This window comes from Pungitius pungitius, chromosome 4 (assembly GCF_949316345.1).
Source record: "Pungitius pungitius chromosome 4, fPunPun2.1, whole genome shotgun sequence".
Classification (NCBI taxonomy): Eukaryota; Metazoa; Chordata; class Actinopteri; order Perciformes; family Gasterosteidae; genus Pungitius; species Pungitius pungitius.
The window spans coordinates 6188302-6332079 of NC_084903.1; the positions used below are offsets into that span (position 1 = coordinate 6188302).

General features: G+C 43.0%; 5 protein-coding genes and 1 pseudogene across 6 annotated transcripts; 4 read left to right on the plus strand and 2 right to left on the minus strand.

The window, feature by feature from the left end:
• Positions 1-277: 277 nt before the first annotated feature.
• On the minus strand, positions 278-40892 carry LOC119195598 (mucin-5B-like). Its single transcript, XM_062562001.1, has 50 exons — positions 40811-40892; positions 40444-40485; positions 40102-40357; positions 39212-39326; positions 38437-38521; positions 38054-38160; positions 37211-37415; positions 36971-37096; positions 36746-36863; positions 36337-36475; positions 35934-36044; positions 35646-35715; positions 35264-35401; positions 34983-35147; positions 34744-34838; positions 34531-34657; positions 34090-34345; positions 33597-33646; positions 33361-33470; positions 30560-30711; positions 30037-30175; positions 28901-29011; positions 28632-28808; positions 27955-28194; positions 27033-27189; positions 26801-26929; positions 26412-26559; positions 25995-26038; positions 25694-25897; positions 24850-25518; positions 10931-10952; positions 9595-10556; positions 8848-9107; positions 8340-8505; positions 7842-8089; positions 7587-7770; positions 6667-6871; positions 5741-5916; positions 5582-5651; positions 5323-5441; positions 5205-5236; positions 4951-5119; positions 3857-3952; positions 2582-2622; positions 1663-2058; positions 1477-1575; positions 1113-1241; positions 1001-1040; positions 798-918; positions 278-629 (listed from the first exon to the last, which is right to left on the minus strand). Exons 1-50 carry the CDS (start codon positions 40878-40880, stop codon positions 428-430), a joined length of 8292 nt encoding a protein of 2763 aa, XP_062417985.1. The 5' UTR covers positions 40881-40892; the 3' UTR covers positions 278-427.
• Positions 40893-50887: 9995 nt separating this feature from the next.
• On the minus strand, positions 50888-59664 carry LOC119195608 (mucin-2-like). The gene is made up of 19 exons (XM_062561681.1): positions 58995-59664; positions 58189-58322; positions 57848-58019; positions 57438-57679; positions 57100-57283; positions 56816-56993; positions 56198-56376; positions 56024-56093; positions 55794-55924; positions 55397-55431; positions 55119-55287; positions 54246-54341; positions 54091-54134; positions 53718-53843; positions 53287-53382; positions 52820-52948; positions 52631-52670; positions 51636-51759; positions 50888-51277 (listed from the first exon to the last, which is right to left on the minus strand). The coding sequence occupies exons 1-19, from the start codon at positions 59515-59517 to the stop codon at positions 51052-51054; spliced, it is 2898 nt and encodes a 965-aa protein (XP_062417665.1). The 5' UTR covers positions 59518-59664; the 3' UTR covers positions 50888-51051.
• A 30940-nt stretch (positions 59665-90604) lies between these two features.
• snrpa1 (small nuclear ribonucleoprotein polypeptide A') lies at positions 90605-95895 on the plus strand. The gene is made up of 9 exons (XM_037454142.2): positions 90605-90793; positions 91783-91930; positions 92373-92451; positions 92673-92719; positions 92808-92910; positions 93177-93256; positions 93671-93746; positions 95126-95219; positions 95567-95895. The coding sequence occupies exons 1-9, from the start codon at positions 90712-90714 to the stop codon at positions 95728-95730; spliced, it is 873 nt and encodes a 290-aa protein (XP_037310039.1). The 5' UTR covers positions 90605-90711; the 3' UTR covers positions 95731-95895.
• A 706-nt stretch (positions 95896-96601) lies between these two features.
• Positions 96602-99580, plus strand: selenos (selenoprotein S). Of its 2 annotated transcripts, none has more exons than XM_037454176.2 (6): positions 96602-96854; positions 97090-97212; positions 97287-97393; positions 97468-97557; positions 97904-97976; positions 98988-99580. In XM_037454176.2, exons 1-6 carry the CDS (start codon positions 96767-96769, stop codon positions 99065-99067), a joined length of 561 nt encoding a protein of 186 aa, XP_037310073.2. In that variant the 5' UTR covers positions 96602-96766; the 3' UTR covers positions 99068-99580. The 2 variants fall into 2 exon arrangements, with proteins under 2 accessions (XP_037310073.2, XP_062417666.1); XM_062561682.1 differs by lacking the exon at positions 96602-96854 and adding an exon at positions 96929-96947.
• A 4458-nt stretch (positions 99581-104038) lies between these two features.
• Positions 104039-104981, plus strand: LOC134127294 (uncharacterized; annotated as a pseudogene).
• Positions 104982-107938: 2957 nt separating this feature from the next.
• On the plus strand, positions 107939-139743 carry chsy1 (chondroitin sulfate synthase 1). Its single transcript, XM_037453055.2, has 3 exons — positions 107939-109132; positions 111783-112278; positions 136832-139743. Exons 1-3 carry the CDS (start codon positions 108822-108824, stop codon positions 138422-138424), a joined length of 2400 nt encoding a protein of 799 aa, XP_037308952.1. The 5' UTR covers positions 107939-108821; the 3' UTR covers positions 138425-139743.
• Positions 139744-143778: the final 4035 nt, after the last annotated feature.

Consider the following 143778-nt stretch of genomic DNA (forward strand, 5'->3'; position numbering starts at 1 on the left):
TTATCTGCCGGGTTAACGTTTCTGAAAATGTCATTATCCTGGCCTTGTCAAATATAAAGTTTAGCACTACACGCTACCAGTCCCAGCTGTGGAGACATTGGTACAGCTGTTTGTTCATGCAGCCTTTGTAGGTCTATGTACTATGTACTATGTAGCGTGTGACCCTGTTTGTATTTTATTATGTATTTACTGTTATTTATTCTTTTACTATCTGGACCGTAAGTCTGTAATAAAGAGTTGAATCATTACCAGGGATCAATAAACATGTCCATAGCAGTGTTTGTATTGCAGAAATATTTATTTTTTAATGATTGTCTATGAATTTCTAAAATGAAGAAGGTTTACATCAGATTAGAATAGATAAAAGAACCCGACAAGAAGGTCCTCTGTAAAGTGGTTGCAGGCTTCACAGCGGGACGCGCTGTGCTCAGCGTCTCCTACGGCGTTGTGGTTTGGACGTTGTCCCCGCCTCGCACTCTGCTTTGTTGCAGTGGCATGTCTCCACCACAATGTAGCTGTGCTGCACCTTGGAGCCGTTGGTGCAGGTGAGCTCCACTTGTCTCTGTGTGGTGGTGGCTTCTTGGCAACACTCACACTGGTGCATCATCTTGTTAGCTGCTGCAGAATATCTGTACACGCACACAGATAACAGCTGTTATCCTCTCTACTGATGACAGCAGCTCAGTAGCTAGCCTCATCACACACTGCTCCTCCAGGTCATGGAACTGCATTCATGTTACAGGCAAAATGAAGAGATTTGCCAATAAAGTTGAAACTGTGGTGCTAAATAGACTCACATGGACGAGCTTCCACAGTTTCCCGCGCAGGAGGTCACATTGACTGGCTGCGTGCTCCTGCAGTCGTTGACCTCGATGACGGCCTTCTTAATCTGCAGCTCACAGCGGCTCAGCAGCTTGCCTGCAACACAACGCAACCATTAGGCTCTCGCAGTGCACCACGTCGCTCCTCCAGACCAGTATTACACACTCCAATAACTTACAGGTTGTGCAGCATCCAAGCGCGTCTGTTGTCTCGGTACCCTGGACAATAAAAGCACATGTTATGCATGTTGGCAGACAGGTTAGGGGGTGTTAGGTTGAGAATAAACTTACAGGTTCACAGTCCAAGGGGTTGAAGGGAGGACATGTGGTCTTGGTTTCCTTAGTAACAAGCTGTCCATTCATTTTCTCACATGTATATTGCACACACTTGTGATTAGGTGGTACAAATGTGTTGTTGACCTGTACAAAATGCAAGAGAAGAAGAAAAGTCAGATGAGCCAACAAAGAAATAATCCTTTCAGCTAATACACAAACACAACTTCAAGATCAAGATGATATTAATGGTAAAGTAGTAAACAACTTATTTATCTTGTATCAAATCAATATACATTTTCTATTTTTTTTAATACTGTGGAGAACTTCTCTACAGCAAACACTAGAAATGTGAGGACACTCACACAGCGGCATTACTGACCTCAATGATATATGTTGTGTTTTCAGGTGTGGTGAGAATACAGCTCTTCTGAACACATGTCCCGCAGCACTTGTCAGCTGAAGTCTTATATTCATAACCCTGGAGAAAGAGTACAGTACATTTAGCAAATAGTGTATCCAAGTGAGTGAGTGTGTGTGTGTGTGTGTGTGTGTGTAATGAACTTACTCTGGAGCAGTTGGTGTTGCAGACAATAGGTTTGCAAGAAATGATGTTTAGCTTGGTGATGGGATCCATGTGGGGACCACAGTAACACTCCTGGCAGGGTGCGGGTTGAAAAGACCCCTTTGTGATAAGGCCCGGTGTTGTTGCTCCTTCTCCTGATCCGGCTCGTGTGGGTTGTAGTTCCAATTCTGATGGAGTAAAGGACCCCTTTGTGATAAGGCCCGGTGTTGCTGCTCCTTCTCCTGATCCGGCTCGTGTGGGTTGTAGTTCCAATTCTGATGGAGTAAAGGTCCCCTTTGTGATAAGGCCCGGTGTTGTTGCTCCTTCTCCTGATCCGGCTTGTGTGGGTTGTAGTTCCAATTCTGATGGAGTTTCTAATGTTGGTACCTTGGAACCAGGCTATAAAATATACACGAAGCAAAGCTTTAGTCTCTAAATGTTTACACCGGTACACCTTAAGTGTGATTAGTGCATTGTGTACATTTAATACCAGTTTTAACTTCATGCTAAAGTCACAGTGAATTTAAGAAATTGTTCAGAAACCACCTTCTTAGCGTGTCTTAGTTTGGTCCACACCACAGTTTGAATGAATAAAACGCACACAAACAAATCCAGAGCGAAAACCAAAGTTTAAGTGTGACCCCAACCTACCAGCTGCTGCTAAAACCTCTTTACGTTCACTTTCATCTAAGATCATCATCTATGATGGTGACCTCTACCATTTTGCAACATCATGTAGTAACCTAATAACAGGAGTACTGGGAAGAAGTCAAAGGAACTTTGTTGAAGGCTGATATTTCAAACCTGCATTGGGTCACACACTGATGTTCTAGTGATGAAACTACCTGGAATTCAAACAGCTCTGCCTGTGTATAGATTTGAACCTGAACTTTGCTATGGGGAGTCTGGACTGTGTGCTTACCTGGTACTCGGTCATGTTGTAGACACAAACACCTTTAGGAACTGCAAAAGAAACAAGACATGTCGGTTCAGTTGGTTCTGTCACCAGATTGTGTACTAAACTGTGTGCTAAACTATCTATCAGAGTACTCCATGCACGGAAACAAATCCTCTGAACAAATCTTTAATTGGTGTTATTCATGAAAAAGTGTTTTTCATGAAATGGTTCATTGTTCTCGAAAGCCCTTCATATGTGCATCAATTATAATGGTTTGAATCTCTGAGAATTCTAAAAAAAACATTCTCCTTTCAACACAAATTATCTGCACCAGTTTCTCCCATCCCATGAACTGGAAATGCATCAAAAATCTGTTGTCTGTGATACTAATGTTTGAAATGTGTGATTAGCACAACACTATCCGTCAATATGGAGCTTGCTAAATGCAATTTTGGTAATTTTGTGTTGAGTCTCACTTGGGCACCTATGACCCACTTGATCACAAGGGTCAGAACGATTAGAGAATAGAGATTGTAACAATCATGGTTTAACACATTCACTTTTATCACCCATTTTAATCCCAGCACTATCCTCACCATGATGAACCTGAGCACAATGAGTCTCAAACACACCATGTTGCTCATTTGTTGGTTGTTATTATTTCAATTTGTGGAGATTTGTTTTTAGATGGACTGATTATAAGTCAAAGGTGCAGCAAGGAGTTTTATGTGATTCATGTTGTTGTGCCCGCAAGGTTGATTATTTGCAGAAAAAACTATGAAGAATACTTTATAGTACTAACAGTACAGCAATACAAATAATCAACCAACCAGTCAACAGTCATACAATCATTCTTTGAATTACCATCCTTTATAGTAAAAATGGGGGCAAACTGGAACAAAATGTCACGCTGTGCCGTAAGACCTCCGGTGCTGCCCTTGATGACCTTCAGCACCTCAGACCTATATACTACGGCTCATTTAAGCACAAGATCCGACGTCCTTTACATGTTGAGGACCTGATTCTTCCATTAGTTTATGTATGTACATCTGTATGTGGTAGTGGTACCTTATGTATATGTGCATGTATATTTGTATTTATATATATATGAATATCAGTATGTATTTGTTTACATATGTGTACGTGTTTACCTATATGTATGTGTATATGTATATGTGAATATATGTGTATTTGTTTGGTCTACTGTCTGTAAGTTTGCGCTGAGATTCTTCATAGCATACATGTCTGCATTAAACGTTGTACAGCAGTAGATAACGGCTACATTGATGGATCACATACCACACTGGTAGGATTGGCAGCAGGTGCCGTTGAGGAAGTTGAGTTTGAACCCCAGTGGACAGCTTATAGCGGTAGGACACAGGTTTACGTTGCACTCTGTTGGGGACAGAAGGGTAGGACCATTATGTGGACGTGGAAAGTTGACATAATAACTGAAGGACAACAGCAGCAGTTTAGATGATTCACTACACGTTAGCTGGAGATTAAGTTGGGACCCAGGCACTGCTTTGGTAGTTTGACACAGCCACACCTGGAAACTGACTCACTGACTCAGTTGAAAGGCCTTTCTCCTAACTTCATAGCAGAAGTATTTTCCTTAAACTGAGGTGACATTGGCAGTGTCTCACACGTGTTAAGGGTGCTTGATTGTAAACAACTGATGATGATTATGCGCTTAGTACGTTTAGTTGTAAAGATGAATTAATTCATGCATCTAAAATACACCTATACCTAAAATAATCTTAATATTATTATATATTTAGAGTTGTTCAAATGATCAATCTCTTGTTAGTGAGCTAAATGACCCAAATACTCAATCCTGGAAACATTTTGCACAGTGGTTCCTCTGACCAATGAAACATGCGTATGCGACATATGTACGTGTTTTAACGTACTTATCTGTTTATATTGTTCATTCTTGCTTGAATATTTTTATTTACTTATTTTACTTTATCTTATTTTTCTATTTTATTCTTATATTGCACCATTTCACTAAGCGTAACATGTGTAATTTATGTGGCAATACATCATTCTGATTCTGTTTCTCAAGTCTAAAGCACAGAAACAATTCCTAATGTGTGAGTTTAATCTAAAGACAGAAAAGAAAAAACTTTGACCTTAAGAGTGTGTCAGATGACTACCAGCAGCTGATCCACTAGCATGGAGACGGCAGTGTGCTGTGTGTATTTACACTTGCATTAACACATCAGAAACAGATCATTTATATGATAACTTGTTCAAAACCAATCCCATAAAAAGAAGGTCTGTGGGTTCATTCCTTCAGAGGCAGATTTCACTGTCAACAGCTATTACTTTGTAGCATAAAGGCAACAAACAGACAGAATCCCATCAAGTTCTGCTCCACTTGTACCCACCACAGGACTGCTTCGTGCAGCAGCCGTCGGTGTGGTTGACCAGCTGCTGGCCCGGCAGGCTGCAGTTGGGGCTCAGTGCTGTCGGGCAGAGGACGGGCTGACACTGGATGCTCAAGGAATCGTTGTCACAAAGACAGGTGTTGCAGCCACTTGTCCACTTGTCACCAGGCTGTTTCAGAGACCGGAGACAGGTGAGACACAGAACTCATGCTTTGCTAGAGAATACGAAAACATGTGACAGAAATGTTTTTCACCTCTTTGTGTTTTCCATCAGGTCCAACACAACCTGAAAGTTAAACGGAAGCAATTGTTTGTGGATTTCAGGCTAATGCCTCTGAGAAAAGTTCAGTTTTCTTTTGGAGCTTCACTTACCACACGAGGCCACACACGTGTCATAGACTGTGTTGAACAAGGTGGTCCCATGAGGACAGAAGCAGCCCTCCTTAGTGCTGTTCGAGGATGCACCACTGGTCCGAAACTTTTGGTTGTATCTGGTGTCAGATAGTAAAAGTTATTCCAGACACAACATCACCACAATCTTCACTCTTCACTGAATTAACGCAGGTGGAAATCCAAACATTTAGTGGTGTAAAAATACCAACAAACAAAACAAATTTGAGTTATTCTTTACCTGTCATCGCATGTCGGCTCTACAGTGGGGCCACAGGCCATGTACACCTTGTTATTTGGACACTTGAGTGCTGCAAGATGGAGATATGTTTGCATAAATATTCATCAGAACTCAATGCACGACGTATACGTTCAATAAACTATTAGCAACAGATCTTACCACACTGCCCATTGGTTGCATTCCTCCAGTCGATACAGACTCCTGCGTCGGAGCACTGAGTGGCATAGGCCTCCAGGCTGGTGCAACCTGTGGCATTGCCACTGTTGCAAATGTCAGACCTACAGGATTTCAAGAATGGTCCTGCAGGCACGACTGAATTGCATGGTGCAAAAACACTAGAAGGATAATACGAGTCAGAACAGAATATCAGGAAAAGTGACCAGAAACAAAATAATCTCATTTGTCAAGCAATCCAGCCATTGAAAAATGCTTTGGAATAATTATTGCCATACCTTTCATTGACGAAATGAAGATAAGAGAGCAATACATTATTCTATGACATCCCTGTATTGATTCATTGTACTATACCAAAGGCCATCTCTCTCTTTTAATCTTTATCAAATTGAACCAATATGGATCTGTCACGGTTTGGGTCTGCTTCTTGTCTTATTTTGTAGTTTTCATGTCTCTTGTGTTCCTGGGTAACTTCACTTCCTGCCTTGTCCTTCCCCCGTAATTGTCTGCCGTGCCTGATCGTTTCCACCTGTGTTCAATCACCTGCACCTCCCTTGTGTATTTAAGCCTTGATCTCAACAACTAGCAATAATTATGCTCCACCACATCAACCAGATACAATCTACCTAAACTAAAATATGGAGTTCTACTTTTGCCAATAAATGTCCTAATGCCCAACATTCAAGGCGCTTGAAAGACGTACATCTACAGCTGAAAACACCACAAAGCAGTGTTTTCCAACCTAAACCTACAGTATACTCCCTTTCTAGAATCCCTTTCTCTCCAGAATCATGCTGAAACCTTTCGATTGTTGCAATTACAAGCTAACAGGATGGACGAATAATTAGCTTAGTACAACATAATTGAGCTAGAAACAAAGTTTTTTTTTACTACTTTGTGGTTCCCCTCACCTGCTGGTTAGGATATCGCATATGGCAGGTTTGCAAGGATTCTGTGTGGTTGAGTAAGGTGCTTTTGAAGTAGCTGTAGTTGGTGGGATTGTTGGGGTGACACAGGGTGTACCCGGGACATTCCACTGGCCCGCAGTGATGGAGCAGCTATCCACCTGGCCGTTTGGAGAGCGACAGTCGTTGTTCTGGGAGTTGTCACAGGTCCCTGGTGAACACGAGGCAGGAGGTTGAAGACGAAGCTTTGGGGCTCATCAAAAGATATATTTCTAAATAGAACGTGCCAGCCATTGGTCCGTACCTGAAGGTTTTAATCTTTTCTTTTTTCACAAAAGAAAAACTCAATTTGCCTAAGAGTATTGCACTTTCAGTTGGTTGGTAAATTCTCTCGCACCAGCTTCTCATTGCTGCCTCACGATTGAAAATGTACTATGCTAATAATCTATCCAAACTGCACAAACTATCAATCTAAAACAAAGGATTTATAAACAATTGCAGTTATAAAACTTGTATTAGCTAACCACAAAGATGAATTGTATGACTCAACATTTGAATGCAAAGAGCTTTCAGGTCATCGTTTCTTTTAGCAGTGCTACACTGTCCACATGTTGACTGGAATTAAAGCTTTGCTTTATGGAGGGTCAGTGTTTCCCATTTGTTCTTAAGAATTATGAAGGGTGTTTCTGTCCTTCGGTTCATTCTGGTTGTAACAGATTTATTGTTATAATTAACTTTTTCAACTCTGCTTTGGGGCTATCCTACAACAACTGCAGGATGCCAGTGACACTGAAGGCTGCTCTCCATGGTACCCTCTGGTTATAAGTGGCATTGAAAATGTTTCTAAATTCTCTCAACTAATGAGTTGACCAACTCAGTTTCACTAGATAGGTGGATATTTTGAATAAAGCATTCTGCTAACTCACCACACTGTCCCTCAGTGTTTCCACCAAAGGAGGAATAAGGAAGGTCAATGGTGAATGAGGACTGTGTATAGACAACTTTTGTGTTGATTCCAGGTATCTCCAATGTGATCACCATATCTGTGCTTGTGATGCTTAGGACAGAATTTTTGTAGGCGGGATATATCCGTTTCTCATCCACATACACCTGTCGGACAATGTGAACAAAACGTTAGACTGTGCACAGCAGCATTTCTAAAAATGTATCTGGTTGCTTACCACATTAGCTGCTGTTCCTGAAGTCTTCAACTGAGTCAAAACTACTGTGTATGTTCCATATGTTACAATGAGAGCCTGGGGACAGAATGTGCTGTCCGAAGGGTCACAGTCTTGGTTTTTTACTATTATAGTCAGGTTATATTTAGTAATAATCTCTTTTACAAGGAAGTAAGAACAGTTGTCTTTGAAACTGTATGACTTTCCATCAAATGTGATGTAGTGGGATCCTGCCCAGCCACTGCACACACCTGCAGGATAACAAGAACCATGTATTAACTGAAAGAGGCAAATTGGTTTAATGGCAAACGATATTGACAGCTGTATTATTTTTGTAGATTGGTAAATAGCTAACTATATTAGGTATGTTTTCTTTAACCTACATACAGGATTTGTAAATAGTTGTATCACATTGACAGAACATGCTCTATTGCAAGTATAATAAGTACAAGTATAGTAAGTAGTGATAAGCTGTAATGACAGGTACCATATTCAACTTACATTCACATTCATAATGGAAGCAGCATCCATCATCGACTTTCACAACTCTGCGCCCATTTGCACAGATGGGTTGTTGTGGTGTGGGACAAGGAGTGCGTGTCTCTGTGATCTTGCCATTGATGCAGATAGCTGTGGTGCAGTTGCTGACCTTCCAGGACTCTCCATTCTGGATGGTTATCGAGGAGCAGTGAGTCATACAGGAAACGGTGTGTGTAGAAAAATAAAGTGTGTGTGAATGGTTAGTTAGAATCCAAATTGGCAGGTATCACCTTGCATCGTAGCCTCACTAATGAGTCTTAATAAATAATTAAATAATTGAATGATAACATGTAGTGTTACAGAGCTCTGTAACACTAATGTCATCATTCAATTAAATCATTCAAATATTTAATTATTTAGTAGGAACACCAAATATACAAGTACAGACCATTTACGGGGAACAACGCATCTACTGGTGAGAAAAAGTAAGAACAATTCAATTCACTAAATTATTGTATCTATATCTTACCTTTCTTGTGGAATTCACATAATTGCAGTCTGCAGTAGTTGTGGATGGGGTTGTTGATGGAATGGAAGTGGAGCTGGCAATAGCTGTTGTGGTGGAAGAAACTGAGACATTTGCAGTGGTGCCAGTGGTGCGAGACGGTACTGTGCTGGGAATCGGTGTTGTAGGACATGGTCTGGATTGAGTCTCAACTTTACATGATGCATTGCAATATGCAACATAACACCAGCCTAAGCCATCAGTGACATTGTACACCAAATCCCCTGTGAAAATAATCAAAAGAAAAATTTAGTGGACAAAGAAAAGAATTTAAAATTCAATAAAAATGTAAATAATTAGAGGATTTTGTGGTGTATCTATGTGTATCTATGTCCGAAAATAGTCTTAGATTTGAAGTTCTGAGGAATTGATGTATCAATAAAATGGATTCTGTGGATATTATATAGACTTAAAAATAGATGCCAATGCTTGGTAACAATGCTTTATCAGAGATTTTAAAAAAACTCCAATAGTATTGGTCGTGCTGTAGGAGACTGAAGCATATAATTCTATGTCAAATGGATTACTGTGCTAGATGGTTCACTGTTCGATAAAAAATAGAAATCATGGAAACCATAGCAACACAGAATTTGCTAGTTATTAAACTTACAAAATAATATTATGTAAAGAGCTTTAAAGCAAATACAATAATTGGAGGGAACCAAACTGCGGGAAAAGTGAGGTGAAGGTGAAAAATAAAAAATCACGTACCAGAACGATGCGAAGTCCCATTGACAATGCAGACACATAACGTTGTAGTTGTGGTTAATAGAGGTGGTGTAGAAACAACTGTAGATCTGACTGGTCTAGTAGTGTAAACAGTTGTGCTGCCCGGAAGTGTCTGAGTTACTGGGGCAATAAAAGTTGTACTTTCAGCTGTCGCTGCTGAAGTTGAAGCTGGCACCACAATAGGTTGTGTGATAACAGTTGATGTAACTGGCTTATCTGTAACTGGAACATGTGCTGTAGTACCATTTACTTGTGTTGTTTTTTCTAATGTAGTTATTTCTGTTGCTATGGTTGTTGCTCCCTCAGTTGTCAGGGTTGGTACTTCAGTGGTTGTGGTACCGACAGACGGTTTTGATGTTACAGTTGTTACTTCAGGGCCTGTTGTCGAGGCAATTGAAACTGATGTTGTAGTTTCAACAACAGCCGTCGTAGATGTTGTAACTGGGCCAGTAGTGACTTCTTTTGGTGGTTTGGTTGTTGCAACGCTTCCTGTAGTTTGTTCTGAAGTAGTTGGTTCTGAAGGTATGGCTGTGGTTTCCTGAGTTGTAACTGAAGGGACTTCAGTGGTTGTGGTGCCAACAGACGGTTTCGATGTTACAGTTGTTACTTCAGGGCCTGTTGTCGAGGCAATTGAAACTGATGTTGTAGTTTCAACAACAGCCGTCGTAGAAGTTGTAACTGGGCCAGTAGTGACTTCTTTTGGTGGTTTGGTTGTTGCAACGCTTCCTGTAGTTTGTTCTGAAGTAGTTGTTTCTGAAGGTATGGCTGTGGTTCCCTGAGTTGTAACTGAAGGGACTTCAGTAGTTGTGGTGCCGACAGACGGTTTCGATGTTACAGTTGTTACTTCAGGGCCTGTTGTCGAGGCAATTGAAACTGATGTTGTAGTTTCAACAACAGCCGTCGTAGATAATGTAACTGGGCCAGTAGTGACTTCTTTTGGTGGTTTGGTTGTTGCAACGCTTCCTGTAGTTTGTTCTGAAGTAGTTGTTTCTGAAGGTATGGCTGTGGTTCCCTGAGTTGTAACTGAAGGGACTTCAGTGGTTGTGGTGCCAACAGACGGTTTCGATGTTACAGTTGTTACTTCAGGGCCTGTTGTCGATGCACTTTCCAATGAAGTTGTAGTTTCAACAACAGCCGTCGTAGAAGTTGTAGCTGGGCCAGTAGTGACTTCTTTTGGTGGTTTGGTTGTTGCAACGCTTCCTGTAGTTTGTTCTGAAGTAGTTGTTTCTGAAGGTATGGCTGTGGTTCCCTGAGTTGTAACTGAAGGGACTTCAGTAGTTGTGGTGCCCACAGACGGTTTCGATGTTACAGTTGTTACTTCAGGGCCTGTTGTCGAGGCACTTTCCAATGAGGTTGTAGTTTCAACAACAGCCGTCGTAGATGTTGTAACTGGGCCAGTAGTGACTTCTTTTTGTGGTTTGGTTGTTGCAACGCTTCCTGTAGTTTGTTCTGAAGTAGTTGTTTCTGAAGGTATGGCTGTGGTTCCCTGAGTTGTAACTGAAGGGACTTCAGTGGTTGTGGTGCCAACAGACGGTTTCGATGTTACAGTTGTTACTTCAGGGCCTGTAGTCGATGCACTTTCCAATGAGGTTGTAGTTTCAACAACAGCCGTCGTAGAAGTTGTAACTGGGCCAGTAGTGACTTCTTTTGGTGGTTTGGTTGTTGCAACGCTTCCTGTAGTTTGTTCTGAAGTAGTTGTTTCTGAAGGTATGGCTGTGGTTCCCTGAGTTGTAACTGAAGGGACTTCAGTGGTTGTGGTGCCAACAGACGGTTTCGATGTTACAGTTGTTACTTCAGGGCCTGTTGTCGATGCACTTTCCAATGAAGTTGTAGTTTCAACAACAGCCGTCGTAGAAGTTGTAACTGGGCCAGTAGTGACTTCTTTTGGTGGTTTGGTTGTTGCAACGCTTCCTGTAGTTTGTTCTGAAGTAGTTGTTTCTGAAGGTATGGCTGTGGTTCCCTGAGTTGTAACTGAAGGGACTTCAGTGGTTGTGGTGCCAACAGACGGTTTCGATGTTACAGTTGTTACTTCAGGGCCTGTTGTCGAGGCAATTGAAACTGATGTTGTAGTTTCAACAACAGCCGTCGTAGATGTTGTAACTGGGCCAGTAGTGACTTCTTTTGGTGGTTTGGTTGTTGCAACGCTTCCTGTAGTTTGTTCTGAAGTAGTTGTTTCTGAAGGTATGGCTGTGGTTCCCTGAGTTGTAACTGAAGGGACTTCAGTGGTTGTGGTGCCAACAGACGGTTTCGATGTTACAGTTGTTACTTCAGGGCCTGTAGTCGATGCACTTTCCAATGAGGTTGTAGTTTCAACAACAGCCGTCGTAGAAGTTGTAACTGGGCCAGTAGTGACTTCTTTTGGTGGTTTGGTTGTTGCAACGCTTCCTGTAGTTTGTTCTGAAGTAGTTGTTTCTGAAGGTATGGCTGTGGTTCCCTGAGTTGTAACTGAAGGGACTTCAGTGGTTGTGGTGCCAACAGACGGTTTCGATGTTACAGTTGTTACTTCAGGGCCTGTAGTCGATGCACTTTCCAATGAGGTTGTAGTTTCAACAACAGCCGTCGTAGAAGTTGTAACTGGGCCAGTAGTGACTTCTTTTGGTGGTTTGGTTGTTGCAACGCTTCCTGTAGTTTGTTCTGAAGTAGTTGTTTCTGAAGGTATGGCTGTGGTTCCCTGAGTTGTAACTGAAGGGACTTCAGTGGTTGTGGTGCCAACAGACGGTTTCGATGTTACAGTTGTTACTTCAGGGCCTGTTGTCGATGCACTTTCCAATGAGGTTGTAGTTTCAACAACAGCCGTCGTAGAAGTTGTAACTGGGCCAGTAGTGACTTCTTTTGGTGGTTTGGTTGTTGCAACGCTTCCTGTAGTTTGTTCTGAAGTAGTTGTTTCTGAAGGTATGGCTGTGGTTCCCTGAGTTGTAACTGAAGGGACTTCAGTAGTTGTGGTGCCGACAGACGGTTTCGATGTTACAGTTGTTACTTCAGGGCCTGTTGTCGAGGCAATTGAAACTGATGTTGTAGTTTCAACAACAGCCGTCGTAGATAATGTAACTGGGCCAGTAGTGACTTCTTTTGGTGGTTTGGTTGTTGCAACGCTTCCTGTAGTTTGTTCTGAAGTAGTTGTTTCTGAAGGTATGGCTGTGGTTCCCTGAGTTGTAACTGAAGGGACTTCAGTGGTTGTGGTGCCAACAGACGGTTTCGATGTTACAGTTGTTACTTCAGGGCCTGTTGTCGAGGCAATTGAAACTGATGTTGTAGTTTCAACAACAGCCGTCGTAGAAGTTGTAACTGGGCCAGTAGTGACTTCTTTTGGTGGTTTGGTTGTTGCAACGCTTCCTGTAGTTTGTTCTGAAGTAGTTGTTTCTGAAGGTATGGCTGTGGTTCCCTGAGTTGTAACTGAAGGGACTTCAGTGGTTGTGGTGCCAACAGACGGTTTCGATGTTACAGTTGTTACTTCAGGGCCTGTTGTCGAGGCAATTGAAACTGATGTTGTAGTTTCAACAACAGCCGTCGTAGATAATGTAACTGGGCCAGTAGTGACTTCTTTTGGTGGTTTGGTTGTTGCAACGCTTCCTGTAGTTTGTTCTGAAGTAGTTGTTTCTGAAGGTATGGCTGTGGTTCCCTGAGTTGTAACTGAAGGGACTTCAGTGGTTGTGGTGCCAACAGACGGTTTCGATGTTACAGTTGTTACTTCAGGGCCTGTTGTCGAGGCAATTGAAACTGATGTTGTAGTTTCAACAACAGCCGTCGTAGAAGTTGTAACTGGGCCAGTAGTGACTTCTTTTGGTGGTTTGGTTGTTGCAACGCTTCCTGTAGTTTGTTCTGAAGTAGTTGTTTCTGAAGGTATGGCTGTGGTTCCCTGAGTTGTAACTGAAGGGACTTCAGTGGTTGTGGTGCCAACAGACGGTTTCGATGTTACAGTTGTTACTTCAGGGCCTGTTGTCGAGGCAATTGAAACTGATGTTGTAGTTTCAACAACAGCCGTCGTAGAAGTTGTAACTGGGCCAGTAGTGACTTCTTTTGGTGGTTTGGTTGTTGCAACGCTTCTTGTAGTTTGTTCTGAAGTAGTTGTTTCTGAAGGTATGGCTGTGGTTCCCTGAGTTGTAACTGAAGGGACTTCAGTAGTTGTGGTGCCGACAGACGGTTTCGATGTTACAGTTGTTACTTCAGGGCCTGTTGTCGAGGCAATTGAAACTGATGTTGTAGTTTCAACAACAGCCGTCGTAGATAATGTAACTGGGCCAGTAGTGACTTCTTTTGGTGGTTTGGTTGTTGCAACGCTTCCTGTAGTTTGTTCTGAAGTAGTTGTTTCTGAAGGTATGGCTGTGGTTCCCTGAGTTGTAACTGAAGGGACTTCAGTGGTTGTGGTGCCAACAGACGGTTTCGATGTTACAGTTGTTACTTCAGGGCCTGTTGTCGAGGCAATTGAAACTGATGTTGTAGTTTCAACAACAGCCGTCGTAGAAGTTGTAACTGGGCCAGTAGTGAATTCTTTTGGTGGTTTGGTTGTTGCAACGCTTCCTGTAGTTTGTTCTGAAGTAGTTGTTTCTGAAGGTATGGCTGTGCTTCCCTGAGTTGTAACTGAAGGGACTTCAGTGGTTGTGGTGCCAACTGACGGTTTCGATGTTACAGTTGTTACTTCAGGGCCTGTTGTCGATGCACTTTCCAATGAGGTTGTAGTTTCAACAACAGCCGTCGTAGAAGTTGTAACTGGGCCAGTAGTGACTTCTTTTGGTGGTTTGGTTGTTGCAACGCTTCCTGTAGTTTGTTCTGAAGTAGTTGTTTCTGAAGGTATGGCTGTGGTTCCCTGAGTTGTAACTGAAGGGACTTCAGTAGTTGTGGTGCCGACAGACGGTTTCGATGTTACAGTTGTTACTTCAGGGCCTGTTGTCGAGGCAATTGAAACTGATGTTGTAGTTTCAACAACAGCCGTCGTAGATAATGTAACTGGGCCAGTAGTGACTTCTTTTGGTGGTTTGGTTGTTGCAACGCTTCCTGTAGTTTGTTCTGAAGTAGTTGTTTCTGAAGGTATGGCTGTGGTTCCCTGAGTTGTAACTGAAGGGACTTCAGTGGTTGTGGTGCCAACAGACGGTTTCGATGTTACAGTTGTTACTTCAGGGCCTGTTGTCGAGGCAATTGAAACTGATGTTGTAGTTTCAACAACAGCCGTCGTAGATGTTGTAACTGGGCCAGTAGTGACTTCTTTTTGTGGTTTGGTTGTTGCAACGCTTCCTGTAGTTTGTTCTGAAGTAGTTGTTTCTGAAGGTATGGCTGTGGTTCCCTGAGTTGTAACTGAAGGGACTTCAGTGGTTGTGGTGCCAACAGACGGTTTCGATGTTACAGTTGTTACTTCAGGGCCTGTTGTCGAGGCAATTGAAACTGATGTTGTAGTTTCAACAACAGCCGTCGTAGAAGTTGTAACTGGGCCAGTAGTGACTTCTTTTGGTGGTTTGGTTGTTGCAACGCTTCTTGTAGTTTGTTCTGAAGTAGTTGTTTCTGAAGGTATGGCTGTGGTTCCCTGAGTTGTAACTGAAGGGACTTCAGTAGTTGTGGTGCCGACAGACGGTTTCGATGTTACAGTTGTTACTTCAGGGCCTGTTGTCGAGGCAATTGAAACTGATGTTGTAGTTTCAACAACAGCCGTCGTAGATAATGTAACTGGGCCAGTAGTGACTTCTTTTGGTGGTTTGGTTGTTGCAACGCTTCCTGTAGTTTGTTCTGAAGTAGTTGTTTCTGAAGGTATGGCTGTGGTTCCCTGAGTTGTAACTGAAGGGACTTCAGTGGTTGTGGTGCCAACAGACGGTTTCGATGTTACAGTTGTTACTTCAGGGCCTGTTGTCGAGGCAATTGAAACTGATGTTGTAGTTTCAACAACAGCCGTCGTAGAAGTTGTAACTGGGCCAGTAGTGAATTCTTTTGGTGGTTTGGTTGTTGCAACGCTTCCTGTAGTTTGTTCTGAAGTAGTTGTTTCTGAAGGTATGGCTGTGCTTCCCTGAGTTGTAACTGAAGGGACTTCAGTGGTTGTGGTGCCAACTGACGGTTTCGATGTTACAGTTGTTACTTCAGGGCCTGTTGTCGATGCACTTTCCAATGAGGTTGTAGTTTCAACAACAGCCGTCGTAGAAGTTGTAACTGGGCCAGTAGTGACTTCTTTTGGTGGTTTGGTTGTTGCAACGCTTCCTGTAGTTTGTTCTGAAGTAGTTGTTTCTGAAGGTATGGCTGTGGTTCCCTGAGTTGTAACTGAAGGGACTTCAGTAGTTGTGGTGCCGACAGACGGTTTCGATGTTACAGTTGTTACTTCAGGGCCTGTTGTCGAGGCAATTGAAACTGATGTTGTAGTTTCAACAACAGCCGTCGTAGATAATGTAACTGGGCCAGTAGTGACTTCTTTTGGTGGTTTGGTTGTTGCAACGCTTCCTGTAGTTTGTTCTGAAGTAGTTGTTTCTGAAGGTATGGCTGTGGTTCCCTGAGTTGTAACTGAAGGGACTTCAGTGGTTGTGGTGCCAACAGACGGTTTCGATGTTACAGTTGTTACTTCAGGGCCTGTTGTCGAGGCAATTGAAACTGATGTTGTAGTTTCAACAACAGCCGTCGTAGATGTTGTAACTGGGCCAGTAGTGACTTCTTTTTGTGGTTTGGTTGTTGCAACGCTTCCTGTAGTTTGTTCTGAAGTAGTTGTTTCTGAAGGTATGGCTGTGGTTCCCTGAGTTGTAACTGAAGGGACTTCAGTGGTTGTGGTGCCAACAGACGGTTTCGATGTTACAGTTGTTACTTCAGGGCCTGTTGTCGATGCACTTTCCAATGAAGTTGTAGTTTCAACAACAGCCGTCGTAGATAATGTAACTGGGCCAGTAGTGACTTCTTTTGGTGGTTTGGTTGTTGCAACGCTTCCTGTAGTTTGTTCTGAAGTAGTTGTTTCTGAAGGTATGGCTGTGGTTCCCTGAGTTGTAACTGAAGGGACTTCAGTGGTTGTGGTGCCAACAGACGGTTTCGATGTTACAGTTGTTACTTCAGGGCCTGTAGTCGATGCACTTTCCAATGAGGTTGTAGTTTCAACAACAGCCGTCGTAGAAGTTGTAACTGGGCCAGTAGTGACTTCTTTTGGTGGTTTGGTTGTTGCAACGCTTCCTGTAGTTTGTTCTGAAGTAGTTGTTTCTGAAGGTATGGCTGTGGTTCCCTGAGTTGTAACTGAAGGGACTTCAGTGGTTGTGGTGCCAACAGACGGTTTCGATGTTACAGTTGTTACTTCAGGGCCTGTTGTCGATGCACTTTCCAATGAGGTTGTAGTTTCAACAACAGCCGTCGTAGAAGTTGTAACTGGGCCAGTAGTGACTTCTTTTGGTGGTTTGGTTGTTGCAACGCTTCCTGTAGTTTGTTCTGAAGTAGTTGTTTCTGAAGGTATGGCTGTGGTTCCCTGAGTTGTAACTGAAGGGACTTCAGTAGTTGTGGTGCCGACAGACGGTTTCGATGTTACAGTTGTTACTTCAGGGCCTGTTGTCGAGGCAATTGAAACTGATGTTGTAGTTTCAACAACAGCCGTCGTAGATAATGTAACTGGGCCAGTAGTGACTTCTTTTGGTGGTTTGGTTGTTGCAACGCTTCCTGTAGTTTGTTCTGAAGTAGTTGTTTCTGAAGGTATGGCTGTGGTTCCCTGAGTTGTAACTGAAGGGACTTCAGTGGTTGTGGTGCCAACAGACGGTTTCGATGTTACAGTTGTTACTTCAGGGCCTGTTGTCGAGGCAATTGAAACTGATGTTGTAGTTTCAACAACAGCCGTCGTAGAAGTTGTAACTGGGCCAGTAGTGACTTCTTTTGGTGGTTTGGTTGTTGCAACGCTTCCTGTAGTTTGTTCTGAAGTAGTTGTTTCTGAAGGTATGGCTGTGGTTCCCTGAGTTGTAACTGAAGGGACTTCAGTGGTTGTGGTGCCAACAGACGGTTTCGATGTTACAGTTGTTACTTCAGGGCCTGTTGTCGAGGCAATTGAAACTGATGTTGTAGTTTCAACAACAGCCGTCGTAGAAGTTGTAACTGGGCCAGTAGTGACTTCTTTTGGTGGTTTGGTTGTTGCAACGCTTCTTGTAGTTTGTTCTGAAGTAGTTGTTTCTGAAGGTATGGCTGTGGTTCCCTGAGTTGTAACTGAAGGGACTTCAGTAGTTGTGGTGCCGACAGACGGTTTCGATGTTACAGTTGTTACTTCAGGGCCTGTTGTCGAGGCAATTGAAACTGATGTTGTAGTTTCAACAACAGCCGTCGTAGATAATGTAACTGGGCCAGTAGTGACTTCTTTTGGTGGTTTGGTTGTTGCAACGCTTCCTGTAGTTTGTTCTGAAGTAGTTGTTTCTGAAGGTATGGCTGTGGTTCCCTGAGTTGTAACTGAAGGGACTTCAGTGGTTGTGGTGCCAACAGACGGTTTCGATGTTACAGTTGTTACTTCAGGGCCTGTTGTCGAGGCAATTGAAACTGATGTTGTAGTTTCAACAACAGCCGTCGTAGAAGTTGTAACTGGGCCAGTAGTGAATTCTTTTGGTGGTTTGGTTGTTGCAACGCTTCCTGTAGTTTGTTCTGAAGTAGTTGTTTCTGAAGGTATGGCTGTGCTTCCCTGAGTTGTAACTGAAGGGACTTCAGTGGTTGTGGTGCCAACTGACGGTTTCGATGTTACAGTTGTTACTTCAGGGCCTGTTGTCGATGCACTTTCCAATGAGGTTGTAGTTTCAACAACAGCCGTCGTAGAAGTTGTAACTGGGCCAGTAGTGACTTCTTTTGGTGGTTTGGTTGTTGCAACGCTTCCTGTAGTTTGTTCTGAAGTAGTTGTTTCTGAAGGTATGGCTGTGGTTCCCTGAGTTGTAACTGAAGGGACTTCAGTAGTTGTGGTGCCGACAGACGGTTTCGATGTTACAGTTGTTACTTCAGGGCCTGTTGTCGAGGCAATTGAAACTGATGTTGTAGTTTCAACAACAGCCGTCGTAGATAATGTAACTGGGCCAGTAGTGACTTCTTTTGGTGGTTTGGTTGTTGCAACGCTTCCTGTAGTTTGTTCTGAAGTAGTTGTTTCTGAAGGTATGGCTGTGGTTCCCTGAGTTGTAACTGAAGGGACTTCAGTGGTTGTGGTGCCAACAGACGGTTTCGATGTTACAGTTGTTACTTCAGGGCCTGTTGTCGAGGCAATTGAAACTGATGTTGTAGTTTCAACAACAGCCGTCGTAGATGTTGTAACTGGGCCAGTAGTGACTTCTTTTTGTGGTTTGGTTGTTGCAACGCTTCCTGTAGTTTGTTCTGAAGTAGTTGTTTCTGAAGGTATGGCTGTGGTTCCCTGAGTTGTAACTGAAGGGACTTCAGTGGTTGTGGTGCCAACAGACGGTTTCGATGTTACAGTTGTTACTTCAGGGCCTGTTGTCGATGCACTTTCCAATGAAGTTGTAGTTTCAACAACAGCCGTCGTAGATAATGTAACTGGGCCAGTAGTGACTTCTTTTGGTGGTTTGGTTGTTGCAACGCTTCCTGTAGTTTGTTCTGAAGTAGTTGTTTCTGAAGGTATGGCTGTGCTTCCCTGAGTTGTAACTGAATGGACTTCAGTGGTTGTGGTGCCAACTGACGGTTTCGATGTTACAGTTGTTACTTCAGGGCCTGTTGTCGAGGCAATTGAAACTGATGTTGTAGTTTCAACAACAGCCGTCGTAGAAGTTGTAACTGGGCCAGTAGTGACTTCTTTTGGTGGTTTGGTTGTTGCAACGCTTCTTGTAGTTTGTTCTGAAGTAGTTGTTTCTGAAGGTATGGCTGTGGTTCCCTGAGTTGTAACTGAAGGGACTTCAGTAGTTGTGGTGCCGACAGACGGTTTCGATGTTACAGTTGTTACTTCAGGGCCTGTTGTCGAGGCAATTGAAACTGATGTTGTAGTTTCAACAACAGCCGTCGTAGATAATGTAACTGGGCCAGTAGTGACTTCTTTTGGTGGTTTGGTTGTTGCAACGCTTCCTGTAGTTTGTTCTGAAGTAGTTGTTTCTGAAGGTATGGCTGTGGTTCCCTGAGTTGTAACTGAAGGGACTTCAGTGGTTGTGGTGCCAACAGACGGTTTCGATGTTACAGTTGTTACTTCAGGGCCTGTTGTCGAGGCAATTGAAACTGATGTTGTAGTTTCAACAACAGCCGTCATAGAAGTTGTAACTGGGCCAGTAGTGAATTCTTTTGGTGGTTTGGTTGTTGCAACGCTTCCTGTAGTTTGTTCTGAAGTAGTTGTTTCTGAAGGTATGGCTGTGCTTCCCTGAGTTGTAACTGAAGGGACTTCAGTGGTTGTGGTGCCAACTGACGGTTTCGATGTTACAGTTGTTACTTCAGGGCCTGTTGTCGAGGCAATTGAAACTGATGTTGTAGTTTCAACAACAGCCGTCGTAGATGTTGTAACTGGGCCAGTAGTGACTTCTTTTTGTGGTTTGGTTGTTGCAACGCTTCCTGTAGTTTGTTCTGAAGTAGTTGTTTCTGAAGGTATGGCTGTGGTTCCCTGAGTTGTAACTGAAGGGACTTCAGTGGTTGTGGTGCCAACAGACGGTTTCGATGTTACAGTTGTTACTTCAGGGCCTGTAGTCGATGCACTTTCCAATGAGGTTGTAGTTTCAACAACAGCCGTCGTAGAAGTTGTAACTGGGCCAGTAGTGACTTCTTTTGGTGGTTTGGTTGTTGCAACGCTTCCTGTAGTTTGTTCTGAAGTAGTTGTTTCTGAAGGTATGGCTGTGGTTCCCTGAGTTGTAACTGAAGGGACTTCAGTGGTTGTGGTGCCAACAGACGGTTTCGATGTTACAGTTGTTACTTCAGGGCCTGTTGTCGAGGCAATTGAAACTGATGTTGTAGTTTCAACAACAGCCGTCGTAGAAGTTGTAACTGGGCCAGTAGTGACTTCTTTTGGTGGTTTGGTTGTTTCAACGCTTCCTGTAGTTTGTTCTGAAGTAGTTGTTTCTGAAGGTATGGCTGTGGTTCCCTGAGTTGTAACTGAAGGGACTTCAGTGGTTGTGGTGCCAACAGACGGTTTCGATGTTACAGTTGTTACTTCAGGGCCTGTTGTCGAGGCAATTGAAACTGATGTTGTAGTTTCAACAACAGCCGTCGTAGAAGTTGTAACTGGGCCAGTAGTGACTTCTTTTGGTGGTTTGGTTGTTGCAACGCTTCCTGTAGTTTGTTCTGAAGTAGTTGTTTCTGAAGGTATGGCTGTGGTTCCCTGAGTTGTAACTGAAGGGACTTCAGTGGTTGTGGTGCCAACAGACGGTTTCGATGTTACAGTTGTTACTTCAGGGCCTGTTGTCGAGGCAATTGAAACTGATGTTGTAGTTTCAACAACAGCCGTCGTAGATGTTGTAACTGGGCCAGTAGTGACTTCTTTTGGTGGTTTGGTTGTTGCAACGCTTCCTGTAGTTTGTTCTGAAGTAGTTGTTTCTGAAGGTATGGCTGTGGTTCCCTGAGTTGTAACTGAAGGGACTTCAGTGGTTGTGGTGCCAACAGACGGTTTCGATGTTACAGTTGTTACTTCAGGGCCTGTTGTCGAGGCAATTGAAACTGATGTTGTAGTTTCAACAACAGCCGTCGTAGATGTTGTAACTGGGCCAGTAGTGACTTCTTTTTGTGGTTTGGTTGTTGCAAAGCTTCCTGTAGTTTGTTCTGAAGTAGTTGTTTCTGAAGGTATGGCTGTGGTTCCCTGAGTTGTAACTGAAGGGACTTCAGTAGTTGTGGTGCCGACAGACGGTTTCGATGTTACAGTTGTTACTTCAGGGCCTGTTGTCGAGGCAATTGAAACTGATGTTGTAGTTTCAACAACAGCCGTCGTAGATGTTGTAACTGGGCCAGTAGTGACTTCTTTTGGTGGTTTGGTTGTTGCAACGCTTCCTGTAGTTTGTTCTGAAGTAGTTGTTTCTGAAGGTATGGCTGTGGTTCCCTGAGTTGTAACTGAAGGGACTTCAGTGGTTGTGGTGCCAACAGACGGTTTCGATGTTACAGTTGTTACTTCAGGGCCTGTAGTCGATGCACTTTCCAATGAGGTTGTAGTTTCAACAACAGCCGTCGTAGAAGTTGTAACTGGGCCAGTAGTGACTTCTTTTGGTGGTTTGGTTGTTGCAACGCTTCCTGTAGTTTGTTCTGAAGTAGTTGTTTCTGAAGGTATGGCTGTGGTTCCCTGAGTTGTAACTGAAGGGACTTCAGTGGTTGTGGTGCCAACAGACGGTTTCGATGTTACAGTTGTTACTTCAGGGCCTGTTGTCGAGGCAATTGAAACTGATGTTGTAGTTTCAACAAAAGCCGTCGTAGAAGTTGTAACTGGGCCAGTAGTGACTTCTTTTGGTGGTTTGGTTGTTGCAACGCTTCCTGTAGTTTGTTCTGAAGTAGTTGTTTCTGAAGGTATGGCTGTGGTTCCCTGAGTTGTAACTGAAGGGACTTCAGTGGTTGTGGTGCCAACAGACGGTTTCGATGTTACAGTTGTTACTTCAGGGCCTGTAGTCGATGCACTTTCCAATGAGGTTGTAGTTTCAACAACAGCCGTCGTAGAAGTTGTAACTGGGCCAGTAGTGACTTCTTTTGGTGGTTTGGTTGTTGCAACGCTTCCTGTAGTTTGTTCTGAAGTAGTTGTTTCTGAAGGTATGGCTGTGGTTCCCTGAGTTGTAACTGAAGGGACTTCAGTGGTTGTGGTGCCAACAGACGGTTTCGATGTTACAGTTGTTACTTCAGGGCCTGTTGTCGAGGCAATTGAAACTGATGTTGTAGTTTCAACAACAGCCGTCGTAGAAGTTGTAACTGGGCCAGTAGTGGCTTCTTTTGGTGGTTTGGTTGTTGCAACGCTTCCTGTAGTTTGTTCTGAAGTAGTTGTTTCTGAAGGTATGGCTGTGGTTCCCTGAGTTGTAACTGAAGGGACTTCAGTGGTTGTGGTGCCAACAGACGGTTTCGATGTTACAGTTGTTACTTCAGGGCCTGTTGTCGAGGCAATTGAAACTGATGTTGTAGTTTCAACAACAGCCGTCGTAGAAGTTGTAACTGGGCCAGTAGTGACTTCTTTTGGTGGTTTGGTTGTTGCAACGCTTCCTGTAGTTTTTTCTGAAGTAGTTGTTTCTGAAGGTATGGCTGTGGTTCCCTGAGTTGTAACTGAAGGGACTTCAGTGGTTGTGGTGCCAACAGACGGTTTCGATGTTACAGTTGTTACTTCAGGGCCTGTTGTCGAGGCAATTGAAACTGATGTTGTAGTTTCAACAACAGCCGTCGTAGATGTTGTAACTGGGCCAGTAGTGACTTCTTTTGGTGGTTTGGTTGTTGCAACGCTTCCTGTAGTTTGTTCTGAAGTAGTTGTTTCTGAAGGTATGGCTGTGGTTCCCTGAGTTGTAACTGAAGGGACTTCAGTGGTTGTGGTGCCAACAGACGGTTTCGATGTTACAGTTGTTACTTCAGGGCCTGTTGTCGAGGCAATTGAAACTGATGTTGTAGTTTCAACAACAGCCGTCGTAGAAGTTGTAACTGGGCCAGTAGTGACTTCTTTTTGTGGTTTGGTTGTTGCAAAGCTTCCTGTAGTTTGTTCTGAAGTAGTTGTTTCTGAAGGTATGGCTGTGGTTCCCTGAGTTGTAACTGAAGGGACTTCAGTAGTTGTGGTGCCGACAGACGGTTTCGATGTTACAGTTGTTACTTCAGGGCCTGTTGTCGAGGCAATTGAAACTGATGTTGTAGTTTCAACAACAGCCGTCGTAGATGTTGTAACTGGGCCAGTAGTGACTTCTTTTGGTGGTTTGGTTGTTGCAACGCTTCCTGTAGTTTGTTCTGAAGTAGTTGTTTCTGAAGGTATGGCTGTGGTTCCCTGAGTTGTAACTGAAGGGACTTCAGTGGTTGTGGTGCCAACAGACGGTTTCGATGTTACAGTTGTTACTTCAGGGCCTGTTGTCGAGGCAATTGAAACTGATGTTGTAGTTTCAACAACAGCCGTCGTAGAAGTTGTAACTGGGCCAGTAGTGACTTCTTTTGGTGGTTTGGTTGTTGCAACGCTTCCTGTAGTTTGTTCTGAAGTAGTTGTTTCTGAAGGTATGGCTGTGGTTCCCTGAGTTGTAACTGAAGGGACTTCAGTGGTTGTGGTGCCAACAGACGGTTTCGATGTTACAGTTGTTACTTCAGGGCCTGTAGTCGATGCACTTTCCAATGAGGTTGTAGTTTCAACAACAGCCGCCGCAGAAGTTGTAACTGGGCCAGTAGTGACTTCTTTTGGTGGTTTGGTTGTTGCAACGCTTCCTGTAGTTTGTTCTGAAGTAGTTGTTTCTGAAGGTATGGCTGTGGTTCCCTGAGTTGTAACTGAAGGGACTTCAGTGGTTGTGGTGCCAACAGACGGTTTCGATGTTACAGTTGTTACTTCAGGGCCTGTTGTCGAGGCAATTGAAACTGATGTCGTAGTTTCAACAACAGCCGTCGTAGAAGTTGTAACTGGGCCAGTAGTGACTTCTTTTGGTGGTTTGGTTGTTGCAACGCTTCCTGTAGTTTGTTCTGAAGTAGTTGTTTCTGAAGGTATGGCTGTGGTTCCCTGAGTTGTAACTGAAGGGACTTCAGTGGTTGTGGTGCCAACAGACGGTTTCGATGTTACAGTTGTTACTTCAGGGCCTGTAGTCGATGCACTTTCCAATGAGGTTGTAGTTTCAACAACAGCCGTCGCAGAAGTTGTAACTGGGCCAGTAGTGACTTCTTTTGGTGGTTTGGTTGTTGCAACGCTTCCTGTAGTTTGTTCTGAAGTAGTTGTTTCTGAAGGTATGGCTGTGGTTCCCTGAGTTGTAACTGAAGGGACTTCAGTGGTTGTGGTGCCAACAGACGGTTTCGATGTTACAGTTGTTACTTCAGGGCCTGTTGTCGAGGCAATTGAAACTGATGTCGTAGTTTCAACAACAGCCGTCGTAGAAGTTGTAACTGGGCCAGTAGTGACTTCTTTTGGTGGTTTGGTTGTTGCAACGCTTCCTGTAGTTTGTTCTGAAGTAGTTGTTTCTGAAGGTATGGCTGTGGTTCCCTGAGTTGTAACTGAAGGGACTTCAGTGGTTGTGGTGCCAACAGACGGTTTCGATGTTACAGTTGTTACTTCAGGGCCTGTTGTCGAGGCAATTGAAACTGATGTTGTAGTTTCAACAACAGCCGTCGTAGATGTTGTAACTGGGCCAGTAGTGACTTCTTTTGGTGGTTTGGTTGTTGCAACGCTTCCTGTAGTTTGTTCTGAAGTAGTTGTTTCTGAAGGTATGGCTGTGGTTCCCTGAGTTGTAACTGAAGGGACTTCAGTGGTTGTGGTGCCAACAGACGGTTTCGATGTTACAGTTGTTACTTCAGGGCCTGTAGTCGATGCACTTTCCAATGAGGTTGTAGTTTCAACAACAGCCGTCGTAGAAGTTGTAACTGGGCCAGTAGTGACTTCTTTTGGTGGTTTGGTTGTTGCAACGCTTCCTGTAGTTTGTTCTGAAGTAGTTGTTTCTGAAGGTATGGCTGTGGTTCCCTGAGTTGTAACTGAAGGGACTTCAGTGGTTGTGGTGCCAACAGACGGTATCGATGTTACAGTTGTTACTTCAGGGCCTGTTGTCGATGCACTTTCCAATGAGGTTGTAGTTTCAACATTAGATGTAGAGGATGTTAGCGGGCCAGTGGTGACTCTTTTAGTGGTTATTGATGGCTTCGTAGTTGGAAAAGTTATTGTGCCTGGAAGTGTCTGTGTTATTGGGGCAATTATAGTTGTACCTTTAACAGTTACTCCTGATGTTGAAGCTGACACTACAGTAGGTGTTGTTGTCAAAGTTTCTTGGACCCCTGTTGTTGTGCTAATTACTTGCGTTGTTCTTTCTGATGTTTGATTAGGTATGGTTGTTGTCTTCTGTGTTTTTGCAGTTGATACAGTGGATGTTGATCCTAATGTTGTTCTTGATTGCGGTGCAGTACCTATGGCAAAATTAGACAATTCAATAACTCTTTGAATAAGTCCATCCTAATTTTAGCTCTAGTTTTTCACACATTTTTACATTATTTTGGTCATAAATTATTAAAGTTATTTTTACCACTTATCAAAAATATAAAAGAATACTGGTTACTGATTCTGTATTAATAATTTTCTTACCTGAAGTTGTCTTCTTAACGGTGCTAAATGCAAAGGCAGTAGTTGTAGGGCCAGCTGTGGTTGTTGAAAAGCACTTATATATGTCTCTGGTTATTGTTTCATTGGCCCCACACTTAGCTGTAATGCAGTTGCCCAGGCCATCTGTGGTGTTGTAGATGGTTGCCCCATATTCGTAGGGTTTTCCATTAATAAAGCACATGCAAGCTGAAGATCAAGAAGGTTATGTTTTCAGTTCAGCATAAGTCCCTTTGTGTTCACTCAATTTGTGACAATTGAAATATCAGCGTATAAGTGTACTCACAGTTCACGTTGTAGTTGCAAGATATTCCAGAAACGGTACAGGAACTTTGAAATAAAAGAAAAAGGTAGTCATATCATTGCCCTACCAACTTGGATTAGCTAGGTAATTTCAATGGCAATGGCAAGACTCAGTGGCTCCAAGCTGTACCAACCTTAAAATAAAAGCTCTCTCTGGCTAAACACACACATTCACAATCTAAGAAAACTGGAAAAACAATATTAAAAACCAGTTGGCCAATAACCTAACATGCTTGGACGAAGCCAGACAACTAAAAATATATATATATATATATGTATATATATTATAATATTATTTTCTACTCAGTAACTTTACATTGTTGCATGTCCAAATGTGGCATGTATATCACTGCCTACAAAGACCTTTTGGATGAGGATGAATCCGCTGTTTGAGACATACCAAGTGTAACAGTTGCTAGATGGAACCTTGTTTCCAATCCTGTAATGGTTGCCTTTGTCATCATAGCAGCCACATTGGTTCCAGCTAACGCATTTCATGTTGTCTTCGTCAAAGTAGGGCTCGGTTGGGGGACACTGTGGATAGCAGCCTGCAACACCATTAAAACAAATGGGTTAACTTTAGCAAATATACAAATATAGCTAAATGCTTTTACCCAAGCACACATAAAAACTACAATTGCAGTTCTCATGACGAATCTCCATGTTTAAAGGTCTCTGTTTTGAGAATTATGATGCCAAATCCAGGCCAAAAGTTTTGATCATTCAAAGCGTTGGAACCGTTTATAAATACATTCATGATGTACACATGCTAAGTTCGGTCCAACCTACCTTCCAGGGCAGTGATGAGACTGGAACAGTTTCCGGATGGATTTCTACACGTTTTCATGCAGTCAACTCCACAAGGTTTGTAGTGCCATTCACATTGACCAGGTTCATTGTAATAGTCACAGAAGATAGCTGAAATAAATGTATGTCTTGATAAGTCTGGCCAAGATAAATTCAGTACAAATTATAAATACTGTCGCTTAGAATTTCCTTTGGAAATTATGACTAAACTTACGGCACAGTTTTGGAGTTCTCCAGTGTACACAAGCCCCAGCTTCATTACAAGCTTTAGCATAGGAAGCCACAGCAGTACAGAGACATTCACAGTCCCCACCAGTGTCACAAGCACAAGAGTCTCTCACACAAGAGTCATAGTAGGGACCAGGGTCAACCTGAAACACACATGTACATCAAGTACTATTTAAAAGGATTTTTTTAAATGAAAGGAAACACAAAATTTTGCAGTTTAGCAATGGTGGTATTGGAAAATATGTTATCACACTGTATTTCTGGTAATAATATAAATATTACAGGCATATAAACAGTTTTTAAGATATCTTGCTTTTACGGATGGGTATGTTAAAATGCAATCAATGTTACAACGTAGCAATCCATTATTCGCTGACAATGATTTTTTAAGAGTATTTCTTTCTTTTGCATTGGGAGGGGCTTAGCACTGCTGTGCACATTAACTTATAACATTGAGAAAGGTACTACCCTTGCATATGGACATTTTCATTTAAAATCTCTACCAGACGACATAGTCGACTAAAGCAAAGCCATTTGTATCACTGCAAACCAGAAGTATCTTATAACAGGAGTACTATGAGCCCGAAGTACTACCACAACATCTGCACCCTGTAAAAGGTAGTTTTCTCTTGCTTGTTATATTGTTCAGAAGAAGAGAGGTTCTTCATCATCTGAAAACGTAAATGACCTTGGCAAACGTTTTATATAACATTACATTTTATATAAAACGTTTCATATATATGTATATTAATGTACTGAATAGTATGAATAATATAAGTATTAATGTTAAGTAATAGTGTGTTTTTGATACCTTTTTTGCATTGAATCATACTGGTATGTTTGCTGAAACTGAAATTCCACCAGTCTGGGTGCACGTGTGCTGAGTATGATACCATCACCGTAGTTACCTGTGAATGACAGCTCTGGAAGGTGACACTGATGATGATGCTACACTGCTTCTGGGACCAGGCTGCCCGGTAACGGTTAGAGGCACAGGGATCAGCGAGCATTTCAGCATTTGGGCAGCTGGATGAAACCTTCCAACTGTTACCAAATTCTAGAACGTCGGCCACGGTCTCCGCAGAGCGTGTGGTGAACTCATTCTTACTGTTGCCGTCGTAGTTTCCACACAGACCACAGACTTGACCCTGAAAGGGGGATTCCAATGACATAGTTTACTGTTATGATAGTCGAGACTTCTAAAATGGTTATGGTGTTAGCACAGAGCAATATCATTCTGTCCTGTTTGCTTTAATAACGGTGCTGAATAAGTGGAGTATTCATTGTATTCTCTCTCTTTTGTCTCTTCCATCTCCTGATGGAAATACCCTTTTCCTAAGCTAGATGTAAAGCAGCTATTCAATACATTTTTCTGAATTGATGATAGGAGTTCCAAGGCAGCACAAGTACTGTGAAACAAAGTGAGCTATGAATGGCTCAAAAGTAAGGTTCAAGGTTGCTGATGCTTGCTGTGAAGATGATCATGTTGTATCATATCAGTCATCCAGAATATATTAACTGAGCTAAGAAATTTGCTTTGTGTAAAAATCAACTATCTTTCATGACATGGGGAAATGATGTTTACCTGGAATTGTGGGGCAAGTTTAATGAAAAGACTGGTCTTCTGGTCCCACATGATCACAAGACCCGGCTTGATCATCACCACAAGGTAAATACCCATCTTGTGTATCTGAGCAGGGAGCACCTGGCCGCTGCCCTTTACCATTTGGAAGGTCTCGTCTTTAAGTTGGTATTCATTATCCTGTGGGCATCAACATTGAATAAAGTGATTGGTGATTGGTGATCTAGTGATTGGGGCAAAACATCTGCACAGTGTACTTGGGTCATATTTACCCCCAGGAAGATCTGGATGGTCTTGGAGCAGGTGGCTCCTGTGGTCCCACATGGAACATTCTCAGTGATAATCCTGAAAGTTCCATTGCTCTTACTGGTGCCACAATAGTCCTAAGTAAGGCATAGACAGATGAGGCAAATATTGGACAGTCAGTTTTAAATTCTTATATAATTCATATAACTGTACGAGAGCTAATTTCAGAAGAAGAAGAAGAAGACATTTTTATTGCCAAGTATTATTTTAAGACATACAGGAAATTACTCTCTGCATTTTACCCATCCCACACAGTGGGAGCAGTGGGCTGCCTTGGAGGCGCCTGGGAAGCGTTTGAGGGTTAGGTGTCTTGCTCAAGGACACTTCAACATCTGACTTGGAGCAGGTGGAGTCGAATTACCAACCCCTCGGTTCCCAGCGCACCCTCTCTACTCCATGCGCCACTGTTGCCCCCTTTTATGTTAGTGCTTTGTATTTTTTGTTCAACTGAAGGATAGTTGGCATTATGCAAAACACAATAATGACTTTGGATAATTATTTTATTGGTGAATGATTCAAAATAGTTACAGGAGTTACAGTTGGGAGTTTTATTGAGAGTTGCAGACAACATGCTGCACACCTCCAACTCCTCAGCAAGATTTGCAACTTAAGGTGTCCTGCTGATGTTTAAAAAGCTAATCAAGCATCAGATAATGCATGTCCATGGTGTGATAGAAGAAAGCAGATTGTTACTGTAAACAGATACACAAGCAGGGGGGGCATAAGTGGAGAACACGGTCATTCTCCAATCAGAGGGTCGGCGGTTCAATCCAAGGCCCTGTTGACCCATGTGACGCTGTGTCCTGGGGCAAGACACTTAACCCCAACATTGCTCCTGTAACTGGATTACGGTGGGTGAATGCTAGTTACTAATGGCCAGGTGGCACTGTGTATGTTAGCTCCTTTCATCAGTGAGTGAATGGGTGAATGAAGCTTTAACGCTCTTTGAGTGGTCAGCAGACTAGAAAAGCACTATACATGTATCTTCCATTTACCATAAGCAGCGTCTCACTTTTTTAAATTACAAAATAAGCAAAGCTAATGAAAAAAAAACACATTTGCTGGTCAAAGGATTATTATTTTATTCCAATAGTTCCCTTACCTGAAGGAGTGTGTATTCACAGTCTCCGCTGAAGTCAAACCTCTTATGATCAAATGTGATATAGTGTCCATCCCCATAGATCCCACATACTGCGTTACACTCATTGGTGGTACATGTGAACTTTCTTCCACTGCAGTAGCTGGGGACACAAGACACAAACTATAAACCTTGTAATCCTGTCTAGAAAAAATGTTGCATTTTAGGAGGTTTTCAGCCATTTAGCCATTAATGCAAAAAAAAAAAAAATTCTGCTTTGGTTATTCCTGTGTGTTCTTGAGTTAGGGCTTCGCCAAATGTTTTGTTAGTTTGATCACATACAGAATTTTTTATATAGTGTGTGGACTTTTAATTTTCTATTAATATTGACTTTTTCATAAAAGGTCACCAGACAATAATATTTTTTCAAAACATAAATCATCGTGTAATGCATCCTCTGTAGAGGAATGCATATATTGTACCGCTCCATGCAGGTGCATACTGTATTGGTGTGTGTGTGTCTGTGTGTGTAAAGCATTGTACAAACCAGGTGTTGCAGTCCACTGTCAGTGTCTCCCCAGGCTGATATACGTTTCCATTGTGTAGACATGGACAGCTGGTCTCGCTGATACAGCTTCCTGCTCCATCTGACACCAGGCCATCAGGGCACATGCAGCCAGATATACAGCCTGTACTGATCTGTACCACAGAAGTGGAAGAGGAGATATTGAGTAAACAGGGACCAGTAAAGTTAGCAGCCTTAAAAATGATCAATAAAACATATTTAACAGGAATAAACAGAGCAGTTTTACACAGTTGCCTCTCAAGATTCAGGATATTGATTGTCATGTGTCCTGTTACTGTGTACAATAAATTTCTTATTTTGCTATGACTTCCTTCCACATAGATACAGATCTAAAAATAGAAAAAAATATAAATGTAAAACATATAAAAAATAAATATATACATACACTAAAGAGCATAAATATATAATATATGCATACACAGCAATATGGACAGACTCAAATTAACACTATTGGAGTTCATTCATTAACACTTTTAAAGTGTCCCATGGGGTCCACACTCCACAGTGTCAATGTAACACTTTTTAAAGTGTTGTCATTTTATAACGGTTATAGAGTTAATTTTAACTCTTATATATGTGAGAGGTAGGACCTTGGGTCCTGGGAGCCTCAGCCCAGAGCAGGAAGCCTAATCAAGGAGAGCGTCTCCATATAAGGGAGATGCTGTGAGAGCAGAGCAACTCGTTTGTTCTCGTTTTATGGCAGGTGCCTGGGTTGCTCTGTTGGTTGCTCACCAGCACAGTGTGTGTGGGGGCAAACTAACTAAGGAGGTAGGTTACAGGACGCTTACACTTTTCAATGCCCCCACCTGACAATGTGTTTTGTTTGATTTTAATCAACATCCTGTATGCCATGTGGAATTAATATATAGTGCTTTGTTTCCTATGGTAGAATGTCAGATCTGACCATGACCTGGTGAGCCCAGAGTCCTACTTGCTGGTGCACAGGTGCCTTGGGCCTAGGAGGTAGGAAGTTGGGCTTTCCAGCACATTATGTACTGTGTGATGAGGATGATGGGTGCTCAGTAATTTCTGTTTTGCATATTGCAGGCTGAACTGGTGACACAGTGGTCAGCAGGGCAGCCACTGCTCTTTTTCTCCAGCAATAGTTTTATTTTTGGTACCATGCTCTAGTGCCTCCATCTTGTCCTCTATCTCTAAAAGTAACCCACTTATATTGTGCCTTTTTATGACCATTGCTTCCCAATTTGTGTGTGTGTGTGTGGTGTATAAATTTCCAGGATCCTTCATATTATTTGTGTGTGCGCAAAATAATTTGCGGTGTTATTAGTTTGCAGTGGTGGTGGCTTTAGCCCTGTTTTAAATCGTGTGTAGTGTTATTGTTGGTCAATCACTGTTGGCATAAATTCTTTTCATGTGTTGTCTAAATAAAAGTGATATTGGACTGTAGAAGCCTCTGTCCGTCTATGGTGTACCTCGCATGGGATTTTTAGCCATAAGCGTAAAGTAATCAACTTCAGGGTCTCTCCCCTCAAAGAGAGTGGCGTTGTCACATCTTGATATTAAGTATTTCAGTGTCCATTTGGTCACATTGAGATTTAACAATACTCAAGCGTTAGTTTCTCAACACCAGTGGGTAGTGAGTTAAATTGACACTGAGATTCAATTTTAACTCTAAGATTGTGTTTATATTGCCCCAATCTTGTCAGTGTTAAATCAACACTCTACGAAGTGTTAACAATTTAATTCAAAATAAGTGTAAAAACCTGCTCAGTGTTGAACACAACATCAATTAGCTAATGCTTTTATCAAAAGCAACTTGAATTGCAACACATGGAGTTTACATTTTAGCCCAGAGAGCAATTCAGGGTTAGATTGCTCAGGGACACTTTGACATGGAACATGGGTAAGCCAGGGTTTGAACCAACAACCCTGTGGTTCCTGGTGCACCCTCACCAATCCTTGCGCCATATTACATGAAGTTAGGCCTGATATCAAGAAGTGTGACACTGTACAGTTACATTTTAACCTAAATTAAAGCGTTAACTTAACTCTACTGTGTGTGTCGCAAATGAATCTGATCTTGACACTGGAAAATGACTCCAGCTCTTTCGTACAATTGACTCTAAGAGTCAAATCAAGTTTTTGCAGTGTGATTTCAACTCTTCGACACTTTTGCCAGAAAATTAACTCTAAGAATTTTTCAGTGTATGGATTAGGCCTACGCTAGTATGCACCATGCACAACCAAATGCCACTATCACATTTTTGATTCCCTTGTATTCATCAGTGGCACAGAGGTAAGCTGGACGTTAGTTTAGAGTATTTTTATGAATTGTGCCAATAATGTTGTCTATAAGTGGTCAATGATGTCCCCAAATCATCAAGAATGCGATGTATGTGTAGGGATATGTTTTTGTAATCAAACGCAGGGCTGCATGTCATAGTGAATCTACATTGTTCTTAGGAGGCTGCACGCATACACATAATGTTACTGATATCAATCAAAGACTGCAAAGTAGCTTCCTCAAGAAAGAAAAGACTGAGCTTTTTTGGAGTAATAAAATAAAAAAAGCCTCTCAATCCTTAAACTAAGGTGTTGTGCAAGTGCAACCATTTAATGTGACAATGCTCATACTATCAAATGTGATTGAGCTTTTGAGAAGACAAATTAACCAAATTCCAGCTAAAATGCAACTAAAAGCGCCGTCTCCTGTAATGTGGACAACGCACATAAACATATCAACATGGATGTGTGTGTTTAGCTTGAGTGTCCCAGATAACTTGTGTTTGTGCTGTACTTACACAAGCCATGTCCAGACTGCTGCAGCTCTTCTGACACTCAGTCCCAGTGGTCCCAGGTTGACCAGTGGTGCAGTCAAAGTAAACCATGGGGGCACTGCATGATGGTGACGCTGGATGATGAATAACAAGTTTAGAATCAAGTGTTCATTTGCACAATTGCATCTACGCAAAAGCACAACAACCACTTGTATTGTAGAATCATTTCATTATGAGTTTGTCCATATGTAGAAACCTACTTAGTAGCATTGTTGCTCCTGAGCAGCTGAGAGCTCCTTGTCGGCAGACACTGTGAGAACAAATAAAAGTTTATAATGATCAAAGGCTTGTTATACATTCAAGTCATACATTGGGCAGAGAAAATCAGTTGATAATGTGGGTTTATTTACTTGCATTCCTAGCTTTGTTTTCACACATTACAACATTAATTTTGATATCTACAGGGTTCCTATGGCTTTGCATAAAGCTTCATCATTAGTCAACATTTCCAAAATGTTGATTTACGATAAAAGACAACATTTACACCTTTCTCACCTGCACGTTACAGTACTGCAAAACTTGTCTGTGCTAACATTCTAAACGAGGATGATGATGATCCTATGAGCATGTTTCCCACTCAAAAATTAGCATCTCAAAAGACTATAACTTTGCAGTGGTGCTTCCTGAATGTTGAGAGTTTATCACATGAGCCTATAACAGGCAGCTCCTGGCATCATCACTCTTTGTCTTTACCATGTGGAGCCATCCTTGCTGATGGTCTGTCCAGCAGGAATAACGGTGTCTTTATCGTAGCAGGGGCAGCTTGCTCCTGGCACACAATTGCCCTCCTCGTCCATGTAGGTTCCCTCGGCACAGCCACAGCCGTCCACTGAGGGGAAGCTGGTCTGGCAGGAGTAATCGTGCTGGCTGAGGGATCGGCAGGTCCGACCGCAGCAGGTCATGTTGTACTCATACACTGCTCCTGCTGGACACGATGTGCTGAATGTGCCTAGTGGGGAAGTAGGATTAGAGTCAAAGCATGAGAGCGTATCTGCTCGTTGAATCCTATTTGTCACTCGAAGATATGTTCGATGGTGCAAATGGTGTAATTGCATTCACTCTAATGGAATCTCAAGAAAACCTAGCTTCTTGTTATTCCGCAGTAAACTAAATGGTCCTTGTTGTTTTATTTACCACAGATGGTCTTCCTCCAGCCACTGATGTGGATTCCTGCCACTGAACAGGCATAGACATAAGATGAGACCGCAGCACACATGCAGTCCTCCGTTTGCTCACAGCTACAGCTGTCATACATGCAGTTCTGTTCGGAGACATAGGAAGCATGGACATGTTTTCAGGGACTAATACTATCAGTGATTTATTGCAGGTTTGTGTGTGCAGACTTACATCATTGTATATGTTGGGGCTAATGACTGAGTGGCAAGGGGCAAACACGCCTTCAGGATCCGTGAGTTTGGAGCACCAGTATTTGGCATAACTCTCTGAGACAGAGAAACATACAGAGAGGAAGGCGTTACCTTATCTGCACCAAAAACAACACATAACATGTGGCTATGCGTTCCAATGACATAAACAACGTTAGAAAAGGTGACAGGACAAGACGTTGGAGGAGAGGAGAGCGGTACCCGTGATGATGCTTTGTTGACAGGGATTTCCAAAGCGTGTGGTGATGTCGGGGCAGCTGGCTCTAGTTTTCCACGAGTTAGCAAACGCTGCTGCGGTGCCCTCCACAAGACCACTAATCACTCTGAAGTCATCACTCATTATGTTGTTGAAGTTCCCACACAGACCTGTTGAGTGACGTCTCACAGATAAGTATATTTAAACAACCTGAGAAGTTTTACAAACAGAAACACGTTTAACTGAGTATATCTGGAGGACATAGAGATCTAATGTTCAATCATACCAGAGATGTTTCCTCTGAGGGAAGTGTCAGCCGAGATGAAGACTTGCATCACGGGCGACAGCTGCACCATCACTTGAATGCCCAGCTGGAGAGTTACGGCGATGTAGAAGGAGGATGGCCTGAAGGCACTCACCTCCGCTTCAGGAGGCACAGTGAAAAAATGAAAGCCCCTCAACTTGAAAGCATACATCAAAATCTGTTACTATTATTAATAGTATAAATACTAACTTATTACATTTGTTAATCTTTTTATTTTTAAAACTAGAGTAAATTGATTGGGATAATACTTCCTGATAGGAAATAATACCACAGGTCTTTATTTGTTTGAGACCTTTTTAATTTACAAAGTGAGTTGTGAGTCGTCTTCAAATGGACTACTCACGTGTAAACAGTGGAAGCTGAGAGAAAATGTGATTGACGTAGACCTGCCCGGTGCCCTGGATTTGAATAACCTGCCAGATGCAAAGACACATTTTCGATGACATAAAACATGACAACACCATTTTTCTTTCCATAGGGTTGCACAATTTTGATATTTATATATCAGGTTAGTCATTGAAATTATACTACCACACAGACTCGTAACATATCACATGCAAAACATGAAACTTTGTGTGACAAAAATCTGGTAAACAGTGTGTATCTTTGTGTGCGTGTGACCAAAGCTTACCAAAGAGTTGTTGTATAGACTCAGAGTTACAGCTCTGAGGCAGGTCCTTCTGTCATCCAGACTGCACTTCACCAGGTCCCCCAGCACGGTGTATGACAAACCATCACTTTCCTGCAACACACATTGGGACTTTAATAATGACCGACTAAGGGGCTGCTTGTCAAATGAGACAAACATGATAAAACCATGTTACCAACCCAAACAGGATCTGTTTAATGGAAAGCTCAAGTTTTGCCGTTCATTAAAAAACAGTTGATGCTTTTAATGGTACATTCATTGCATTGCATCATGTAGCATGATGACGTGTCCGTTAGCCTCTGTGTCTGGTTATCAAGCTCTTTCCCATCAGATGCTGTAAGTCCAGTGTGTATGTGCTTGGATACTCGTTCACGATGTGAACTACCTTGGCCAGAACGTAGGAGCAGTCCCCGTGGAAGGTGTAGTCCTTCCCATCGAAGGTGTTGATGTGAGCCCCGCCCTCCACAGAGCACATGCCTGGACAGTTCTCCTCCGCACACCTCCACTGTCCACTCTCACACACGCTGTCAGCACACGCACGCACACACACACACACATATTGACAAATTATATTGTAAACATTGTGATTTTTGCGGAGGTCCATCACCTTATTTGAGTTTTAAACACAATATTCACAACATTTGTGTAAGTTGGGATGATTAGGTGTTTTTTATTTGAGCAGATTGCTATGAATGACTTAAGATTCATTTTAATGCAAGAGTAGAAATGGGTTGTAGTCACATATTTTGTGTGCATTTGCACTTGAAGTTACTAGGTTTCATATTTCATCTTACCAGGATCTACAGCTGTAAGAGTAGGACGCTCCTGGCTGGTAGACTTTGCTGTTGTGCACACATGGACACTGGTCCAGTGCAACACAGCCAGTGCTACTGATGTCATCTAAGACGGTTCCTGAGGAGGAGGTAGCGATAACGATCAGTACGGCCATGACATTATTGAGCTTGTGAATGCTTGCATATAGCGTCCACACTGTAGTGTGAATACAATAGTGTGGATACCGGCAGGGCAGTGACAGCCTTCGTTGTCGTGGCTGTGACACGTTTGGCTGGCATGAGGGGTGGAGCAGCTGTCAGCACATGAGCTGCCATACTCCCTGTACTCCATGTTGTATGGACATTCCACGTCTGTGGAGACAAACACAGCATGTACCACTAACTAGCAAAAGCTTCTGTAATGCATGACCAACATATTAAATAAAGTGCCGGTAAGTAACCATCTTTAGGTGTTAGTGAGCTTACTGCAAAAGGTGGCATTTCTCCACTGAGCCGGCTTGCCACCTGCGTGGACACACTGTCTGGAGTACTCTGAGACCGTTTGACAGAGGTCAGAGAGGTTTTCTTTGTTGCAAAGATCAGCCATACAGGCTTTGCTGAAGGAGTCCACATCTAGAAGGTTCTGGCAACAACTGAAAGCAGCTCCTGAGAACAGCTGGTCACAGTATTCCTGAAAGGAAAAATGTCAATGGGCTGTAAATCTCTTAGAGCCTAGTATTCATACCAAAACTCTTTAACACCCCTCATTCACCCTTCTACGTGAGGCTGATCAACCAGTATACCACGCAGCCCCACATTCACACATGACTGATGCTTGTGCTTTCAACATCTGTCTAGAAAGAAGAATCATTCAGAAACAAATTATTCAACAAAAGTGAATACTGCTGAACTGTGTTGACATGACAATTTCATTCATTAACACATTATTAAGATTTGTTAAACCGTTTTTTTGTTGTGGTTTACCCTGTTTATAGAACAGACTTACTGCACATTAATAATATAGTGTTTCAATTAGTTCATGGGTTTTAGATACATAGTTAAACACATCTAAAATAAAAAAAGCAAAATATAATGTGTATTCATTAAAATGTTGATTTGTTGCCGTATATGATTGTTGACTATAAAATGAATACGTGGAACATTTTTCCTCTGTGGTGTTGTATTGACCTACTAAGTGTAAAACATGTTAGACCACAGACCTTCAACTTCAATTTATTTATGTCAAGATATTTGCTCTTGGTAATTCTTTCCAAAGACACAGATAAAAAAGAATGGGGCATCTCATCAGTATTATATACATAAAGTTACCTTATTGCCACAGCTCAGGTCTGGGTTGAGGACAGGTTCCTCACAACTCTCTGTGGGCTCATCCACCTTGTTGATTTCAGCATAATCTGTAACTGACAGCTGTGCTCCTACAGCCAATCACACAACGACAAGATTATTACACCAGGTTTGTAGTACAGGTTGAACCTTTGATATAATTAATCCACCTGAAGAGAAATGTGTCACCTTTCCACAGAAAAACAGGTCCTGTGACTGTTCAAATTATAGACCTGTCGCTAATTCCTAATATATATAATGTAATACTATTTTAATAAGGATTTATTCAATCCTAATCAAACATATCTAGGATCTGATATTTAAAAAAATGTAGGACTGGGGATTTGAGGCATTGTAAGGAACCTTACCTTGTTTCATCAAATCATTGGGAATGCTGTCAAAGTTTCCACAGAGTCCACAGGTCTGGTTCTGGTATTTTTTATCTATTTCAATCTGTGAACACGCCCCCAAAAAACAGTGGTTATTGGTTAGTTAGTGTAGCATTTATCTTTAGGAGGAGGTTAGTATAGTGTCAACATGTAGATGAATATCTGTATTTGTGTCATTCTTGCATGTCCTGCTCTGGACTCTTTAGCTGTGTTTGCTTTGGAGTGTTGTTAGTACAACTTTGATTTTCAGCCGGTGCTTGACCCGTGGTTAACGTTTGTTTTAATAGGCTACATTTGCATTGTGGCTTTATTATCTATATATTGCTACCTATCCCACAAACTCTCCTAGTGACTCACTGCTGCTATGCAGTCGTACCTTGATCAAACTTCTGGCAGTTACCCGAGCAAAGGAGGTTACTTTGTTTTGTGCAGTGTAGTGAACTCCAGCTGAGATCACAGAACTCATTTGAATGTCTGGCCTTTTATAAAAAATGTTGTCTTAAAGTGTTGTTTGTAAAATATTGTCATTGCCGTCATCTTGAAGACGGTACATTCAGACATGCACTACACAGCAACATGATACTTGTAAATGCCCTAGATAAGAAGTCATAGCCTTATCCTTATACGTTCTATACGTGCACACTAGTGTTTTTAGTCTGAGTTGTTTGAGGCATGCTGACAATTGGTTTCAAACTCCAGGACCTGGTCACAAACAGGACACACATGTTTACATATGAAAGGGTGTGCTACATACATCAAGGGAGTCATCCAGGTTCCAGATCAGTTTAATTCCCAGCTTAGCTTCCACGGTGATAGCAGATGTGGTTCCCATGACAGCCACCCCAAATAACACATATGGCAAAGACACCCTACAGGAGAGATAATGTGAAGATAAACACAGAAAGGAACAGCTGATTCACAAGCCATGTTCTAATTAGACAAATAATACCTTTATTTACAGTGAGTCATACGAAATGATTGATTAAAGAGATTAAAGTCATTGAAGTAGTCAGTGGCATCCAAGGCAAACAACTTAGACACTTCCCAAAGGAGAAGAGTTTGTGATTGCAATTGTACATAGTCTTTCCTTTGAGTGAGAATAAATATTTAGACATCTGTGGGAGTTAGATGTCCTACTCTTGATTAATGAGATGACAGCTTGAAAACTTGATAGCACTGACTGATACTGATACAGCTGATACCACTGTAATAATAACTGTTCTGAGATACAGGTAATCTCTTCTTCTGACCAGCATGAGCAAAAGCTCTGTTTCGGGACATCAGGGCTCTTTCAAAGCCATGAAACCTGTTTGCTTTTGAGGTGATATCAAACCGTCGATCAGCAATCATCTCTTCACACACACACACACACACACACACACACACACTTAGCTTTGATCACCAGTATTAATGTTCACTACCTTATATTTTCGCTTTTCTGCGAAATACTACTTGTTTTTGTTTCATACTACTGTTTTGAAGGTATTAAAATCTATTAGCTGTAATACTACTTGATGGCACTATGTTACTTGATGGTATACAAATGTATGATTAGAGGACAATTTTCAACAACTAAAACAGCCCGTTACGGTGTAACATGGAACAGTGTCAAAGGGGTGTATGACTGAAGTGGACTGAACTTACGCCTCGTCATTGACAATCACTGAGCTCATGGAGAGCTTCACCACTGTTCCCTCAAGCACCATGGTGATGTTGCTGATGGTGGAGACATTGTTGACGGTTTGTCGTCTCATCTGGATGTTGAAATTTTCGTAGTTCTTACACTGGTAGGCCATGACATGATTACAACTGGAGGCCAGCTGGAAGAAGTTTCCATCAAAGGTCTTCCAGTGATACTGTCCCCAAGTCGTGCAAACTTGGCCGATGTGATTTGCATCAGCTAAAACAAAATATGAACATATTAATTCATCTTTTTAGCTCAGATGAAAAGTTAAGCAAAAATATTTCATGGGAATTTGCAGTTACCTGAACTCAGACTTAGTGTCTGTGCAGAAGGAATGATGGTTACTGTAGTAAAGACAGGAGAAAATTATTTTTTTGTTTTTGAAATCTCTGTGACACTACAACAGCGGCATGTCTACATCCCTGAGATCTGAATGGTCACCCCTTTATTCTTGATACACCATCTGCCCGCCTATTAAGAAGAATATCTGTGGAGTTCCCTATTATTAATTGTCAATTATGAAGGAAGTGTAGAAGTTTTCAAAACACGTTCTAAAATACCTCAATTTTTTTTCTTTCAGCTTACACAAATCTGACCTTAAACTGTCACCAAAACCATCATATTGCATCCAATGTTGAAGCTGTACGCATTCTTCAGGGCATCACTCACCAGTCTGAGCGAATGAGCCAACCAGCACGCAGATGAGCCATAATGTGGAGTGAAGTCCTGCGGTCCCCATGTTTGGTCCTGAGGACTGACCAACTATGAGTGCTCACCTGGAGGGCAATCCCTATATAAGCAGATTTAGAAAAGGGGGAGAGAAGAGATGGAAAGAGAGAGAGAGAGAGAGAGAGAGAGAATGTGTGTGTGAAAGGCAGTTCCCGGTTGTCATTTACATACAGAAAAAATATGTGACAGCGCACACAGATTGTTAAACATTTTAATAGTGTTTTTGTTTGCTCAGCAAATATCACTGCGTCAATGAGCTTGTTCACCCAATATGGTAAATATCCTTACTTGATCTTTTATTGTAACTTTCTATTTTTCAGACCATTAAAATGTTGGGTTAAGTGGTTCGCCGAAAGGTACATTTGGGTATCAAAGTGCCATTTTCGGATGGAAGGAACTTTGCTCTTCCACTGAGCCAAAGCTCCCCAAGCATGATGGGTTAAATGGATGGATAAGAAGAAGCCTTTCTGAAGTCACACAGCTGTTTGTTTTCAGTTTACATGTCAGAGGTTTTGTAAAATTTCTTAGAAATAAGAACAGTTCTACTGAATTTATATTATAATCATACCAAAAGTTGTTGCATTCTAAAGGCGAGTAGAACCAAGGCCGTATATGTTTTAGTCATAACCCTTAAAGAAAGGAAGCGCTGTAATTCACCCCCCTCACAAATTATTTTGTAGCTTTTCTACTTTATTAACGAGGAATTGGGATTACTGCCAAAGTCCACCCAGGTCAGGGGGGGGAGGGGATGGGTCCAACAAACCTCATCATTGTCACCCCTGTTCTATGTGAATTGAGAACTCAACTTTGATTCATAGATCACGGAATTTGAAACTCAGGCATAGTTTTTCCATTTGTTACTCAAACAACCGTTTGTGAACCTAAATGTGGCGCGGCTTTAGGGGGAAGAAGAAAGGAAATATCAGTGTAACAACCTTAAGGCAAGTGCTTAAGGCACGCAGTTTAGATACTGCGTTAAGATTAAGATTGAGTGACGTGACTGCAATATATTAACACACGGTTTTATTAAATAAAGAAAATAATTTAGTTTGCAGGGACAGGAGCTTCAAGGAAGAAGGTGATGTTCAGCAATCAGCAAAAACAGGGATGTTAAAGTGTTCTTTGTTCATCTAAAATCGCTTATTAAGTAAAAATACCTGTTATTTTCAAAAGGAAATCTGTCCAAAATAAACTTAAAACGGGGTCTAAGTAGAGGCCACTGGCATGGAATGCCCAGGAGTGCTACTGATACATCACATCTGGTGCAACACAGCAATTCTGACAATACAACTTAAAAGGTGTAAACAGTGTTCCTTGCTTTCTTAAAAAAAAGATATCAGTGGTATTTGGGGCCACAAAATTGAATCGGTCAACAGGTAACAAAACTACTTGATGAGGCTTTGGGAGAGATCAGGGCCATGGGAAAATAAGTAAGTAAGTAGTAAAACTGGATATGTTAAAGGCATTCTTCTGTGCCATTTGTAGCTGTTAAATTTCATCCTTCCACCTGTGTTTTATCCCCCCCTAGAATACGACAGCGTTACACATTTTGCTACCTCATCCTCCCAAAGGTTTCCTGACATAACAAAGCATTACAATGCTTGAAAGCCTCACCAGGGAAGTGCTTTATATGTCATTTCTGCATATTCTACAAGACCGGTTTGATGAGGTACAGAGAAAAAGGTGTAACACCTGAATGAGTTGTGTTTCTACAGATATCTTAAGCTAGATATCCCTGGAGCATCCAAGCAGGGACTAAAAAGACACACTATTTTTTCTCAAATCACAATGTTATGCTTAAATTACTATTGGACATCCAAACCAACATTATAAAATAAGAATAAATGAAGATTACTTTAACCTACGAAGCAGAAACTGAAAAGGTAATCAAAGGCGTATTCAGTGTGTAAGAAGTGTCAATATGCAGCGGTCCGCACCCCAGCTGTAGAAATTGCACACAATATGCCACATTGTTCAACATGGCGTGGGTCGCTCTAAGAAGTAATGAAGGGTTGTTTGGTTTGTGTTGATGTCGTAGGCCTGCTTAAATAATCCACAGTGACTCAGTCCAGGATATGCATCCTGTGGTACATCTTTGATAAAACCTCTGCTCTGTTTTTTTTTAGCTGAAATGTTTGTGTTGTGTCAATAAAGACTTATGTAACGTCAGTGTGTCTTGAAATATATTGCAAAATAACTTCTATTTAGAAGTTGAATTATTGCAAAAGTATAGCATGAAATTACTTTAGTTTAAAATGAGTTTGAACTGTCAACTGACCATCATTTTTTAACATATTTATGAATTTAGTCTAATAAAAATGTTCATATTCCTGTAGATTCCCTTAAAATGTTGGGTTGATATTAGTTTTATTTATTTTCAACTTTCAGCTAAATCTTTTTATCATGATGAGTCAACTTTATATTCATTTTATCATCTGTTTATGTAATGCCACTTTTTTTAATTTTAAGCGCTAGACAGCGATTAATTGCATGTTTCTCTGTGATTAATTGCGTTGTTGCGCAAAATTCAATAAATGAGTAGTGTATTGCGCACTTTTAATGATAAAAACCCTTCAACCTCATATACACTGTATGAAAAAAAAAAAGTTGGGTTAACTCAAAATTTCCAAGCAACAAAACTTCAGTAAAATTCTAAGTTGGGCAATTAAACTAAATATTTTAAGTTTTGCTTTTGAGTTTGCTCAACTCTGAATTCTGATTTTTGTCAACTCAACAGTAAGTTCTACTAAATCATAATTTTACATAGTAATAACTTTTAATCCTTACTTCTGCTAACTGTCCGATAAATTGTATTTTACATTCTGATAACTCTCCACTTTAATTTTGTTAGTATGGCAGAATAATTTAAGAGGAATTTAAAATTGCTTATTTTTTACTTGTTTATAATGTAAATATAATGTTAATAATATTTATAATTCAGAACCAGGAACTTATCCAAATAATTACAGACACAACATATACATTCAAAACATTTGTTTTATTCACACTGTACCAGCATCAAATCCCTTCAACAGTAAGTAAATGCAAACTAATGAGACCCAATTCTCATTGTCGTCAACTAGTGCCACATTTATATACTTGTAAAACTTGAGATTGAATAAAAGATCAAACAGGAGTCATGTGTACAAGTCCATAAAGCAGAACAGCTTCATCGGTGTGGGTGAACTTGCACTGCAGTCATTTCAATATGAAAAACAAAGATGACAATATGCTGGAGGTTAGTAAAGCAGTAAGTAAGCAATAACATTTATAAAAAATGTCCCCACAGAACTGCATGCTGGGTACAGCTCACAACAATTCAATTCAATTCAATTTCAATTCATTTTATTTTGTATAGCCCAAAAATAACAAATAACAAATTTGCCTCAGAGGGCTTTACAGTATGTACACATGCAACATCCTCTGTCCCGAAACCCTCACATCGGCACAGGAAAAACTCCCCAAAATATGAAAAAACCCTTCAATGGGGAAAAAAGGGAAGAAACCTTAGGGAGAACGTCAGAGGAGGGATCCCTCTCCCGGGATGGACAGATTGCAATGGATGTCATGTGTACAGAATCAACAATGTAAAAGATGTACAATACATTCAATTTCTCTAACAGAAATGATACAAGTAATTGCAAGTAGCAGAACAGGTGTACGGCAGGAGCACTGCAGGGACAACCACCATCAGATCGAACCACCATCCACAGAGGCTTCTGTGGGGAGGGAGAGCAGAAAGATGTTGGTTTATGATGACAGTAATATGAATCATATTTAAAGTAATGATGATGGCAGGAGCAGGTGTCAGCAGAGCCATGCCAGTCAGAACCGGGGTCCGCACGAAACTATGATCCATGGAGAACTGCTAGGCGAGAAAGCACAAAAAACTCCCGGAAAGAAGCTTAATTAGTGATGTACATTAATAAAACATGGATGATTGTGGAAGGAGAGAGTGAGAGAAAGAGAGAAAAGGGCTCGGTGTGTCCTAAGAAGTCCCCCCGGCAGTCTAAGCCTAGAGCAGCTTAACTAAGGGCTGGTCCAGGCTAACCTGAGCCAGCCCTAACTATAAGCAATATCAAAGAGGAACGTTTTACGCTTTATCTTAAATGAACTGACCGAGTCTGCCCCCCGGACTGAAAGTGGAAGCTGGTTCCACAAAAGAGGAGCTTGATAACTGAAGGCGCTGGCCCCCATCCTACTTTTTAAAACTCTAGGAACCACAAGTAGCCCAGCATCTACGGAGCGCAGATGCCTTATAGGACAGTACGGTCTAACAAGCTCTTTAAGATAAGACGGTGCCTCACCAGCAAGTGCCTTGTAGGTGAGGAGAAGTACCTTAATTTCTATTCTTGATTAACAGGAAGCCAGTGCAGAGACGTTTATACAGGAGTTATATGATCCCATTTCTTACTTCTTGTTAATACACGTGCTGCAGCATTCTGAATCAGCTGGAGAGGTTTAAGCGATTTACAAGAGCAGCCTGATAACAAAGAATTACAGTAATGCAGTCTAGAAGTAACAAATGCATGAACTAGTTTTTCTGCATCACTTTGAGACAGGAAGTTCCTGATTTTCGATATATTAAGTAGATGAAAAAAGGCAGTCCTTGAAGTCTTCTTTATATAAGAGTTGAAGGACATATCCTGGTCGAAGAGAACTCCAAGATTTCTGACGGTGCTGTTGGATACCAGAGCAATTCCATCAATAGTGACAGCTGACTTCGAAGGCGCTCTGGGCCTATCATGATAACTTCCGTTTTATCCGAGTTTAACATCAGGAAGTTGCAGGTCATCCAAGTTTTGATGTCTCCAAGACAATCCAGAAGTCTAACAAGTTGGTTGGTGTCTTCTGGCTTGATCGATAGATACAGTTGAGTATCGTCTGCATAACAATGGAAGTTTATGCGGTGTTTTCCCAAAGGAAGCATATACAGGGTAAATAGAATCGGTCCAAGCACAGAACCTTGTGGGACTCCGTGACCAACATTGGTGGTCCTCGATGATTCACCGTTTACAAACACAAACTGGGATCGATCCGATAAATAAGATTTAAACCAGCTGATTGCAGTTCCTTTGATGCTAATCCCAATTTGATCAAGTGTTCTAGTCTCTGCAGCAGGAGACAGTGATCAATGGTGTCAAATGCAGCACTAAGGTCCAGCAAGACAAGAAAAGAGACAAGTCCTTGGTCCGATGCAAGTAGAAGATCATTTGTAATTTTCACCAATGCCGTGTCTGTGCTGTGATGCACTCGAAATCCTGACTGGAAATCCTCGAACAAAGCATTGTTTTGTAGAAAGTCACATAATTGATTTGTGACAGATTTCTCAAGGATCTTAGCCAGGAAGGGAAGATTAGAGATTAGCCAACACCTCTGGAGCTAGAGTAGGTTTCTTAAGAAGAGGTTTAATTACAGCTACCTTGAAGGACTGTGGTACATGTCCTGTCAACAAAGACAGATTCATAATAAATATATATATATTTATTAATTTTATATATATATATATATATAATTATAATATATAATTATATAATATTAATTATATATATATAATTAATCATCTGAATTGTATGAATAAGATCTCCTTATTATGTCCAACTGTTGAAATGAATGTTATATAATACTGGGATGTTTGCTGAAACTAATTGTCTGGCCCTACCAAAAAAGAATTTCACCAGCCGCCACTGCTCTCTTGTTTATTTATTTATTAAGTTGTCTGTGTTTCCCATCACAGCTCAGGAGCTGTGAACTCCTACTGATTGTCGAACCAACTGTGCCACTGCCCCAATAAATAAAACAGTTGCATGAGAATGCTGGCTCTTATGTGTAATTGCCTTTACGGTGCTCCACAGCATCGGATTGTACATTGGTCGTTGCTGGCAGCATCACATTCGTCAGTGGCAGTTTGGTTTGGCCTAGTGCTAAAGAGGCAGGGCTGGTGAGAAAGCAAAAGTTTAGTTAGATTAAGGTCATGGGTCTTACGAAGTCTACACAGCTAGATGAGCGGTATCGTCAGCGCAAGGAGAGGGGCCCTGCAGGAGAGGGGCAACAGCCTTCAGTGGTAGTGTGGAATAATGCTGCATATCCCAGGGTTTGTAGGGCTGTCATATGTGTACCAAAAAAAAAAAAAGTCCGGTGTTCAATGTCTGCGGTGAACCATCTAAGTAGTAGTAGTTTTGCGTGGAGGTGTTAAAGCAGGTTTTTTCAGGGTTAGTTTTGGGTAAGGTTGAAGTGAGATCTGGAGGTCAGTCATAACCAGTCGTAACTGGGACACTGAGTGATTAAGGAGGGGGTAACTGATGGCGGAGGTGATTGGGTCCACCGGACGGGTGATAAAATAGGCACCTGCTGGGAAACTGGGTTTTTTTGTGTCTCTGCCGCCAAAATTGAAGGGGCCGAGATGTCGTTCTATGTCTTTGTTGTCGCAAGCGACTGAGCCGAGGTTCTGGTGAGACGGCCCGGAAGTTGCATGGGTCCACAGGATACGGTGGTATGGCGGCATGCATTCTCAATATGCGTTCTTGTGTGGACTTTTGTTCTCATGGACTCGTGAGACGTCATCAGTCGCAGCCCGAGTACTGTTCCAATTCTAAAGTCCGCATCTGGCCGAGAACGGTCATAATACCCGAATGTGACTCGCCCCACCCATTTTACCGGGCATGCATTGGAGCAGGCTCGTCTATTCTTATGAGAGCCAAATATCCTAGAATGTCGAAGTTTATAAATACTACTATATTTAAGTAACGTAATGACGTTTTATGACTGAAGTTAGTTAAAGCAACTTTTGTTGTTAAAGCAAATGTTTGTCAACATTCAGCCTTCGTAACAGTTTGCTCCGTGGATGTGGGAGATGTGAGGTGTAGTTAACGGACCGTCAGACCCTCAAGCACCGGGCGGTCAGTTCATCTCAGCCCGCAGAGAGCAGCCTGTTTTCGGCGAGTCTTCTGTGAAATGCTCCGCTGGTTCTCACGTCTCCGTAGCGGTTATACATGAGATTTAACTGTACTAAAACGAGTCTTCATAACTTTTAATGTGGTGTCAGAGATTGAGGTTGTTCACCGGTAACGTGTTTGAGGACAGAGTTTAGATTCATAACTTTACAGTTCTCTGTAAGATGGCAAGTCCGTATGAATTAGCTCTTGTTATAGAAACCATCGGCTTTGTATTTACATGATTTTGTCTCTAAATGTTTGAAAAAGTGACATTTTTAATTCATATGATAATGCTAAATGTACGAAAACTGCGCAGAATTTTAGAACGTGCAACATTTTACAAACGGCGCCCCATATGTTAATAGTAAAATATTTAAGTCAAAAACTAAATAAAATGTATTAGCAAGACCAGCTGACGTGGTGACGCCAATTGCGGAAATGTCCGTTCTCCGTTCTCACGAACCTGCGAGTCAGGACTCCCGAGTCTGTCTCCCAAGTCTATTCTCGGAAGTCCGTTCTCGCCGTCTCAGGTATTGAGAACGCGGAAGCACCCCCCGAATGCATCCTGAATGCTGGTGTGTGGTTTGTATGTATGTATTTGTTTATACAGCTTCCTGAACACCCAATCATTGCTAGGGTGCTATCCAAGTAGGGTGGCTCAGTTGCTGGACGGTGTGGATTTGTCTTTTCTGTGGTGACAGTTACTGGTGCTTAGTTGTGTTATATTTTTGTTTTATTTCTATCTTTTTGTTAGACTGTATCTGCTTCCTGGTCGGTGTTGTCCACTTGCCCATAACACCTAAATAAATGATCCATGTATGCCAGTATAGTTGCCCTTTAACATCCACGTTTTGGATTGGAATGCTTTTTTTCGTCACTCGTATACATTAACCATATGAATAATGTGATGGGTTCTAGCAATGTAGTTTGTCATCATTGTTATATTTGGCTGTTAACACTTGAATAATGTAACTAGTATGTGCTTTTCAACGACACACTGGTACTTGCACACTGTAATGGACTTACTTGTTGAGATACCTCACAAAAATTTGCTTTCATGTGTTCTGTTTGGTACTGCCTTGTACAAATGCACTGTCACACTGAGAGTGTTTGTCTGTGACTGTGTAGTTTCCAGTGCTGTGTTTGCTGCTCTGTCATCACAACTTTGCTATGATGTTTCTGTGAGACACTTATTGTACAAGAGTTGTGTAAATACTCAGGGTTGGGAAGTAAACTAGAAACAGGATGTATGGCAGTGAAGTATTAACACAGGATAAAGTAAAGGCATGGTGAGAGACACACACACACACACACACACACACACACACAAACAAATGTTCAAGGGGGAGTGACGTCAGCACTGAGGTGAGTGCAGCGGCCAGCTGTTTTCCATCAGCACTTGGCGCTGCCTTTCCAATCAGGGGAGGTATTTAGGAGTGGTCCTGACGTCTCATTCCTGCCCGATTGTTTGTTTCGTTTTGTACGCAAGACTGCCAGCCCTGACCGGTTATTGTGATTATAGTTATTGTATTGGTCCTTTCTGATATTCTGTTTCCCATCTTTCCAGTCTAGGGACCTTGTAGTTTATGAGCAGGACACAGAATGGTTGAGGACGAAGTAGACTACTGGAAGTTAGGTCCTGGACAGAAAAATCAATACTGGTAGTTTGCAACAAAATACTATTCAACAGAACAGCGGCCGGGAAGCAGATTACCACGAGAGTAACTGACGAACTCGCAAAGACTGGAAGATCAGCCCGGGCCTAAATATTGGATGTGAAGGCAGTCAAGACGATCAGCAGCAGGTGGCAGGAATTGCTAGATGATCCCACCTTGACCAGCTGACAACCAGGAAGGAGAGGGGAAAAAACACAAAAGACAGACACAGACCCAACAGCCCTCACCTGTGGTCCATTTCAAGTAGAAGGTTCAACAAATTCTGATTCCAAACCTAAACTCTGAGTTGATTTACCCTGAGATGGGAAACTGAGTTTTGGGTTTCAGAACAGCTGTTTAGAGTTGGTTCAATCAACTTGGAGTAGGTTGAATCAGAGTTGAGCGCGTGCACCACCACAGTATAAAGGCAGCATGAATGGAGCCATGATACCCCGATTTACCATGGCAACAACCACAAACAATCGGTTGGCATACTTCACCACTATTGAGCTGGAAATATTAATGCAAACTTAAGGCGAGTATGAACCCTACGATTTCTCCCAAGATGGATTACAGGTACCAAGTATTACTTTTATTAACACTGTTACAATATGTCACTATTTCCACTTTACACTTTCGGGTCATTTTACTCTGTTAGGAACCTTCCCAAGCAAATTTGACAATCCAAATCCCATATCACCCCTAAACCCTAATGCTGTGTTCACACCAAAAGCAAAGAAAATTTTTGCCACGCTTTAAACTCGCCGTTCGCGTTCAGCTTTATTCGCGCCCGAAAGGGGCGAGGCTTATCTCCTTCTTGTCTGCATAAAGACAGTTCTAATAATTTCCACTATCCACCATGGAAGTAAAACAACTATTTTTGCTCTACTTCAGGCATGCAGCAGCCGGTTTGATGACCTTATGTGTCAGCTCGGTGCCAGCGTCACTCAGTTAGACACCAACTGTGTGTATGTGTCTTCACGCTGTGGCAGCAGGACGGCGGTGATGAACGAGCGGAGCATCTCAACGCTGATTGGCTTTCACAAGACGGCGTCAGGCGAATTTTATTTGCTTCGCTTCTTTCGAAACCGCGTCCTCCGCGCCACCCGTTGAAAATGTGCTTTGCATTGACTGCATGGGATCTACTCGCGCGAATAATTCTCTATGCGGGGCTTAACTGACGTTATCTGTAAGTTGTGTGAGGGCTTTCCCAGTGCGTCTAATCAATGTTTGTCTCTTGTCGGTTCATTGTCTTGTCTTTGTTGGTTTGTATGTTGATTGCACAGGGTCTGTGTTGGGTCCTACTTCCGCCACTCTTCCGTGACAGTATCTGCTGTAGTTGTTCAAATAACTCCTCAACTCTCCAGCACCGTCCACCTCGCCATTTAAAAAATTGGTAGAAAGAACAGACATATCCAACCTTAAGCTACAGTATGATCTTTATTAATGAGATATTATGATCTTATGATTTCAATAAATCAGACATAAATACAGGAATTATGGATGCAGACAATGTTTGGATTACTACATTTTATTCTATTAATTCATGCTAATTGCATAATTGGCCAAAGCAAATGCTTTGGTTTTTGCCTCATCTCCTGCGTCGACGTGATTTGACGTTGAAGTCGGTGTTTGCCATTGTACTGGGGCCTGGCACAGAGCATTCTGTCTTGAGGCACCCGCAGTTGTCAATGTGGATGTAGGAGAAGCTAATCTCTGTGTTGTCAGGGCAGGAGAGCTGGACCATCCGCTTAGATGTAGCCACCTCCTGGCAGCAGGAACAGGTGTGCTGCAAGGATCCCATTTTGGTAGAGTAGCTGACAGAAGAAAAATCGATTGTGAAAAAAAGGAGCGCTGCACTTTATCCTATCTATAAGTTCCTCAATATGGTAATTATATGATTGAAAATGCATTCATACATAATTAGACAAGGCAATAACTAATGCCGTTGTCCTAATGAAATTGATAAATCCTGGAATAAAAGTCACGATGAGGCCTGTGCTGCACGGTTAATGACTATTCTTTTATCTAAATTAGATTTGTGTATTAATTCTGTCTCAAAGTTTCCCCAATGCTATTTCAATGTACCGGTAATGTGATAAACATACAATTGAAACACAATACTAAGTATTTTCCCTGACATTAATGACAGGGAAAGACATGAGGGGAACTCACAAAGTGATGGTGCCACACGCTCCACTACAGGACGTCACATTGACCCGTTCTTTGGACTTGCAGCCTTGGCTCTCCAGGTACATAGCAGTGGTGGACATGTTGCAGGGATTACCCTTTGGAATACCTGAGGCAGGCAAGACAAAAACGTTGAGAGGGAAGTACATCTCATTAACAGATTTTTTTTTACAGAAAAAAACATCTATGTGGCCAAGAAAGCTTAAAGTACTCCATAAAGACGCAAGCAAAGGAAGAAACCTCTACACAACCTGACAACACACCGAAACATCAATCTCGTTGTGTGTACATCCTCATGTGTCATGGCTGTTGTTGTGATGTTGATGTTTTCATATCTTCAAGTCAGTGAATGTTTCCTAAATGCTTAGTATGTGTCATTACGTTGGAGCAGATCCTGCAGCCAATAGCCTGATGAAATCATCCTGAACACATGTTCATCCCAAAACAATATGTGTCAGTTCAAAAGATCCTAAACTCTGTCGACTGCCACAGAACCTTATTTGACCCAACACATTTCTAATCTGCTTTTATTGTGTCTATTGTCAGTGTGTCGAGCTCTCAGTGCCACCATACATATGTGAACCAAAACTGAACTCGGGAGCAAGAACAACTAAAAATAGTTTTCTTGGGAGCAAATCCTGATGCTAAAGCTTACTTTGTTTAGTTTTGTGTTTTTACTTTGGATGTAAAAAATCTTAGAATCTGAACTACTTGCCTCAATGGCAATACAAAAAACAGATCTGTATCTGAAGAGGTTCATTACCCCTCGAACATTAGTTTAATCATACGATTTGTTGATCATTTAGAAATGTATTACAGATACCTTCATAATAAATCCCCATATGAACAGTACACCATCATTGTCAGAAGCTCTAATGAATATCATGGGTTTTAGTAACCAAAGGGAGTAGAGCGTGTGGTCAGGCCACATGAGCGTAAATAATATGCAAGCATAAAACACTCATAGAAGCAATACATACAGACAGGGCAGCATCCGTCCGGAGCTATGGTCTCTGTTCCCTGCAGGACACACACACATTCACATCAGTGTTCTGTGCTGTATGTTCTATCACATTCACGTTAGACTGTGGCTTCTCTTAACTCATCTTAAAATCATGTCAGAGTAACAAAAATGATGGTTAGTGTGCGTGTGTTTGTTGTGCAGTCACCGGTATGCATTCTTTAGGGTCATAGAGAGGACAGATGGTCTTGGCCTCTACAGTGATGAACTGAGTAGCGATCTTCACACACTCAAACTTCACACAAGGGTTGTCAACAGGAGTCCAAATGGTGCCAGGCTGAAAAATAGCAAAACAAAATGTTGGATCGGAGCCACTATCATCTTCTTGTGAACATTTATGGATGGTTCCTGAGCTGACTTTCACTGCATTTGACTCTGAGCTTGTCTGCCTTTTGCTTTTTGTCAAAACTAATCCAGATATAATTAAAGGAACTTATTTAGCAAATTCATAGGATATTATGTCATCTGGAAAAATACAAAATGTACAAACAACAAATAAGCATAATTATTGTATTTAAAACACACTTGGATGAAATTTCTTTCATGAAATTATAGATAAAACCAATCTAATCTCTTTTACTCTCTCACACTGCATACACACACACACACACCAACCTGTAATGTCTGTGATACGTTTGAAGGCGTGATAACGCAGCTTGTTTGGAGACACTTCCCACAGCACTGACCAGCGACTGTTTGATACTCATAACCCTGAACAGAGACAAAAGGACAGACTTAGCATACAAACAATGTAAATGTAGAAACACAAGCTCTGGGGGATTTTTCCTTTGGGATTCAAGATGCAGTATTCTGTTGTATTTGAATCCACTCTGACTTTTTCCTGTAGATCACCTGTTGGAGGTTCAACTCTGTTGAATTGTAGAAGATTTCTCTAAACTGGCTTCATTAGCTAATTTCCAAATTTGTTAGCTGCTGTTTTGTGACTAAATATATTGCTGAAGTACCAGCTACAACTGTTAAATAAAAATTCACAAATTTGAAAGAATGTGAAATAGGGAGGAGAGGTACAGAGAAACTCATTTTACCAGAGGGCAGTGTGTGTCACATGGTGTCGGCTGACATTCCACTATGTTAAAACCGCTGCTGCCATCTGGGTTTTTACTACAAATGCAGTTGTCGCATGGCTTCTTCATGGGCACTACGTCCCCAACCTGGATGGACAGGATGAGAAGCTCAGAAAGAGATGCACATACTCCCGCTTTTAAACATTAGAAACTCCACAAAATATAATGCAGTCCAGTACAACACCACTGCAAATTACTTTAGCTGTAAATATAGTTATGCAAATACTATTTAAAGTGTACACTGATTGTGTTTTCATATGTCCCTATTCTTTAAAGCTGAATTTTTATCACTTCACATCAGTTTCACATAGAACTGGTAGATGCAAGGTCTCACCTGATAAACATTGTTTTGGAAGACACACACGTCCTTTTGAATGACTGTGAAAGAACGAGAACAACCAATACATTTAAGATATGATGCAATAATCAGTGGCAACAATGACACTTGCTTTTCAGTTACAGAAACATGCACAAGCATTGTACACTCACCGCAGGAAGCATTGGGAAAGCAGGTTCCCGTAGTGATTTCCACAGTGTGACCAACAGGACAAGTTGGCATAGCAGGACACGTCGTCACTTTACACACTGTTAAATGAAGGAGGGAATTTTCAAACCAGTTAATAAGAACAGTGGAGTAGCTCCTTCACTGAGGAATGGTGAAAAGTGCCTTCATTTTCACTAGAGACAAAAAAAGCATGTTGTGGTCATCTCTTTACTGAACGGATTTGTTTGTGCCAAAGGTTATTCGTGCATCAGGACCACAGCTGCTTTCATAACAGCTTTAATTTTACACTGTGTGACACTAAAAGTTAAAGTCCTAGTGAAATGGAAGTTACAGGAGGAAGTTACAGGAGGTATTTAGATCAAATCCTCCATCGAACCGACTACGTTTAAAAATTGGGGAGACTTAGAATGTCACACAATGAGGAGCTACAGAGGACTGTGGTCTCTGAAAAAAACAGCCTTGTTGGTTGAAGTTGCAAAGCCATTGATGGATGGAGGTCATGATACTATTCAATATTGGTCGGAAGAGGCTAACATAAGCAAACTATATATCTGGTTTTACAAAGATAATCGGTTTGTGATATAACTACAGAATGTGACTGGTGATGCACATCAATTAAAGCAGTGCGAATTGCTTTATTTTTTTCACCATAACTTGTATGGACACTGATTAGCTGTGTTATTGGGTACTTCTCTGGATGTTTCAATCATGCATGTTGAGATAAGCTCAAGACTCCTCCTGGTAAAAATGGAAAGATAACACACCGGCTGTGTTGAAAATATAAATATCCTGTATTCAATAGATGTAGAATGCGTTGACAATATTCAGAGTTGCTCCCCTTCTTAGTGCTCACTTACCACACTTCTTCTCTTGACAGCAGCCAACGGTCTCAGTGACCATGACCTTACCCTCTTGGTCACAGCTGAGGGGTGGCTGTGCAGGACAGGACACATCACGGCAAACCACCTGAAATGTATCCTCCTCACATGTACACTCCTGGCAGCCTTCTATCCATGTTGAATTGGGCTGATGACACAGTGGTTATTGCAAAATGATTATTGGAGGCATGACTTCTTTTCTGGCCTGTAAAAAAGGTTACGTAGAAAGATACTAGAATTGTAGACAAATTACTTACCATTTTCCATATTCCATTTGGGAGCCTACAAATTTCTAGTAAGAGAAAAATATAAAGCATAAAGTAGTTAGTGTCTCTGCTGACCTAAATCCCTACAGGTCACCTTCAGATGAATATATAGACATATACTGGACTTAAAGTGTGCAGTTAAACTAATTAATTATAGGAAAAATGGGACTTTCTTTACGGACTGTGTGTGAACACATTCTATTTCAGTGCATGCACAGAATAGAAAGCTATCAGTCCCTCTGACCTTTACACATACTTTCCTCATCACTGAATTATTGCGACTAGGATGGCGGAAAAAGAAATAGGATTTTGACATGGTCTCAAAAAGTGCTGCACATGCTTAAAAATCCACATAGCTGTTGCAGTGTATTCTGCTATCGGCTCTTACCACAGGTGGGCACGCATTCATTACTAGTGGAAGAGAGGAGGTGGGTTCCATTTGGGCAGAAGCAACCCTCCAGCTCCATTTCTGTCATTTTAGAGAACTCATTGACAGCGAAGATGAATTTACTGTTGTACCTGCAGACACAACAGCATATTATATAAGGCCACACCTTGATGTTGTATGTCAGTCGAAAGCATAAATGGATGGAAATGGATTGACTGCAACTGCTGTACCAGGATTCACAAGTATGCTCCACCTGGGGGCCACAGGCCCGATACACCTTTGGACTCTGGCAGTTATAATCTATTGAGAGATGAAAATAGAACATGTTTTTTATTTGAGGTCAGTGAAATGATAAGTAATAGTATTAGTGTTTGAATTTAACATGACATGATCTGTTTACATACCACAGATTCCGTCGGTGGCTCCTCTCCAGTCGATACAAATTCCAGCCTCAGCACAGGCATCAGCATAGGCTTGTAAACTGCTGCAGCCAATGTGTTTAATGGGTATGTGGCAAATGTCAAACTCACAAGCCTCAACAAATGGGCCGTAGCCAATTTTCGCGTGGCAAGCCTCGAACAAACTGAGGAACATGGGATTTATTGTCAGTGTGGACACTTCAAACAAAATCAAATTATTTTCACATCTGTTTCATTATATGCTAGAGACTCATGCTGTTCTATTCTAATGTCTGGTATTTTAAAGTGATAAGATGTTAAGTTTGAACTCCTGTTTAATAGATGCTCACTTAGTTTTGGGCCAGTTATTGAGGGCATGTTGGATACCCATTGTTCATATAGGCTTCTCTCATTTTAAACTAATTTCTTTCAAACATTCACACACTGCCAGCACAGCCTTTGGAGCCATTTAGGCCAAAGTCTGGCTAATCCGATGCAGGCGTGTGCCTTTTTAAAGCCCTCTGCGACAAATATGCAATTTGGGGGTATACAGATTCATTGAATTGAATGAAGGGTTCAGATGAATGGAGCAATTTCTTGATTGTTTGCCACACTTCCTCTAACCTGCTTTTAATGATCTCACAGATAGTTGTATCGCAGGTATCAGGCGGAGGTGTTGGTGTTGGGGGCACTCGTTCACAGGGACCAGTAGTACGCCAATCGTGTGCCATATCAGGACACGAAGCATCTATTTTGCCACTGGGCAACCTGCAGTCATCTGTCCGGTTGTTGTCACATGTGCCTAGAGAAACAGACATGAAATATTTGATTGATCGCATAATGCTTCAAGTAGGTACAATTCTGCATGTCATTTATCAACTGATGTTCCTCTATACTGATGAACTCACCACACTGTCCCTGGGTGTTGCCACCAAAATCACTATAGGGCAGGTAGATACCGAAAATGAGCCCTGAGAAGGTGACCTTGGCTTGGATGTTAGGGATGACAAGCACTGTTTCTATGCCAGTGGTAATTAAACGGAAGTCTTTATTCTGGTATGCAAGACTTACAGGCTTGTCATTTACAGAAATCTAAAAAAAAAGAACGTGATACAATATAAATATCAGAAATTAGGGTTAGCCCTTCTTTACAAAACAAAAGATAGGGATAAATTAGGATCAGGCTTAGTGCTAGAATAATCACTGAAGTTTCAATAAAGAATGGTAAATTTCAAAATGTAATTACCTGATTTATGAAATTGCCATTGATATCATTCTGTGTAATAAAGATCTTGTAGCTTTGATAGAAGACTGTGATGGACTGAGGACAGGACAAGCCGTCACCACAGTAGGTGTTATCAATCATAGCACTGAAGTTGTATTTGGGCGAAATCTCTTTCATCAGCCAGTAGGAGCAGTTGCCTTGAAAATCATAGTACGTTCCATCGAAGGTGACATAATGGGGGTCTCCCCAACCGTAGCAGATACCTTTATATGACACATACACAATATGTTTTAAATAGAATTCCAAGTAAGTTGGTATCGGAGAAACAATATCAAAGGTTGAAATGAATATATAAATAAGACTTAAACTAAAAATAAGACAAGGCTCCGGATAAAATACCTTGAAGCAACATTTTCGGTGGTGAGACTTACATTGACATTCATAGTGGGTGCAGCATCCATCTTCATCCATCACTTCAACAGCAGGGAAATTATTTGCACACACTACAGGCTTTGAAATTGGACACTGTTTATCGTGAAATGTCACATTGCCATCATCGCATCGTCCTGTAATACAGCTAGTAACCTTCCAAACTTCACCATTCTATAAGGGAAAGAATAGATTGGAAATATATGAAAAAGAAAAGGCAGGTTTGTATAGAATACTCAATTAGTCATGAAAAGAAAATCATCATAGCATTTTAAACATTGAGCAGTACTATCAATGAAATATAAAACAGTTAAATATGTGTGGAATGGAAATAAAGAAGTACCTTTCTTTTAGGTGTTAGATGATCACACTGTTTAAAAGAACAGGGGTGGTCGTTAACTTCTACTTGACAAGTTGCATTGCAGTGTCCAGTGAAACAGTGGCCATCATTGTCTGTCACATTGTAGACCATGGAGCCTGAAAATTAAGAACAGGAAGATTGTTGAAACATACATCCGCAGGTCACACGTCACAATGTAATTTATTGAGGGGACTACTGTTTTGTACTAATTACTAATTACACAAGATGAACCTACAGCAGGCTAGTGATCTGCAACAGTCCTCGGTCTATGGAACATATGCCCAACTGTTTTTTGCTAAGAGTCCGGTTTGAAGGGACTCTGCAGCTACTGCATGCTCATCTTAGTTTGCAAAGATATCAGCCAGCAGCAGAGAAGTAGGCTAATGTGGTCATTGTTTTGGTTAATGTTACCTTTTTTAAGTAATATTTGTGATCTCGCCAAGTGAGCAACGGTACTCATTGAAAGAAACTTTCTTCAGCAGAACTGTTGAACTAGTTTTAACAGATTCAGAGAATTAATCTGCCTCCACCTACGCTCCATCCTCAAAAACCTATTGTTATGTATATCAACAGAAGAGGATTCCATTTTTAATAACAAAGCCGTTTAATTTCATTAAAGGTTTGGCTATTGTGTTTCCAGTCTTGTTGAGGTCTGATGATCTGCCTCATGTTTCCTGCCCTGTTTTAGGGATGTTACCAAACATCAGCGTAGATACGTAATCGCAAAATTGTGTATGAAATAGACATGAATGTTGTTAAACGGTGTGTCTTTATTGTTCTGAACTTACCAGGCGGGAAATTTATACCATCATGAAGGCAGTGGCATTTAGTTGTTATATCAGTTGTGGTAGGAGTTGTGGTGGTTGGCGTAGTTGTTGGTGTTGTTGTTTCAGTTGTGGTGGGCGTTGTGGTGGTTGGCGTAGTTGTTGCTGTTGTAGTCGTTGTTTCAGTTGTGGTAGGAGTTGTTGTGGTTGGCATAGTGGAAGTCGTAGTCCTAGTTGTGGTTTTAGTTGTGGAAGGAGTTGGACATCCACAGCATTTAAATTGAATTTCGTAATCAAAACAATTTTGATTAGGCCCTTGTTGATTGTTGATGCATACGAGACCAACATCTTTATTGCAGGTCACATTTTGACCCACCTGTGCCATGGACTGGAGTGGATAGAGAACAGCTCTACACTGGACTTCTTTAGGATCTGAGCATACTGAATGATCAGCAGAGACTATGTCCTGGATGGATTTATCATACCCACCGTTAGGGCCCTGTGTCGGCATGCCAACATTAATCCATTGTGACCAACCACATGTCATATCATGTCCCCCAGGGCAGGGTGTAGTTCTAGGCGGGGTTGAAGTTGTTGTAGTAGGAGTTGTGGTGGTTGGCGTAGTTGTTGGTGTTGTTGTTTCAGTTGTGGTAGGCGTTGTGGTGGTTGGCGTAGTTGTTGGTGTTGTAGTTGTTGTTTCAGTTGTGGTAGTAGGAGTTGTGGTGGTTGGCGTAGTTGTTGGTGTTGTTGTTTCAGTTGTGGTAGGCGTTGTGGTGGTTGGCGTAGTTGTTGGTGTTGTAGTTGTTGTTTCAGTTGTGGTAGGAGTTGTGGTGGTTGGTGTAGTTGTTGGTGTTGTAGTTGTTGTTTCAGTTGTGGTAGGCGTTGTGGTGGTTGGCGTAGTTGTTGGTGTTGTAGTTGTTGTTTCAGTTGTGGTAGGAGTTGTGGGGGTTGGTGTAGTTGTTGGTTTTGTAGTTGTTGTTTCAGTTGTGCTAGGAGTTGTGGTGGTTGGCATAGTGGAAGTTGTAGTCTTAGTTGTGGTTTTAGTTGTGGAAGGAGTTGGACATCCACAGCATTTAAATTGAATTTCGTAATCAAAACAATTTTGATTAGGCCCTTGTTGATTGTTGATGCATACGAGACCAACATCTTTATTGCAGGTCACATTTTGACCCACCTGTGCCATGGACAGGAGTGGATAGAGAACAGCTCTACACTGGACTTCTTTAGGATCTGAGCATACTGAATGATCAGCAGAGACTATGTCCTGGATGGATTTATCATACCCACCGTTAGGTCCCTGTGTGGACTTGCCAACATGAATCCATTGTGACCAACCACATGTCATATCATGTCCCCCAGGGCAGGGTGTAGTTCTAGGCGGGGTTGAAGTTGTTGTAGTAGGAGTTGTGGTGGTTGGCGTAGTTGTTGGTGTTGTTGTTTCAGTTGTGGTAGGCGTTGTGGTGGTTGGCGTAGTTGTTGGTGTTGTAGTTGTTGTTTCAGTTGTGGTAGGAGTTGTGGTGGTTGGTGTAGTTGTTGGTGTTGTAGTTGTTGTTTCAGTTGTGGTAGGCGTTGTGGTGGTTGGCGTAGTTGTTGGTGTTGTAGTTGTTGTTTCAGTTGTGGTAGGAGTTGTGGTGGTTGGTGTAGTTGTTGGTTTTGTAGTTGTTGTTTCAGTTGTGCTAGGAGTTGTGGTGGTTGGCATAGTGGAAGTTGTAGTCTTAGTTGTGGTTTTAGTTGTGGAAGGAGTTTGACATCCACAGCATTTAAATTGAATTTCGTAATCAAAACAATTTTGATTAGGCCCTTGTTGATTGTTGATGCATAGGAGACCAACATCTTTATTGCAGGTCACATTTTGACCCACCTGTGCCATGGACAGGAGTGGATAGAGAACAGCTCTACACTGGACTTCTTTAGGATCTGAGCATACTGAATGATCAGCAGAGACTATGTCCTGGATGGATTTATCATACCCACCGTTAGGTCCCTGTGTGGACTTGCCAACATCAATCCATTGTGACCAACCACATGTCATATCATGTCCCCCAGGGCAGGGTGTAGGTCTAGGCAGGGTTGAAGTTGTTGTAGTAGGAGTTGTGGTGGTTGGCGTAGTTGTTGGTGTTGTTGTTTCAGTTGTGGTAGGCGTTGTGGTGGTTGGCGTAGTTGTTGGTGTTGTAGTTGTTGTTTCAGTTGTGGTAGGAGTTGTGGTGGTTGGTGTAGTTGTTGGTGTTGTAGTTGTTGTTTCAGTTGTGGTAGGAGTTGTGGGGGTTGGTGTAGTTGTTGGTTTTGTAGTTGTTGTTTCAGTTGTGCTAGGAGTTGTGTTGTTTGCCATAGTGGAAGTTGTAGTCTTAGTTGTGGTTTTAGTTGTGGAAGGAGTTGGACATCCACAGCATTTAAATTGAATTTCGTAATCAAAACAATTTTGATTAGGCCCTTGTTGATTGTTGATGCATACAAGACCAACATCTTTTTTGCAGGTCACATTTTGACCCACCTGTGCCATGGACAGGAGTGGATAGAGAACAGCTCTACACTGGACTTCTTTAGGATCTGAGCATACTGAATGATCAGCAGAGACTATGTCCTGGATGGATTTATCATACCCACCGTTAGGTCCCTGTGTGGACTTGCCAACATCAATCCATTGTGACCAACCACATGTCATATCATGTCCCCCAGGGCAGGGTGTAGTTCTAGGCGGGGTTGAAGTTGTTGTAGTAGGAGTTGTGGTGGTTGGCGTAGTTGTTGGTGTTGTTGTTTCAGTTGTGGTAGGCGTTGTGGTGGTTGGCGTAGTTGTTGGTGTTGTAGTTGTTGTTTCAGTTGTGGTAGGAGTTGTGGTGGTTGGTGTAGTTGTTGGTGTTGTAGTTGTTGTTTCAGTTGTGGTAGGCGTTGTGGTGGTTGGCGTAGTTGTTGGTGTTGTAGTTGTTGTTTCAGTTGTGGTAGGAGTTGTGGGGGTTGGTGTAGTTGTTGGTTTTGTAGTTGTTGTTTCAGTTGTGCTAGGAGTTGTGGTGGTTGGCATAGTGGAAGTTGTAGTCTTAGTTGTGGTTTTAGTTGTGGAAGGAGTTGGACATCCACAGCATTTAAATTGAATTTCGTAATCAAAACAATTTTGATTAGGCCCTTGTTGATTGTTGATGCATACAAGACCAACATCTTTATTGCAGGTCACATTTTGACCCACCTGTGCCATGGACAGGAGTGGATAGAGAACAGCTCTACACTGGACTTCTTTAGGATCTGAGCATACTGAATGATCAGCAGAGACTATGTCCTGGATGGATTTATCATACCCACCGTTAGGGCCCTGTGTCGGCATGCCAACATTAATCCATTGTGACCAACCACATGACATATCATGTCCCCCAGGGCAGGGTGTAGTTCTAGGCGGGGTTGAAGTTGTTGTAGTAGGAGTTGTGGTGGTTGGCGTAGTTGTTGGTGTTGTAGTTGTTGTTTCAGTTGTGGTAGGAGTTGTGGTGGTTGGCGTAGTTGTTGGTGTTGTAGTTGTTGTTTCAGTTGTGGTAGCCGTTGTGGTGGTTGGCGTAGTTGTTGGTGTTGTAGTTGTTGTTCCAGTTGTGGTAGCCGTTGTGGTGGTTGGCGTAGTTGTTGGTGTTGTAGTTGTTGTTTCAGTTGTGTAAGTAATTAGACATCCACAGCATTTAAATTGAATTTCATACTCAAAACAATTTTGCTGAAGGCCTTGTTGTTTGTTGATGCATACCAGACCAACGTCTGTATTGCAAAGCACATTTTGACCCACTTGCGACATTGACTGTAGTGGATAAAGAACAGCTCTACACTGGACTTCTTCGGGATTTGAGCATACTGAATGATCAGCAGAGACTATGTCCTGGATGGATTTATCATACCCACCGTTAGGGCCCTGTGTCGGCATGCCAACATTAATCCATTGTGACCAACCACATGTCATATCATGTCCCCCAGGGCAGGGTGTAGTTCTAGGCGGCTGGGTTGTAGTTGTTGTTTCAGTTGTGGTAGGAGTTGTGGTGGTTGGCGTAGTTGTTGGTTTTGTAGTTGTTTTTTCAGTTGTGTTAGGCATTGTGGTGGTTGGCGTAGTGGAAGTTGTAGTCCTAGTTGTGGTTTTAGTTGTGGAAGGAGTTGGACATCCACAGCATTTAAATTGAATTTCGTAATCAAAACAATTTTGATTAGGCTCTTGTTGATTGTTGATGCATAGGAGACCAACATCTTTATTGCAGGTCACATTTTGACCCACCTGTGCCATGGACAGGAGTGGATAGAGAACAGCTCTACACTGGACTTCTTTAGGATCTGAGCATACTGAATGATCAGCAGAGACTATGTCCTGGATGGATTTATCATACCCACCGTTAGGGCCCTGTGTCGGCATGCCAACATTAATCCATTGTGACCACCCACATGTCATATCATGTCCCCCAGGGCAGGGTGTTGTTCTAGGCGGCTGGGTTGTAGTTGTTGTTTCAGTTGTGGTAGGAGTTGTGGTGGTTGGCGTAGTTGTTGGTTTTGTAGTTGTTTTTTCAGTTGTGTTAGGCATTGTGGTGGTTGGCGTAGTGGAAGTTGTAGTCCTAGTTGTGGTTTTAGTTGTGGAAGGAGTTGGACATCCACAGCATTTAAATTGAATTTCGTAATCAAAACAATTTTGATTAGGCCCTTGTTGATTGTTGATGCATACGAGACCAACATCTTTATTGCAGGTCACATTTTGACCCACCTGTGCCATGGACTGGAGTGGATAGAGAACAGCTCTACACTGGACTTCTTTAGGATCTGAGCATACTGAATGATCAGCAGAGACTATGTCCTGGATGGATTTATCATACCCACCGTTAGGGCCCTGTGTCGGCATGCCAACATTAATCCATTGTGACCAACCACATGTCATATCATGTCCCCCAGGGCAGGGTGTAGTTCTAGGCGGGGTTGAAGTTGTTGTAGTAGGAGTTGTGGTGGTTGGCGTAGTTGTTGGTGTTGTTGTTTCAGTTGTGGTAGGCGTTGTGGTGGTTGGCGTAGTTGTTGGTGTTGTAGTCGTTGTATCAGTTGTGTAAGGAAGTAGACATCCACAGCATTTAAATTGAATTTCGTAATCAAAACAATTTTGATTAGGCCCTTGTTGATTGTTGATGCATACGAGACCAACATCTTTATTGCAGGTCACATTTTGACCCACCTGTGCCATGGACAGGAGTGGATAGAGAACAGCTCTACACTGGACTTCTTTAGGATCTGAGCATACTGAATGATCAGCAGAGACTATGTCCTGGATGGATTTATCATACCCACCATTAGGTCCCTGTGTGGACTTGCCAACATCAATCCATTGTGACCAACCACATGTCATATCATGTCCCCCAGGGCAGGGTGTAGTTCTAGGCGGCTGGGTTCTAGTTGTTGTGGTAGGAGTTGTGGTGGTTGGCGTAGTTGTTGGTGTTGTAGTTGTTGTTTCAGTTGTGGTAGGCGTTGTGGTGGTTGACGTAGTTGTTGGTGTTGTAGTAGGCATTGTAGTTGTAGGCGTAGTTTTGGGGAGTGGAGTTTTTGTTCTAGCTGTGGTAGGAGTTGTGGTGGTTGTCGTAGTTGAAGGTGATATAGTTGTTGTAATCTTAGGTTTTGGTGTTGTGCTGCACTGCATTGTCTTGCAACATTCTGCCCTAATTTGATAATCAAGACATATTGGAGGAGTTTGTAAAATGTTCTCACAAAGAAGTCCTTCCTTATTACATGTAACCGTCTGTCCTAATTCTGCTATTGTTTTATGTGGGAAATGTTTAGCTCTACATTCCACTGCCACAGGATCCTCACAGATTTTAAATCCTTCCTCGATGGCATGTTTGATGGTATCGTTGTCTCCTCCTTCAAAACCATACTCAGGGTAATCTGAACTTATCCATGGTGTCCAAGTGCATATTGTCTCCTGACAAGATGTTGTATGTGTTATAGGGGCCTTTGTTGTTGAAATTTGAGGTAATGTCTTGGGCGTTGTTGTGCATGCACTATTGTCACAACACTGTACTCTGACTTGGTAGTTAAAGCATAAGGCTAGTAGTCCTGACTGGTCTTCATTTCTGCATGTCAGCCCTTCAGCTAGATCGCAATGCACCACTTGTGGGACATTGTCAATTGGGACATTAGGGAATTTCTCAGCTCTGCATTGGATTTCGCTTGGCTTTGCACAGATCTTAACGCCTGCTTCTTTTATCTTTTCGTAGGTTTCATTGTCTCCTCCTGCAGGTCCCAGTGTAGGGAAGGTAGTATCATACCATGGTGACCATTGACAAGGACTACATGTGGGAGGCTCTGTTGACAGAAACAACGTAAACGTTGGTTCCGTGGTCAGGCTTACGGGTTATAGCTTGAAACTAAATATTTCTTAAATTTCCAAAAATGTATATTTTTTCCTACCTGATGTCGTAAAAACAAAGGTGGTTGCCGTAGTGGTGGAAATGGGCACAGTTGGTGTGGGGCATGGATACGATCTCTTATCCATGGTACCATTCATTCCACACACTGCTGTGATGCAGTTACCATGTCCATCGGTTGTGTTATAGATGGTATGGCCAGGCGGATACTTGTTTCCCTGGTACATGCAAGTGCATGCTTTAAAGAGAGAAGTTGTATTATTAAAATAATTAGCCATTTAAAAAAAAGTTTACTATTTTTACAACCAAGAACCTCTCCTTGTCTTTGCATACCTTGGTCATCGTAATGGCATTGGATGCTCATTGAACTGCATGTACTTAAAGACAGAAAATATGAAATGTCCATTTTGAATTGATTCCATCACATTTCACTTTTCACAAAATGGTGTAACCTTCTCTGGAACATATATGTACAATACATACCATGTAAAACAGTTTTCAGTTGTTGGCACTTGGTCACCATCATTATAGTGTCTCCGTTCTTTATCGTAGCAGCCGCATTTTTCGCTCAAAACACATGTCATTGTATCCTCATCAAAGTATGGTTGTGTAGGGGGACATTTTGGATAGCAACCTAATTAAAAAAAACAACCAATGTTCACTCAAAATGTGTTAATACCTTATTACCAACCTATGGCTACCACAGTTTGATTGTGTTTTTGTCTGTTCAAATGTTATTGTGGTTGAAAAAGTACCGTATTTTCGCGACTATAAGGCGCACTGGATTATAAGACGCACCTTCAATGAATCGCCTATTTTAGAACTATTTTCCTATATAGGGCGCACCGGATTATAAGACGCATAGAATAGAAGATACTGCAGTAAAACGTTTGACTGGGGTTGCGTTATGCATCCACTAGATCGGGCTGTGCTAAATCAAACATTATTAAGCATTCACTCCCATGGTAACGTTGTTCAAACGTTAATGTGGATATTAACAATATCTCTGAACCTCCAACTTTCGTTCTTGATTAATGAAAACATTCTTGGCAAATGCTTTCATGCATCTTGCACCGAGAGGCAGCGCTAGGACAGAGGGTGGCGCCTCGCGGCGGACCGTCAGCTCGATCTCGAGATCCAACTACGAGCTTTAATATACGCTGTTGGAGCTGGAATTACCGCGACTGCTGGCACCAGACTTTCCCTCCAATGGATCCTCGTTAACCAGTATGGATCAACCAATGGATCCATATATACGGCGCTCCGGATTATAAGGCGCACTGTCGTTTTATGAGAAAAAAATGATTTTAAGTGCGCCTTATAGACGCGATCAATACGGTATTATTTATGAGCAACTTTTTGAACATATCTTTCACAAATGTTATTTGAAATTGGAGATGAAGTTATGAAGACCTGTGACATACCTTCCAATGGAGGTATCTGGGCAGAGCAGCTGCCTGAGGGACTCCTGCAGGTTTTTTGACAAGATCCACACGGCATGTAGTGCCATTCACATTCACCCGGGGGATTGTAGTAATCACAGAAAAGAGCTGAAAAAGATAAAACTTCTTAGTAAAGGCACATTCCAGTCTGGACTACTCAAAGAGCGTTCAAATGACTTTAGGCCTGTGGTGGTACTTATATTCAGCTTCCTACTGTGAAGTATGGGTAACCTTCATGATGTCTAGTGACTGTGAGCGACCAATTAGTGGGATATCAATGGTGGTCACTAATGGGCGGACCCCAGATTCCATTCTCTCTGTTCCCTGGACCAAAAAACACACTTTTATTTCAGTTGATCAATTAGAAGAGGGGGTGGAAGGATAGTGGGGAGGATTATAACAGCTGCTGGTTTGGCTGTGATTTCTAAAAGAAAGTACTACTTGTAAATTAAAGTTACCGGGATGATAAATGTGTTGTATTTTTCAGTTTAAGAAATAACTTTTTTCACTCCTATATTGATTTAAGTGCACTTCTCAGCTCTTGGGGAACCCAGATCTCCAAATGGATAAAGATCATTTAACATTTAGACTCTAAAGGCTAGGGGGAAAACATTACATAACAAATGCTAATAATTTATACATTCATGATACAAGTTCGAAGAGATTTCATTATTTTCTTTCTCCCTTTGTCTTAAAATGAAATTTAGCTCAGATGTAATGTACGTGTGTGTTCTCGTCGCTTTTAAAAATTAAGTATTTAATCTTGGTTACTCACGACAGATCTTCGGGGTTCTCCATGGTATACAGATACCAGCTTGATTACAAGATTCAGCATAAGCAGCCACAGCAGTGCAGAAACACTCGCAGTCTCCACCAGTGTTACAAGCACATGAGTCAAACACACAGGCTTCGAAAAAGGGAGCAGGATCCACCTAGAGGGAAGAGCATGATGATTCTTAAAGTTAAACCGGGTTCCATTTGTCACTGATTACTTCCCTAACCCACATGTTTTGGAATATGATATGAGATCTATTCACAAAATTTGACCTTAACTAGCTACAACATTACAATGCAGTCGAAAATGTTCTGCGTTTAAATGATGTTTAAATAATGAAAGCAATATATAATAATTTAACACTCTGCATATGCAACATGTACTTTAACTGTTTTTAGCCAATAAAAACTCGTTAAAAAAGTTTTGAAGACGCCTTTAGGGGTGAAACTAGTGGCAAAAACATAACATGTTTTCATAAACTATTTTAGTCAGATTCAGATTTTGGTTTGTGTTGCTTCCACAGCATGTCTTTTTTTAGACCATTTGAAAGAAAGCATCCAAAATACACATCAGATGTTTTTACACCCGGGGTTTCTCCTTTAGTTGTATAAACTTAATCATGTGCATTTTGTTATGGGATTTCTTTCAAACAAAATCCGAAGTGTAACCCTGTCTCTATGTAACAGAAACCTACAATGGAGTGGCAGGCAGAGAAGACGTCACTCTGTATAATGCTGCACTGTTTCTGGGACCAGGCCTGTCTGTATGGGTTGGCTGTACAGGGGCTGGTGATGCTCTGAGCGTCAGGGCAGCTCGGCAAATTCTTCCAGCTGTTTCCGAACACCAGCGAGCTGACAACAACATTATGGGATCTTGTGGTGAAGTCATTATTTGCACTGTTGTCATAGTTGCCACAGAGTCCACATACACGACCCTGTAAAGAAGAAGAGTTCCTCACGTCATGTTGGTCAATTTAAATATCATCTGTGTGAACAAATAAATGGTATTCCTCTTAAACCACCTAACATCCTCTACATATTGCAGGGTTACCTTATAGTTTGGGCTGAGCTTGATGAACAAGCTAGTCTTCCTGTCCCACATGAAAATGAGTCCATTGTTGGCTTCAATGACCAGGTAAATGCCCATAGTGCTGTACTGGAATGGAACGGTCTCTTCATTGTCACTTGAAAGCAGCTGGTAGCTTCCGTCTGCTAGAATCAGTTCTGCACTCTAAAAAAACCCATCACAGGACAGTTTACTTCAGATTTTAACATTCTTTGACAACTTGTCAGTGATGTCCGCTGGAGGCAATGTTCACATTATAGGCAGCAACCTGAAGCAGCAACGTGATGCAGATGTTTCAGTTGTATTCCGTGAACACAATGCACATCACGTATCGGGTGGATATATCTGCATATTCATATTTTTGTTTTGAACACAGACTTGTCTGGTTAATCTTTGGTTCTTTAGTTTAATTTGTCACATTGTGTTCATTTCAAATGTTTTATAATAACTGATTACCCCAAGGAAGATCTTGATGTTCTTGGAGCACGTGGTTCCTGTCGTTCCACACGGAACATTCTCAGTGAGCACTCGGAAGGTTCCATTGTTCTGAGCACTGCCACAGTAGTCCTGAACAAACACACAACATGTATACAATCATCATCTTGAAAGTGTCCTGAAGATGTAATAACTGAAGCCAGGCTCTTATAAAGTGAGATGTAAATCATCATTGAGAAACATTGATTTGAATTGAATGATGTATGAGTAGAAATGATGGAGTCATGTTCTCATAGATCAGGCCTACTGTTCACAAACTTGTCTGTGTTCATACCTGAGTGAGAATGTATTCACAACTGCCATCAAAGGTGAAGCGCTTCTGATCAAAAGTCATGTAGTGTCCAGCACCATAGACGGAGCAGGTTCCATCACACTGGTTGGTAGTGCACTGCCACTTCATGTCTTTACAAGTGCTGTAATTGGATACATATTGCATCAGGCTTAGAATAAAAGACACAACTTCTAACCACCTAGCCAGACCTGAACTGCCCTAGGGAGGGGAGGGAGGAGGGCAGAAAAGGGAGCAAAGCTAATCCTCACAGCACCCGAGTCTGCTCCACTACCCAGACTACTCAAGGCAGTCAGAAGAGGAGACCACTGAGCTGACATCTTTACCGAGATCAAGCAGTCCACATGAAAGAACACAGGACAACGGTGGGCAGAGAGGAGGCAGACTGTGGTTCTACATTAAGGATAAATGACACTCACAATGCAAGCTGATGGACAATGTTTGAGTCATTTTCAAGATTTTAAGGTGAAGAGTATTTGTATTTGTTTGTCTCTGGTATCTACATTCCCGATGATGCAAATTCAAAAGAATGCATTTTGCATCCCTGTGTTGCATAATGACAATACGTGACCCTTGAATCCTTCAATTTGTATATTTCTGTCACAGATGGAGGTGTAACTAGTATCTATGTAACTGCTGCATATTTCTAACTAAACAGCACTTCCCTCTGTTGTGATTCACCTACCAGGTGTTGCAGTCCACCATAGTGGTTTGTCCAGGCTGGTACGAAACACCGTTGTGAAGGCATGGACAGGCCTCTGGCTGGATGCAGCTTCCTTTACCATCGGACACCATCCCAGATGGACACATACAGCCAGATATGCACGCTGTGGTCACCTGAAGAATAGATACAATTCATAATCAATTCATAATCCATGCTTTACCTCAAAGATGTGATGACCACTATATGGAATCAAGCTATGAACAATAGATGTGTATTTGCAGACTTACGCAGGCCATGTCTAATGTGTCGCAGCTCTTCACACACTCCGTTCCTTTAGCAGCCGGACCATTAGCAGAGCAGTTGAAGAACACCATGGGAGGAGCACAGGCCACTGAGAAAACACATATTAGAAATAATTTGTTTTCTAAAATGAATCCGGTCACTATCTTAAGAGCCATTTACCACTCCACTAATGCAACATACAAGATAATGCATTTTACACCTTAATTCAAATTGTGAGAGGCAGGCATTAGATATTGTATGTATGTAGTCTTCTAGTGTAAATAGCTGATGTGTGTGACAAAACATTTGATTAATTAACGCATTTTACGCAATCTATTCTTCAAGCTCAATCAAATAAACATGAGAATCAAGATTTCAGAACAAATATTCTGTTGTTTACAATTGATACATTTAAATAATGATGAGTCATATCATTTGAATCAGAGGTCAAATCCCCACTTGAACCCAACCATGAGGGGGTTGGATGCCAGTAAAATAAAGAATCCTGGCACTCATTTGTTTTTGTTGCAAAATCCTCAAATCATGTAAACGATAAATGGACTGTACAGTAAAGCGCCTTTGTAGTCTTCCAAACTCATGTAACCATGTTACAGCAAACCAGAGCCACTTGTAACAGAAAGTATAGAAAGTAGAGCAAATGTAGTAGTTTCTTAATCTGTGCTGATGACCTTTACATAATTCATGAGTTGATTTGTATTTTTACTCATTTTTTCTGATCTGTTTCTTATCATATTCAGACAACTTTGCTGTGGTTATCCCACATGTGATTTCTTGAGAGATGTAACATATGAGCTTTACAGGGTAATGAACCACTCGCTACTTACATGGTTCTGTAATCAGCTCCCCAATGCAGCCCAGTTTGCCCCCCTTACAGGTACTAGTGGAGGGATTCAAAAAAGAAACCTATTAGTATAAATCCCTATAACCATGCAGCACACGGTTTAAACAGAAATCATATTTTCAGTTCATAAGAAATAACAAGAACAACAATGGACTTGTTCCTTTAGGCCCCATCATCCAACTGCAGACATAAGGAGTGAAGATTGAAAATGATTGGTCGGCTTTAAAAATCAGATAAAAGGTCTAACGCTACATTCATTTGACACAAACACAATGACATACGCATGCAATATACCATGTCTGCTTTACATACCACATGACCCCGTCCTTGGTGACGACCTGTCCGGCAGGCACCACGGAGCCTTGGTCATAACAGGGACATTCCTGAGGAGGGACACACTTCCCAGTGTCATCAAGGTAGGTTCCCTCAGCGCAGACACAGCCATCGATGGGCGGGAAGGAGAAGTGGCAGCTAAGGTCAGAGTTGCTGATGCAGCGGCAGGTGTGGCTGCTGGACGTGATGCTGTAGGAATAGACCATGCTGCTGGGGCAGGAGCTGGCATATTTATCTGAGGAGATCAGACCACACCATGGGTGAACAACTGTGAGACTGTATTAAGTGGTCAGGCAATCTATTTCTGTTTCAAATTGGCCGTCGGGCTTTAGTTCTTCAAGAGCCCCAAAATGTATTATTATTATGATTATTGAAATCCGAACATCAAAGATTCAAATCACTCAAGAGGGATGTTTGGTTAGGAGGTTTTCATCACATCAGTGGTCACATGACCATCTAAAACAACGGCCTGTTACATCTCTTTTGGATCTGACAAAAGTATCAATAGTAAAAAAACTCTGTTTCACAAGTTCTGTCCACTTACTACAGATGCTCTCCCTCCAGCCGCTCATCTGGATTCCTGCTGCTGCACAGGCATGCACGTAGGAGGAGACCGCGGCACACATGCAGTCCTCACTATTCTCACAGTTACAGCTGTCATACATGCAGTTCTGTGATAAAAACAACATGTAAAACAAGCAGTGCAGCATCAGATCATGTCTCAAGGGCTGGAGACTGGTCCAGGGAAATACGTGAAGCCTCACCTCTTTGTATGAGTCAGGGCTGATCTCTGAGTGACAGGAGGCAAACACTCCTTCAGGGTCACTCAGCATGGAGCACCAGTGCTGGGCATATTTCTCTGTCATTGACAAAATAAGACCAGCGTCAGTGATTCAAAGAACCCACAGTGAGAACAGAGAACCGAATCGAGTCAGACTTACCATTGTCCAGACTAAGACTGCAGGGGCTCTCAAAAAAGCGCTTAACATCAGGGCAACCAGCATGTGTCTTCCAGCTGTTGACAAAACCAGTTGCCGTAGCATCTGGAACTCCGCTGAGCTTAAGGAAGTCATCAGCTTGGTTACTGTTGAAGTTCCCACAAAGACCTGTAAACAGATACCATTAGAGTATGACAAAATACACTGAAAGGGACAAACTGGAATCAATTGTGGAAGGTACTGTGTCACAGAAACGAAGAATCCCTTCTGGTTATTTCAGGTTCAAAGTCCCATCAGTTGGAGTTTTATTTGTGTAGTGATCCACATTGTGCCACCATAGCAACTGCTGTCTAAATGCAAACCGCTTGGCTCTTGCAGCTTTCACTAAAATTATTACTTTTAATAATTACATTAAATGACAGGGTCCATCAATGAAATCATTTTAAAACTGCAGAAAACAAAACAATTGATGTCTGGCTGAGAACACACGTAAGTCATTTAAATCCACATACCACAGGTCTTGGCCTGGTAGTCACTGGTCAGTGTGACATGGAGCTGCATGACTGGCTGGAGCTGTACTTCCAACAGAACACCAACAGACGTCTGCACCAGGAGGTAGAAGGAGGAGGCTTTGAAGGCGGAGATCCCAGCTGGGGGTTAGGACAAGAGGATGGGATCTTTTTAGAAGAGTGGGGGGGGAAAGAACAAACTACTGTCCAATAAAAGGTTGCTGGCTCTGTACTGTTGGGGAGGATTGGATGTTCTTTAAAACAAAATTATGCTGATAAAGGGAGCATGGTAACGGTAATGTTTGGATTTTAAAAAAACTTAGTTTCATATTTTTTACATTACAGTCATTATTTTCCATATGAATCAATAATGAATGATTTCCCCTGGAGTGAGTTGGATCCGTGTGAATTGTCCCTTCACATGAACATGAGTTCTCTATCAAAGCCAGAAAAGTCGGGGGATGCTGCAAAGACAAATAACATTTCTTTTATTGTAGTATCCTGAAACACAAGATGTCCCACATAGTACGTGGAGAGCGGTCAGTGTCAGTGCATGTGAAGCAGTTCCTGACTTTCTCCTTGATGACATCAGACATTTGACTTTCAGCATTCTAGTTTTTGGAAGTGTAATATATATTTGGAGTTTCTCTGAGCGTGGGAATAACATATATGATTGTTTCTATTTTGCATGGCCCTGAGATGTGACCACAGCCAGCAATGGAATTCAGCCCATAACATGCACACTGGCACTAAAATCCTCCATCCAGTAGATGTTGCTAAAGCAGCAACTAGGATTGTTTCCCTCCCCCAGCCACAGGCAACTATTTAAGCCCTTAAACCCACCTCCTTAAACTCGCTTTCAAATGCTAACCCCCTACATGACTCATTCTCCAGTTTTCCCCATTTTTTTACATCTTTAGTTTTTTTACTTCTGTTGTTTCTCTTATCTATACGTTTCTCTTACTTAGATTTACATTGTAAAGCGTAAGTATTATTATTATTATTACATCTTCTGCTCAACTGAAGACACAGACCCTCAGACTATACTTTGACTAAAAGCACTAACCAATCGTAACACTTACTTTTAATGGCTCTTCTCTATAAGAAGTTGTAAATCTTTGATGAAAATTTGATGAAATTGCATTTGCTTGTTTCTTGTTCTTCTGAGTTTGTATCTCTACGGTTGTAATGAACTTATTGTAAGTTTCTTTGGATAAAGGTGTCAGCCAAATGACATGTAATGTAATTATTATATATTATTTTAACTATGTGCATCAGACTGAGCTACTGCTGCCAGGGAGTGAGCCACAAAGCGGAAAAAAGCTGTAGAAAAAAGAAGGCAGCTTGAATTCTGTATTGTATTAAATACACAAAATGTGGATGTTCAAACAAAGGAAGAACTTAGATACCATAGTTTAGGCCTAACAACAAATGAATTAAAAGCAAAACGAAACTAAATGAATGAACTGTCCAGCTCATCTGCCACAAACACTCAGAAGTTTGCCTCTGCTCCTCAGTCATTGTGCTCAAATGAAAAGTAACCTGTATACTGTGATCATCTTTTCCTAAAAAGAGACAAAGAGGGAAGACAAGGCCTGTGCAGCGGAGCGTCTCTCACCAGCAGAGAAAGGTAACTGAGCGTAGATGCCGTTCACAAAGACCTTGCCACTGGGTTGGATTGTGATCACCTACACATGACAGGAAACCAGAAATTTTTACACTGTGAACTATTATACAAAGATGATATAAAGAAGAAAACTTTTCTGGTTCTGTTTTGCTAATTACCTTCCTAAATAGTAATAGTAAGTAATAAAAATAATGCTGAAAACCTTGTGAAGGAATATCGTTGAATATCATCGATTGTAAAACCGTTATTATGTGTCATGATACACAACAATTAAGCGAATAAGGACACCCACAGTCTTTTTCTGATGGAATCAAAGTGGGTTTGTCTGTGTGTATCGTACTCACATGAGCCCCTCCCGACAGACCCAAGGTGACAGACTTGAGGCAGGTTTCACTCTCAGTCAGTCCACATTGCACCAGCTCTCCTTGAACCACAAACTGGTCTCCAAGGCAGTCCTGAATACACAAACACACAACTATCCAACACAGAAACAACTTAGGTGCAGATGGCAGTGGATTCATTGCTCCTGTTTGCTGTGTTGCTGCATTGTCCACACACATAGCTTGGTATCATGACGTATATTGTGTTCATTTCGTTGTTGATGCTATTGGAACATTACGTGTTGACAGATGTTTCCATACACACTTTTCGTTACTTTTCCCTTTTTAATGTCTAAATGAACTGTATGGGATGATAAATCCGAAGCTTGTATTAATAATAGCTTTAATGGTTACCTTGGCCAGGATGTAGGAGCAGTCCCCGTGGAAGGTGTAGTCCTTCCCATCGAAGGTGTTGATGTGAGCCCCGCCCTCCACAGAGCACATGCCTGGACAGTTCTCCTCCGCACACCTCCACTGTCCACTCTCACACACGCTGTCAGCACACACAAGTTTGAAGTAGAAAGACATTCTTGATCAAAACTTCCCAAACTCTTTGAATATTTTAAATGTAGTTTTTAGTAGTCTGTATTCTTAGTATCTGTAGATCCTTCAATGTCATTATTGTTCTATCCTAGAGTATTTAGATGAGTAATTCACCCATAATACTCTACTTTAAATGTTGGATACCTCATCTTGCAAGGTGTTGGCAAAAATATCATCCGATTAAACAAGACTCAGGGCAGCTGTCAAACTGGTCATATGAAAGCACTAACAGAGCAATGTGGAGGGAGGTAGGAATGAGTATTCAAATGTTGAGCCTGAGCTTTAGTTGAATAGTTGAAGGGACCCAGTAAAGGTTGAAAACCGGTGATAATTTCCTTTCATCTGTCGTCCTCCTCCAAAGCTAACATTAGTTAAGCGAGTTATGTGGGTGTGTGTGTGTGTGTTGAGTCAATAGTAACACAACCCAACCCACAGGTCAAATTGTACATTATCTCCAAACCCGCTGCCTTTCTAGCAATTCAATGGGATTTCAGGATTTGCTTTCTATCCCTCTTGACAATACTGTAAAGAATATTTGTTTCACTGGGACGTGCTTTTAAGCTTAACGCAGAAGTACAAGGATGTGTTGACCATTTGACCTCAACTATTTGAGTGTCATGTCATTTTGTCTGGCAGTGTTGTACTATGACACCTGTCATTGATGGCCAGTGAGTGCTTTGGGATTGTGGGAAACCAAGATGCTTGTGTTCTTGATGGTGTTGTTATTGGTGTTGATTTTTATTATTGGTGTTGATTTTTATATCTGAAAACATGACTTTGCATCTTAGGGTTTGTCAAACTAGTATAAACTCACTGTGATTTTTCTGTAAAACTAATAAAATTGTATTATTTCTTTAGCATGCAGACGTACTGACACAGTCTATATCATACCATTTTTTGCAGTTACTGGAGTAGGACTCCCCAGGCCCATAGATCTTGCTGTTGTAGTTGCAGGAGCACTCGTTCATTGGGAAACAACCCTTTTCATTCACATCATCCAGTACCGTGCCTGAAAGTGATCAAAGAGCCACACCACTGTAACACAACATTTGTGCATGTCTGTGTGTGTGTGTGTGTTTGGGTCACTCTGCTGTACCTGTGGGGCAGAAGCATCCATCGGTGCAGTGGTTGTCACAGGTGTGGCTGGCCTCTGGGTTGGAGCAGGTATCAGCACAAGGACTCCCACACTCCCTGTACTCCATTTTATTGGGACAGGACTTCCCTGTGAATACATCACATGTTTACTTAAGCTCTCGGATTCTCACTAGAGCATATGATTACTCACTTCCCTTCATTGTTTGGTCTGTGTAAGGGTGTGTTAACTATCATAAAAATGCAAGATTGCAATAACTAATTCAATAGATCTCTCCAGCGAACGCAGTGATTAGTTGGCTTATTTGGGAGGTGATGAGATCAATTCTCTTATTGTTGGCGGTCTCGCGTGTTCCACATTTGGAGGAACTTGTGGCTGAACAGAAGGGCTGGACGTAGATTATGTGAGCAGTGTCAAGTGCCTCTATGTCAAGGTTCATGACGTCTTTCAACTATTCCAAGTGCAAATACACTAAGAATATCAGTCATATATAATATTCTAAACCAAGAGTGCAACTTTCTGACTCTCTCCTTAATACTGACCAAAATTCTTGATATGCTTTTTTGGATTATCTTTACTTTACAAACTTCCGTATTGGTGGGGAAATATGTCAGAGTGAACATTTCAGGTTCTTTTCTCTAATCCCTAAGTGTGATATTCCATATTTCGTGAGGCTACTCACAGCAGAGCTCCTTGGTTCTCCAGTTGAGAGGTTTTCCACCAGCATGGCTACACTGTCTGGAGAACTCGGACACGGTGTTGCACAGGCAGAAGGGATCTGCGTGTCCAAATGTGCCATTAGCGCCGCAGTGGCAGAGGTCGGCCACACAGGCAGAGGTGAAGGAGGCGACGTCGAGCAGACTGTGGCAGCTGCTGAAGGCTGGCCCCGTAAGGATCTGCTCACACAGAGGTCTCTACAGGACGGGAGGAAAAGAGAGAAAGAATCTGACAAATAGCTCCATCAATTATGTCAAAAATGTAACTGAGGCCACGCTTCCTATCAATGCCATCTTGTGGCAGTAGTGGAAACTAATGTATGACCAGGTGGTGGCTGATGATTATTTACCCCTGCTGCTGACACACACACACACACACACACACGCTCTCTAGCAGTGAACCATAAGATCACTTTTAAACCTCTAATAGAGCTTCAGTGTGTCTCATCAGCTCTTTGCAGCAATCACCCACCAAGCTGCACACAATTCAAAGTGAATTCAAACAATACTGAATTGAATTCGGTGTTGCAAATAATTCATACAGGAGTGATTTTTTTGACCATGAATGATACGATTGGTTTTGGTGAGGAGTGCTGAATTTAAACATACTATTTATAAGCACCTTTAAATTTGTGATTCTTAATTATGTAGCCGCTAAGTGAAACCCACTTCTCCTATTTCTCCTATTTTACTGTACAATGCAAGCTTTTTGTTTTTGATACAAATTACATTACTACAACGAATCCGGAGAAAAGGCCATTGGTAGCACACATTCAGCCTGCCCTGACATCTGGGACTGGCTGTGATGTAATAATGATGTTGTATTGTAAAGAACACATATTTAACTGAGTGAAGCCTCACCATGTTATTGCAGCTTTGAGTTGATTCCAGTGTGTAGTCAGAGCAGCTTTCAGTTGGACCATCCATTTTCCAGAAGTTAGCAAAATCCACGGGTGATATTTGAACACCTGTTTGAATCATAAAAATATCAAAAGAATCACAGTTTTGTGGCCTCAACTTCTGATTGTTTTGTTAAAGTGGGTCAAAGTGTACCATGGTTGTAGAATTCGTTGTAAAGCTGAACTCCGTTAAAGTCTCCACAAAGACCACATGTCTGGTTCTTATACTTCAGGTCTAGTTCAACCTGTGAGGACAAAAATAAAAGAATTGTTTAGGATGCAGTCTCCCTCTTTTCCACAGATTCAAAGCTTTGACAGTGATTTAAAATAAGAATGGTCTAGTGAGCATCAACCCTACCAGAAAAGAGTCCTCCTCGTTCCAGATAGCAACCAATCCCAGTTTTGCTCTGACTTTGATGTTGGTGGGGGTCTTCTCGATGAGCACGCCTCCTTGGCTGTATGGTAGGATTGCTCTGCAAAAATCAAAGTGTAAGTCACATTACATTGATGCAATATCCAGAGTAGAAGGGGCCGAGTTTTAAGGGAACACTTACGATGTGCCATCAACAATCACAGAGCCCTCAGACAGCTCCACCACAGTGCCCTCCAGCATCATGATGATGCTTTTGATGGTGTGACGGCCGCCAGCATCCTGTCTCCTCATCTGAATGTTAAAGTCCTTGTAACTGTTCCGGCATGAAGAGGTCAGGACGTAGTTGCACGTGGAGTGCAACTGGAAAACATCTCCATCAAAGGTCTTGAAGTGGAAGTCGCCCCACGTACTGCAAACCTGGCCGTTGTGGATGGGACTCACGCCTGTAAAGACAGGGAATTGAAGCACAAGAGAGGACACAATATACACACACTTTTCACCTAGAGGAATGCAAACTCACACATTTTAAAGTTACTGATCAACAAACAACAAGCTCACCTGAGATTTTTTCAGAAATCAGGGACATGGAGGGGAACACATTCACAGCAGACGTTGCCTCTGTTAAGAGAAGTCACAGTTATTTGTCAAGTTATTTTTCGAGTAATCAATTATCAAATCCCAAATGACATTAAAGCAATATAAGGCTGTAGCATATAGATAAACATTCAACTGTTTAAAGTCTCATTTTGCTGGGCTGCCAAAAATAATTTAGTAAATGTACCGCTGTGCCAAGTAGCTACAACGGCGGTCAGGGCCAGCCGTAGCAGCCACATGTTAGCCATCGCCATTTGCTCCTCCACAGGATCTGTGAGGAACATAGAAGGGAGGCCCAGCTCTTTATAGCAGAGGGCAAGGACTTGGCAGGTGAGGGAGTGGCAACTTCACAGCTTGATATGGTGATTCATGGCATGGTTTGGCTTGTCCTGTTAATTTCCATTGTTCCCGGTCCACTCCGGTTCGCACAACTATTTTCAAGTAAAGGGTAAGGTTACAGAGATCCGAACCGATGTCCGCCTCACATCTCTGCTGGCTACAAACCTAAAGCCCACAGCCTTTACTGATGTGGATCCATGTCCAACATGAGAGCCAGACGATCATGACACTTTTACATGGTCCTTTACTTGTTATGTGTTAGGGGTAGCAAATCCTCTCTATTAACTACTGCTAGTTTCATACTGAGGTCAAAGGATGACCACTGAACTAGAGTGTATTCCAGCTGTGAAGTGTAAAGTGTGGGAGGGAGGGGCAATGGCCCCTCCACGATTTCCTACCCCTTACCATGGGACCTCTGCTCCAATCAACCTTTATTTTTGATATCAACAACAACCAAGCAAAAACCGCAATGTGCCACACCACCAGAACAGTTTGGAAACCCAAAACCCAAACACGTGTCCTGTATTTGAGAAGATGAATTAATGTGCCATTGTTGGCAATGCCCAGGGAGAAGGAAATCAGAAGTTCTTCCTTTTCAGACTCAGAGCTTACAGGATACAGCTTTGGCATTAGTCAAGGTCCAAATAGGAAACACCCTCAACTATCAAATGTGATTCAGACATTTGGGAATAATAGACCAGTATTATGAGCAATGAAGGAACACATGGCTACAGATAAATAAAGACTACAAAATACTCCACAATGTGTTGTCATTGGCTTTGCTTTATCATATTTTGCCTCAGACGATAAAACATTAAACCAATTCAAGGTGTGTTCTTACGTACGAGTGATTAACAGTTCTTGTCTTTTGTTTGCTTATCTCAAGCAGTCATCTTAAACAATAGAAAGACTCAACATTAGCCAACACGAATGGAAAGCACAGATTACATATATTCATTATAGATCCATTAGTATTGTTTCACCATCCACCTAAATTAGATATGAAAGCTCTGCTGTGTACTGCTACGCAGCATGGGTGTAGCTCTGACTTTAACAAAGCAACGCAAATCAGTGTTTTCAGTCATGCTATTTGACTCCTGTTGTTTCATAAGAGATCCTGTAAAAAGCTAAATTGATATCTAGCTATAAATAATCTATGTTCAGTAGCATGAGTCCCTTTTAGAGCAAAGTGGTCCAGCTTTAAGTAGACAGCTGGAATTTACTGTGCAGGGACTCTCTGAAGTCCATGTTTATTCTGGGTTTATTTTGGAGAATCTCAGTCAAAAACACACACTTTCAGTGGTACAGGTTATACATTTGGGTCTATAAACTCTGCTGACTGGAAGAGATATACAATGAAAATGTCCACATAAGAGTCTGCTACCTTTGCCAGTTCTTTTCCGCTTCTTCTCATGTGAGCTGGATGAGCAGTCTTAGGCCCGCCCCCAAATGGTTTTATTGGTGTGAAGATGCCCCTCTTATCAGCCCCACCCCCTGGCATGTTAATGTGATAATAATGCATTAAAAAAATATATATATATATACACACACAAAGTGGGGGCTGGTGGATTTTATCAAACACGCATTATTACTTTGCAGTTAAATATTTAAATTTTTTACCAACAGTTTAACATAATAAACTGTAATAAATAATCAGTAAATTAATAAATGTATTCATAAAGAAATATTCAGAATATGATATAACTACCATATTGTAACTATGTACTATATTAAAGGATAGATATATTACAATATAAATATATTTATATAAAATCTATTAGAACATGTATATGTATATTTTGAGATGAACCTAGTTTGTTGGTGAAACACCCAATCAGTGTGTTGGGGAAAGACCAATTTAAAAGCCCTATAGGATTTCACACAATAAAGTATTTTGGATCAAATGTTCCTGTTTTCATGCACGTCCTGGTTTGTGTGTCCTCACCTCAACTTTAACACAGCAACGTGACGGAGGTATCGCTGCGTCAACCAGCCTCCACTTCCAAACACAGTCATGCTTGCGGTGTGCGTATATACTGCATTGGCTAGCTAATTAGCTAGCTAAACCTCCTGGTGAAGCATTTCCAGAAAAACTGAATGTATTTTAGGACTATGAAATGATTTGTCACTCATTAACTTCAGCCAGTGATTGGCTAAACTGCTTGTTAGACGCGCTGCATTGAGACACGGCCCGAGCCCAGCTGAAACATACGGGAGGACGTGTAGGAAAAGCATTTCTTTTTTGCGCAGATATCTTAATTTACAAATAACACTAGTAATATTCCATGCTTTAAAAAGACACACCTTGACTATTTGGAAAAATGTATTTTTAATATAATTTTGAAAAAAATATAATCTTTTTTCTTTTTGGTGAGGCCAGCCGAGACATACGGTGAGGTTCCTCTCAGTTTTGTAGCTCACTCCACAGTAGCTCACTCCACCACTGCAATAATAATAAATCCTAGAGATCAAAAGTTCACTACGTCCTCAGTAGTAACATTGGCTCTAAATTGATAGTAAAGTAAAAATATTGCTTAATATTAGAGTTCTCTGAGTCACGCTCAAATGTGACGACATTAGGTGTTTGGACAACTTTCACCTCCTTCAACCAACAGGAAATACTGGGTTGAGACCTCGGCGCTTAGACCTGATCTTAGTTATGTATAGGTATAACAAATAAATCATTGGAAAGATACATTTATATCACCCAGAATTGTTTTATAATACAATTAATTATAAATTGCTCTGCTATTTTATTGTACTGTGTATATACAGTATTGTGCTTTTTTCATTTTTCATTTACATTACTATATTGCTACAGTTATGTAATTTTCTTCAGTTATTACCTCCATTTTCCCAGATTTACTGTAAACACTCTCAGTGCTTTTAGAGCTTGCGCAATCCATTTTGAAGTGACACAATGTCTTCAGTCCACAGAATCAAAAGCCGGCATTGCAGCAAATGTCGTTAGGAGGTGGCACACCTGAGAGAATCAGACTGGGTTTGGTTTTTAAAGGGTTAGGGTTAGGGAGTAGAACTTTTTTCACCACATGGATTTGCTGAGCATCTCTTACACCGTGACCCTTCTTTTATTAAGAAAGTCAGCAGAAAATGATCATTCTAAAGATCAATTCATTAAATTAGAAGAGCATTGACTTCTGGACTAATCCAATTGAATATGTTGCACCTCTTGTCTTGTCTTAGTGTCCTTTGGTATTTTTCATAGACTCAAACCAAAATTGTGTATTTCAACATGCAATGCACCTGCATTCTGGTATTGATGACCAACAACCGTGGTCATTTTAATACCGCAGTCTGCCACAGAATAAATGATGTAGACCGAATTGGGAATTTTACGGAAGGACTGGCCTAACTGACAACTACTTATTTCGGTCCATCAGGTTTTCTTCAGGATGTATTTTTCAATACAACTAAGTATTCTATAAATATTATATAGCGAGGGGGATGGGGATATTTTCGATCAAGTAGCTACTTTCAAGATGGCTGCTAACGATAATGTGTGCAATTCCGTTGCGTTTCTGAAAGAAGTTCCTTTTAGTCGACGATCAAATTCAGACAAATTGGCATTAAAACAATCAGGACCTCCAAGACCAAAATTATTTATTAAACAAATTTCTATAAAGGCTGGAAGTGGAAAGTCCTACACCCGAGGATTTTCAACTAATTGGTATGTGAAAAAAAGCTGGCTAGCAGGTTGTGAAGAAGCTAACGCAGTCTTCTGCTACCCCTGCCTACTATTCCACCCTGACATCCGGACGGCAGACAGCACTGCTTGGGTTTCGACTGGCGTGACAGATATGCACCATCTGTATGAGAAAGTCAAAAAGCATGAGATGTCAATGATCCACATAGATAGCTGAACCTTGCCCCTCAACTGAATGAGGGATACAGGATAGCTGTTCGTCGCCACAACGATGAGGTAAGCAAAAACCAACACATAACCGGCTCATCCAATGTGTCAAGTTTTGCGGAGTGTTCGAGTTGGCTTTGCGAGGCAAGGATGAGACAGAGGGCTCCACAAACCCAGGTGACCCACCTGAAAAATGCCACGGTGTTCAAGGGCACATCTAAGACGGTGCAGAACAAGCTTTTAGGATGTATGCTAACGGTCGCGCGGGAAAGGATTGTGGAGAAGGTCAAGTCAGCTAGCTATCTGGTCATCCAAGCTGCTGAAACTACGGACGTCTCCACGCAGACACAGCTGGTTCTTGTGCTTAGATACATTAATGACAACCATGCAGTGCAGGAACGTATTTATGAGTTTATTTCCATCTCGGATTCAACGTCAGTTTCAATTGCCAGTGTACTTTTGGAGAAACTGAACCAGCGTTTTCTTTTCCGATCTGAGCGGTATTGCGTCTTTTCCCGGTCACCAAAGCGGTTCTTTGTTCTGGACAAGATTGTTTCACGAAGACTGCCCAGAGCTTCATCTACAAGGTGGAATTTTAACAGCAGGATCATCAACACTGTGTACGAGAACCGAGATGACCTCCTTGAATGTTTTGAAGCCATCAAGATGGGTTCACATGGTCCATTTGACCTGCTCACCGTGAGAGAGGCATCTGGCTTCGTGAGGATGCTACAGGACGAAGATTTTTTTTTTTTTCCTGTGTTATTTTCACAAAATCATTCGACATTCTGTACCAGAAGCTCCAGAAGAAGAACATTGATGCAGTCTTCATCAAAAGGGCCCTTAAGAGCTTCACAAGCAGTGTGCAGACCATTAGGTAAGATAGCATTTATATTATTCGATCCTTCTCAAAACTGAGCTTTGTTATGAGAACAGATGCATGAAAGGAGACTATATTTGTGTTCTTTTCTTTATATTATATGTTCTTTTTTATAATATATTGCCAGTGGCGTAATCTAGCTTGCTTTACTCTGTGTTGGACATCCTGGTTAGGTGAGGCACAATGGATAGCTTAAAAAACTGTGTTTAACAATAACATTATGAATCCCTGCCCATTTTAACCCTCTGATGGTCTTCAAAACAAAACAATAACATTTCATTTTGTAACAGAACAATAGTTTTTTTTTAACAAATATAATTTTACTCTGTTATTTAACGTTTTTACTCAACATTTGTGCAGTCATTTGGTGTCCAATGGACCCTGATAGACCTTCAGTGGGTATACTGACATCATTGTACTGGATAAAGTGTGAACATGTGCATCACGTAGACTACAGTACTGTACACAGCCTAACAAACACATTATTGGTTTGTTTGCATTCAGAGACTCTGACCAGCTGCAAGAGCCATCAGGAACCGACAGACCAAGGATGGCATTGACAGAAGAGGCGAGGTCTGTGACACCATCCTGGCTCACACCAAAGCAAGGTTCTCTTTCACTGTCCACCTAGTGAGTAGAGTGCTACCTAGGGAGATATGTTTGAAGGGTACTGCCATTCATTTCCTGCTGAGGCTCTGAATGCCACTGTGAAGGCATATCCCATGCTGAATAAGGTAAGCTCCAGACGGAACTGTCTCTGATCTATGAGAATCCTGAATTCAAGGCTTGCTGTGGTGCACTGGCACTGTACCAGGTTATCATGAGCTACAACCTCCAGGAGACATTCTCTGAGGCTGTGAGTTTGTTGAACATTCTCATAACTACTCCCATGACAACAGCTGAAGCTGAAAGATGTTTCTCAACTTTGAAAAGAATTAAGCCATTCCTGGGAAATTCAATGGGCCAGGAACGTCTGAATGCACTGGCCATGCTCTCCATGGAGAGGGAACTAGTCCTTAAAATGCATGATTTCAATGAGAAAGTCATTGAACGCTTTGCTGCACTAAAAGAGAGACGAGCAAAATTTCAGTACAAGAAATTTAGTCTCTCTCTGTCCCGTCCCCCCCTTCATGTAAGGATGGACACTGGGTTACAGTGGCACCTCATAACCCACCCCCCTTTCCTGTGAGGATGGACACTGGGGTACAGCGGCCCTCACAACCCACCCTACTTTAGGCCTTCAATGTGCATATTGTTTGTAGTTCTCTGCAAACCTAAGGTGGTATCATGCCTTGGTTGCACTAATTATATTGGTACATACTTGACTGTAGATTTATGAGTGTACACATGACATCCATTGCAGTCTGTCCATCCCGGGAGAGGGGTCCCTCCTCTGACGTTCTCCCTAAGGTTTCTTCCCTTTTTTCCCCATTGAAGGGTTTTTTCATATTTTGGGGAGTTTTTCCTGTGCCGATGTGAGGGTTTCGGGACAGAGAATGTTGCATGTGTACAGACTGTAAAGCCCTCTGAGGCAAATTTGTAATTTGCGATTTTGGGCTATACAAAATAAAATGAATTGAATTGAATTGAAGTTACCAACACAATAGATTGTCCGTAACACACTCATCCATTTTAGAATTACATTCTGTTAACTTGTTAGAATGTTAACTTGTGTATAATTCCCAATTTCTATTGATGTATTTGCACTTAATCTTGCTCAATTCTACAAGGAAAATAAATTAAGTTAAGTTTTAACTTAATTTATTTGCCTTTATTTGCCTTTCCTTGGCCCCATTTGCCTTTGTAAGAAAATGTTCTATTTTGTCTTTATTATTTTGTCAGAATGCACCAGAATGCTTCATTTGTATGTGAAATAATCTTTATTTAGCCCCCCCTACAATAAAATTCACCAGCCACCACTGGTTGCAGGACGTCATTACAATATCCATCATAACCACCTCCAGTCTTTTACATTAAATTACTCGTCATTTACCTGCCGCTTTTATCCAAAGCCCATGATTCACATTTTGCCCAGGGAGCAGTTAGCGGTTGGGTGTCTTGCTCAGGGACACTTTGACATGGGACTTGGAGCAGCCAGGATTTGAACCGCCATCCTCACGCTTCTCTCCATGCGCCACATTCCCCAGTCTTCCGAGAGCTCCCCCTTTCCATCAAAAAGGGAATTAGCCTGTCCATTCTCTCCCTTGTGAGTAACAGTCTCACTAATACACTCACACCTACATACTCATTAATCACAGTTAACCTGTTACCTCTATTGTTCAGTGCTGTCAGGTGTGTACCAGCAACACAATGCAACTTGTCAACATTGGCCGGCTGTTGGATAATACTGAAATGCTTAAAGGACTGATCAACACGTGACACACACCTCACAGTTTAAAAAGCACTGCAATATCTTACTATTATTCAATTATTGTTATAGTGGAGGGCCATGTTGAGAGCATGCGCAGGGGGGTCCAGGAGGGGGTTGGTGAGGGTCTTCAGGTGAGACAGGACAAACTGTTCAAAAAATGTCATGACTACAGAGGTCAGGGCGACGGGCCTGTAGTCATTCAGTCCTGTGATCCTGAGCTTCTTGGCAACAGGGATGATGGTGGAAGCTTTGAAGCAGACTGGAAGGCATGTCACCAATGAGGTGTTCATTCAGCTCGTCTGCCAGGTGGAGGTCATTCATGGAATGACAGTCGTTTAGCTTCTCTCACCGCCTTGCCAAACCTGTGTACAAGTCTTTGTCCCCACCCCTAAATGCCTGATCCTGAGTTCCGCTGTAAACCAGGGTTTGTCGTTGTTATAACTCACCCTGGTGCACGATGGTACACAGCTGCCCTCACAGAAGCCGATTTAAGAAGTTCTCTGTGAAGTCATCCAGATTGTCCGTAGCAGTCCTGAAAACATCCCAGTCTGTGCAGTCCAAACACACCCGAAGATCCTCTAGCGCAGGGGTGCCAAACTCATTTCAGGTTCGGGCCAGATACTGCCCACTTCGACCGAACGCGTGCCACTGACGATCGGTACGGCTGGGGGATTGCGCTCTGACGGTTCGACAAGCAAATGGCTCCAAATGAATCCAAGAAGTGGACCAGCGGCTCGCAGAGCTTTAGTTTCTGCCTAGTCGGCGAGTGTCCGCTGTGCCTTGTGCACGTTGCCCGCTGGCGGAATGTAAACACTAGAGATGAGCGAGTACAGCATTATCTGTATCTGTATCTGTTGAACCATATGAATGATCTGTATCCCTATCTGTACTCGGACTGGGCAGGGCCTAACCCAAAAGTGGTCGGGGCTTAACCAGGAAGTAGGAAAGATTTACCCCGTAAATTGTCGGGTTAAGCCTTTCTGCGGTTAAAACAGCATTCCTTCTTAATTCTTATCACTGATGATCATGGGAGAGAGCAGCGCCGGCGCTCCGCACACGCACATCACGCACTGCGCGTAGGGCACCAAGTGCCTGGGGGGGCATCAAAAAATCTGGGACGTGAAAAATCATCACAGTAGGCTACTAGTATAAATAATAAATAAAATATGTCTAAAGCATCTTAATATGCAAAAGCAATACAAAAGTAATAGGCCTAGACCAAATTAGTGGAGAAAAAGGGGAACCTCCTGTGCGGCTCCCCCTCCCCCCACCTCCCAGTGGTTTGTTCGATTATGCCTCAAATCTCAAATGTGACAGCTTTGAAATGGCTTCGAAAAGGCATCAAGAGTCGGGGGCGGAAAAAAGAAGAGACAGCGGGATGATGCTCGCGCGTCGCTCTCAGCTAAGACAATGTTTTAAATCAGGGGTCCCCAAACTTTTTCTTGTGAGGACCGTTGCTAGCGGTCAACGGGCGGCCGGCTGGCACATATACTCGCGCTCATAATGTCCGCACGGATCGGCGGTGGGTCGTATTCGGTACTCGTCCGCGGGCCGCCCGAAGTGTCTGTTACCGTTACCGTTTTTGTTATCATTTGTTTTTTATGTTATCATTTACGTTTTTGTTATCATTGATGTTACCGTTATCGTTTCTGTTACCGTTAGCAATAATACTAGCAATCATTCCTTAGGTTGCTAGCTAGCTAGCAATGGTATTTCTGATTATGCTTAAACTGGGCCTGCTATTTCTTTTAGCCGTCAGAGATATAGTCAGGTTTGTACTTATGTATGGTTATTTGCACTTTATTATTATTATTTGTACTTCTGTATATTATTTACTGAAGAAATGTGCACATTACTTACACGGTTATATACTTGAATACTTTCTGCGTTTAAAATGTTCAGTTCCAAATCTGTGTTTTTAGTCATTCTGGTGGTATTTCTATAATTTATTTCTTTTCAATGTTAATTATTTATGTTTAGAAGTTATTTGGGGAATAAAGAGAACCTAACTAAGAAATTCTGATTGTTATTGTTATTCCTTTGGTGGTGGTGGTGGTTTGTTGGTTGGTTTGTTGGGGGGGGCACCACCAAGCATTTGTGCTTACGGCACCCAAATGGCTAGCGCCGGCCCTGTCTACCTACACGTGAATTACTTGCAACCTCAGATTAGACGACGATCATCGATTTTAGGCTTAGGGTGAACTTATGAACATCCAAGTTCAAACATTGCGTTACTTATGGACAATCCATAACTGAAACAGCTTTTAGAAGTGTATTTAGCGTTAATGTATTTACAAAAAGTTTCTGGAATGCGGAAGTCAACGGTTTGGTCGTTCTTGCCATGCAAGATATGCGAAACGTTTAGGTTTATGAACTGTATCAGTGTATCAGGTTGGACTGATAGCTTTGGGCGATGCTAAGTGTTACTGTTTGTCTAACAGGAGTGGTGCTTGTTAGAGAGGGAAATGTAGTTAATGTAGTCCAAGGCCTGGAAGGGGCCTAAAATTAGTCAACATATTTCTCACCTATGATTTTGAAGACAATGGCAGGTTTATGTGCAAACTCATGTGCCACTATCATCAGAAAATGTATCATATTCCATATTGAATTTAACAAAATTCTTAGACCTTATTCGAATGAAACAAATTTCAAATAAGGCATATGCCAGTATTTATAATGACAGGTTTACAGTTCATTCGGAACATCTTAATCTACAGTGGGTACAGAAAGTATTCAGACCCCTTTAAACGTTTCACTCATCTGAACTAAAAACTCTGTTTCATTGCAGCCAACCTTTGCGGTTCAGCTGACCTCATTCTTTAAACACATACTGTTGCTGAACCTAGACTTGAACAACTGCAGCAATCCCAGATCATACCACCGCCCCCACAGGCTTGTACAGCAGGTGCATCACTTCATCTGCCTCTCTTCTTACCCTGATGCACCCATCACTCTGGAACAGGGTCAATCTGGACTCATCAGACCACATGACCTTCTTCCATTTCTCCAGAGTGCAATCTTTATGCTTCCTAGCCAATTAAAGTTGTTTTCCGGTTAGCCTCACGTAAGGCTACACAGCTGTTCAGTCCCAATCCCTTGAGTTCCCTTCGCATTGTGCGTGTTGAAATGCTTTTACTTTCACTATTAAACATAGCCAGGAGTTCTACTGTTGTTTTTCTTCGATTTGATTTTTTTCTGGCCACATTTCCTCCTCGAAAACGATGGGTCCCCACTATCCTTCCAGTTTTTAATAATGCGTTGGACAGTTCTTAACCCAATTTTAGTTTCTGCAATCTCCTTAGATATTTTCTCAGCTTGATGCATGCCAATGAGCCAATTTGAGCCGACTAACAGCTTTCACACGACCAAAGGATGTGTCTTTCAATAAGGTTGTTTAAGAAATGAGAAGCAACTCAATGCACCAGTTGGGGTTAAATAACTTGTTGCCAGCTGAAAGATAATCGCCCAATTATCCAATTGGAGGCTTGTACCTATTTGCTTAGTTAAATCCAGGTGGCGCCTTTTTTCTTTTGTCCAGGCAGTGTCATTTGAAGGGGTAGACAACACACACACACACATCAGAACGAACACATTTTTGAGTTAAAAATAACTTTTCCATATGGGGAAAAATAGTTTTTTATTGTATGTTTTTTTAAGCCAATAATGCCACATTTTGTGGGTGGCTGAATAACATAGGGTGGGCTTTACAGTCTGCACATAACATCCTCTGTACCAAAAGCCTCACATTGGAACAGGAAGAACTCCCCAAAAACTATACATGTACATAAAGTTGTGCATCTAATTAAAATACCCCTATTTCTCAAAATGTTACTTTACCCACAGGACTGATGAGTGACGAACTCTGCCCCCATGTGTATGAAGCAATGTATGCTTATTTTTGTGTCCTCCATCCGCCTGGGGGCGCTGCTTTAATCAGCACAGCCCGGAAAATGCTTTGTTCCGGGTAACAGCGTGTTTGCAGCGTCGCACGGTTTAAGAGGACGTTTTGATGAGAAGCTAGTTGGTTGTGACGTCTGTTCGCGGCATCAACATGGTGAAATTATCTGCGGAACTGATTGAGCAAGCTGCTCAGTATACTAACCCGATCAGAGACAGGGAGTTGGATCTACGAGGTTAGTTCAACTTCTACATAACAGTATCATGTTAGGGTTGGTACGATCTGCCACGTTAGCTAACTAGCTAACTAACTACCTAGCTTGCTTCTCGTGGGCCTCACGCAGCGCACAGTAACACAAAACGTGACCGGTGTTTGTACTCCGGGGCAAGCAGCAACACTCTTATGCAGTTGAATACAAGTTACGACTGGTCAGATGACTATTAACGGTTTGAGTTAATTACGGCGTACCGCTGAAGGTTTGCGCGCCAGAGTAAAAGTTAGCTTCCCAGCCTTGGCGGATAAAACTTCGCTGCCGGTCGAACATTAATAAACTCAGTCAGAAAACGGGCGTTTCCCCTTAGTTACCAGCACCGCAGTACTGAAGTCCTTAAAGTAACTAAACCAACGTTATATTTTATTAACAGAGATTCCGGTTGGTGTTGCGAGATTTGCGTTCTTCTCGCGGGAGCGCACACATGTGTGCGTAAACTAACTTGTTTAAAAGAAAACCCAACTTAAAACTGACTTATCACGTCCTGTCGGAAGAGCGTACAAATTAGCTTTTCTCCGTAGAACACAAAGAATAATCTATTAATGTTTTTTGTTCATTCACCACATTGAGGTTCATGTTGATGCCGCTTTCTAGGTGGAGAAGGGGGGGTCATGCTGGTTCCTTGCAGCAGGCACATCCACTTCCAACCTGCTGAGAATATTTAGTTTATTGTTGGAAAGCTAAAAGCAAATGTTGACAGCAGCTGATCCCTTCCCTGTGCAAATGAGCTGCCTAATAATAGGTTTTTGTTTCATTTTGCACTGGGAAAAGATCCCTTTATGTTTCCAGCTTTGTGCCGTTTTGAAACCACAAATGCTGTTGTGCTATTGGCGCGTGATGTTCAATGAGAGCTCTTCCGTAACATTATCATTTCAACGTCATCACTGGTTTTGGATGAAATACATTCCTTGAGGAGCGTAAACTCATCAACTTGTTTTTTATATACCCTGCAGCTTATAAAATTCCAGTACTTGAAAATCTTGGAGCTACTCTGGACCAGTTTGACACCATTGACTTCTCTGATAATGAAATACGAAAACTGGACGGCTTTCCTCTCCTTCGAAGACTGAAAACATTGCTAATGAACAACAACAGGATCTGGTGAGTTAATGCTTCACATTATGAATTCAGATTATATTTCAAAGCAAACATTTTACGTCACTGCAGGGCATTTTGTAATGACTGCATTGACATGGAAACGGAACATTATGCGGTAAGAAGGCAAAGTCCAGTCAGCTGTGGTACTGTCCATAGGGTCACAAGAGGCTAACCGTGTTCTCACCATGTGGACAGTTACAAGCTTTAACCGGTTGTCCACCTTTTGTATATCTGATGTGTAATCGACTACAAGGTGTGAGTGGATCCATTAATGGGAGTATGAATGGCCTCTGTTAAAACACTGGTTCAATGTGACTTTATAGCTCTCAGCTGCCATGCTGTATTCGATTTTCATCAGCACACATGTGAAGGTATTACATGCTGATGTCCATTGACCAGCCAGTGTGTCGCTGCCTGCTTGTAACTTGACGTAATGTTTCTCCAGTCGCATAGGGGAGAATCTGGAGCACTCCCTATCGGCGCTGACGGAACTTGTTCTAACAAACAACAACATCCAGGAGTTGGTAAGTGATGCGCTGCAGAACCATCTGAATGTGTTGTCGAAGATATGATTTCAGGGTTTCCCCAAGATTTACAACTTCAGGGGGGCAGGGGGTGCTCGAGTCGGGCAGATGGTTCGGCTGACCGGGGGCTAGTTCAGGTGTTTTTAAATGTATTTGACTGGTCTGATATTTATATTGACATATAGCTTGTTTTTCTGAATGAATATGGTTTTCATGTGCAGGGTGACTTGGACCCTCTCGCAACAGTGAAGACATTGACTCTGCTCAGGTATGATTTAATATGTAATATGTCCTAACAAGTGCACCATTTTGGGCTTAAACTGTGACATACTGGTTTGTAAACACTTAATTTCCAGCTTGTTAAGGAATCCAGTGACGAACAAGAAGCATTACAGGCTGTATGTCATCAACAAAATGCCACAGATCCGTGTGCTCGACTTCCAGAAGGTAAAGCTCAAGGTAAGTTCGTGGCTGAGGCATGCTGTGCCCTATTCAATGTGCACTACAAGGGTGGAAACCTGGGGACGCGCTACAGTTCATGGCCAGACGTGGGGTGCAAGTCACGGATGGTGGTGGAAGCCCAAACAGCAGTATAAACTTTCACTCTGTATATTAACGTGTGTAGACCTCGTCTATTCTGGTGAAACTGTACTGTATTTCCTGGCCTTGGGTGAGGCTTGGTGTCTACTTCATGAGTTTTCACTTTAACTGTGATATTGTTGTAGGAACGCCAGGAGGCAGAGAAAATGTTCAAGGGCAAACGGGGGGCTCAGCTTGCAAAGGATATTGCCAAGCGAACAAAAACGTAAGATGAACGTCTGTGTTGGACAGCAGCTCCTCAGAATCACTGGACTCGGGCTGATGGAACTGGTGCACCATTAAAAAGCCAACCGTTTTCATCCTTAACACATGCAATCATTTGTGACAAAATTCCATAATGTGCAGAAAATCCTTAACTCTGGGATCTGCACAGAAATATCCACTGCTCCATGTCCAATATGCAAAACATTTTCCATGGTGATGATCTATAAGTGGGCTCTACTGTTAAACCTAAAGTCAGAACCATTCCCCACGGTGTTGCTCAGGACTGCTGTCTGTAGACAATGTATCAGTTTACTGACCCAAGAAAAGATACTATACATGAGATCACTACACTGGCTGAGAGGTCTGAGAAGCCATCGTGTCGCTGTGTTGTCTAAATGAGGCGCGTTCCTTTCAGGTTCACTCCGGGGGCGGCAGCACAGCTTGAGAAGAAAAGGACGGGCCCGTCACAAGCAGATGTCGAAGCAATCAAGGTTGGTCGTGTGTTTTCAGAGCTGCGCTTCAATCTGTGTTAGCTAGCTCACAAGCCCCTGTAGCTAACATTAGTTTAACTGCAAAGCTAGCCAACTTGGCTAACAATAATTAGTGCTTCACTAGTTCTCATTTACTGCAGGTGATGGTATGTTGCACGTTTGTTTGGTGACAAATCAACGCCTGTTACTCAATATTTTCGTTCCTCTTGATAAAGTCGGAATCATTTGGTGCTGGTTGGCAGTACCTTGCAAGAATTGTGGGTGGTTCTCTTCTAGTCTTCCTCCACCTGAAGCTAATCTACCTTCCATTTTCCAATGGGTGCATGGCTTTTTTCTTTTGAGCCTGAGCTGCTGACTGAGGCTGATTTGCTCTTCGTGCACTCAGGTCTGATTTTTTTTTTTTTTTTTTTTTTTTCTTCATCAACGTTTTATTTTCTCTCACCTGCAACATCAGTCAAGGCGAGAAGCAAAACTTTCAATGGCACTTCTTTGATGTTTTTGACAAGTTAACTGAATTGTAATTATTGTTAGAATCGTATAGGGGTCATTTTGCCCCCCTCCTAGTGATCTCAGGGGCAACATTATATTGGTTGGTGCAATTTTGCCCTCGTGTATTTCTGACATGGAGTGGAGGCACTGCACGTCTCCGGACCTCAACATCATTAATGTCGTATTGGTACTCCGTGCTCTTCGCTCTATATCACATGTCAAACTTGCGGGCCAAATCCGGGGCATCCAGTTCGAGTGTGGACGGCCCGCCGACTTTGCTATTGTGAGAATAACGGGTCCCTACCAAGGGCGTAACCACGCATTTTTTTCGGGGGGGAAGAAGAAAATATGAAAAATATATATTTTTTAGATGTGAATTCAAATGGTCAATGTAGTTTACGGAACTATGTTCTGAATGTGCACATTTTCAAATATATAATAGAATTGTAGGCAATGCACTTAACAAAAAATAAATGATTGGAAGGCTATTCATTTCTCTAATGTCTAAACCATGGTTACGCCCTTGGTCCCTACGCATGAGCGGCCGCTTCTGACAGACAGACAGACAGACGGGCTGGTTGTGTCTTTTTCATATATCGATTCGTCCGCGCCGCCCCTCCCTATGATTTTAATCGGAAGTGGGCAGTATCTGGCCCCAACCTGTCCAATATACTAAAGTGCATGTACATGCTATACACCACACACACTGCCACTATTGTTGCAGAGTGTCAATAAAGGAACCTCATGCAAATCGGTGATATTTAGCCAGCAGATGGTATTTCCTCAGGAGTGCCCATCTCTTGCGCGTTTGGTGTAAAATGATCCCTGGAAGGGTTCAATAGTTAATCTGAAAATCTGCTGACTTGGGGGGGTTACTGCTTACTTTTCAGATTGCCATTGCTAATGCGTCATCGTTGGCGGAGGTGGAGAGGTTGAAAGGGATGCTCCAAGCTGGTCAGATCCCAGGACGAGATCAGAGACAAGGTCAGTGCTGACCAAATACACAACGCGCTGCAGAACGCTGCACAAGTCCCGATGTATAAAAGTGCATTTCTTCAGTTTTCCTCTATCGTGTAGTGTGGCAGCAATATTGCATGATACATCTTCCTCTGTGCCATGGAGCAGGATTATTGTACATTGTCAAGGACCTCCGGCAAATCGCTGCAGCAGCAAAGGAAAACTCTCTAAAACCCGTCTGATTGGAAAAACTACTGCATAATCTCCTGGATAATAAAACGGCAGCTTTACCCTGATCTGAATTGGGGTGTTTTTCTTTTTGGTAACCTCATTGTAAATTTATGGATTGATGAATATGCGATTTTGTGAATCAGGTCCAGCTTTGGAGATGGAAGAGGGGGTAGAGGAGGAGGAGGAGGACGACGAAGAGGAAAATGGTAACACTGCACCTATGGCTGGAGCTTCTGGAGAGATGAACGAGGGTGATCAGGAAGAAGATGAAGACATGGAACCAGAGCCACATATTAATGGCTCCTGAATACCTGGCAATATTGGTTGAATTTGTTTTTAGGTTGGAAATGTTTTTATTTTGTAAAATGCCATACATTAAACTGTTTTCTAATGTTTCTTGTTCCTATTCTTTTAAACTGCTAGCTGACATTCCCCTCTGTACATGTTTGCCCCATAAAGAGGAAAAATCAAACGCTGAAAGCTTCCTTGCCCTTACTTTTACTGATTAATAGGAGGAGGGAGGGTGGTCCAATTCATGCCTCACTGGAGCTTGAAATTTACCACAATACAACCATAAGCGTCTTTCAGTGTCCTGTTCAAAGACATTTAGTGTCGCCTGAAAGGCCATATTCTATTTTCTTTTTTAGTAAAAAAGTTCTAAGTTTTGTTCACTTGCAGATGAATCTTTTTCATAATTTACAGCTTGAAGTGTGCTTGGATAGTAATGAGTCTGGACATCAGAATTATAACTACTGCAGCTAAGTGGTTTGATTCCAAGTGCGATCAGCTAACATTAGTATGAATATTAATGTTGCCTTGGAGAAAAGTAGAATCCATAAGTAATTGGTAATAGACCTGTATTGTAAAAAATGATTCCTTATTAAGACAAGTCACTGAAGGTCAAGTATTATCCCTTCCCTGTCACTGGCTGACCATTTTACTGACCACTTATTGCATTTCAGATATAATGTACTATCATTGTAATTTATGATTGTGTTACTATCCCTGTCATAATTCACTACAAGCTGGTTGAGTCACTATAAGCGATCACTGTCTAAGGAAGTGAAAACTATGCAGATCTGTTGTCAAATGAGTCATCGAAGGTGTGCCGCTGGTGACGTCGCTTGAATTGTTACCCGGTTTCCTGCGGTCCTAAAACGCATCACGACGCATACACGTCACGCTCCGGCGTCCTGCGTCACTGCGTCTGGCGAAAATGGTTGACACAGGGAAGAGTTTCTAGCGCTACGTGTAACTCCGCAGCCGATAGAGTTCCAGTGGCAACCAGGGAGAAAAACACATACATCCGGTGTCTTGTTGAGACAGCGGTGTCTTTGTCTCCGATGGAGGACGTCGAGGTCACAGATGTCCATGACGGTGTGGAGACGGCGCCCCTCACGAACCAGGACCTGAGCTCCGTGAGCCTGACGGGTACCAGCTAACTGTCTTCTTACTGAATCCAGTTCTACTGACGCGTGGCTAGTTTATATGCCTCTCAAACGATAACTATAACTGTATTTATGGGTAAATATCATGTCGGCACCAAGAATCCTTGTTTTATTTATGAATGCAACAGCTATTATCAGATTGGTGTGGTCTCTGTTATTACATGCTGGTTCTAAGTTAAATGTGGTAAATAACGGCGGTCTCCTCGTGCGGCCCCCAGTCGGAGAGCTCCTGTCCCAGTACGGATGGTACCTGCTGGCCTTGAGCGCCCTCCTCTACCTGCTCATCCAGCACCTGAGCAAGAGGAGATCCAGCCACAGCTCCACCCAACCAACACTGCAAGGTATGGCTTTTAGAGAAAAGACCCATATGATGAATACACTCTGCCTCTATTTAACATTCCCTTCTGAAATGAAGATGCAGCATTGGTGGCAAGAAGACAAGAAGCCATGGAAGAATCTCGCATGAAGATGCAACAGGAGCTCGATGCCAAAGCCGAAATCTTCAGAGAGAAACAAAGACAGGTGCAGTAGGCCCCAAAGAAATCTGTGAAAAAGGATTAGTCAGACAAACTGAATGCGATCTATTCTGTAAACAGCAAGAAGAAGAGAAGAGGAGGCAGAAAATCGAGATCTGGGAGAGTATGCAACAGGGAAGAAGTTACAGAGCAACCACAAGATCTGCTCCGGTGAGTTCAGTCATCAGGACCTTCATTCTGAAACCTGACTCACTCTGGACAAAATAACATCATCACCTCAAACTGTATGGATTGTTACACTAACAATGATCTTAAAGTGGGCCAACGTTTAAGGAGCACCAGCTGTTCTCATCTGGGTGAGGAGATGCTCCCCCGACTATTGGTGGTTCGATCCCCAGCGAACCTGTGTGTCCATGTGTCCTCGGACCAGACATTAACCTCACGTTGCTCCCGTATTTGTATAATTGATCACACACCTGTGTCACTGCCATGCAGCTCTTGATCAAAGACTGTGATGGCTGTTAACTGAGTCCCTGATGAATGCTTATCACTGCAGACCACTGAAGAGGCCAGCGCATCAACAACAGCCCTGAAACCAAAGTCAAATAAGAAGCCGCTTCGCAGTGCAGGTATGTCCTTCACAGCTGCAGCACAAAGAGTCATTTTAAACCATCAGAAATCTTTGTTCAAGTCATCTATCATTTGCATAAAGAAACAATTCAATTTGTAATGATTATCCTCTCATTATAGGCTGCTTAGTGTGAACTAGAAATGATAAATATGGTCATAATTCATCCCTAATATCTTTTTTTTTATAATGTGAAAACGTCTCTTTTGCATTTATTCAAGTTTCCAAACTTTTACCGAAAGTGCATTATACAAGATTACATTTGAACAAATCATGACTACATCCCAATTGACTTCCAACCATGAACACATGGTGGCATGTCTCAATGGAACCTCCATCACAAGTAGTGGACATTTAATGGTTGCTATGTTGTGTTTTTGCGATCAGAAGCAACACACGAGGGCAGAGCTAAGTACACATTTTGAAGAGACTGACATGTTAACAATGACCCTCCATGAAGTGAAAGGAACTGTGACGGAGCTGTGTACAGATCACGGCTCAGCTTGTTCCTTGTGCCATGAGTTAGGGACCATGTGCAAAACAACATCAACCACCAAGCATGTATTCTGCTTTCTCTGTAGCTACAGATGAGTAGGAGCGCACAGTCCGCAATACGGAGGATGTGCAGGCTTGGCTCATTGTTATTGAGATAATGTTACGTTAGCGAGAGGTTAGTAACATAGAGTAAAATTAGTCGTTGTCTTTTTAAAAACTGTTTGAGTAACTGCAGAAGGGGAAAATAGTAAAAACGCAAGAAAATCAAGACTTGTCGTTCATCTTTACTCATAAGGAAAAGTGTAGCTGTCTATTCCTGCCAAGAGGAAACGCAGGTCGGGGGCAGCATAACATGAAGCTCCTGATACACACACACACACACACACACAGTCAGAGCTCATGCAGGAGGGGGGACATAACACCAACAGCAGACTTTGATCTGACACTACAGGCCGTGTCCTCCACACACGCTCTATTCCTACGTGTTCATCTCAATGTGTGTGTGTGTGTGTTTCAGACTACAACCCCCTGACGGGACAGGGAGGAAGCTCCTGCTCCTGGAGACCTGGCAGGAGAGGACCTTCATCGGGGGGGTGAGGGTAAAGAAGGTTGGAGACTTTGGTCTGTTTGACCTTTGACCTCTGACATCCTGATGTGCACACTGACTGACTGAACCAAGCTGATGTTTTCTTTTTTTTCTCCACATGCTCCATGTTTCTCGTGGGTGTTGATTGGTTAGTGTCAATAACTGCAGACATCCTGTTTGATTTGTTTTTTACTCTCTAGTCCCTTTGCTTTTTGTCACCATCACAGATACTGTGATCCTCATCTTTATGGTTTAATGCCTTTTGGAATTGAAAGCTTGTAATGACGCCCTTCCTGTAATCGGTATGGAACCGGCAGGTTTGGCTGATGAATTTCTCAGTCAGTGTGTTTCTTCTCTTATATTTTGGTACCAGCATAGCTATAGATTTGTTAAGTTCATCACTAAATAAATAGTACATTCTGCTATAGCTGACATAGTGAACAGTTGGGTCCATGGGAATGTAATAATGCTGTTTCTATACTGTATTCTGCACATTTTTAGCAAATAAAGATTTGACCCTGTTGTATTTGTGTTGGTCCTGCAGTGATAGCATCACTTAAATGGCACAAGTCCAGCAGCTCTCACTGATATCAACATCAGATTTTGACAAATGACATATTTACAACCGAGGAGGAGTCCTTCACAAACTCTCCGAGGCTGCCTTACTGGGTGCCAGACCAAACTGGATTAGTGGCTGTGTGCACGTGACAACCATCTCACAGAGTACACAGCGCTGGTCTGTGGCAGGGAGGCCAGAAGGGAGCCACACAGGTTCTGATGCCGTGTAGCAAAACAGTCAGAGGAGACTGATTAGACCCAAACACAGCAGAGCTACTGGGAGGGTTCATGTTTTTTCTGCTACGGGGACAGACAATTATTAAAGGCGTTGATGGGAAAATAGATACAATCTTAATGGATCAGCTGCTCGGGCAGGCAGGTCCCATGAACACCACGCAGGGCCTTAAGTAGGAGAAGGAAAATTAAGCTTGTCACTTGCTCTCAGAAGAAGTTACTCAAACAGGAAGAAATTGAGTATTTGTTAACTATTTTCATTTTTGGATTAATCCCTCAATGGTGCTCTACTGAAGATGTTCTCATTTCCTGGGCTGAGGCCCACATGGGGCCAGCTCTACTTAAAGGCTTATTTAATGAACCATAAACTAGGGCTGCAAGGTATGGCCAAAAATCCATATCACGGTATTAAGAAACATTCTGACGGGGTATATCATGGTATTGCTTTTTCAAGTAAACACTTTTCAATAAATCTTTTTCTGATCTAACGTAACTTACGTCAGATTTTCCAAAACCAAAAACCCTCCAGACACAGCTCCTCTCTTGGGCACAAGTTGTGTTTGTGCATCTCTGGGCTCTCTATTCCGTGTTTTCATGTAGCAGCAGAGTTACTTGTTGTGAGCTGTACCCAGCAGGCAGTTCGGCGGGGAAATCTTTTATAAATGTACAATTATTAGTATTACAAAATGTTTATGTGTCACGAGCTGTTGTGTTGTGGTGTTTTATCCTGTTAAGGAGAGTTTGTTGTGGGTGATTCGTTGTTGTTATAAAGTTTTGTGATGACGTTTAAAAATAAAATCTGCCGCCAGCCGAAGAACAACTTGAGTTGTGATGGCATAACACTGGTATAAACGGTATGTGAGAATCTCAATCCGTAAGGAGATCTACTGGAAACCCTAATCAAGTAGGTGTGTTGCTTGAGGAGAATTCCAGAAGGAATTCAATTCAATTCAATTCAATTCATTTTATTTTGTATAGCCCAAAATCGCAAATTACAAATTTGCCTCAGAGGGCTTTACAGTCTGTACACATGCAACATCCTCTGTCCCGAAACCCTCACATCGGCACAGGAAAAACTCCCCAAAATATGAAAAAACCCTTCAATGGGGAAAAAAGGGAAGAAACCTTAGGGAGAACGTCAGAGGAGGGATCCCTCTCCCGGGATGGACAGACTGCAATGGATGTCATGTGTACAGAATCAACAATGTAAAAGATGTACAATACATTCAATTTCTCTAACTGAAATGATACAAGTAATTGCAAGTAGCAGAAGAGGTGTACGGCAGGACCACTGCAGGGACAACCTCCATCAGATCGAACCACCATCCACAGAGGCTTCTGTGGGGAGGGAGAGCAGAAAGATGTTGGTTTTTGATGACAGTAATATGAATCATATTTAAAGTAATGATGATGGCAGCAGCAGGTGTCAGCAGAGCCATGAGCCAGGAGTCAGAACCGGGGTCCGCACGAAACTATGATCCACGGAGACCTGCTAGGCGAGAAAGCACAAAAAACTCCCGGAAAGAAGCTTAATTAGTGATGTACATTAATAAAGCATGGATGATTGTGGGAGGAGAGAGTGAGAGTGAGAGAGGGGCTCGGTGTGTCCTAAGAAGTACGCTAGGAAGAACGCTCTGAAGGATTAATTCACCGGCGCCAGCCATTAGCTTTAGGGGTACTCCCCAAGATTCGTTTTTCCTATAATTCTATTAGAAAAAATAAATAACTAAGAAATGTTTTTGTGTTTTCATATTAAAACAGAATCAATAAAGTTCCTGGTGATGTAGGAACACGTTGCTGGGCTGTACACTTAAACCCTGCGACCCCTTTGACCACTCCTCTTTGTACCACACACTTTGCTTCAGACTACAGACTACAAGCTAAACCTCCCGTTTTTACGGTTTAAATATTATGGTCTTAATTCATTTTCTACATTCAGACTTAAATGTGACACTTCCACACAAAGCTTCGACAATTTACCTTTACAGTTGTTCCCGACAAAGCAAAGCATCGATGTGTCACGCTGGCTAAAACATAGGCCGTCCTCCAATCAGAAGGTTGGTGCATGGTGATGTGTCCTTGGGCAAGACACTTAACCCCAGCATTGCTCCTCTAGCTGTGACCATCGGTAACTATTCTGATGTGCAGGTGGCAGTGTGTGAATGGGTGTGAATGGATGACCTGGATTGTGTCAAAGAGGCTTGCAGACAGAAAGACTGCAAGATAGCGTCATCAAGAAGAAGGAGCGTGGCCACATTGGTCTGTAGCCCAATCACAGCTAAGAACCGATCCAGGTGTCTTGGATGGGTTCCAGGACTGACTTCTACGATTTTGAAATCCAACTTGTCTCCTGGATCCGATTCCAACTAAGCTGCTTAAGGAAGTTTTTCTGTTAATTAGCAAATCCCTACTGGATATTATGAATCTGTCTTTGTTGACAGGACATGTACCACAGTCCTTCAAGGTAGCTGTAATTAAACCTACTCTAGCTCCAGAGGTGTTGGCTAACTACAGACCCATCTCTAATCTTCCCTTCCTCGCTAAGATCCTTGAAAAATCTGTCACAAAACAATTATGTGACTTTCTACAAAACAATGCTTTGTTCGAGGATTTCCAGTCAGGATTTCGAGTGCATCACAGCACAGAAACGGCACTGGTGAAAATTACAAATAATCTTCTACTTGCATCGGACCAAGGACTTATCTCTTTTCTTGTCTTGCTGGACCTCAGTGCTGCATTTGACACCATTGATCACTGTATCCTGCTGCAGAGACTGGAACACTTGATTGGCATCAAAGGAACTGCACTCAGCTGGTTTAAATCTTATTTATCGGATCGATCCCAGTTTGTGTTTGTGAACGGAGAATCATCGACCACCAATGTTGGTCACGGAGTCCCACAAGGTTCTGGACATCGTCCTGTCAAACCTCCCTGAAAATGGCCCTCAACTCATCCTCCTAGGTGACTTCAACATCCCGACAGAGAAGTCATCTCACCTCATACTCCTACTTTCTTCATTTGCACTGTCACTCAATCCCTCCCCTCCTACTCACAAAGCTGGCAATCACCTTGACTTCATCTTCACTAGGAACTGCGCTACAACTAACCTCACTGTAACTCCACTGCATGTCTCTGATCACTACTTTGTCTCATACTCTCTTCCGCTCTCATCAACTAACCCCATCAATCGACTCTATACCCGTCCGCCGTAACATTCGCTCACTCTCCCCCCCTCCCTGGCCTCCTCCGTTCTATCGGCTCTCCCCTCAACCGACTCTTTCGCACTTTTGCATCCGAACGTTGCCGCAGAGACTCTCCTCACAACTCTGTCATCCTCTCTCAACTCGCTGTGTCCGCTCAAGACTCGACGGGCTGGCAGATCCCCTCCAGCTCCGTGGTTGACTGAACCGGTGCGTGCTACGAGAGCCACTCTGCGAGCATCTGAAAGGAAATGGCGAAAATACAAACAACCTGATGACCTGCATGCGTTTCAGTTGCTTCTGTCATCTTTTTCTGCCTCCATCTCCGCTGCAAAAAGTGCTTTCTACCAATCCAGAATTGAGTCCTCATTTTCCAACCCCCAAAAACTATTTTCTATCTTCACTAACCTCCTCGAACCCCCCAGTCCTCCTCCCCCCTCCACCCTTCTACCAGGAGACTTTGTCACCTACTTTACCAAAAAAATTGCTGACATACGCTCCTCCTTCTCCAACCCACCTCCTTCCAACTATATCCCACAGACCTCGCCTCAATCGCCCTCACTTCCCTGTTTCACACCCGTGTCTCCTAACAAAGTTCTTACCTTACCTCGTCCCACTACCTGCCCCCTTGACCACATTCCATCCCACATTCTACAGTCCCCCGATCTTCTTCCCTTCCTCACTTGTCTCATTAACAATGCTCTGATATCTGGCTGTTTCCCCAACACTCTGAAGGAGGCAAGAGTTAACCCACTCCTAAAGAAACCCACCCTCAACCCTTCTGAAGAAAACAACTACAGACCGGTATCCCTTCTTCCCTTCCTGTCCAAAACAATTGAACGAGCCATCTTCAACCAACTTTCCTCCTACCTCCATAGTAACAACCTACTTGACCCCCACCAGTCAGGCTTTAAGGCGGGCCATTCCACAGAGACTGCTCTCTTCGCTGTCGCGAAGCAACTCCACGCTGCTAGAGCCGCCTCTCTCTCCTCTGTCCTCATCCTTCTGGACCTTTCTGCAGCATTCGACACAGTAAACCACCAGATCCTTATCTCCGCCCTTCAGGAACTTGGTGTCACAGGATCCGCACTCTCTCTTCTCTCATCCTACCTTGATGGTCGCACCTACCGGGTAACTTGGAGAGGATCAGTGTCGGAACCTTGTCCCCTTACTACTGGAGTTCCTCAGGGCTCCGTCCTGTCTGCTCATCACCTGAAGATCAACCCCGACAAGACCAAACTACTTTTCTTCCCTGGAAAAAACTCGCCCACTCAGGACCTGACTGTTAACTTCGGCGAGTCCGTGTTAACGCCCACTCAGAATGCCAGGAACCTCGGCGTGACACTTGTCTCCCAACTCTCCCTGACTGCCAACATCGCAGCGACGACACAATCCTGTAGATACACGCTCTACAACATCAGGAGAATACGACCCCTTCTCACTCAGAAGGCGGCACAGGTACTGATTCAGGCTCTTGTCATCTCCAGCCTTGACTACTGTAACTCTCTCCTGGCAGGTCTCCCAGGTACCGCCATTCGACCACTGCAGCTCATCCAGAATGCAGCAGCTCGACTGGTCTTCAACCTTCCGAAATACTCCCACTCCACGCCACTTCTCCATTCTCTTCATTGGTTACCAGTGGCTGCCCGCATCCAGTTCAAAACATTGGTACTGACGTACCATGCTGTGAATGGATCGGGACCAGTCTACATCCAGGACATGGTGAAACCCTACATCCCAACCCGCAAACTCCGATCTGCATCTGCCAAGCTGCTTGTTCCTCCCTCACTGAGAGAAAAGCACTCGGCGAGATCGCGCTGTCCTGGCTCCCAGATGGTGGAATGAGCTCTCCGATGACATCAGGACTGCAGAGAGCCTCTACATCTTCCCTCGAAAACTCAAGACACACCTTTTTAGACTCTACCTTGACTAAAACATTAGCAAACCGTAGCACTAACAAATGGTGGCACTTAAATTCTACTTATAATGGCACTTTTCTATAACATGTTTTGAAACCGCTTATTTGATGAAAAATGTACTCTTGTTATTTGTTCTTCTGAGTTTGTATCTCTATGTGGAAATGCACTTATTGTACGTCGCTTTGGATAAAAGCGTCAGCTAAATGACATCTAATGTAATGTTCTGTTTTTGGACCAATTATATTTACCCTGTATATGCTTCCTTTGGGCGACGTTATCAGAAAACACAGCATAAACTTCCATTGTTATGCAGACGATACTCAACTGTATCTATTGATCAAGCCAGAAGACACCAACCAGCTTGTTAGACTTCAGGATTGTCTTGGAGACATCAAAACTTGGATGACCTGCAACTTCCTGATGTTAAACTCAGAAAAAACGGAAGTTATCATGATAGGCCCAGAGCGCCTTCGAAGTCAGCTGTCACGTGATGCAGTCTCTATGGATGGAATTGCTCTAGTATCCAAACGCACCGTCAGAAATCTTGGAGTTCTCTTCGACCAGGATATATCCTTCAACTCTCATATAAAGAAGACTTCAAGGACTACCTTTTTTCATCTACGTAATATATATTGAAAATCAGGAACTTCGTGTCTCAAAGTGATGCAGAAAAACTAGTTCATGCATTTGTTACTTCTAGACTGGATTAGCTCCTCTTTTGTGGAACCAGCTTCCACTTTCAGTCCGGGGGGCAGACTCGGTCAGCTCATTTAAGATAAAGCTTAAAACGTTCCTCTTTGATATTGCTTATAGTTAGGGCTGGCTCAGGTTAGCCTGGACCAGCCCTTAGTTTGCTCTAGGCTTAGACTGCCGGGGGACTTCTTAGGAACCACCGAGCCCCTCTCTCACTCTCACACTCTCACTCTCTCCTTCCACAATCATCCATGTTAATGTACATCACTAATTCAGCTTCTTTCTGGGAGTTCTTTGTGCTTTCTCGCCTAGCAGGTCTCCGTGGATCATAGTTTCGTGCAGACCCCGGTTCTGACTCCTAGCATGGCTCTGCTGACACCTGCTGCTGCCATCATCATTACTTTAAATATGATTCATATTACTGTGATCATAAACCAACATATTTCTGCTCTCCCTCCTCACAGAAGCCTCTGTGGATGGTGGTTCGATCTGATAGTGGTTGTCCCTGCAGTGGTCCTGCCGTACACTTGTTCTGCTATTTGCAATTACTTGTATCATTTCTGTTAGAGGACTTGAATGTATTGTACATTTTTTACAATGTTGATTCTGTACACATCACATCCATTGCAGTCTGTCCATCCCGGGAGAGGGATCCCTCCTCTGACGGTCTCCCTAAGGTTTCTTCCCTTTTTTCCCCATTGAAGGGTTTTTTCATATTTTGGGGAGTTTTTCCTGTGCCGATGTGAGGGTTTCGGGACAGAGGATGTTGCATGTGTACAGACTGTAAAGCCCTCTGAGGCAAATTTGTAATTTGCGATTTTGGGCTATACAAAATAAAATGAATTGAATTGAGGTGTGATCCCTAAACTAAAGTTAGTTTAGTTGGTCATAGGTTACAAGTCATTGTGTTTCAAGCATACTCATACTCAGTGAGGGAGAGGAGATGCTTACTCCTCAGAATGTATACATGTGTTCATCAGGGAAACCCCCCAGAGGGAACTAGACAGCCAGCGGCCCTCTAGTCGCGTCTGTAGTCTGTCAGCAATGCGGGCTCGTTGATTGATCTCAAGGCACTACGGAGGAACAGAAACTGAGCTTTGCGGTGGAAGTTTTTCACAGACAATCGTTAAATAAGAATAAAGGCTCTGTGTCAAATATGTTTATTTCCTTGCAAGGAAAGAAAGGTCACAGCAGCTACGTGCTCAGTAGATTGCCAAGAACCTTCCCCCTTCACATCAGGGCCAGGCAGTTCGTATACCTCTGTTCAGTTACAGGTGGCATCAACAGAAAACGTCTCCAGTTCCTTAGTTCCCTGAAAAGAGGGCTCGACGAGAGAGACGCGAAAGTCACTCGCAGTCTCCACAGCTAGCCCCCTCGAGGGCTAACTGAGCGTGCTCCACGCCTAAGCAGACGACACTCAAGGTGTGCGAGTCCCTGCCCGTAATAAAACGGGTGCAAGGGGGGGCACACTGGACAAACCGCTGAGCTATTATCAGTCACTTCACAAGCACTAGATGAAGGCACAGAGATGAATGGTCCTGCCCTTCGGGTCCCTTTATAGCTTCCTGGTCCTGGCGTTGCCCACCTATGACGTACCAGCTCGCCATTGGTTAGATTTCACACGTGCTTCATGACGCGGTCACGCAGAGGCGTTCCCACAGCGTTTCCACGCAGATCGAGTTCCCTAAGAGGGAACTTACATTCAACAGATGTGAACCAACTTGTTGAGTCTCTACAGCCAAGGACACAAATGAAACGAATACAAGTGAATACAATGGGTATGCTTCATGCTTCAGTGTGATCTCAAGCGGTACTGTTTGACATACCAACAAGAAACAAAACGTACTTGATTAATATCGAGTGTTGGATTGCATAAATGAATGATACAGTGTTACACATTTTTTGTGTAATAATTACCCCCCCCCCCTCAACTCTCAAATTCAAGCGATACTGTGTGGACAGGACTGTTGAATGTACAACCCCTTATATATTGCAATGGTTTTTTTAAGATGTTTTGTTTAAGTGCACGACTATAAAACCTTTACCATCTGTGGAAACAGAACCCACACAACATCAACCCAACTAGTGTGCATCACGTCACCGACCACATGGAGGAGCTGCAGGCCGGACAGCTTCCTTTGTGGCTATTCAACTAGAAATACCTTCTGTGGGAGGTTTTCTTATGAAGCACAAAAGTAGGCCAGCAAGACAAATATACAACAACGAACCACTCTTAACCTCTAAAACCTTACAAAAAACGAAAATACGACACAGAGAATAACGTGCGTTGTATTTTTTGTTACAAAACCTGACACTGAATTTTACAGGAATTGTTAACCTACTTTTTTGTTTAAATTCGAAGTTATGGCGCCAACAACAACAGAAATGGCGAGTTTTAAATTCGCCACTGCGCCTCAGGCTGGATTTATCTCCATAGGAACGGCCGCTGAGGCTCATGGGTACTGTAGTCTATCTAGTCGTTCACTAAACCAAGGCAATATATTCAACATAACTCCATAAACAGATTTAAACAGGGGGGCCTACTGTTTAAATATGTGTTCATTACTTAATCTGGTTTGTAAGGTAACCGACACTTTTGTAATACAACATATAATGTAATTGTGCCCGTTGTACGTGACATAACGGACAATGGGGAAAGTAAAAAAACTGAGCCGCATACTTCCGGCCCCTCCCACCTTAAAGACATGCAACAAGCCAGCCAGTCAGAGCGTTTCTACGGAAAGCCGTTGGGCCAAACCACTGCTTGATTAACCTCCTCCTCGCCCCCTCCCCTCCGCTCTCCATCAACGATCTCGTCAGTCTGACATTCTTCCAAAGGCAGGATTATGGTGAGAATGTGGCCGCTGCTCCAAGCAAAGCAACAAGCGGATCGGCGTTGAGGTGTCCCGATGGTCGCGAAGGAGCGACCGCTGGACGAGCAGAGGAAGCGGCGGCAGAGGACGGTTCAGGTGGCGGCTCCAAGGAGACTGCTGTGATGCTACGTAGGCAACTGAAAGAAAGGGGCTTTTCTACTATGAGAGAGAGTGTGCGCGAGGAGCCCTAGCGTTCTTTTCTGTTAAGTTATTCGTTTTTCCGTTACCGTGTTGCTGTTTTTACGGGGTACCGCGAGGATACACGAGGCGCCGGGGAAGTTTTGGGGAATGGCAGGTCGAAGCCGAAGAGCCTGGTTTAGTGTTCTGCTGGGGCTGGTGGTCGGCTTCACGCTGGCTTCCAGGCTCATCTTGCCCAAGGCGACGGAGCTGAAGAAAGCCGGACACAAGCGAAAGGCGAACCCCGCCGGCTGCGGACTGAACGGGGGCCACCGGACGGAATACAACGGCGTACTGTGGCCGCTGCATGATAACGGTTCACCGGCGACCGAGAAGCCTGGAGCCGGCTCCAACAATTTCCTCTTCGTTGGTGTCATGACTGCTCAGAAATACCTGAACAACCGAGCCGTGGCGGCACACAGGTACGTGGCGTGTCTGAGACGTATGCTCATTTCCCTCCCACGCAGGCTAACGGCCCCCAAGATCTCAGTCCCGGGGGAGCTCACCTGGAGGGACCATGTGTCGGCGTTAACGCACGGTAGCCAGCGAGCAGCCGTGTCGTGTAACGCTGTAACCGTTAGTCGTCGGGCCGTGTACCGATCGCTGGGCCCGGGATCGGGCTCGTTTCTGTCGGTAGAAGATCACGGTAACGTGCCGTGTACTGCGTGCTAGTTGTCCAACCTGTTTCCCTTCCACGGAGCTCTAAGGAGAAACGATCCAAATCCACTGGGTTAGCACCGGCCATGTTTGGGTGTCGTGTTGAAATCGCAGCCTGTGAACAATATGTGGCACGTCTGCGTCATCATTTAAGACGCAGTCCTCTAAACTTCCCCAGGACAGATTCGGTGTCTTTCAGTTAGAAATCCATCCGTTAATGGGTGCTTTCATTGCATCATTTAACCATTAAATATTAGAAAATATAAATGACATCACCTCACAGGGCCCTATGGTTGTCTTGTTTTATCAGTTCAAAATGTTGGTCAGTGTTTTTCAAAGGACTTCCATAGAACTAGAGGAGGCCCACTTAATGAGGAACACATCGCCTTGGACAGACAGACCCTCATTGGGCTTTGTTCAAACCCCATGAATAAGTAGTTAAATCAAAGTACAGGTATGCAGAGGTGTCTCCCCATATCCGCTTCCTAACAGTTGGGATGAATGCTTATCAGTTGAGGGCGTAGCTGGAATCATCATGACGGGGGAGGAAACCCATCCCTGTTTCTCAACAGCAGACAAGGTCATTTTGAGTGCATTGAATGAGAGAAACGCGTTCACACATTTGACATTTAGTCAGTTTACATTTCAGTCACTTCTGAATAGATTTTAGCGTTTAGTTCTGAGACACGAACGAGGTCGGGAAAAGCCTCCCTGGTGAATGTTGAAAAGACATGTACCATCCTCACTAGAACACCCACCCTCATGTGACTGGTGTAGCTCCTTTTATAGCCCAATGTTTGCTTTCCACAGTATTCACATACACGCTTTTAACTTTAGATGATTGCACAGGTCATAAAAGGGCTATTAGTTTTGAACATTATCTTGCTAATCAATAATCTACATTTATTTTCAGGTTTGTTTTTCCACAGATATTATTTTATTTGCAATAATCTAAAAGCCAATATAAAAATGCCTCTGGCTTCTGCCCTTTGCCATCCTCTTAATTTCATTACGTATTAAGTATTGACTCATTATTAATGAATATATAAAAGCTAAAACAATGAGTGTTACTTCTCAGATCTCCCTGCTTTTGTGTGTCTTTAGTAGAGGGATCAGCACATGTCCCTGTTAGGGGCGTTTCCATGTTACAGGACAGCGTCACCGTTCTCCACCTACTCTCCTCTGAGCGCGCGCAAGCACTGAGAACTTCCCACACTGTAATAGGAACTATTTCACTGGCGTCATGGTCCTGCTCCAACGGAGGCATGGTAAAGAAGGGAAAGGAGAAACAGAACCTCTTTAATTCAACACATGAGGTCATCCATCTCTGTTTCTACAATCCAATATGCATTCAGCAGGCTGACAGATTTCCTCATCGACTGAACCCAAGCCGCCAGACAGGGAGCTTCCATCACCAATATTGAGACTTCTACGGTTAATAACATATATGGCAGGGTGTTAAACAGCTGTGTAAGCAGATGACATTGATTGAATTTAATGGCAGGGTGTGTGCATCGACTTCTTGCTATCCCTTTAGCCACACAGCTGCTTTACTTCTGCTTTGTAGATAAGACATCTCTCTGTGAAGAAGCACAAACACACATTAGTGACACCAGATGCTGCTACACAAGCTGCTACACAAGCTATGTGTCCATCAGGAGAGATCTGTGTAGTGCTGCTGCACACAGGTCACCTCTTTGTATACGCTGTTGGAATAGAGAATAAAGGTGTGTGTGATGAGTGAAGCTGGTATTGATTGACATCAGCATCGTCACAACTTATTTAAGGGCATTAAAGCGTTGTCCCATCGTTGTTGTCATGAAAGTCCTGTCGCACCACAGCGAGTGAACCAGAACACGAGCACAGCTACAACATGAGAAATGTGTTTTTTTACAATTATAAAGTTACCTGTATTGGAAGGGCAACTCCCCCAAAATGATCATACTGAATGTAAACAACAAGTGTGTGTGTGTATGTATGTATGTATGTATGTGTATATAATAAATAAATATATATATATATATATATATATATATTTATATATTTCACAGCTGTTTAGCTCGCAGCTGGTGGAAGAAGTCTGTCCACTCATTTCATTCATCTGATGAGAAATGACAGTCTGATTGAATGTTTAAAGAAAATATATTTGAAGCTTTAAACCATTCCTAGAAGTGAACATAAATGCAGTGTAGATCTGTTGGACAATCACATCAGTGTTCACACCGAGACCATGTGGTCACACATTAAAGCCACCGACTGCACATGTGGACCACATCTGTATGCAGAGGCATCCAGCGTAGTGTGCACAGAACCTACATGCCCAGCTTTGACATGGAGATCGCAGTCCAGCTGTTGCTTTATTCATTTGTTTGACTAAATGATTTTGATTAACCCTACGGCTCTGTGTGTTTGCAGGACATGGGCACAGACCATTCCAGGTCGCGTGGAGTTCTTCTCCAGTGAGGGCTCCGACACCTCCATACCTATTCCCATTGTGGCCCTGAGGAATGTGGATGACTCGTACCCGCCGCAGAAGAAGTCCTTCATGATGCTCAAGTACATGCACGACCATTACCTGGACAAGTACGAGTGGTTCATGAGAGCCGATGACGATGTCTACATCAAGAGCGAGAGGCTGGAGGGCTTCCTGCGCAGCCTCAACAGCAGCGAAGCCATTTTCCTGGGACAGACCGGCATGGGAGCCAGGGACGAGCTGGGGAAGCTGGCCCTGGAGCCCGGAGAGAACTTCTGCATGGGGGGGCCAGGGGTCATCATGAGCCGCGAGGTCCTCAAGAGGATGGTGCCCCACATCCGAGAGTGTCTGCAGGAGATGTACACCACCCATGAGGACGTGGAGGTGGGCCGGTGTGTCAGGAGGTTTGCTGGCGTCCAGTGTGTCTGGTCCTACGAGGTGAGCTGCTTTCATTTGTCCCCTTGTCCCCTTCTTTTCTGTCAGTTTCCCCAAAAGCCTCTGGATTCAACAGGCAAGGACCCCCACAAGTATGGATTTGTAAACTGCACAGCAGACTGCAAGGTGGGGGTGCATGTTGGAGCGCTGTATGCGTGACATACAAAACCCTGGAGATTAGAAAGTGATCAACCTATCAGGCTTGTTCCATTTGTTTATAAATCTGATGTCCATGTGATTTAGCTCTGACCACTGTCGAGTGGCACTGATCCTTCTTCCCTGTGGGCCGGCCCTTGACCCGGGCTCCCAGAATAGCATTCCATTGGCTGGTCCACTCACGGTGTCCTGCCTTCACTTGTGTGTGACGTTTGCACAGCACGGTGTCGTGTAGTGTGCATAGTGGAAGAGTTACGTACGGTTTCTTTCAAGTTGTTTGATTGCTGGTCTATAAATCAGCCACACAATAGTTTCAAACAAATACTCGACCCACATCAATGGGTGGAAAAGAGCTCGCATGTGTTTGTTCCAAAGGGTCCTTTACACTCCCTGGACTTCAGCTGTGATGCAGACAGCGGAGCGTCCCTGCAGGGAACGCAGTGTATGTCCCTACATGTCCGGACGCAGTGGAGAGACAAACCTGGCGCTTACGTGAAGTGGCTGAATGAGATAAGCCGAGGTGTGTGTTCTGTGTTATTGATCGCTGTGTGTTTCACTCCCACAGACCACTGTGACCTGCTGTCTGTGTTCAGTGTTACTGGTGATTTTTATTATAAGTCTCAATCTATTTCCTTACTAAAAACAAATGTCCCCCCCCCCCCCCTCCCATCTTCCTGGACCTCAGTTCAGAGCACCGTGAGTCCCGGGATGAACTCAGGAAGCCAGTTGTGTTGTTCAGAATGATCATGACATTTTCCCTTAGTGACATACTTCAACGTTCGCACGGTAGACAAAGACACAGGAAGTGAGCCACCCACGCACCTGAGCAGTGCCTCAACATGCTCCTCCAACTGATCCTAAAGAGCACCCACCATTTCCTGTCTGAGCACTGAGCGTTGTTATTATGACATTTGTATTATTAATATGATGGTGGTAACGCCTGCATCGGTGTGCATGTGTGTGCTCTGTTGTAACTTGCAGCACCCCGGAGTGAGTCTGTGTGCTTCATTCTAAAAGTATGCCCCACCATGTTTACTCTCACTGTTCAAAAATAAACTGGCGCTGCAAGGCCAGAGGGCTGAATTAGCCCGAATTCCTGCTCTGCAGCATGAAGCTCTGTGTGGCTGTAGCAGCAGTACATGGGTGTGCAGGATGGGGGGTCTTTAGGAGACTTTCTGGGTCTTAGTGTGGGGGAGGCTCCTTCTGATACACTCGTATCTCACCCTGCAAGGACTGCCTTCTTCCTGTGCACGTCTCTCAAGCTCCAATTGAAGCCCTCATATTAGCTTTGATTTGTCATCTGCATGCTTCTTTGAGTCGTTGGTAGTAATTTGGTTGGCTCCATAAAGGTAAATCCAGCACATACAGTATAATACCTGAAAGTACACAGAACGTATGCACTAATACACACTGGTCCAAAACACTCACTCAAAGTACAGTTTCTTTGATGGTTTGTGACAAAAGTGAATCGGTGTTACCAATGTTATAAACGCTGCTGGTTACATTGAACTACGTTTTGTTGTGTGACTGCTGGTCACACAGAAGCGATTATGGCTTCAGTTTAATTTGACATTTATTAGTGTTTTTTTATTTCTGATTTATTTTTAGATTAGACTAATACACTAAATGGATCTTTTTGTTTCTGATAGAAGCAGAATGAGCTTTGACCCAAACATTAGACATAATAATTATTGCTATAATTGCACTCCACACTTGAGTTCAACAGCGCCTGCATTTTAATGCACATATTGATAAATGTGAATTTGTGAGATGGATCCTTCCATCACTCCTCAGAATCACCAGGAAGGATCTATGGCAGGGGTGGCCACACTTTTTCAGCGCAAGCTACTTTTCAATCGACCAAGTTATGGCCGGTCCCAGTACGTTCGCCCGCCTACTAGGGCTGCAACAACGAATCGATGAAATCGATTAAAATCGATTATTAAAAGCGTTGGCAACGAATTTCATTATCGTTTCTTTGTGTCGTGCGACTATTATGTTTGAGTATTAAAAGAAAGTTGCGCGCGCCGCGCAGAGCTGAGAAAAAAAAAGTTGAGCGCTCGCGCAGCAGAACCTAAGAAAAAAAGCTCCGCCCAGCAGAGCGTTGCTAAGAAAAATAAATAAAAAAAGAGCAGAGCTGAGGTAAAGGAAAGACCATCGGAGAGACCCGTAATACTGTTCTGAAACATGCGGAGGCAGAGAAACCAATGCGACCTAAATCCTCCCAGGGATTTCACACTGAAATGGGGGGTGCGGGTCCTAGCGGCAACGGGGGGGGGGGCTGCGGGCTGCGGTTGTCTTTGCAGCGCCAGTAGTTTTACGTTCTAATCGCCGCGCTCGACTTCAAGGTGTAACCTTTATTATTGTTCGGTCTGAAACAGCGCGCCCAGTGACGGATGGTGCAGCAATATTGTTGTCCGGTGGAAATCAGGAGAAAGGTCGGTCCGGGATATTTTCGGGAGGGGCTTTGAAATTCGGGAGGGTTGACAGGTCTGATTGTAAGATATGCAAAAGCGACATGGCCTGGTACGGGAGCACCACGGCAATGATTCATGATTTTGTGCCTAATATATTTAATTTGGCGGCTGTAAAGTATACATCATGCAATGTGTGTATGTTTTTTGTGTTAGTCCATTTTATTTGCTTACTTAGGGATGTTCAAGGAGCAATCTGTTTGTGCACTTTCTAAATATGTTTTGCACTGTCAGTTCTATTTTTCAATAAAGGGTTGGAAATGAATGTTTTTACATTTTTTATTTTTTTATCCGATTCATCGATTAATCGAACAAATAATCGACAGATGAATCGATTATTAAAATAATCGTTAGTTGCAGCTCTACCGCCTACTACACCCTGCCCCTTCCGGTCCGTTTGGTGCTAATAGTAATAAAAGTAGTAGCGGTAACCAAGCGGAAGCAAGCCATATCTATTGCAGACATTCTTGGTGCTGGTCCAGGTTTGCTTTTGAATGAAATTAAACATGTCCTTTAGGAATCAAGGATCGCTACCCCCAAGTCTTCCGTTAAACCGCGCATGTGTGGTGACCCAATGTGATTTTCAATGGAAGGCAATCGTGATCAACCTATTGGGCAGCCCTGGTCTATGGTGTGTGTGACTGGGCCTGCTCACTGTATGAGCTAATGGAGCCCTGGAGGTGAGCAGCAATCTGCTTTCTTCAGATGCACAGAGAGCATTCCAACACGTACATACAAGCTCCAACATGGCTAATAACAGGAGTCAGAGTCCACCTCCTAATCCTAAAGGGTCCTGAGCGGCCTGCGAGCCAACACAATCTCCCTGTGCGCTGCCTCATGCCCACTCGTGCTGCCAACAACAGCACCATTGTGCTCTCACCGAACTGCTGCTTTTCTTCAGCATTAACTGCGATGGCCTTTTATCCCTTCCCATCTTAGCTCAGTCCGTACGTAACACCAGCTCTCTCTAAGATGCAGCTGCGCACAACTTCATATCTGATCTGAGCTGCTTCCTCTTAGGTCTGATATATGCAATGAGTGGAGGAAGCAGCAGTACACAGTGTGCATGTATACACACACACGTGTACTTTGTGGCGCTGGAAACTTCTGCAAATGTACAGAACCGTAGTACACAGGAACAAACTCGCACGACACCAGTGTTGCTCTTACACAGACACTTTGTGGAACATTTAAAAGACAAACGCAAAATAGAAATGTGCATGATGCTGTTACATGGAGAATATTTGTGTTAGATAGGAGGATACTGCCCCATGGAATAAAGGCCCCGAGCATAGCCTCTTAGTTCATGCTGTATCTATGTCAATGCTGTCTGCCAAACCATCACAGACAATAATGTGTTGTTATCAGTACTTCATCAATCACTGTCTCACTCAGTGCGCTTGGGGATAAAGGTAGAGGAGGAGCAGGAAGAGGAAAACCCAAGTGGAAATTACCACCACTTGACCCCAAGGTCATTGTGTCTGGGTTCAAGCCCCTCTGTTTAGCCTCAAGCACCGAGGTCACGGATCGCCAGTCCTTTAAACCAGTGGTTCTCAACTGGTCTGGCTCCGGGACCCACCCATCACCCCTTAATGACAAGCCACGACCCAAATCGGTCAACGGGAGGGGTTAAGACGAGCTGAACTAAATAATAAAATCTTCATTGACCCACAATGCACGATGGGATATGCTGGTCCTCAAAGTATACATCAGATGTGTCCTCCAAATCACTGACTGGATGGTTGCATTCACCGGCCCCGTTGAAGGAGCCGACGGGACAGCCGGTCGACCAATGGTGTGCAGCCTCTGGAGGATGCAGCCGGCCAAATGAGACACAGCTACTGACTCATCTGCCTTTACAGCCTCGTGCCTCGTTCTGTCTGACGTTAGGGTTTTACTTCTGAGGCTTGCATTTAACTCTCAAATCAAAAAAGTGGTGTGTTTGTGAAGATGATCTTCAATGAAAGAAATGTTTAAGTATCACATACACACACACACGTTGTTTTTGTTTTTATAATGGTCCCAGTGGGATGCTAACTTCCCATTGGCCTGCCGACATACAGCTGTCCAGTCCATAATGGATGCGAAGCTCCTCCAGTTTCCATATCCTGGTGGCAATCCGCCATGACGCACACCGTACCAAGTAAGCACATATATGGAATCAAGGGTATGGGAAGGCACTATTCATTCAGAAACCACAAGGTAGACTGGGTTCTTTAGGTCAAAACCTCCACAGGCCTTTGTCTCTTAGATTTATGGCCATTTCCATTGAAACTTTAAACTGAACACAGAACAAGTGCTGCACAATCATATATCTCAATAATCCTCTCACTGGTCCACTGTGATGTGAGCCCTACTGCTTCGAAGACTGCACGTGAGGTATGAGAGCCTTTAACAGCCCAGAGTGGACTGATGGTTTCTGGTGGAAGGGCTTTGAGTGACTCGTGAGACGTATCTATGTCACATGGCTTTAGGTAGATGGAAGTCTGATAATGATCAGACATACCGAATATGAGAAGCCTTGGTCTCCATAGTACCGAAAAACAGTCCACTGATTCGTTGCTCCATGCTTGCTTGAAGGGACCAGTTGGACAACATTGTGGTGTGTTTCTCCAAGGGGTGGTTTCGGATCCCCCCCCCGCCCCCCCATATAAATCCTTTATGTTGCCAAAGGACAAGGCAGTGACTGAAGTGAGGCGGTATTCTTATGAATCAGTGTTTTCCGACTCAACCTCAGTGTCATGTGTTCCATCTGTATGAACGGCCCAGCCATCCTTTTCACATATTGTGACCATATCATCCTCATGGCGATATGGACCACCCTGCTGTGAGGACTATGTTCTAATGGTATCTGGTCTGCAGTGCTCCGCCTCTTAGCCTTTTGTCTGCTCATTCCCTCACATGCAGCGGAACACGACCACAACCAGATGATCACAATTTAAAAAGACAGCGCAGACCATATCCACTCCTTACAATAAAAGCCCTAACCATACACTGGGGAACTGTATTCCAGAGGGAACTACATTTCCCCAAAAGCATTTCATTTACTGGTAACTCGGTAACGTAGCGTCATGAGTTTATCTCAGATGGACGTCTCTGGCTCCACAAGACCAATCCCTTCCAACCGGAATACCATTACTAATACTATTATTGCAAAAATGAGCCAAAATGAATTGCATTGATGGGAGTTCATCATTCACTCCCCCAGGTGTTTAAAGGGTTAGGACCCAGTAATAAAATGTCTTCACCAGCCATTTACACATGATGCTTTGGAGTTTGGTGGATGTGCGACATGTGGCGCTCATGCTCATCATCTGCTCAGAAGGGAGAGCGGGGGACAAAAAAAGACTGTGCTGCTGCATGGTTCTTGGAAAGCCAGATACATCATGCTCTGGGCTTGGCCTGGTCTCCACACTGCAAGCCAGGCTCCTCCTCTGGTGTCCCGCCCACTGCCAGCTCATGTGCCTGCTTTCCTTTTTTCCTCTCTAATTGTATGCTTTCCAACTCGGCCTGGGCTGTTGAAGCAGAATGCCCACGTCTTTTCTTTTCTCTGGTCTATTCACAAAGCCAACCAGTTTACTCTCTAAGGCGGATTAACCAGAACACTGGTTTACTGGACAATTAACCATTACACTCCCAACAATGCTGTTGTGCGTGTGGTCCCTGGTGTGTTTGTGTGTTGGTTGCTAGTTCATGTTGTGTTACAGCGGGTAATGTAATATCCATATCCATATCCAACATATTGAATGCCATCTGAAATGACACATTATCTGATAATCTGATAATGGCTGTTTCCTTTGTCATGTTTATATGAGAGGACCCTTTCTGTGGGATGGGATATTGAGTCCAAACTTCGTCTTATCCATCCCACTTTGTTCTCTTCCAGTTTCGCTTCCTGCTTTCTGTCTGGTACCCAAAAGCCTTCTCCCTTTGCCGTCTGCTTGGCCCGAGCCGCTGGCTTTTACTGGCACTCTGAAGCTGTGCCTGCAGAGGCCTTAGTCATGCTGCTCGACTCCTCCTCCCTCTTTTTCTTTCCCCTTCTCCCCCTTTGTCAACTCTGACAAAGTCCTGGCTAGAATGAAATCTCCGGGTAAGCACTGACTGTAAAGACAGGAAAACGGACAATAATGACAAGATCACTCTCATCCATGTTATTCTTATACATTCATACATTTAGTACGGCCCAACATCAACAACGGGCCTCAGTGGACACTAGACAGGGACACTATGGCCGGGGGGTTGCTCATCACAGCATCTCCAAGTTCAGCCCAGAAGTGAGTTGATGAAGCCATTGTGATAAATGGCCGGCCTCTCAAAGACATCCAACCACCCAACACTCCCAGGCAGTAACTGTCTGCCTCTCTAGCTGCCACGAGCTGATTCTCAATGTGGTGAGCATCTTTAGTGTGAGGTTTTCTCCTTTTCTGATTCTCAACTGCTGCATTCCTTCACTTCCAATGGCCTCAAAACAAAATGGAGAATCCGCAGTCAGCCTGAAACCAAGCTTATGTTCCTCAGCTGCTCTGCTGTTACTCAGTGGCCAACCCTCAGTTATTTATCTCTTCTACTATTTCAGTGACACAGCTGCTGTAACCAATACCTCTCCTCTTCTCTGCTCCCTGCTTTTTGTGTCATTAAATGAGGGCCATTTTACTGATTGCCTTAGGGAGGCTTTTGGGTGCAGAATGGCCAGATATGGCTTCTTATTTACTGCCGAGCAGCAGGTCTTTCTCTGGTAAAATAGAGCCCTACGGTTTGAGAGGAGGAAAGGGCAGATGTAAAGAATGAGGAGACCTAACCTGTGCCCAATCACTCACTAAAATATTGAATTAGTATTATGTTTAGGAAGACTTGAGATGTCAGGGATATTCATAAGGTGAAGCTGAATATAATGTTAAATAACTTGATGTTCAGCAGAATATCACATGCTAAGAACACATGCAATGAATTTACATTTTTTCAGAAAATATATATATATATATATATAAGTTCCAATCATTGTTTCAGTTATATCTTTTCAGATAAGTCTATTAAAAACTGGTCATGTGACAAAAACCTGTACCGCAATCTCTCCCTTTTTCTGTAGTATTGATAAACAGCATGGATGAATAAATGACTATCCCTCCTCTGAGCAGCTCTCCGTGCTCCCCGTCCACCCAGCAGATGAAGCAGTGTTAAGCCCTGCTGATGTCGGCCACATTGGGGGCAGTGCGCTGACCAGTAAGCCTTAATCTTTATCCAGCCATGCCAGGATGTGTTTGTTTGTCTATGTCCATCCTCCACCCGACATCTATTTAATACTGTACTTTACAACCCTGTGTGTGCAGCTGGCATGCTTCCTCAAAAATAACGGTTCTCTGTTGCTTCAGATCTTCTACTTCACTTTGATTGCTCATTGTTTTGTTGGGGGCTTCTTACTAAATAACCATGAATAACATTTCTCCATGTACCATATAGTGTCAACATCTCCACTGAGCCTCTCAAAGCAGGTTGGAGGTACGATTGTTTATGTGAAGGCTCTACTAAATGTGCATTCTGATTCAGCGGGAGTTGACGTAGGATGGAGCTTAAACCTGTCATGTTTGTAAATGATTGGGCAGAGTGCATCTCCCAAACCATATAAAATCACGTAGTTGTTGAACAGATACATAAATAGTGGAATGGCTTTATGTCACATCTTCCCATTGACTTTGTCTTTATAGGTCCACGCAGTTCCTTGTAACCAATTCTGGGTCCTGATTACACTTAGTCCAGCTGCGTCCCTTAAGGTCTCATATGGTCCCTATTGACCAGTCTGTGTGATATGGGCTGTAGGAGCCCTATCTCAGGACAGCGTTGTGTTTGTAGAAGCACAGCAGGCAGCTGTAGCCCCGAGCGTCTCCAGTCAGCGTGCTCGATCTGTCACGAAACACATCACAGTCGATCACAGTGCTGCTTCTAAGCCTCCAGCATCCAATTAAAGCAGATTAGTTTCTAAGAGCCTTCCAATGACCATACAATGTGTTTCCTCCTCATAGATGGATCACAGATACTACTTTGCCACGGCCTTTTACCTGCATGCTGCATGTTGCGGTCTACAGAGGCTTTAGAAGCGGTACATCCAAGTATCTTGATGCAGTTTCATGTCACTGCTCAGCCAGTGGGACTACACCACTGATTTAACTGCAACTTCTATCATCTACAAGGGAAATCCTCATCACTGTGTCTTTTTTGACCTGTGATCGGGTCCTGTCTGTGATAGAACACCTGATTAGTATGACCAAGTAAAGAGGTCTTGTGAAGTCAGACGGTGTTCACCCTGTGTGGCTGAACCGCTTCAACCAGCTGATTTTGTAAATAAAATAATAGTATGCCACAATATACTGTATATATATATATATATATATATATAAAATCCTTTTTGTCAATTTCTATTGTTCATGTGAAGAAAACCATGGTTCCATTCGCTTATATTATTATTTGTTTTTCTGCGGTCCCGGGTCCATGTTTGGGTGCTGAACTCTGAACCAGCCTTAGTGTGACCCACTCACTCAGCACCTGTTGCTAACAGCAGGCAGCTAGAAGTCTCATGGTAGATCTCAGGCATGTGGACTGGTGCTCATTACGTTCACCCATTATTTATTCTAAAGTGTTGGATTGTATTTTGTATAACTTGTGTGTATTGTTAAGCACTTTGGAACTTTGTTTGGAAAGGTGCTATATAAACTAAAGGTGTTATTCTATTATTACAGCTCTACTCTCTGCTATAGATGCCATTAGGTCAGTACTCCAGCTCTGTGGGTGCATGTGCGTGTAGACACAGACTGCAGCAGATGTCCTTGGCAGAGTAGTCTATCACACGCTAGTGTGAACCCTGGAGGAACATCAGCATGTCTGGTGTGGAGTTACACGAGGAAAGGACTAGATGCAATCATACCTGTATTTGATTCGCTCCATGCACAACAAAGTACCCTCTCATGGCACCTCCAGTCAATGAGTTCATTGATACATCCTGTAGGAGAGGACACAGCCACAGTGTGTAGCTGACAAATGCATATCTCCTGTGCATGTTGGGTGCCTGGGTCTGTAGACACCTCATTACTGGTTTGTTTCCCACAGCCTGTGCAGGACTGATGGAGCAGAACCGATGACATCATTCATTAACACTGTAACAGATTACACCGTATACAGCTGCACTGTATGCATGGAAGCATATCCATGGCTGAACTCTTAAAATTCAATTGATGATGTTGAACATTGTCATTGGACATGAATTTTAGCGCTGGATCATTGTTATAATGATAATAATAATAACTAATCTGCAGCTCTGTCCATTTTAAGGCTTAGTTCACCAAAATGACTAGAAGCAAATCCTCCTTCCCTCTTCTGTTAAGTAGTAAGATGCGATCTTATACATGATCAGCTCCCTGCAGAGAATGGCACTTAATATAATGTGATGCATATTTCACATCACAAAATATTTAAAAACACAGTATGACCCTAAACTCCAAGATAAGAGGTGTTCCCCTTGAAATAGTGTCCACCGTGGAGAAAAAATTCTTTGTTGTTTTTTTTAGCTTTGGGAAGCCACAGCAATGCCGCAACGTCATCAGCTGAATGTGGTGCACAACATTTGTATAAAAAAGGCCAGCACAATCAAGAAGACTTAATTGTCTATGTTTCAAATTTAAAGACACCCATATCTTCGGTTTTCATGTTCAAAGTCTGCTGTTCTAAACGCATTACAACACGTCATATCCACACAGGAAACATTAAAGCACCTTAGATCCAAGGTCAAATCAATACATTAAATGTTTGTGCTAATTAACGTATTTGATGGCAACAGCGACCATCCCTAGAGAGCTGGCACAGGGCCTGGGGGTGGGGATTGGGGGGTGTCTGTGCTCCTAAGGGGTTATCACTATGCCACAGGGATAGAGCAGGGGGGGGTTAGTTTGCAGCCTGTGCTCCAACTGTCCAGTAGACTCACTTTGGGAGGCTTTGTCTTGCTCAGACGATGTCAATGGGTGAAGGTCAGTCACATCAGAAGAAATGTTGCCCTTGATCACTGTTTCCAGTGCTGTGCTGCAGAATGAGGAGAGAAGACCAGATTTTCCACATGCTATTCTCTGTAAAGACACACTGTTCATGCAGAAAGGAATGAGCTTGTGCAGATCATATAGAGAAGAAAGGGTTTCCAATGGAAGGCCAGAGATGTAGCTAATTTACATTCTCTAATATATAATTAGGCCATCTGAATCCATTCTGAATGTTATGAGCCTATATTTGGACAAGATGATACAGTGTAAATGATATGTTTTAAACTCGCCCCTCTCTTACCATTAGTTAAACCTGAGCACTCCTCGGACAGGCCGACCTGACCCACAGAAGGGTCTGTTACACCGTTTGGAAGTGTTTGGAAAAGGGAAGACACTTTCAGAAAGTACCTTGAGGTGAAGCGCTCACTGGAGGCAGAGTAGCACATAGAAAAGCCTTCATTGTTGTTCTTTGCTCTTCCTTCAATGAAGAACTCCTGATGAAGTTCTGATACAAGTGACAATATCTCCGCCAAGCTAACCAACAGTCTGGTCTCTGTGTCACCACACTCACCCGAGCCCCGGCCCTCGCAGCAGCTCCTCAAAGGACGTTTACGGAATATTATTAGTTATCTTTACCCTCTAATATGTGAATGGGCACCGTCCACCGTCGGGCTCTAGTTAGTGAGAGTATTTCTGACATGAGGCCCAATGAGATTACAAAACAACAGCCCCCTTCACAGTTCCTAGATGGGCCGCACAGTGTCCTCTGTGGGTTTCCTTTCTGGGGATCAAAAGAAACCATGTGTTTTGTGCTTTAATGGCCTCTGGATGAGCTGGTGTCTTGGCTAAGCTGCTGGGTGATAACCTGGTATGGGGCTGGTTTGCATGTGTGGGAGTGGGGTGAGCAAACTCCCCTCCCCCCATGTTGAGAGACCAGTGAAGCACTGGGGGGATACAAAAGCTCTGGAGATTGATGAGGAGGCCTAATAATGCAAAGAACACAGTTGACCCTCAGAGGTGGAGGAAGAGCAGTACAATCCAGAGGTTGAGTGTGTGTTCATGTAAATGCACAGGAAGGAAAGGAATGCCTTGCTTCTTCAGCTGTGTGTGGGGCTGTGGGATTAGAAGGATGTCTTTGTCTGTGAGCGGCAGCAGCTTGGGGGTGGGTGGGGGGCTCAGGTTGCTGTTGGAGGGGAGAGATGGAGACACCTCAGAGAGGGGAAGGGATTTTAGCCCAAAGACAGGGGGACGATTGTCCTCAGGCATGCACTGTGCACTTTTTCCACATCAATCAATCAGTAAGCTGTCAATTCAATAAGGACATCTTCAAAATTCAAAGTTCACTTTTAGTGATATTGTAAATCCAAATGTTCAAATCATTGAATACTATGCAACCAGAGAGTGGTTGAAGTTTTTGTATGTGAGAATGTACATTTCTTCGTCCAATCATGTAGAAAAAAAATAGCAGTTAGCATCCGCTGATAAGTACCACCACGTGGGAGCTATTTTCCTGTTCTTATTGACATCACCAAGACACCCGTTTAGAAATCAATTCAATTTGCCATTTCTCTTTGTATAGTTGGTGTTCTACTCGGTTAGCCTTCGGTGCTACGGTTACAGGGTCGGTCTCTGTGCTAAGGTTACAGGGTCGGTCTCTGTGCTAAGGGTACCGAGTCGGTCTCTGTACTAAGGTTACAGGGTCGGTCTCTGTGCTACAGTTACAGAGTCGGTCTCTGTGCTAAGGTTACAGGGTCGGTCTCTGCTAAGGGTACCGGGTCGGTCTCTCTGCTACTGGGCTAGATCCTTGAGCAGCATCACTCTCTTGTTCTGTCTCAGTGGCTGAGTGGACTTCTGGACTTCATTGCGGGTCCTTTGGTTTGTGTTTATGAACTATTGTCTTGATTTTGTGTGTCTTTTATAATAAAAAGACCGTATGGCGCGTTTCTACCGAGCGGTACGGTTCGGGTCGGGTCTGTTAACCACGATTTGGCAAGCGTTTCCACCGCCAACAGTACCCTTTCTTGATAGGCGTGGTGTATTCCAGAAAGTAGTGGTAACGTCACTTGATAGGCGTGGTATTGGACGGAAAGTATGTTGACGTCATTCGATGGCGCGAAAACTGAAAGCTAACTGCAAACAACAATAAAGGACATACAGCCGATCCTGTTCTTGCTTCTCGATATGTGGGTGTTAAAGTAAATTCTGCGCGGTGACATTGTTGCGACGGTGTTGCAGTTTAAAAATAGCGCCTCATGTGTTGTCTTTCCCCTTGACGACACTCTTTCAACCAATCAACGTTCTGCAGTGAGTGCTCCACCCTTTAGTACCAAACAACTGTGCCAGGTACCCCAACGGAAGGGTACCCAAAAAGTGGTACGGTTCGGAATTTTGGTACTTTTCTCAGTGGAGACACAAATAAAAGGGTACCGTACCGCACCGCTCAGTGGAAACGCACCATTAGTTACACGGTCCGTGTTTGGCAGGTGTGAATGGACCGGCCGACAGAGAGGTGGTATGTAGTTGTTGCGGATACGTGACTACTGCGCTTTAGTATCATATACACCCACAGGGGGATTGGGTCAGCAGGGTGCCGGGGCTTTTCAGGTGTCTGGTACCTCCAGATTGATTGCATTCTTAGATGATTAATCTTTTAGGTGCAAGGTTGGCAGTCCCTAGGCTGCAGAAGGAGGCTGTCGAAGGGAAATGGAAACATTTTAGGCCCTGTGCAGCTTGGAGCTGACTTTGTACTCAATGGATTCTGTCTCTGATGCTGTCTTGTCATCCGGGCTGTGCCCAGCACATTTCAGTCATTTAGGAGAGCATCTCGCTTAGATCAGTTGATAATGTGTTTCCTTCCCCCCACAATATGTTTCCCACTCCCCAGATGACTCCATCGACGGCTTCATCACTTTCCCCTCTCGTTTCTCTCTACCTTTGCAAACTGTCTAGAAGTTTTCTAATTTTTTCCCTCCCCTTTTTTTTCTCTGCTTTCCTCGAAGGAAATAGTCGTCTCACCAAATCCACAGGTTTTAAAGAGGTAAATCCTCAAACCAGACATTTAAAAAAAAGATTCCCAAGGCTACCAGGTTTTCCGCCTCTTTCCTTTTCCATTACATGTCGCTAAAGCGAATAAGTGCAGGATGCAAACTCGAAAGAACAAGAAACAAGCAAGTAAAATTTCATCAAATAAGCCGATTTACATCTTGCTATAGATAAGAGGTGTGTCTCGTTAGTTTCAGATGGCTCATTACACCATTTAGGAGCCATGAGCCATTTCTACAGGTAGGCCTTTATAGACTGTGATGGGACACATCCTGGAGCTGACTCTGAAAATTCTGAGGGGAACTTTCTGACCGTATGGTTCAATGTCCATCAGAATGCTCATGACATCACAATGCTAATTGAACTTTCCAGGCCATTGAAATGACTCCTTGGAATTCTTAATTAAGGTGGCACTCCCCATTGCTTATACACATACTGTATGTATACACACACTCTGATGTCAGTGAAAATATTTTTTTTACCAATGGAAACAATGTCAAAGACCATTTTTGCACGGAAAATCTCACTCATTTGGACCGATTCAAGTCTTCATAGGCAGTGCGGTCAACTCTCTTTGCCAAGTCATGCGCTGTGGATCTCCGACATCACATGCGCTTCCTCCAGCAATGACTGATTTGATGAAATGTGCTCCTTGTAGCTCGATGGTGGTTTTCCTTTCTCCTCTGGTGAATAAAGTGTAGTAGTATATGAGAATGTTGTAATTAGAGTGGGGATTGAATGTGTGTTCAAAGTCACTTTCTGTGTGCATGCCATCTCTATCTCTCTACCGCTATCATCGACAACTAAGTGTCACATGAATGCTGCAGAGCCCTTCTTTTTCCAATTAATGTCCAGTCCAACTTTCACACATGTGACGCTTCAGCTCAGTCCAGTCCACATCCCTGGCTCATCACACACAGACATGCATTGTGTGTCTTTCCTCCTGAGAGCCATGTCACATTGATGCATTTCTACCATTCCTCATGCTGGCAAAAAGTCATATGATGCTGGCTTAGAGCACTGTTCTGTTTACCCCGATACACTGTTTCACCATGGCTGCTGTACACAGTAGCATCTTGGTTGTCGTTTGGCTCATCATCACACATTTTAAAGGGATAGTTGTATGATGCACTAACCAGAGTCTTTATATTAGCTACAGTAGATGGCAGATTCCAAAGCTTCAGGAACAGAACCAGTCGACCAGTCGATGCCTTTTAAAGCACCTAAAATATCCATGGAATGCTGAGGTGATGCTAAAAGACGTTCAAGGGGAACGTTAGGATTTTTCAACCTGCACCCTGTTTTCTCATGTTTTTGTGAGTTTGAAATGGGAACATCACTGTGGGAGTCCACTGCACATCCCTCCTTCTCTGACGCTTGTTGTTGAAGTAGTCCTCATTCAGATTTTTTAAGACAAATGTCAAAATCCAAGAGCGTGCACTAAATCAAACATTCGTTAGCAAAAGTCCCTTCTGCTGGTGAGTATTTTTTCTTTTTGACAGTAAGTAGGGCCTTATTTGCGTTCTGATTTAGACATTGATTTGTCTACTGTGGAGGCCCTGTTAGCCCGAGTGACTGTGTGTCCTTGGGTTCCGTTTGGCAATCTTCTCATGGTCTTCTCCCCACCAATGAATCCAATCCGAACATGTCCTTCTCCAATGATGAGTGTATTCTGTCATAATGCCATACATGCTCCAGTAGCGAAGGAAAAAGTGATTGAAAATTCAGTGGTACTCCCTGCGGCCTTATCCATAAAACACATTAAGGATTCGAGTGGTGCGGGCTGTGTGCTCTGAAACGGTACCCAGCAGAGGATCTTTTACACAGGACTAAGCTACGCTTTGTGTCCTCCCACTGAGACCGGACGAACAAAAGCAACCATTTTGGTGGCGGTAAAAATGTTTGCCAAGGAGGACAGACCCAGAGGATACGAGTGTCTGCACGTGTTGAGATCAAATGTTCAGACATGCGCTAGGTGTTGGAAGTTTATTTACTGTGGCTGTTGGATGTTTCCTCAGAGAACAATGAGACATTTCTTCTTGTTGAGCTTCAGCTAATGCACTCCCTGGCACCACACGCTCCAACAACAACAATATCTCATTAGGAAGTGGGGGACCTCATTACACTCCCTCTTTGTTTATTGTGCTCTGCAGTCACTGTGACTGAGCAAACAAAAGGGGGAGGGGGGTAAATGAAGGAGTGGATGAAGCTTATTAGAAGAAGGGCCAATGATCCACTACCACAGTCTCTTAAGGATCTGCCCATTTACTTCAAGGATCCAGTTGAGAATGATTGCATCACAATTTGTCAGAAGGCTATTTCCTGCTCCTAGTCAACAGTCACCGTGATGGATGGAAAGATGTCAGTGTTTCCCCTTCCATTAAAAAGTGGGATCACACCCTGAAATGACCTCCACCCCACTCCAAAAAAGGAATCGAGAATAATCCCTTTTCCTGGCTTTCCTGTTGGTCTAAAAACGTCTGATTTATATGGATGTTTGCTGTATTTAGTTTTCTCCTGGGACACGCTTCGGGGCCCTAAGGGAAAGGATCTGTCTAAAACATTTCCCTTTGAAGCAGGGTTCCCTTCGGCGTCGGCAGCCAGTGGTTGTTGTTGGCCTGCTACATGTGTCAGTGGCAACATCTGGACCATGGGCCATAACCATCAGCGTACAGCTGTGGCTCCGGGTACCACGCCATCGGTGGATCAAACAGGTACAGGGTTGTAATTAAGGCCCCACTCACGCCGTCCCCCTGGGCAGGTTGAATTACTCCTGCAGCTGGAGAGCGTTGTTCTCATTTCCTTAGTCTCACACTAGCTGTCTATGTCCCTTTTATCAGACAGATTTAGTCTGAAGTACTGCTGCAGGTCTTCTATTGGTCCACCCTAACAAGTTTGGGATATGCATGTTTACAGTGGGGTTTTTTTGCCAGTAGCTCAGAAAACATGGCCAGAAATTCATATCTTGGCATTTTGTATGATTCTGGCAGTATCACAGTATTTCTTTTTGTTTCTCTCATTCCTTGGGCACACGTTGTGTTACAAACTGTTTATGTGTCACAAACTGTTTATGTGTCACAAACTGTTTATGTGTCACAAACTGCTGTGTCATGGAGTTTTACCCTTTTAAGACAAGTAGCTCGGACCTCTGCGCCCCGTTAATGGATGGTAAACAATACACTTTGCTGCTTGCTGAAGAGCAACAACAGTTGTTACGGCTATGCGCTGGTATGATGATGAGTGAAAAAATCCATCCGTAATGAAAAGTTAGACAAAATAATGACATACAGAACACTATAGAACGCTGGGCGCACTGCATGTTCATGAAGGTCCTCATGAAGCTTGCTGAAACACAAACACACACACTCTTGGCTCTAATTGAGCAGAGGGAGACCTGCTGTTGGGACAGAGCGACTGAGGGACAGATCTGCATGAACATGTTCACTTTCAGTGCGTAGAAACATTTTGTCTCTGAGCTTTCCTACACCCACGTCCCAGTTCCTGTTGTTGCTCAGGCTCCCTTGGGCGGCCCTCACTAAATGCTAGCTCCATGGACCACCAGGACGCCACAAGTATGCTGCTGCCCACCGCACGCCTATAATTACCTCCAACAATAAAAGGAAAGAAGAAGAAATTGACCTGTATTGGGTAGTTTTTCCCTTTCCCTTTTATGGAGGGTTTTAATTTAGGCCTTTGCCTTAATGGTAGAACAGGCCCTGCTGTGATCCACCCATCCCGACAGCAAGTTTATATCAGGCAGGACTAAATGATAAGCATTGCTTACTTATGATTGATAATACGTCTACTTCGTGGATATACACCTTCATGTGGATAGTGCCACATGAAGGTGTCTTTGGTATGGCATAATGACGAGAATGAGCCCTCTTTAGGTATTTCTTCAAAGGATATGATGTCATAGCTTGTGTTGCTGCCCAGTAGCAAGATAATGGAACTGCAACTTTGTCATATTTCCAACTTCTCATGTGCACCACGATGCCTCAGCGGCAGCAATTCTCTAAGCCCTTCCATCTGTAGCTTGTCAGCTGTGCAGTTTGGGTAAAGGAGGGTTGCTGTGCAGGGCTCAAGTTGGTTCTTCAGTCGGGTTTGTCGTAGTTTGTCGGATGCAAGATGATGAAGACGTGTTGCTGACTGATTGTATCTGCTCCATAGACAGGAAGTGAAGAAATCTCTACTTCTGCTTCTGCATGTGTAGACTCATTGTGGCCGAGTCCTCTGCAACTGTGTTCTGTAGAGTTGATGGGGTGCACTGAAGACTTTATCTTGCAGTGAGTTCTGTATAAGTATGCTTTAAGGTTATTATTTATTAGGAATATTATTGCTTTTTAAATGACCACAGATTGTAACTTTAAAACTAATTCAAATTCCCAGTAACCAGCAATGAGGTGGCCAATCACAGCTTGAACAATGTCTGACTGTTATCCAAGTTACCAAAATGGTCCGTGGTGATATCCTCTGTCTATTCTTTTTCCATTCTGGCACAGGGATAAAAGAGGCTGCTATGTGAAAGGCTGAGGCCATTTGCACAAGAAGTTGACATCAGATCAGATACCCAGTTTGCAAAGGCATTAACAGGGAACCATAATGTAGTTGAGAACAAGACATACAAGCTCCTCAGGTGGGCCCTGGATGCAGCTGGTTGGAAACATAAACACAAGCCGTTGTGTTGCTTTGGAACGTCTTTGTCATCACAGAGCATAATCTGAATGTTCATACCAGGTTTATTTGTATTCAGGAGGCTAACTTTACAGCAGCAAGAGTAGGATGTGTGTATGTATGTCCACACTAAAATACACCATCACCTCCACTGTTTCCTCTGCCACTCAATGGGGTGAGGGGGCGAGGGGGGGGGGGCAACCACTCCACACCTGTTAAGTTGGATGGTTTCTCAATCCAGACTCATTCTTTCTCAGGACTGTGGGAAATCTTTCTCCCTTTCCAAGTTGTCTCAGCTGTCATCAGTAATCGAGTCCTGACAGTACATATCTGCCATCCCTTTCTGCAGCCTGAGCTGAAGAAGACATCTGGGTGGAGGGAACAAAGGGCCTTTTCTGCTCCCTGTCCCCGGCCCAGTCCGCAGTGGACACAGCAACCGCAGAGGCTCCTCCTGCAGAATGCTGGAGTAATAGGAGCCCATATTCAGATAATGGCCTTATCACAGTCATCAACTTTCTATTGTGATGTGCATCACATGACGTCTAGCCGGAGGTTTAATCTCACTGTAATTTATATGATCGAGTTCAGTAGCGCTATATCCTACTAGGAATATAGTTTCATAATAATGGCGCTGCTGGTACACCTAAATTTAATTACATGTTTGTGCTGTCGGGGCCCTGTAAGTAAGTTAGAACTTTGGGACGGCTCCACATTCCTGAGCATAACAGTTTTTTTTTCTTCTAAAAAGTCAGTCAGCTTGCTTAGTGATGGCATGAGGACTCCGTAGAGAAGCTCGGATTTCTCCTCCTTTGAGAACAACCTGGTATTAATTAACCGTTCTGCCAAATAATAGAACATCAGACAACAGCACAGTGAGTCCTGTCCAGCTCCACATCAAGTCCATCCCTTAACTTTACGGGGGTGACTTATTTATTGTGCTCAGTTGGTCTAAAAAAGGCTGTTGTTGTAAAAGCTAATCATTTTTAAAATTGATACTGGATTATAGCTTAAACTCGAGTAAAATGTTTTGGTACAAACCAATAACATGTATTCTAAATATAGAATCAAAACTTAGCTGACATTTATCATTTTTGTTAAATCTTTCTTGATTTTAAACTATATTATAAGTTTGGTGCTGATAACCAGTTTAATATGATTGAATCTGATTGAGTCCAGCCCTAATGTCGTCATGTGCTGCACGTGATGAACACACTGCTGTCTAATAACTGTATGGCAGGTGCAAATGATGACTGTTGGGGTCTGATGGATCGGGGCTCAGAGACACTGTTGTCACGGAAACAGTGGAGGGAAGCAGCTGGAGGCGAATATCGTGTTACTCTATCCAATTCAACACGCGCAGGAATGGTTCATAGTGTCATCAAAGGTTCTCCTTTCTGAAACGGTTCCACTTAACATGAGTAAGTTTGCACAGCTATGTGAGCCAGCTGCTGCTCCGACTGGGTCAGGAGGGGAGGGAAGAGGTATGGTGGCTGCATGCAGGTCACACCGTGTAGGGCAACAGGAACGTGTCGGCCAGTCAGGCATCTGTGTGCATGTTTGTTTCTATATTTGGCCCATCTAAAGGAAACCAGGAAATTGATTTGGACCTGGAATGTCTCTTTTTAGCAGTGATTGTACAGGAACTTGTCCGGCTGAGTCTGGCGCTACAGACAAGAAGTTCCTTCGATAAAGAGCTCCTTTGCTGCGGTCTCTCTAATTTCCTGACCTGGCCCTGTTGTCTCTGTTGGGGGCCTCATCCAATGAGTTCACTCACTGACTCTCCTCCCCAAGAAGCTCTACATGTTTAATGCTCATTCCATTTTCCACTCATGTGTGTTTATCATTTGACGACCCTTTCCCAGTGAATTGTACACACCAAAATATTACTGAAAACAAATTCTAGCTTTAGAGGTTTAGTCTAAATAAGGTTGTGATTTGTTTTACACCACCAATAATACGTAAAAGTTACCATTTGTATCCAAAAATGGAACCAATAGATATTTTTTGGATTGTTGTCTACTTCTCTTAGAATAACAATAAGTATTGGTCATTTTTAAACTACTTTCTGTATTTTGTAAATACATTGCCCCGCCCCCTCCCCCCTCGCAAAAATATCTGTAAGCTTGCAGTAGCAGGACTACTACCCCCCCCGGACACCCCGAGGTTGGCTTTGGCAAACTATAATCCTCCCCCCCAGGGGAAACACCGATGTTTATTTCTATATTTGAAATGTATTTTAACCCCTTGTATTTCTGAATGAACAATCTTTTGTTTAATTGTCGTATTTCATGAATATAACGTACAAAAGCCAAGTTTAAAGTCAACGAAAAGAAGGAACTCGTTTCAGTGAAACGACCGATTCAGGAAGTAAAACAATTATCATTATATAAATCCTTTTTCTCAGAAATATCTAAAAAAATCAATGGAAGCTGACTGATCTTTTGCCCCGGCATGGACAGACTGTTGATGGTTCACACACCTCCTTCACGCTCATCAATACGGACCTATTTTGTCTGTGGTGAGGTGTGAAATTAGTTTTGACGAACCACACTCGCTCACAAAGGGGCCAATTACAGCAGCATCATGCCGTCTTCAATTAGATCTGCATGGCCCGCTCAGAGGCAGCCCCCCCCCCCCTCTCCTATTGTGTTGCAGATTAAACACAGCAGAGCGGCCATGCTGCCCACTGCCGGACTGGGGCCATTTCTCAATCCCCAAGACGGCAATCAAACAGTAAATATTTTACTGGATAGTAACACTTTCCACACACACCTACCGTTTGTCTTCTTGTTACTTGAGGCTGATAATCAGTGTGGTGTCCTCGTACAGTTTAATGCACAAACATCACTATAAATTAAATTGGTGATGTACCTGAACCTCTTCTGTGTCTCTACATCAATAGTGATTAACCTCATTATTTGGCTCTCACAAGAACAGAGGAGCCTGCTCCAATGCATGCCCGGTAAAATGGGCGGGCGAGTCACATCCGGGTATTAAGACCGCTCTCGGCCAGATGCGGACTTTACAATTGGAACAGTACTCGAGCTGCGACTGATGTTTCACGAGTCCATGAGAACAAAAGACCACGCAAAAAGGCATATCTTCTACTACCTGCCTGCACACAGTCACAGTGGAGTGACATTTAGCACTACAACTTTGATTCACATACTCCCTTAACACTTCACCAGGTTTTTCATCATAAATGTTGAAGTCCTCCACCAGTTTAGAGCGGAGTGTGTGTGAATGATTTGTTGGGATACCTGTGACCTCCCTGCCCTACATGAACAGTGTTGTTATGATCAAAGCCATTCATGCATTGATCTGGTGGTAACTGGCCATCTCAACATGAACCTATCGTAACATTGAGAAGAATGAGGAGATCATTAAAATAATCTCAAAGAAGCTTTTGCCTTCCCTTTTCCTCTGTTAGCGCACCGTTGGAGTTGGAGCAGGGCTGCTGTGAGGCTAATGACTGTGAAAGAATCGCACTAAGGAGTCATAAGTTGTACAGTGAGGTCATGTAATTAGGACGGGTCCTAATGATGGGGAATCCACAGGAGAGAGCCCTAAACATCCTGACCAATTGGCTGTCCGCTGATGACCACTGGTGTTACCCTGCTGGATACAGTCTGAGCCTACCACCAAACTAGCCTGAAGGAAAACTGTGGCCATGTTGGCCCAGTTTGGGGAAAGAGTCATTTCAAAACGATTTGCACAAACCCACAGCGTCTTCCTAATCCTTCCCAGCACACGGCCTTCATAAATTAAATGAATCCATTTTGTTCTAAGCCTGGGACGCCAAGTAGAGAAATGAGCAGAAACTTTGAGGATTGAGTGCTTGGCGTGGTGGGGGGAGGACCAAGGCCATGTAAGGGAGACACCCCCCATGTCTGACGACATTGGTAAACCCTGGAACATCCAAACGGGTTGTATTTATTAGCATTGATGCATTACAGAAATCATATAAGTTGATTTTATCCAGCGTTGGTGGACATGCCAAACAGCCACATTAATGGGCAGAAGACCTATCAAAGTGTAATTTCATATTCTGTCTCCTTTCATAAACTGACAAACTGTGGTCTTTAAGAGAAGAGGGGCGGAGCTTCAGGGCTGTCCAGTGCAGCATTACAGAGGCTCAAACAGTACAAATGACACACATTTTTTCATGAAACATGATAGACATTCTAAAAGCTTAATATGTAAACAAATTACACTTGCCTTGGGTTTACAGGCGTTGGTATGATTGCAACCAGGCTGTGCTCCCATGTTATACTCAACCATGCTAGCAACTAAGCAGAATGTGAATACTTTTCACATTCCTGACCATATGTTGTAGCAATGAGCAATCAGACGATTGGGGTTTGGTCCAATAGTTTAGTTCAGACATACGTTAATAATAGGCGTTCTAACATGAAATTTGAGTTGCCCAATTCTCAATTGGAAATAATAGATGGCAATAACCATGATTAATTCTGAAAACGTGTGGTTGATCAGAATCCCATAGACTAAATGATGCTGACGTCACTCAGAGAGCATTTAAAAGTAGTGAGGGGAGAAGTGGCAAAGCAGGCAGCACTAACACGGCAGGGATTTTGAGATTGAAAGAATGCTACACATGAATCTCTGTGACCCGGTTTGAGATAAAGTAGGACCCTTCACCACCAAGGGCACGGCTTTGCTCAAGACTCCCATTAATGACAAGGTCACAGTGTGTTGTGAATGGCAGGCTGCCCTCTCTTGGGTGCAGAGGAATTCTAGCTGAAGCCATGGAAAAGCAAAGAGTTCCTGTGATCGTATTCAGCTTCAGGTATCATTTTCCATAGCTCTCAGGCCTGTCCTGTCATTCCCCGTAAGGCCTTTCCCTGGGGACCGGGCCTGTGGCTGCATTCCAGAGCCGTCCTCTTAAATTAGGCTTTCTGGAGGCTGCAGGCGTTCTGATGCTCTCTTCATTGGGAGGGTACGTACACAATCCGTCCTTCTTGACCAGGGTTGAGATGCTGCCAGCAGCTCCAAAGCAGGTCTCCACTTTTAGCCTGCCTTTATTTGAGGAAGAGTATGTTTTTAAACTCCAGCAGGTCTGCAGTAAATACTCACACACTTAATGGTTGCCAGCAGTGGACTGTGAACAACACACTCCTTCAGGCCACTCATGATAACCAATAATCACCTGTTTGTTGGAACCAATGAAGCAATGCAGGGGTGTCCGTTTCTTTACTGAGGTCTACATACAGAGACATATTTACAAAGGGCTGGGCCACTCACTAGAGGTGCGGTATATCGCCTCAGCTATTATTTGTGATAATTGAATGTGTTTAAAGTTTTTTCTTTAAAAAAAAAGCATTGATGGAAAGCTGATGCAGGCCAAAAAATTCCTGCATCAGCTTTCCATTAATGCTTTTTTGTAACAAACAGGGTTGGCAACTCTTAGTCAAAACAGCAGGCTCAGATTGCTTCTATTTAGGATGGTGACCCCCCCTTCACAGTACTGTAGAAAGTGGGGGAAATAAGGCAAAAGGTCATGCATATACGTTTAATGTATGATGCAAATAAGTTAAATTGTGTTTCTTTAGCACAGGAGCTAGCAGGCTAGCCACCGTTAGCTTAACGTTCTGTTCTTGCTTGGCACCAGGGCGTGATAACTGCTTTGCGCTCCATGCACAGTGTCTGTTCTCAAAGTGGGACAATAGATCCATACCCATAGTCGTTGGCATTGAAGGTGTGATGACCAGTTCACAGATTACCCGTTTCAATTGAATTGGCTGTTGTCAGTGTTTTTGTGGATTATCTTTTACATTTAGTTTTCCCCCAGGGAGCTGAGTGCAGGCGGATCAGTCACAGATTCTATACAAGTTCGTGTTCCAGTTGTTCCACTGGTGTTTGGTCAATTGCTGATACTGTCGTCCATTTTGTTGATGAAGAGTAGAATACAACCTTATTTCTGTACCATCTTCTACACTTTTTGGGTGGGATGCCGAATATCCCATGGAATGTTTAATGAAGCCTGTTACTTATTGCTTATGATTTTCTCATAACTTCACTGGGAACAGAAATTGCTTGTCACACCTGTACCTTCATCGGTCATTAGTAAGTTGGGTGGTTCAGGCCAGACATGGCATTTCCTTTTAATTAGCGTGTGTTCCAAATGAACTTGGCCGAGGTGGCACTAACGCAATCCATCTCTTGTCCCCACAGATGCAGCAGCTCTTCTATGAGAACTATGAACCAAATAAGAAGGGCTACATACGAGACCTCCACAACAGCAAGATCCACCGGGCCATCACCCTCCACCCCAACAAGAACCCTCCCTACCAGTATCGCCTACACAGCTACATGCTCAGCCGGAAGATCGCAGACCTGCGCCACCGAACCATTCAGCTCCACCGGGAGATTGTTCAGATGGGACGCTACGGGGCGAATGAGCCCAGCCGAGAGGACCTCCAGCTTGGCATGCCGCCTTCATTTATGCGCTTCCACCCTCAGCAGAGAGAGGAGGTTCTGGAGTGGGAGTTCCTGACAGGGAAGTACCTGTTTTCATCCTCCGATGGTCAGCCGCCCCGCCGCGGAATGGATTCATCCCAAAGGCAGGCCCTGGATGACATCATCATGCAAGTCATGGAAATGATCAACGCCAATGCCAAGACACGAGGGCGGGTCATTGACTTCAAAGAGATCCAGTATGGCTACCGGAGAGTCAATCCCCTGTACGGGGCCGAGTATGTGCTCGATCTGCTGCTGCTGTACAAGAAGCACAAAGGAAAGACCATGACAGTTCCTGTGAGGAGGCATGCCTACCTGCAGCAGACCTTCAGCCAGATCCAGTTCAGAGAGGAGGGGGAGATGGATGCCACAGCTCTGGCCAGCCATATCAACAAGGATTCAGACTCTCTCTCATTTCTGTCCAACTCCCTAAAGATGCTGGTGCCCTTCAAGCTGGCCACCTCTGGCCAGGACCAGAGGGAACCAAAGGAGAAGAAAGTCAACATCTTGGTACCCCTGTCGGGACGCTATGACATCTTTGTGCGTTTCATGGCTAACTATGAACGAGTTTGTCTGATCCCAAACCAGAACGTCAAGCTGCTGATCCTGCTCTTCAGCACAGACAACAACACGGAGCGGGTCAAGCAGGTGGAGCTGATGAGGGAGTATCACATGAAGTATCCTCGGGGCGAGATGGAGATAAAGCCGGTCACCGGCTCATTCTCCAGGGCTCTTGCTTTGGAAGTGGGCTCCTTGCACTTCTCCAATGATTCGCTGCTCTTCTACTGTGATGTGGATCTGCTCTTCACCAGTGACTTCCTCAAGCGATGTCGGACCAATACGGCACTGGCAGAGCAAACTTACTTCCCCATCATCTTCAGCCAGTATGACCCCAAAGTGGTGTACGCCGGGAAGGTCCCCAGCAACAACCACTACGTCTTCACCTCTAAGACAGGTCTGTGGAGAAACTACGGCTTTGGGATCGTCTGTGTCTACAAAGGGGACTTGGTCCGGGCTGGAGGCTTTGATACCTCCATCCAAGGGTGGGGATTGGAGGATGTGGACCTTTTTAATAAATTTGTCCAGTCAGGGATTAAGTTGTTCAGAAGCACAGACACAGGGATAGTGCATGTTCACCACCCCGTCATATGTGACCCAAACCTGGAGGCGAAGCAATACAAGATGTGCGTTGGCTCCAAGGCGTCTTCGCACGGCTCCACCCAGCAGCTGGCCGAGCTCTGGCTGGAGAAGAACGACGACGGCTTCAGGAGACTCGCCAGCAATAACGGCTCAGTTAGGACAGCGTGAGAAAAGCCGGGCTGCAGACTGCGTGGTGACTTCACTACCTAATTTATTTTTTACTGAGACATGGATTTTGAAAATGTGTCTTCTTTTTTTTTAAAGGAAAATATACAAAAACACCGTGATGAACAAGTCCCAGAGAACATCTGGGTTCTAAATGATCAAAGAATTCCTTTTCGAAGGGCCCGATGCCCCTCTGGCCCCCAACACAGATTAGTGTTCCTAATGAAGTACACCGTCATTGTCTTTGAATATTCCATTTGGCTCGTGTGCAGAAAAAGGCGACTGGTGTCCACATACTCTGGGACCACCAGTGCTCCAAAAAGAACTCGACTGAGTCATTGATTGTGAATGTTTACAAAAGACTGATTGTCAAAAACAATTCATCAATGATCACAGCTGTCTCAGCGGCCGTGGTTCCGCTTGTCTTTTCAATGTGACGTATCATCCTGTCACACCGGGACTCATTAAATGTCAGGTGTTTACACTATGAGATCAGATGTGGCTCGCATTGGGATCCGATCAGGGCCACCACATACCCAGGGGGTCTGGTTCATATTGAGTTCAGATCCCAGTGAGTGTGGACAGTATGTGGACCAATCCAGACCCTGGTCTCCATCATCTCCACCCGGAGCCCAAAGGAAGAGCAGGGGAGTCCTGTTCACTTACTGCTGATTATGGTGCTTTCACATAACCAAGCAACATCACAGGGTGAACAATTAATTCATCACTGAATTAGTGGAGGTCTGTTGGCACCTATTCTTCTGTCTCCTAATCCTAAAGAGAAAGGAGCCTAAAGCTTGTGAAGAATTTACAGAAAATATCTTTTTTTGTAAATCTCCAGACGCAGCTTTGACCTCCAAATGCATCTGATCACACTCTGGTGTCGAGGTGCATACGGTGACAAAGCCCCCAATGAGAAGACAAATGTAACCACAGCCAATGGTGTCAAAGAATTTCATTTCCAATTCACATTTAGGATTTTGGTAATATGACACAACACTGTTATTGTTTCTCCTGGATTTTAAATTTTTATTTCTGTGAACCCAACTGCTGGATTTTCTATCTGCAATTGAGCTTTTGCTGTCTTATTTATTGAATTTGCAGGATCCACTTGTTCTCTCTCACTGAGCTGTGTAGATGAAACGATTGTATAACTGTGTCAGTTGCGCTTTTTTATGTTGCTTTTCTTAAACTCATTATCACCAAAGAGTTTTGCACAGTCGTGTGTGTGTGTGTGTGTGTGTGTGTGTGTGTGTGTGTGTGTGTGTGTGTGTGTGTGTGTGTGTGTGTGTGTGTGTGTGTGTGTGTGTGTGTGTGTGTGTGTGTGTGTGTGTGTGTGTGTGTCACACAACCATGACACTGACTGTATAATGGAGAGTAAACACAAAAGCTGCATCCTGGGCCTTTGCGAAGGGGAAGTGGGGACTTTCCTTTCATCCTCTCATCCTTTCATTCCAGTGGGTGGTCAGACATCCCACAGCGCTGTCTCTTCCTATAAATGACTTTCTTTTATGTTGACAAAGTGTTGTGGCTGGTCCCGGCCTACAGAGGCGCCCGTGCTGATATCATGTGACGCTCACATGGTCTGGTCCTGTTACAGGTGTGAGGACAGAACATTTCCCAGTGACAGGCCTCACTGTCGCGCATGGGCAGGTACTGTACGTTGCAGCACGCCATTGGGTTGATGCTCCTCTGTCAGCATGAATGGCTGATTTTAAAACTGTCAAAGTTTTTTTATTTTCTTGAATTTTTTTTGTATTTTTTGTTCTTCAACTCTGTCCAACTGCGCAAGGTTTTCTATTTAAGAAGAATTAAAATGGGAGAAAAGTATGCAGGTGTGCGGCTCTTGTGGTGTTTCTTTGTTTAACATTCACAGTTATTAGGATGACAAAATCATCAATGAAAAAGGCAGGACGCCTTCCTGTGCTAACATGCATACCCAGAATCCTTGATCACAGGTGCCGACTATAGAGACTACCCACCAAATGATGACATCATACCATTCTGTACACGGTGAAGGTTAAATGTTGAGCCTGAGTTGAGTCTTTTGAGTAATCAAGAAACTGTTTACTGTTGAATAAGGTAACATTTATTACCAAAATATGTCAGACATACAAGGAGTTTGACTTGGCGGTTGACGCGTAGCAGCAGACAGTTGGACCTATGAAGGTCATGTATGTCCACTATAACTCCATCCGGCTCAAGAATAGCCTGGACATGACATGTTTAGTTTGTTTTGGTTCTGTCATCTTGACAGGCTGATCAAACCTTTGGTCCAAAGTCAACCAGCTTAATGTGCTTTACCATTAGCTCTTCACAAAGGCAGCATTTCCATGTTTCCATCATCACACAAAGTGACCATTCAGTTGACCAGACATTCAGCATGTATGCATACTAAATAAGACATGATTGGGTCATATGTATTCCACACATATATATTGGGTCATATATATATATATATATATATATATATATATATATATATATATATATATATATATATATATATAAAAATAAGTCAAATTTACATTATGGGAGGATGTAGTTGGCAAACTAATGTTCTCATTCTGCTGAAAGCACTCTATCATCTGTGTGTGACACACACACGGACGGACGGACATCTTGTATGTTTCTTTCAAAGACCCACATGTAGACAGCGGCCCCTCCTGCAGCATGCGTGCTGTATGAGGCCAGCAGGACCTTTCATCTACTGGGCTCCAGCAGCACCACAGGAACCCGTTCTACGCCACATCTTTGCCTTTCAGCTCTAACTTGTATCAGTGAAATGTATTTAAATATAGCATGGAATGGACTGTCTATATGAAGAAGGACTGCGAGGTTCTGTTGAAGTCTGGATTCATCAGGAAAACGACTGGGATCCGCTATATTCTGCTCACTGGGTCTGAGCTGTGTAGACATGACTGGAACAACTTTTCTGATGAAAGCACCATGAACATGTCGAAGGACTCTTAGAAGTTTGATTTAGGGTGCTTTAGAAACCGGAGGTCTTAAAACTCAAAGGATACCGATTCATTACATCGTATTTAATGCATGACCTATGTCTTTACAAGGCTAGTACAAAGGCGATGAAGTGGTCCATAACTATGACATATGAGTTTACCGGCTTTATGGCCGGTGCCAGAGTCTTCTCCTGTTAATGTGTGTGTTTCAGGGTCACTCTGGGCAGCAGGGAGGTGTAGAAGGAGTTACTGTGAACACCCCCCCCCCCCCCTCCCCCAATGCCTCTGCCAGTGTGTTGCCTGCCGTTTACATGTCCAGCTGCTAATGTCAGACTCCTCTGGGGGGGGGGGGGGGTTCTAATGAAAGTTTTCTCATTTCTCAGTGTGTAAAAATAAGTCTGTTTTGGTTTCAAAGTGACTGATGTTTGGTTTGCTGATGACCTTGAAGCTCGCTTGGGACCACAGCACAGCTGGATATCCTTTTACGGGGCTCTTCATACTCACATGGTCTCTGTGTTTTTGCCATGTTTACAAGCTAACATCAACATGTATTGAACACTATTGACATAAGTCAAGGGGTCCCTGGTAAACAGGTAGATAAATCATATTGTTGATATTGTATCACACAGTGGTCTGATTGCCGAGTAGAGAAGAGTTGCGCTGAATGCAAAGCATTAAGATGGGACTCTAAGGATAAGGCCAAAGGACACATATTACATGTATAAATCACAAGAATAATAAAAGTACAGCAATACACGTTTTATTAAATGATTGGAGTTTGCCTTCCGTTATCCTTCTGACTGTCACTGCCTTGAGACATGGACGGGAACAGAAGAGGCATTGTGCCGCTCTGGAGGGGGTGTCATTTCATAATTAAGCAGCCGCTGATCCCATTAGTCCCACTGTAGTCTGTAACAATGTTCTCATAAAGAATTGCATAACACCTGTAGATGCATTACAACCAGTACGTCACACGAGGATGTCTCAGTGAGGTCCACATTCCTTTGATTGTCCCCAGGGGGGCAGACATACGTGAGATGCCCACAACCTGGTAACAGTAAAGGCATCCACGGGACTCTGGGACGGCCCTGAGACCACCCTGCTGGGGATGTCTCTACTCAACCGGGGCCGAGTGGTCCTGTCGCCTAACTCTAACATTACTTTAAAAATAGTGCTTAGTGTCTGTAAATCAATCGTTTTAAGACTCATGCGTATTTTGAGGGTCAGACAGACAAATAAACGCAGCAGTAAGCTGCTGGGAGGGATTTACAGTGCTTAGCATCCATTTATCTTTGTTTAGTTTAATCAGAGAGGCTTCAAAAACAACAGGACAACTCCTCCAAGCAGCTTGGATGAGTTGGGAGCAGCACATGTCAATCATCACGTGAATGAATGTGTGTGGGGGGGGTCCAGGTGACCTCATGAAGCTTATTGAAAGAGTGCAAAGCAGTCATTAAAGCAAAAGGTCTACAAAAATACATTTTTGTGTGTATTGCACCAGGTTGAATTCGATGTGTCCCTTTGTAGTGTTGATGTCTCCCAGTCCTCCAAAGCACCAAGTGGAGGGCTGCGTTGGGACGATGAGCAGCCTCAGACACCGCCTGTGGTCCCTGTGCCTCAGTAGCACTAAGCACCACTCTGAGAGCTCTGAGCAGGGCAGGCAAGTTATTTCCCGTTAAACTGGTCGAATTCGAAACGCTTCGTCTACAATCTACATTACAGTGTAATTTGGACCAATTTACCATCTGGTATTACACTTGATTGTTTATGCAAGGACTCTTCACAGAGTTATTCAGTGGCTGCAGTGCTGTTGCCATGACACTCAGTGGGACACAACATGAACGTCAGCCGGGTCAGTCCACATAAAGCCCCCCCCCCCCCTCAGGCTCCCCCATGCACAGGGACATATAGACCTGCAGTTTGGTCTTTTCCCTCGACCCGGTTGTTCCAAAGTTTAAACAGTTCTTTAGTTTAAAATAATGGAAGTACTAACCCTATTTCCTCTTTGTCTATTGTGTAGTAGTATTATGAAAAAAAACATAGATGCTCAGTTATGATCAAATATATCCTGTACTATCTGAATAGGTTGTTATGGTAACCATGCATCTACCAACTTGTACAGTATGTGGGTCCAGAGCAAGACACTAACAACAAATAGCCATTTACCTCTTCTGATCATGCATGTGTTACATTGTCCACATCTAGCTTCATCTCTTCTTCTTTGTTATTCAATTGTTTCTGATAACTATCTTCTCTTGCAGTCATCTACACGCCATCCGGACACGCTTACCATCAGCATGTATGCTCTCTGAAATGTCTGCAGCAAGCCCTTTGTACACTGCGCTGTTTGGCTTTTCTGTTTGACCTGGTGAAGGACACCACAGAGAGACGGCTCAT

What these genes read in the sequence shown, in the direction of transcription:
- LOC119195598 (XM_062562001.1), bottom strand. Translation starts at nt 40,880, where the DNA reads ATGGGGACCGCAGGACTTCACTCCACATTATGGCTCATCTGCGTGCTG. An exon ending in TGGCTCATTCGCTCAGACTG is followed by an intron (nt 40,486 to 40,810) that starts GTGAGTGATGCC and finishes TCTTTACTACAG; the next exon opens with TAACCATCATTCCTTCTGCA. An exon ending in GCTTGGATGCTGCACAACCT is followed by an intron (nt 919 to 1,000) that starts GTAAGTTATTGG and finishes GTTGTGTTGCAG; the next exon opens with GCAAGCTGCTGAGCCGCTGT.
- LOC119195608 (XM_062561681.1), bottom strand. Translation starts at nt 59,517, where the DNA reads ATGACATGTGGTTGGTCACAATGGATTAATGTTGGCATGCCGACACAG. An exon ending in TGTGAGATCATTAAAAGCAG is followed by an intron (nt 56,377 to 56,815) that starts GTTAGAGGAAGT and finishes CATGTTCCTCAG; the next exon opens with TTTGTTCGAGGCTTGCCACG. An exon ending in ACGTATCACAGACATTACAG is followed by an intron (nt 52,949 to 53,286) that starts GTTGGTGTGTGT and finishes GCTATTTTTCAG; the next exon opens with CCTGGCACCATTTGGACTCC.
- snrpa1 (XM_037454142.2), top strand. Translation starts at nt 90,712, where the DNA reads ATGGTGAAATTATCTGCGGAACTGATTGAGCAAGCTGCTCAGTATACT. An exon ending in AAGACATTGACTCTGCTCAG is followed by an intron (nt 92,720 to 92,807) that starts GTATGATTTAAT and finishes CTTAATTTCCAG; the next exon opens with CTTGTTAAGGAATCCAGTGA. An exon ending in ATTGCCAAGCGAACAAAAAC is followed by an intron (nt 93,257 to 93,670) that starts GTAAGATGAACG and finishes CGTTCCTTTCAG; the next exon opens with GTTCACTCCGGGGGCGGCAG.
- selenos (XM_037454176.2), top strand. Translation starts at nt 96,767, where the DNA reads ATGGAGGACGTCGAGGTCACAGATGTCCATGACGGTGTGGAGACGGCG. An exon ending in CACCCAACCAACACTGCAAG is followed by an intron (nt 97,213 to 97,286) that starts GTATGGCTTTTA and finishes TCTGAAATGAAG; the next exon opens with ATGCAGCATTGGTGGCAAGA. An exon ending in TCAGAGAGAAACAAAGACAG is followed by an intron (nt 97,394 to 97,467) that starts GTGCAGTAGGCC and finishes TTCTGTAAACAG; the next exon opens with CAAGAAGAAGAGAAGAGGAG.
- chsy1 (XM_037453055.2), top strand. Translation starts at nt 108,822, where the DNA reads ATGGCAGGTCGAAGCCGAAGAGCCTGGTTTAGTGTTCTGCTGGGGCTG. An exon ending in CGAGCCGTGGCGGCACACAG is followed by an intron (nt 109,133 to 111,782) that starts GTACGTGGCGTG and finishes GTGTGTTTGCAG; the next exon opens with GACATGGGCACAGACCATTC. An exon ending in AGTGTGTCTGGTCCTACGAG is followed by an intron (nt 112,279 to 136,831) that starts GTGAGCTGCTTT and finishes TTGTCCCCACAG; the next exon opens with ATGCAGCAGCTCTTCTATGA.